The sequence below is a fragment of the Ursus arctos genome, unplaced genomic scaffold (assembly GCF_023065955.2).
Source record: "Ursus arctos isolate Adak ecotype North America unplaced genomic scaffold, UrsArc2.0 scaffold_16, whole genome shotgun sequence".
NCBI lineage: Eukaryota > Metazoa > Chordata > Mammalia > Carnivora > Ursidae > Ursus > Ursus arctos.
The window spans coordinates 23,415,571-23,547,865 of record NW_026622830.1 but is presented as its reverse complement, the minus strand read 5'-3'; the positions used below and the strand labels follow the sequence as shown (position 1 = coordinate 23,547,865).

At 41.2% G+C, this 132,295-nt stretch overlaps 2 protein-coding genes and 1 long non-coding RNA gene across 18 annotated transcripts; 1 reads left to right on the top strand and 2 right to left on the bottom strand.

Annotated features, from left to right (window-relative positions):
* The first annotated feature begins 20,454 nt into the window (after positions 1-20,454).
* Positions 20,455-29,504, top strand: TP53INP2 (tumor protein p53 inducible nuclear protein 2). Of its 6 annotated transcripts, none has more exons than XM_044385778.3 (5): positions 20,455-20,752; positions 22,840-23,009; positions 24,782-24,955; positions 25,360-25,648; positions 26,153-29,504. In XM_044385778.3, the coding sequence occupies exons 2-5, from the start codon at positions 22,937-22,939 to the stop codon at positions 26,403-26,405; spliced, it is 789 nt and encodes a 262-aa protein (XP_044241713.1). In that variant the 5' UTR covers positions 20,455-20,752; positions 22,840-22,936; the 3' UTR covers positions 26,406-29,504. The 6 variants fall into 6 exon arrangements, with proteins under 6 accessions (XP_044241713.1, XP_048078091.1, XP_048078090.1 ...); XM_048222133.2 differs by having other exon boundaries at positions 20,465-20,752; positions 25,480-25,648; XM_026503337.4 differs by lacking the exon at positions 20,455-20,752 and adding an exon at positions 21,417-21,696.
* On the bottom strand, positions 21,374-24,872 carry LOC130543775 (uncharacterized). The gene is made up of 3 exons (XR_008959379.1): positions 24,619-24,872; positions 24,056-24,084; positions 21,374-21,424 (listed from the first exon to the last, which is right to left on the bottom strand). It is a non-coding gene; the product is annotated as an uncharacterized LOC130543775 (long non-coding RNA).
* A 1,091-nt stretch (positions 29,505-30,595) lies between the features above and the next one.
* On the bottom strand, positions 30,596-128,735 carry NCOA6 (nuclear receptor coactivator 6). Of its 11 annotated transcripts, XM_048222129.2 has the most exons (18): positions 128,537-128,735; positions 119,158-119,233; positions 117,011-117,134; positions 112,445-112,521; positions 91,386-91,488; positions 85,197-85,478; positions 80,222-80,377; positions 73,811-73,933; positions 66,498-66,626; positions 64,948-65,814; positions 62,767-62,913; positions 58,061-59,177; positions 55,291-55,412; positions 48,877-51,867; positions 45,898-45,966; positions 42,595-42,631; positions 39,214-39,362; positions 30,596-31,161 (listed from the first exon to the last, which is right to left on the bottom strand). In XM_048222129.2, the coding sequence occupies exons 6-18, from the start codon at positions 85,429-85,431 to the stop codon at positions 31,118-31,120; spliced, it is 6,186 nt and encodes a 2,061-aa protein (XP_048078086.2). In that variant the 5' UTR covers positions 85,432-85,478; positions 91,386-91,488; positions 112,445-112,521; positions 117,011-117,134; positions 119,158-119,233; positions 128,537-128,735; the 3' UTR covers positions 30,596-31,117. The 11 variants fall into 11 exon arrangements, 10 of the variants coding, with proteins under 10 accessions (XP_048078086.2, XP_026359119.3, XP_026359116.3 ...); XM_026503334.4 differs by lacking the exons at positions 117,011-117,134; positions 119,158-119,233; XM_026503331.4 differs by lacking the exons at positions 117,011-117,134; positions 119,158-119,233 and having other exon boundaries at positions 39,214-39,359.
* Between the last annotated feature and the right edge of the window lie 3,560 nt (positions 128,736-132,295).

The window sequence follows — 132,295 nt, the reverse complement described above, 5'->3', positions numbered from 1 at the left end:
GAATGCCAGGATCACGCCCTGAGCGAAAAGCAGACGCTTAACGACTGAGCCACCCAGGCGCCCCCAGGCTTGCATTTTTAACAACGTTATGTAAAAGGAACTCTTGTATGCCTATATTCCTTTGTGCAGCATAAGGATTCTTAAATCTATCCATATTACTACATGGATCACCAGTTCAGGCTTCTTTATTGCTAAGTAGTATTCCTCTGTATGGATATATTCTGTCTGTATATTCACCTATTAATGGACATCTACGTAATTTCCAGGTTTTAGCCATTGTGAATAAAGCTATGATGAATATTCAAAAAAAATTCTTCTTAGGGCGAGGTTAGGATTGTCTTTGGGAAAAACCATTATAGGTAGACCAAAACTAGTGCTTCTTAAATAGAGTTTGCATGGATCATAGACTTAAATACTAGAGTTAAAACTATGAGATGCCTAGAAGAAAACCTAGGAGTAAATCTCCATGACCTTGAGTTAGGCAATGGTTTTTTAGATACAACACCAAAAGCACAGGCAACAAAAGAAAAAAATTGGATCTCATCATAATTAAAAACTTGTGCCCCAAAGGAAACCATCAAGAAGTAAAAAGACAACCCACGGAATGGGAGAAAATATCTCCAAATCATATATCTGATTAGGGATTTTCATTCAGAATATATGAAGAACTTTTATAAGACAATAATAGAAGATAAAGAATCCAATTAAAAATGGGCAACGGGGGGCACCTGTGTGGCTCAGTCGGTTGAGCAGCTGACTCTTGATTTCCACTCAGGTCATGATCTCAGGGTTCTGGGATCGAGCCCCACGTCAAGTTCTGCACTCAGTGGGAGTCTGCTTGAGGATTTCTCTCCCTCTCCTGCTGCCCCTACCTCCAGTCATGCACGCTCTCTCTTTCTATCTCATAAATAAATAAATAAATTGTTTTAAAAATGGGCAAAGGATGGGGTGTCTGGTCAGTGGAGCATGTGACTCTTGATCTCAGAGTTGTAAGTTTGAGCCCCACATTGAGTGTAGAGATTACTTCAAAATAAAAGCCTTTAAAAAATAGGCAAAGGATTGGAATAGACATAGTTCCCAAAAGAGACACAAATGGCCAATAAGGATGTGAAATGATGCCCAACATTAGTAGTTATTAGGGAAAGACAAATCAAAACCACAATGAGATATTACTTCTCACCCATGGGTGTGGCTATAATAAGAGTGAGATGATAACAAGTATTGGTAAGGAAGCGGAGAAATTGGAACCCTTGTGGTGGGAATGTAAAATGCTGTAGCCACTTTGGAAAAAGGTTTGGCAGTTCCTCAAAATGTTAAACCTAGAGTTGCCATGTGACCCAGCAATTCAACTCCTAGTTAATATCCAAGAGAAATGAAACATATATCCACACGAAAACTTGTACTTGACTGCCCATAACTTGCTCACGGTTATTATCCATAACACCTAAAAAGTGGAAACAAGACAAATATCCATTTTGTTTGTTATGAACGGATAAACAAAATGTGGTCTATCTATTCAGTGGACCTGGGTAAAAAAAAAAAAAAGTACTGATACATGCTACGACATAGATAAAACTTGAAAACATGCTAAAATAAGCCAAACACAAAAGACCGCATATTGTATAATTCTATTTATGTGAAATGTCCAGAACAGACAAATCTATAAAGACAGAAAGCAGACTAGTGGTTGTCTAAGGCTGGAGTGGTTGGGGGAATAGGGAATAGGAAATGACTGCTAATGAGTACAGAATTTCTTTTCGGGATAAAGAAAATGTTTTAAAATCAGATTGTACAATTCTGTGAATATACCAAAACCACTGAGCTATATACATTAAATTGGTGAATTTTAATGTATGTGTGTTATGTCTCAATATCTTTTTAAAAGATGAGCAATCATTTGGGAGATGTATTTTTCAAATATAAATTTCCTAGCTCTGCCCTAGAAACTGTGATTTGCTAGGTCCGGGAAGGAGCCCAGGAACCCTCACTCATCTCTCCAGTTTATTCTGATGCTGGTGGTTCAGGAACTGTACTTTGAAGAACGTTGCCCCCGAAGGCATAGGTATCCAGTAGCTTATGCAACAAAAAGATGAAAATAGGGGTGTCTGCGTGGCTCAGTCAGTTAAGCATCTGCCTTCACCTAGGGTCCTGGGATCAAACCCTGAGTTGGGTTCCCTGCTCAGCCAGGAGACTGCTTCTCCCTCTCTCTCTGCCCCTCCCCCTGCTCGTACTGGCTTTCTCTCTCTCTCTCTCAAATAAATAAATAAATAAATAAATAAAATCTTAAAAAAAAGAAAATAGTACTAATAGCTAGCAAGTATTGAGTGCTCACTATATGCTAAGCATCATTTTAAGTGCTTTACATGTTTTATCTCATTATCTCTATATACTATTACAGCTACTATAATTTTCCCATCACCACCTGCACATGAGGAAACTGAGGCAAAAGAAATTTATTGATTTGTTTAAGGTCACACAGCTAGTAAACAACATAACCAGGATCTGAATGTTAGGTCCAGACATTGTGGTTAAGCGGCTCCTCCTGAGAAAATGAGAGGAATTTGGGTTGAGTTGGGTTGAGTTGTTTTGTTGCTGTAGCTGAGAAGGAGCGATAGAGACTTGAAGGTGGGAGATAATAAAGGAGCAAGCAAGATGATTTCTGTCCTGAGAAGCCAGAGATCCCAGATGATATGTGGGCAGGAGGAAGAAACTGGGCCTCTATGATATTAAGCAACAAGCTTTAAGCCACACACCTGGGTACATTTATTAAACACCTGCCTTTGCCAGGTCCTGTGCTAGTCTGTGGAGGTACAGTCTATACAGTACACTTCTTTTATTCCAAATAGCAAACTGATCCTGGCCATTTTTAACATAAAAGCAGTTAACTAGGAGGCTTTGAAGGAGCACACAGGGCCAAAGAGAAGACTAGGGAACCAGACTTGGAACGGTCAGGACCCAGGTAAAACAACACAGGGTCTGGGTAGCAGCCACCCGTCAGGTCAGCTAGGTACCACCAATGGAATGAGTGAACATTAACTAGTTTTTAATGGTCTTACATTATGTCACTTAAGATTCAAAGTTCTTGGAAAGAGCATGAGATTAAGATTAGGTCCCATGCCTGCCTCTTGGCTGTGTGTAGGACAGCAAGAGAAGAGCACCTGTGAGAAGTCAGATGATGAATTTACTGTTTGCCTTAGGACAGCACACCCTGAAGGCAGCTGGGTGAAACCATTCGAGTGAAGGCAAAGGGTGATTTGATGCGGAATGGGAAGAAAAAGGCAAATGTCCACCAATAATGGTGGTGAGAAAGATGGACACAATCCCTCCCGCATTGGAGTTTATAGTCTAGCAGGGAGTCCTACAAAATAGAAGTAGTCAGACAAAATCATTAGAGGTTATGATTAGACCTATGAGGGCAACAGACAAGGAGCAATGACAATGAATGACAGAGGACCTACTATTGAGTAGATGGGGTAATCAAGGAAAGCCCATTTGAGGAAGTAATATTTAAGCAGAGACCTAGAAGATGAGAAGAAACCACTGATATAAAGAACGGGCAATGGTAAACGGTATGTATGGGGAGGAGGGGACTGAGTTTGCAATGAGGGAGACCAATGTGGAGTGAAAGGAGCAAGAGGTGAGACTACAGAAGTACACAAGGGTCAAACGGCCTTTGTGAACCATGATGCTAAGTTGGATTTTTACCCTAAGAGCAATGGGAAGTCCATTATGGGGTTTCAAGGAGGATTGAAACGTGATCACAATTAAGACTTCAAAATTATCCCTCTGACCACTGAGTGGAGAATTGATTGGAGGAAGCCAGGGTGCTAGCAAGGAGACCAGTGAGAGGGTACTGCCATCCAACAGGGGGAAAAGATGGTGGCTTGCACTAGGGTGGTAGAGAGGAACAGGTGGATTCAAGAGGTATTTTGGAGGAAGCACGATCAATCATTTCCCAAATCCCTCTCTATCTTGTCCCTGGCACTCAGACCCTGGCTCCTGCAAAAGTCTGAAGGACAGTTCTATGAGACTTCCATTAACACAAATTTGAAAGACAGAAACTCAGATTGACGAGTATATAAAATATTTAAACATGACTGAGGACTTTTCCCTTCCTGGTGGCCTGATGAGCAGCCATTGTTATGTATGACACAAGTAACCAACCAGGCAAGGACGTTCATGACATACTAGCTGTTCCCGCAGCAACAAATGGTCATAGAGGTATTACCCTGGGAAGGAGACATTACCTAAGCCAGAAATTCAAGAAAAACTAACCAAAATGTATAGGAACACACCGGACAATTATCCTTGTCCTCAGACTTGAACCCATTTTGACAAAAGCAAAACAGACTTTGATAAAATTTATAATTCCTTGGATCAACCCAAACGGAGATTTGCAAGATATGGCCTGGATGAGAAGGAAAGAACTCAAGAAAATCAGCAACAGACACATAAGAACAGAGTGAAAAACAAACAAACAAACAAACAAACAGGGTTGCTATAAAAACAAAAAGAAGAATTAAAGATACGGCACTGGCTTGCTCTATGTTTGTGTAGATTTTTCACAGAAAACAAACTATATAAAAACTTAAAAACAAACAGTAACAACTCAATAAGTATGGTGAGTGAAAGGCAGTGGCATATAGGGGAAAATAATTGAAGGTGTCCTTAAGATCGAAAAAGTAGGAAAGGCCTGATCTAGTTCATTGTACAGATTGGGAAACTAAGTCTCAGAGAGGAGCAGCTCCTGCCCCCAGGATCACATAGCAAGTCAGTGGCAGCACTGGGTCCAGAATCCAGGGTTCTCCTCACCTGTCTCCTATACCAGCTGCCTCTTGCTCCTGGGTTGGGCGTCTGGTAAGACCTAAAAGGAGACCCACACCAGCTCCTTCCTCAACCCTTGCCCCCAAGTGTTGTAAGGGCCCAAAGGAACCGGAAATCTGGCCTTCATAATGCCCCGAAGACAGATTTCTGGGACTCTGTGCCTCCAGGTCTCTCAATTTCCTTCCTGTCCCCTACCCACAAATGCCCACCATTGCAAAAGCCAACCTGTTAGGAAAACAAGACCAAGATATAAGCTAGACCTACAACCTGAAGGCTAACAATTGGCTTCCTCTTGCTTAGCTTCCTGTTCCTTTTTTTTTTTTTTAAGATTTTATTTATTTATTTGACAGAGAGAAAGACAGCCAGTGAGAGAGGGAACACAAGCAGGGAGAGTGGGAAAGGAAGAAGCAGGCTCCCAGCAGAGGAGCCTGATGCGGGGCTCGATCCCAGGAATCCGGGATCACGCCCTAAGCCAAAGGAAGATGCTTAATAGGGGAGCCACCCAGGCGCCCCCAGCTTCTTGTTTCTAAATCCCTCTCCGGCCTCAGGAGCCATACTCTCCACAACTATGCATTCAGACCCCTCATGCCCTTCCCCCAAATACGCACAGACTTCCCTGCTCTGGCAAAGAAACTAGGGATAGTGGGCTTTGCTTGCTGCTTCCTCGCTTCCATTCCACCTTTCCTTTCCCCTTTGAATTCTCAGCCATGTGGTTTGAATGGGATTGACCTCAACGCCATTTCCAGAATTGGGCTCTAAATGGCTCAAACTAACCAATACATTCCAAATTCCTAGTCACAGTATTGGTTAAGGGATGAGCGTTTGACCCAAATCAGGTCAATTAGAGCTAAATAAAACAAAACAAAACAACAACAAAACAAAAAACCCCAAAACCTTCAATCGGTAATTTTGAATTGAGCCATTTGGGGAAATGGGTATTTTCTTTTCTGCCAGGTTTGAGCTTGGAAGCACCCAGACCTAGAAGCAGCTGGCAGTTTATACATACAAGACAAGACTAGGCCAAGGCCGAGGCCTAACTAATTCTACTGGTAAAAATACAATGAGCCACTTTTCAATTTAAGTAGTTTATTACTCACATACACAGCAAGAAGAATAAGACAGCTCCCTATGATCTTTGCTCCACACACCAAAAAAGACGACACTGAGTCAAAAGGGGCTGGACAATTACAACAAAAGTCGTGGGCACCCTGTCGTCAAGGGGCCAGTTCTAGACTGCAGTTAACAGGTTGTATATTCTGCAGCAACATTCTGAATACAGTGGGGCAGAAAGTTCCATTAGCTCCTCAGAACCTGGGAAGCAGGAAGAAAACAGTCCCATGATAGCCTCCCAGGGGAGAGAGGGAAGCAAGTAGAAGATGGCCTCAGTCTTACAAGCCTCACATCCTCTCATGTTCTGGGAGGGTCACAAGGCAGTCTGCCAAGACTCAGATAAGCTTTACAAACTTTTGCTCCTGTGGCCTACATGAATGAATACATGCAAGGTCACCAGGGTGCCAAGGCAGAGCCACTTCCCTACACTAGCATGTGGTCACAAAGAGAGAGCCTGTCAAGAATGAAGCCAACTCCTAGGAAGTGCTTTGGAAAAATCAGAAAAGACTGGATCTTAGTTCCATTATTTGAGACACTGGATCAAGTCTTGCCTGAAGGCAATTATTGGTAAACATATCAACCCAATTTCTTTTCTAGTTTAATCCAGTTTGAGTTGGGTCTTTAGGTACCTGTAATCAAAAGTTCCTGGGGCGCCTGGGCGGCACAGCGGTTAAGCGTCTGCCTTCGGCTCAGGGCGTGATCCCGGCATTATGGGATCGACCCCCACATCAGGCTCCTCCGCTATGAGCCTGCTTCTTCCTCTCCCACTCCCCCTGCTTGTGTTCCCTCTCTCGCTGGCTGTCTCTATCTCTGTCAAATAAATAAATAAAATCTTTAAAAAAAAAAAAAGTTCTTAACCAGGGACACCTGGGTGGCTCAGTTGGTTAAGCATCTGCCTTCAGCTCAGGTCATGATCTCAGGGTCCTGGAATCGAGTGCTACATCGGGCTCCTTGCTCAGCGGGGAGCCTGCTTCTGCCTCTGCCTGCCGCTCCCCCTGCTTGTGCTCTCTCTCTCTCTCTGACAAATAGATAAGTAAAATCTTAAAAAAAAAAAAAAGTTCCTAACCGATACAACAGGAGATGGAAAACAGCCTCCCAAAGGACTCTCATATACATCCCTGGCTTTAATTGCCACTTATATTTTGGTGACTCTCAGATCTTTATTTCCAGCCCAGGTCTCACTTATTGCTACTTAGACATTTGTGTCAAACTAGATATTGCCACTTTAAACTCCAAATATCTAAAACCGAGCTCATGATCTTCCTTTAACAACTCACTCTTCCTCCTTAATTCTTTATCCCTGTGAATGGCACCACCTGTCTTTCAGTTGCTCAGCCAAAAACCTGTGAATCAGCCTCGACACCTCCTACTTCCCCATCCCTTGTAGACAATCCACCTTCAAGCTTTGACCTAAACATCGGTCAAATCGACCTAGTCTTCTCCATCTTCACTACCACTACTACCCTGGTCTAAGCCACCCGCATATCTCACTTAGACGTCTGCTATACTCTCCTAACTCATCTCCTGCTGCATTCTACTCTCCATTCTACAATCCATTCTTTATGCCTGATGCCCTTGTTGAATGAATGAACAAATGAATGCACAAATGAACAAATGAATATCACTAACTCTTCACTTAAAACCTGTCACTGGCTTTCCTTGGGATGGCTTGCAAGGGCCAGCATGATCTATCCTGCCACCTACCTCCCTTGCCTCATCCCACACTTTTCTGCCCGATTTGCACTTGAGAAACTAAATAAACAATAGTCATTTCCTGGGTACATTCTACTTTGTACACCCCACTGGCTACCCCAACAGCACCTGTCCTCACTTGGCAAAGTCCTACTTATCTTTCAAGGCCCATTCTTCACATTTCTATCTCTCTGAAGACTTTGGTTCCATCCAGGAGTCAGTTCTTTCGCTATACTCCCAAAGCACGAAGCAGCTGCTTCTAAGCTGTACTTAATAATCACTATCTGATAATTCTGGTGTCTGACGGTTTTAGCAGTCTGATTCGTTGTGTCTGCTGGATCTTACTCATGGTGGATTGTTTCCTTGTGGATTATTGGCTAATGTTTGGAAGGGCTTTTTATATAGGAATTCTGTGTAGCCTGCAATTGGGGGTGGGGGAGATCCAAAGAGGATTTGGGTTTGTTTCTGCTAGGCATCTGAGAGATGGTTTTGGAATAGGTCTCCTTTTATGTTAATGTCTCAGCCTTGGGGATTCCCAGCCATGCAGGTGATATAAATATGAACCCCAGACTCATCAAGGGCAGGCATGTGGTTTCAGATTCCTGGGAGATAGTTTCTTTCCCCTACCCAAAGACCAGGTCAAGAGGAACACATATTCTTTTTGTCTCCTTTGCTAGTAGTCTGAAGTTTGTTTTCTTCTAGCCTAATCTTACACTGTGGGTGTAGCCCTCCAAGGGTCTCCGTTCTAACCCCAAACTTCATATAAGTCCAAGTCTTCATCTCCCCAAATGTCTGTTAAAATCCAAACTGCAGCAGGTTCAGTTGTGCATTTAAAAGGATGTTTGTTGTTTTTGTTTCTGGCATTTCCATGTGTAGTTATGTTAACAGGAAGTACCAGAGATTGTCAGAAAAGGAAGTCCAACTCAATATTTAGTAGACAGAATTATCACGGTTTACTTATCTAGTTTCTCCATGATTATCAAGCCCTGGGAAGGCAGGAAATGGGTCTGACACATCTTCGAGTCAAGACACCCAGCCCCAAATCCAGCACAGAATAAATGCTCGGAGCATTTGTTGATACCAAACCTCCACTCAGACACTTCTAGTGATGAGGACCTCACTCTCTCCCAAAGCAGCCCTGCCTTTTCTTTGGAGAGGGTTGTGTTACCTGGGTGACCACCTGGCTAATGGGGGACAGACTGCCCCTAGTCTGTGTTCATCCTTCCCAACACTCAGCTTGTCCACTCGCATTCTGCGGAGGGGAGCTCAGGGACTGGATGATCCCAGTGATAACTGGGACTTTAAGCTTTGATTCAGGAGGGAGCACCTAGGCCACTTCTAGATGTAAATCTAAAGCTCTCACGCACCATTGGTGTAAGTCTAAACTGGCACGTTTTGGGAGGACAATTTGACAGCATCTATTGAAATTTGAAATATGTATACCTATCAGTCTTGCCAGTCATTTCTCTGGATCTATTTTATTCACACAAGAGTAGTTCCTGTAGCATTGTTTGTGGCAGCGAAAAATTGGAAACCACCAAAATATCCATCGATAAGCTGTCTACAATTAAAGAAGCTATCTAAAGCCATACAAGAGAAAACAGTATTTTTTTTTAATGAGGTAGGTCTATGTGTCTATGTGTATTGACATAGGTAGAACTCCAAATCATATTGCTGAGTGAAAAATGTGAGTGTTCAGCACAGAGTATATAACACATTTATGCCTTAAACTTATAATATAACATATTTATGTAGAAACAAACAAACCTATAAGCAGTAAAAATCAGTACATCCTGGAACCTATTTGGTAATATCAATCAACACTTAAAGTAGTATTTAAACTTTTAAAATAACCTCACCTTATTAATCCCCAGTAGTAGATATTCATCTTGGGGCACCTGGATGGCTCAACTGGTTGGGCATCTGACTCTTGATTTTGGCTGGGGTCACGATCTCAGGGTCGTGAGATCAAGCACCACATCAGACTCCATGCTCGGTGAGGCGTCTGCCTGGGATTCTCTCCCTCTCCCTCTTCCCATCCTCTCCCACCACTATGTGCTTGCTATCTCTCTTTCAAAAAAATATTCATCTTACAAATAAATATGCAGAGTAATGGATAAAATAACAATTGCTGCATTGTTTGTAATAATAAAATATTGAGAACGACCTTTCTTTCCATAGGGGACTAGAGAAATACAGGGTATACATACAATGGGATACCATGCATGTGTAAGAAAGAATGAGGCTGCTCTCCATACTGATAAGGAAAGGTCTGCAAGATATACTGTAAGGAAAAAAAAAAACAGGGTAAAGAACAGTGTTTCTATTTGTATGAAAAATACATATATATATATATCTGTCGATATATTCAATATAATATATAACGTATATACACACAAATATGTATATTTGTAGCCTTGTTTGTGGCAGCAAAAAATTGAAAACCACCAAAACATCCATCGATAAGCTGTCTACAATTAAAGAAGCTATCTAAAGCCATACAACAGAAAAGAGTAAGACAGTATTTTTTTTAATGAGGTTGGTCTATACACACACACACACACACACACACAATTGTGTATTGTGTATATGTGTGTATTGTGTATATATGTATAATGATGTATATATACATGTATATATACACTATATAGCATAATACATATATAATGTAATACATATGTTTGTGTGTGTTTATCTATATATATATACATTGGATTTTAACTGCATAGAATACCTCTGGAAGGAACAACAGGAAACTAGAATTGGTGGTTGCCTCCAGGGAGACCAGATGGTTGGGAACAAGGGAGGGAAGGACACCTGCTTTTCCCTGTATTCTTTATTGAACCTTTGGAATTTTGAACTATGTCTCTATAATTAAGTAAACAAAAAAATGTAAAGCATAATTCTAAAACTGAAGTAAAACAAGCCCTATGAAACAAAACACTTCCCATATGTGTATATAGTAGGTGTCGTGTAGAAAAAAGAAAGGATACACTCCAAATTAGGGCCATGGTGGAAGGTCTCTTGAATTGGACTAGGACAGTCAAGTGACCTTGACTTTATCTTGATTGTTTGAATTTTATATTTATAATTTTTAAAAAATTACAAAATTTGTTTGATTTTATAGAATATTTATGTAAGTTGCTGTATAATTTAAAATACATTTTAATTTTTAAAAACAGACTTTAGGCGGATAGAATACAACCACCCCAAGGCAAAAGAGTAAGGCTGACTCTCCTTCTCCTCAAAGAAGGATTCATGTCATATCCTTTGTCCCACCTGCCTTTCCCTAAGGATACCTTGGCTCCAAAGGAGGCACCTGAGCTACTCCCAGCATCATTCCAAAGAGCCTCTCCTGTCACCTCTCACCCACTTGGCCCTGTCCCCAGAGTTCTGGGCTGAGAACCAGAGCCAGTTGGCCATAGGGTTATATTTCCAGAGGGCCCCATCGATGTAAGGTTGAGCAGGGCCAGCCCAGGAAAATTGGGACATCTGGCTCTAACCTCTTACCTCTCTGTTCAATCCCTTCAATGCCCTACGCCCCCCTCATTCCCCACCTCCCAATTTGTGTTTCTGTTTCAGTCCATTCAGTGGACAGTGCAGTGAAAAATCCATTTGATCAGATGTGTAGGGATTTAGTGTCCTGCTCTCTTAACTAGCTGTATTTTAGCTTCTTTTTCTTTTTCTTTTTTTTTAAGTAGGCTCCATGCATATGGAGCCCAATGTGGGGCTTGAACTCATGACCCTGAGATCAAGACCTGAGCTGAGATCAAGAACCAGATACTTAACAGACTGAGCCACCCAGGCACCCCAACTAGTTGTATTTTAGGAGGTATCTAATGAGGGCAATGCTTAACTGTGAGGGAAGAAGCGATAATGGAATTTCTGGTACCAGTAAGGAAGGGATCCTGAGGGCTTCGCTATCACTCTTGAGTCATGTTGTCAATGCCATATAGTGCTTAAGAGCTAGATGGGCTCGGGGCACCCGGGTGGTTCAGTCAGTCGGGCAGCAGACTCTTGATTTCAGCTCAGGTCATGATCTCAGGGTCCTGGGATCGATCAGGCCAGTGGTGGGCCCACATCGGGCTCGGCACTGGGTGGACAGTCTACTTGAGATTCTCCCTCTCCCTCAGCCCCTCTCCCCACCTCTCTCTCTAAAAAATTAAATTAATTCAAATAAAAAATAAAATAAAATACAGTCCTTCTTAAAAAATAAATATTACATGAAAAACTTTTAGATTACCACCTGGAACAGTAAGAGCAATCAATAAACATTAGCCATGATTGTTATTACTTGTACAAATAGTTTTTCTTTCTTGAGGACAGAACTGAAAAACTTTGAAGGTCCTGCAAAAGAAAAATTAAATCTGTTGAGCCAATAAATCACCCAGATATAGAGCAAGAAGGTATTAGTCACTAGCTTTTTCTTTTTTTCCTTTAAGATTTTATTTATTTGTTTAAGATGGAGAAAGAGAGAGAGAGCATGAGTGGGGGAAAGAGGAAGAGGGAGGGAGGCAGAGGGGCAGAGGGGCTGAGGGAGAGGAAGGAGCAGGGAGCCCAACCTGGGACTTGATCCCAGGACCCCAAGCCCCGGAGATCATGACCTGAGCGGAAGGCAGCAGCTTAACCAACTGAGCCACCCAGTCTGCCCTTGTCACTAGCTTTTTTAAAATCCAACCCAAGTCAGGAATGATTGTCATGAGACAGTGGAAGTTCTTGAATACAAGTCTAAGGAAAATGATGTTCTGACCAAAATCTGTGACAACTTCATTTCAAAGATGGAAAACATCTGACCTGAGGGTTAACAACTGCTAAACCCAAATGAGTTGGACAATGTTGATTTTGGGCATGTAGGTCAAAGGTCACATTTGTATTTTCTTAAATAAATTGAGAAAGTCTATTTCAATGTAGCTTCTTTTTTTTCTTTTTAAACCAACCTTGTTGAGGTGTAATGAATTTTGACACCACGTAACTACTCCCACAGTCAAACTATAGAGCACTTCTATCACTCCAGAAAGTTCCTTTGCTCCCCTTTGTAGTCCGTCCTTCCACCCATGCACAGGCAGCTATTGATTGGCTTTCTGTCAATATATATCATAAATACCACTTTTGCCTGTTCTAGAAGTTCATACTAATGGAATCATATGATATGTACTCTTTGGCTTCTGGTTTCTTCTGTTCAACATCATATTCTGAGTCTCATCCGTACTTTTTGAAGGTATATAGTTTATTCCTTCCTATCGCCTAGTAGTAGTACAATAGACTGAGATCCTGTTACCTGTATATACTAGATTTTAAGAGAATAAAGGTTGACAGAGTTTGAAGTCTTGGAGAAGAGGGTGAAGAGCTAAGAACTGGAAGCGGAAGCCTCAAGCGTCTGCCCTGTGTCCCTTTCACTCGCTCATTCCATTACTCTGGGTAAGCACTTCCCCCTCATCCATGCTTGTTTCTTCATCTGTGAACTTACTGCACTGGATGATCTCTAAATAATCACTCCATGCAACTCCATTCAAGGTGGAAGGTTTTCTTCTCCTACAAGAAGGCACATTTTTTTTAAGGCTCACAAGTAAGGTCCTGCCCACTGCCCCCCCCCCCCACAGACCCAGACAATTCCTTTGGCAGAAAGGGAGAACAAAAGCCACAGAAAACCAGACAAGCAGATGGAAAATAAGCAGGGAGGCCCCAGGCAAGTTCAGGAATTGATTAATAAATATTTACAGTCTATTCAGAGTCTCCATCCCCGGCTTTTCTGCCCAAAGCTCCTAGTGGTAGACTCTTGGCTGGAATCAAGGGAATCAGGCCAGGAAGGTTTTATGGAGTAGAAGGGGTTGTGAGGACTTCAGAGAGCAGGTCATGGTGAGCGGCTGAGGCTGCCACTCTGGGCCCTGAGGGTAGGGTGGATAGAACCAAGGAAAGGGTGGTGGGAAGGGCTTGATCCAGAGAATGAGTCAGTATCTTTCAAAGATACCATTGAGCCCAAATACCCCCATAACCCAAATAAATCCCAGGGCCCTACATGGCTCAGGCTTAGCCTTCAATGTCACATTCAAGAACTACAGTGTAAAGGACAAACGTTTGAAAACAAAGTAAATATTCAGCTACAGGGTACTGAATGGACAGCTTCAAGCTACCCCTACTTTGATATAATATAATACTATGTAGCTATTAACAAACAAGTACAGCTCTGCATGTACTATTAGGGACTGATCTCCATGTTATATTGTTGAGTTAAAAAAAAAAAAACACATTTCATAACAGTATGCCCAGTACCCTATCATTCGTGTTCAAAATGGGGAGGTCATATATACATATACTCATGTACACACATATACATACGTATATGCAAAGAATATTTCTGACAGTTCATACAAGAAGCCGGTAACAGCAGTCACCCCTGGGGAACAGAAGTTGATTGAAGGGTGCTGGGGGCAGAAACGGGAAGGAAACCTATATCCTTTTATTCTCTGGGATTTTGAATTTAATGCATTTTAACCTATTCAGAAATTAATTAAAACGTATTAAGTCCAAGAACAATAGTCCAATTCCCAAAAGTAATTAAAGAATGACTCTAATACTTACAGTTCTTAAAAGACATCAGAGAGTCTCCAATCCATGTCAACATCTTTAGAAATCTGTGTTCTTACTAACCCTCTCGCCACACTGATGCTTCTCACTCACTCGCCAAACTTGCCACTTCCATCAAAAACCATCCCCCTAGGCCCTTTCCCACAGCCTTGCTTTTCTTTTTCCTTCCCACCTTTCACTCCAGTCTCTGCCATCCTGTTATCCCAGTTTTGTATCTCAAAAGAAAGCAATCAGACCAGATAAAACCCTCCCTAGGAAGCCAGGGCAAAGAACTAGTGGGCAAGCAAAGGAATTCCCCATTAATAACTGCATTGTACAAAGGGAAGCCCACAGGACAGACAATTACCCAAAGTCACATAGCAAGTCAGAAGCGGAGTCAAGACAAAGGTGCCGTGCGCCTAATTTGAAATCGTATTCCAGGCCATTCAACCCATTTGCCCCAGGGCAAGCTTCTACTCATTCTTCAAAGCCCACCTCAGATACCCTCTTCCCAGAAGCCTTCCTTGAATCTCTCTTTTTTCTTTTTTTGGATTTCCCTACCATCTTGTCCTACCCACTGTCATAGTTCTTATCTCCCTGTATTATAATGTCTCTGATTATATTTCTGTTTACACTGAAGGAGATTCTCTAGTATAGAAAAGATGTCTGTCTCCCAGAGAGTAACTAGGTATTCCTGAGTGTGGTGAATTAATTGAAAGTGTGTAATGTTCTAAGAGACAGGCAGACGTGTTTTGGGGCTCTGAGCAAGGGGAGGTTACTTCTTTCCAGAGAGATCTTGGAAAGCTTCATGGAAGAAGTGCCATTTAGCTGATATATATCCTGGAATTGCATCCCACATAATCAAGTTACTCAATTTCAACTATATGACTTTGACTAACAAAACAAACAAATAAATAAATGATAGAGGGGTGCCTGGATGCTGGGTGGCTTAGTCGGTTAAGCATCTGCCTTTGGCTCAGGTCATGATCCTGGGGTCCTGGGATCAAGCTCTAGGTTCAGCTCCCTGCTCAGTGGGGAGCCTGCTTCTCCATCCCCCTCTGCTGCTCCCCCTGCTTGTGCTTGCTCTCTCTATCAAATAAATAAATAAATAAATAAATAAATAAATAAATAAATAAATAAACAAACTTCCCCCATTTATAACACTATTATGAGTTTCACAAAAATATTTGCACCAAAACAAAATGTACTAGAGTATGATTAGTAACTGAAGCTACCTCTTAATTTTCATGCAAAAAACTTTTCAACACCTGTAAAAGTCTTCTATAGTTGTGTTACAAAGTTCCACAAACATAGGGGCTCAAGACAACACCCATTTATTACCTACAGTTCTATAAGTCAGAAATCCAGGCACAGCTCATCTGGACTCTCTGCTCCAGGACCCGCAAGGGGAAATGAAGGTGCTGACCTGCCGCGTCCTCATCTGAAGACTCAAGCAGGTGAAGCTTGGCTTCCAGGCTCCCTCAGCTTGTTAGCAGAATTCACTTTCCTGCAGCCTGTATTATTGAGACCCCCCATTTTCTTGCTCTCTGTTATCCGGGGGCCCCTCTCAGCTTCTGGAGGCCCCTCTTGGGTCCTTATCATGTGGCCATCTCCACAACATGCTGGTTTGCTCCTTCAAGGCCAACACGGGAATGTTTGCTACTCGAGAAAATGACTTTATGTTAGGAAAAAAGTGTTGTCTACTTTTCTCACATAGGCCTTATAATTTTTATGCTATTTATTATTGTGTGTACACATATGTACATACAATATTTCTAGACACAGTTGTATATACAGAAACATGATCTTGTGCCTCAGGAGTCTGAGCCTCAATTTCCTCATCTGGAAAATGGGGATACCAACAGTCTCCATCTTGGAGAGTTACAGGCACACAGTAAGTGTTCAATAAATATAAGCTCCTAATTACATTAATCCCAAAGGATACAGAGGGTCTGGGCACAAGGAGATTAGGTGGGGGAGCGGGAGGGCTTCCTAAGTCAAGGAAACTGTAAGAGTGAAATCCTGGAAGCAGGAAGGCTGGTGGTGGTTTGGAGTGTGGTCATTTGCATAGTGTGTGTGTGTGTGTGTGTGTGTGTGTGTGTTGACAGAGAAGGGTAAATGAGTGGGTGAGGGCAGCTGCACTCATCCCTCCAGTCAGTACTTACTGAATGTTTATGATGTGTACCGGGTACCATGAGAGCACGCCTTGGTCCAGATGGTAGGGAGCCAAGGAAGAGTTGTGAGCAGAAAAGGGAGGTGGTCTGAGCTGCAGGGGGCCTATCTGCTTCTAGAAGAGAGGCCGCTTCAGCAGGAGGGAACGCCACTGTCTACTTTCACCTTCCCAGCCTCAAAGTTGGAGGGATGCAACCATTTCCCTTCAAAAGTTCCAAATGTGGGAATTCATGCAGGGCATTCACACCTGAGCAGCTCACTTGGGTACTTGTCCACACTCAAACATACCCATGGAACCCCAAAGTCACCATCCCATCCTCACACCTTGGGCTGGTGGGGTAAAACTAAGCTGGGTATTTCACTTCCTATCACCTGCCTCCTCTTCCTGAAATGAATCCTTCCTGACCATCCCCTCTCCAGGGAGGACAAACAAACACAAATGGCTGCCTGACGGATGGGACTGGACGGGACTGGACGGGACTGGACGTACTGTTTAGGAAGCATGGAGTCAGCCACTTGGCAGATGGGAAAACTGACTTAGCCAGGGCGCCAGGCAGGGAGCCCAGGATAGAATCAGGATTGAAATTCAGATTTACTGACAATCCAACCAAGGTCTTTTTCATGGTCTTTACACACACACACATACGCACACACCCCAACCTTCAATTTAAACACCTCTGAGTTGAACAACAAACCTTTCTGAATAGAAATTCTGGGGGTATGGCCCCTGGTTAAGGTATAGGCCAGTTTGTTGGTGGGGAATTGGGGGATTATGTCTGCCCTAGCTGGCTTTACCAATTAAATTTTTTCTCATCTGTCTCAGTTTCTTCACCAGTAAAATGGAAAGAATAATAATATCTCCGCGAGAGGGTTGTTGTGAAGATTAAGTTAATTACCAACACAGGTAAGGACTTTGAACAGTACCTGGCACATAGAAACCCCTATCATAATTAATATTTTCATCTACCTGTAGTTCTGGGGCAAGTGGGGGACAGGGGAAGGCTCTGTTTCTAGAGCGATCAGGGCTCTGGGTTTTGACTCAGGTTCCAAGCTACCCACTGGTCTTTGCCTCAGCCTTGCCCTCTACCTGAGAGGCGAAAGGGGGAGGACCAAAGGTGAGGCGGGTCTCCAGAGGACTCATACCTTCAAGCACACACACAGTCTCGTGAAGGACACACCCAGGCTGACACATCTCATCCCTTTGAAGTGGGGGGCCCCAAGCCATTGGGGAGCCCCCAGGGTTTGGTGAGGGCAAGCTACAGGCCCAGACAGGAATAGAAGGGTGGCCTCTTGACCTCCAATCCTGGAGCCCATAAAATTGGGCAGGTGCTTATATCTGAGCAGGGATTGGATGGGCATGGGCATCTGTTAACTCCATGGGTGTGAGCTCATGTGCATATGTGTGTATGTTTGTACATGGATGCCCTCGTGTGTACGTGTAGATGTCCGTGTCTATCCAGTAGTGGCACTTTCTAATTGGAAATGAGCCTCCAGGATTACCCCTAGCATGGTGCCTCCTGCCTCTTTTTATGGTCCTCAGGCCCAGACCAGGGTCCCAGAATACTAAGCTCCCCACCGCCCCGCCCCCCCACACCAGGGTCAGTAGATGGCTCTGCTGCTCTATAATTCTAAGCAGGTGCCTTGACCTCTCCATGCCTCAGTTTCCCCACTATAAGATGAGCAGTTTGGATGAATTAAGATCTAAGGTGTCCTCCGGCCCTGATAATAAATCTGCAGGGAGAGTGATGGGTCCTGGGGTTCCAGAAGAGGACTCCACTGGGCTAAAGCCCCCTACTTCCATAGGTCCCTCTGACTCTACAGAGACATGGAAGACTGGGAACTGCCCTAACAGCCTGTACATGGGGGTCAGCTAAGGCTAGGAGCAGGATCCAGCTCATTTAGGATATCAGAGTATATGCCAGGAGCCCCTTCCCTGGGCTTGGGGAACCAAAAGCCTGTGCCCAGCAGAATGCTTCCTATACCAGGGTAGAAGGTCCAGGTGGGTGGGGGTAGTATATGGACAGAGATTATGCCCTTGGGATGCTAACCATCCATTTGGGAACACACACACACACACACACACACACACAGAGTCATCACCACTGCTTGTTTATCGAACAAATAAATCACTGTCCAACAAAGTAGCTCTGGACATATGGGTGGAGAAGCCTGCCTAGAGGAAGAAGGGGTGAGTAGAGTCCTGAAAGCAGAAAATATATGAATTCAGGAAGACCTGAAGAGGGCATTCCAGGCCGTGGGAGAGGGCTGAAGAGACAGTGAGGAACATGACCTTAGCACAAGCTGCAGGTAGGAGAAGTGGGGAGAAAGCTGGAGAGGGCTGGGGCTGATTCATGAAAGGCCACAAATGTTGTGTTAAGGACTGTGATACTTTGGGAGCCACAGGAGTTTTCAGAACAGGCAAACTGTGTGATGGGAGAGGCGTGTTACGGATTATTTAGTTTAAGTCAGCAAGGAGGTCAAGAGAGGATATGAAGTTAGCAGGAAGTAGAGGTAAAAAGCAGAGGCTCAGGGTTGCACAGAAGGAAGACACTTTGGGGACATCACTCCAAGAACCAAAACACTGCTCTCCCCCTCCCACCCCCCAAGCCCCTGGGTATTATCTCCTGGCTCCTTCTCCTAGTTGCTAGGGCTGAGAAGTCCCTCTGGCGTTTCAGACTAGGCTGGGACAGGATTTTATCAGTAGAGCATGAAGCTCCCGCCTAGCTCACTCCCTGACTCCCTATTGGGCCAGAGGGGCAGCTCTCAGACCCACCCCCAACCCAACCCCTACTGCTCTACTGAGAGAGGACCCAGAATCTCTCGCCCTGGAGATTGGGAGGACGTGTGTTTGTGGTCTCTCCTCAGGTATTTCCCAGGGCATTGGGAGAGATGGGGGGGGGGGGGTGTCTAGAATATGGGATTGGCAGAATCCTGAGGGTTGAGAGTTTGAAAGAATCTCTAGAAGGTTGGATATGTTAAATTTGACAGAAAAGGAAGTTGAGGCCCACAGAGGTAGGATGACTTGCTTGAGTCCACACAGCAAGTTTGGGGCAGTCAGGACTGGGCCTAGGTTTCCCTGGAGAGGTTGAGGCAGTCTGGGGGTTAGATGCACGTAGAGAGTGAAGGGGGTTGGGGCCAGGAACTATGGGTTCAGATCCTGGCACTGCTATTTATTATAGTTTTGCAGCCTGTAGGAAGTCAGTTAGGCTCTCTGAGTCTGTGTCCTCAACTGAAAATGGGGATAATAACTTTTGGGGTGGTTGTGGAGATCAAAACACATATAAAGTGCTATAGCACAGTGCCTGGCACTCAGTGTTCAGTAAACGGCAGCTAGTGGTCTGGCAGCGGCAGGAGAAGGTACTCAGTGTTTGTTGATTGCATTATTGAAAATGAATCCACATACTGACAGTGAGATGTGTGAGCCTTTTCCCCGTGTGTAAATCGGGACAAATAATCCTTGTTTTGTCACTTTTCTGTCCAGCCCTGGTAGCAATATGGTTTAAATAAAGTGTAAAAGCCCCAGTACAGAGCCGTCTCTAGATGAGCTATTCAGCCCAGGGCAATTCCACTCCGAGTCCCACTCCGCAAAATTTCCCGTCAGCCGCGCCAATTCCTCTACACTCCCGGGTGCTCCCTCGGAACCAGGGAAGGGGATGTCTTCCACGTCTCAAGCGTGCCCAGCTGAGGAAAAACAGAGTGGGAAAGCAGAGAATGTGTAGGGGTGAGGAGCTGAGACAGAAGAGGGAGGGAGAGCAGAGAGAAGGTTGGTGGGGAGAATGGAGGTGCACGGACGTGGTGTGGAGTTGACAAAAGGGTACAGATTGGGGGACAAGGCTAGAGGATGCCAGTGAAAGGATACGGGGGACAGCGGGATGGGTGAGGGCGCTGGCATGTATGTAGCGAACGCAGGAAGATGGAGATCTCGTAGGGACTGGGGACCCTCCTCATTAAGAGGTCTGTGGGTTGCCCTGCGGCAAGGAGTCGAAGCTCCCAGCAGTGGCCTCCCCGGGAGGCCCCCCGAGGCTCGGAGTCGGGCTCGCGGGCAGGAGCCACTAGCCGGCGAATCGTGGAGGGGGTGGGGAGGGGGTATCCGCAGCCTGGGATTGGCCACCGCACCGCCGGCCGGTGACGCGAGGCGGGCGGGCCCCTTTGTGACGTCACAATCAGCTGTTTGAACGTTCCAATTTGTGCCGTGAGCCCAGCAGCGGCCGCACAGTCTCAAAGCCCTGCGGGCGAGCGCAGCAGCTGCGAGCTGCCGAGCCGGAGCCCCGCCGCCTCCCAGTCCAGCCCCCGCCATGCAGCCCGGCCTGTGATCAGCGCCGACGCCGGGAGGCTCCGCAGCACAACTACCTCAGAGCCACCCCGCCCGCTGCACCTCCTCCTCCCCCAGGTGAGTCCCGACCGGCTTCGGCCCAAGGGGTCCTGCGTCCGGAGACACGCCCCGCGGTCCCTGCTCCCGGGTCTTTGTTTCCGCCCGCGGCCGCCGGGCTGCGTTCCCATCTCCCGATTGGCTGCCGCACGCCGGTAGGCCGTGACGCCTCCCTATTTGCATATGACATTGAGACGTCACCAAGGCCGGCACCGCCCCCCGGCTCGGGTCGCCTGTCCTCCCGTGACCCAGTAGGCGCTGGGTCGGGGCTGGGCCCACGCATGAGCGGCGCAGAAAGGCAGCAGGACCGGAGGGGCCTCGGCGGTTTCCTAGACTAACCCAGGCGTTGGGGTCAGGCCTCTGATACCCTACTTTCTCCTTGGGTTCGGGCGGCGCTGCTGGGTCTAGGCTGGGGGGGGGAGTGGTCCTCAGGAGTTCAGGGGCAGCCCTGAGCTCCAGCCCTAGGTCGTTGGGGCGGCGCCAGATGGTGGAATACCCTCTCTCCAGCTCCAAGCTCTGCACCCCTGGGACTACCGTAACGTTTTCCTAATCGCTGTTGTGTGCCGCGCTTTAGCCGATGTCACTCCCAGCCCCCAAACAAGGGGTCTTAGACTCCATTTCATGGAAGGGGAAACCGAGGCCCAGAGAGAAGAAGTTGCTTACCGGAGGTCATGAAGCCAATTCGAGTCATGCCTATTGAGTGAATGACAGATGCATTAGCCACAGCATGCCTGGTAGGAACTCAATACAAGTAACAAGTTACACATCCTCCTAACCCTGGACTCTACTTTAGGCTGAGTACCATCCAAATTTGATGGGGCTCTTAGGTTCCCTCATTCCTGGACCTTTTTCCAGGAGGTCTCTGGAGACTGGGTCCCCTTTTGTGGCGTTGACCCTCACTCTGTACATTGGAGTCCCAGAGCCCAATAAAATCGCTGCTTCCCAGCTTCTTTGACCACAAAAAGGTGAGTCACTGGCTGCATCAGGGTGTCTCCAGGGCTGATGCTGGGGTGGGATGGAGGGTGAGAGTTCCCTCTCTTTGGCCCTTTCTTACCTTCCCAGCCCCTAGCATTGTCAGCTAAGAAGGACATGACCTGGCCTAGTGCTGGTGATGATGAGGCCCATGCTGCCCCTCTCTCTGCTCACAGAGAGGGGCAGGAGAAAGGAGTAGGAGGAGAGCCTCTGGCTTTCTGAGTGGATGGGCCCAGAGACTGGGCCAAGAGTCCCATCCCAGTCGGCTTTGCTAAAGGATGGGGTGGGGTAGAGATGGCTTGGAGCTCAAGTGCTATTCTGGGCACAGCTGCTGTAGTTATTAAAGGGAATGGTTCTCCCTGGAGCAGGGCTGGGAATGTGAGAATCAGGAAGCTGGCAAAGATGGGAAAGAAAATCCGGGAGGTTCCCCCAGCGGTCATGAGAGGGGGCGGGCACTGGCAGGCTGGTGCCGCTGTCACTCTTGGCTCTGTCACTTAATTGCTGTGTGACTCCAGGCAGGGAGCTTCCCCCCACCAGGCAGCCTTTACCTTGATCTGTGTGTAATTAGAGGAGACCCACAGCAGGTTCTGCTACACAGCGGGTGCTCTGGTAAATGCATGGTGAATCTTGGTGTCAGGAACTCCAAGCCCTTTTTACAGCTGGACAGAGGGGTTCTGAGGTGAGGAGTGACTCCATAAGTTCTGACTCCTCTCTGACCTTCCTATTTCTCCTGCATCATTACATTTTTGGGTTTGTTTGCCGAGGCTTTCCTGTGTATACTCTGGACTGGATGTTCTGTGACCTGGGGCTAGATTTGCCTGGCCACCATTTAGCTCCATACCTTTGGACAGACTTATTTCCTGGGATTCTCAGTTTGTAAAATGGGCCAGGTGTATATGATGGGCCTGCAACAGCCCTTAACTTCCCTTTCATCTTCTCCCGGAAGTAGTAGCTCGTTGTAAGGAGGGTGTGCCTCATCAAGGCTCCAATCTTCCCTTCCTTCAGGAGGGGCCAAACTTTCTGGATTTTTGGTAACTGAGTCACTAACTCCCTATGGCTAACAGATGGGTTGGGATGCGTGGTTTGTGCTGGGCAGACACTAGTTGGGGGTGCCCAGCCTTTTATAATCTCTGTAGGTCTCCCACCAGAGAAGCCAGCACCTGGGGAACACTTTCTTCTGGAGCCCACCATGGGTCTGCAAATGTGGAAATACTCTCAGTTTATAGAGGTTGGATGATTCTGGTGACAAGTGTGAAGACATACCCGGGGAATGGGAGAGGTAGCAACAAGCATAAAAATACCTCAGGTAGGGGACACCTGGGTGGCTCAGTCATTTAAGCATCTGCCTTTGGCTCAGGTTGTGATCCCAGGGCTCTGGGATCGAGTCCTGCATTGGGCTCCTTGCTCAGAGGGGAACCTGCTTCTTCCTCTGCCTGCCGCTCCCCTTGCTTGTGCTCTCTCTTTCTCTGACAAATAAATAAATAAAATCTTTAAAAAACTACCTTAGGTGGGTTAGCAATAAGTGTAGAAAGCCTCCAGGGAATGGAAAAGTAGACATCCCCCCAGGGAGTTCTATAGAAAGTGTGGAATCATCCCTAGAGGAAGGTGACAAGTGTCTCAGTAGCAAAATGGTTGACCATCTTCAGGAGACAGATGGGGAGACTCAAGTTTTGGGACATCCAGGGGACCCCTAGCCAGGCCTAGTCCTAAGGCAGGCTGAAGTGGGGAGAAGGGCAGATCCGTAGCCACCTCCTTGTTGTCTCCATTCCTGGAGCAGGGGGTCTCCTTTCTCATTTTCATCCAGGGAAGGACTGATTTGAGGGGTTGGGTCCTGGTCCAACCCTCAGTGCTCATCCTGAAGGGCTTCTGGGTTCTGATAGGCCCTCCCTTCATCATCACCTCTCACTGACCTGCTGTTTCTCTGGGGCCAGGCAATCTGATCTTCCTCCTAGCCAGGAATGCTGCCCTTGAGCAGGAACTTAGGTATGGGTGGGGGGGGGGGGCAAGGGAATAGGATCTTAGAACCTTGTCTGACAGATCCAAATGAGAGCTGTGCAATCACACGGTAGCGGTTCTGTGGGATTTCTGCCAGCTAGCACTTTTCAAGCCACACAGGCTCAAGTAGTGGTTCTTAATCTTTGGGGTCAAGGAGTGATGTTAGGAAATCATGATGAAAACTTCTTCCCAGAAAAATACCTTGACCACCAAGTTAAAAATGCCTAATCTAAACTAATGTCTAATCCAGCAAAGGCAATGGAGTATAGTGATTATGGTGCTGCCTCTGGAATCTGACTGCATGGGTTTAAATCCAACCACTGTGTCTTATTAGCTGTGAAACTTTGTGCAAGTTACCTTACTTCCGTGAGCCTCAGTTTCTTTACCTGTAAAAGAGGGATAATAATTAGACCCACTTCCTAGAGTTGTTGTGAGAAGTACCTGTGGTGATACAGGTAAAGTGCTCAGTACACTACCTAGCACAGGAATGTTAGCTATATTATGATGATGGTAATAAGTAATCACAATATTGGACAGTTTCTTCCTTGCTTGGAGAACTTCAAGGTCCAGCTTGGATGTCCAACCCTCTGGAGACCTTTCCTGGTAGAGTCTAGTCATATATATCACTCCTTCCATGTCCCTAGAGCATGCGATAATATTAATAATAACTCGTTGATTAGTTTATCGAATGCTTACTCTGCGTCGAGTATGGCTTTAAGCACTTTGTGTTTGGTTCATTTAATTCTTATTAGAGCCCAGAGGAGGATACCATTATTAGCTCATGTAATTCTGATAAGGGCCCAGAGGAAGGTATTTTATCACTGGCATCTGACAGGTGAGAAAACTAAAGCACAGAGAAGTTGAATAACTTCTTAAGGTCACACAGACAATAGGAAAAGCCTAAAAGCAGACGGACTTACCCGAACGTGCACACGCCGCCGTAGAGCTTCCCCACACATCCCTGTTGTACTCCTACTACGCTCTGGGGGCTGGGGGTGGGATCCCCAGCCGGGAGGGAGTGGGGGGAGGAGGGTAGAAGACTAAAGTCAGTGGGGGCTTTGACTCCTTCTCTGCGCCTCCCAGGTTTCTACACTGCCGTAGGACGCCCCCCTGAGGCCGTTTCATCCCCGGCCATGTTCCAGCGTCTCACCAGCCTCTTCTTCAGTACTCCCCCAACCCCCGAGGACCCCGAATGCCCCCGAGCCTTCGTCTCCGAGGAGGATGAAGTGGACGGCTGGCTCATCATTGACCTGCCGGGTGAGGCCTGGGTCGGGGGCCAGGATTCTGATTCCCGGACCTGTGAAAGGGCAGGCGGCAGAGCAGCGGAGGGGGAGGGAGCTGCTAGGGGACTGGGGAGTTCTCCCGGCCCACTGGGCAGATGGGGCTGAGGCAGTGACACTGAAGGCCGAGTAACAGGGCCCCATCCCACGCAAAGCCGGGGCCATCTCCTGGCAGCGCAGCGTTGGGGCCCACACCTCACGTGCCCTAGGGCAGCTGGTCGAGACTCCCGGCCCGTGGGTGCCCTGTGGGCGCGGCGGGCGGGGCTGCGGGTCTGACTAACGATGCCCTTTCTCTCCCCGCCCCACTGTGTCCGGTGTGCGTGTGTGTCCCTCCCCGCTGCGCCCCCTCCCCCGCATGGCTCCCCCTCCCGCGCCCCGTAGACAGCTACGCGGCTCCACCCAGCCCCGGGGCCGCCCCTGCCCCAGCAGGCCGCCCCCCGCCCGCGCCCTCCTTGATGGACGAGAGCTGGTTTGTTACCCCTCCCGCCTGTTTTACTGCAGAGGGGCCCGGACTCGGGCCCGCCCGCCTCCAGAGCAGCCCCCTGGAGGATCTCCTCATCGAGCACCCCAGCATGTCCGTTTACGTCACCGGCAGCACCATAGTGCTGGAGCCTGGGCCCCCTTCCCCACACCCCGACGCTGCCCTGCCTGACGGCGACCTTAGCGAAGGGTGAGCGGTCCGGGGAGTGGCCAGGAGACCTAGAGACTGGGACGCGAGCCCAGGAGCCCGCCCCGCTCCGAAGGAGTGGAGCCTTTAGAGGCGTGTCTTCGTGGCAGGGGGCGGGGACCATACTGGGAGCGGGCCTGAGGGTAAAGGGGAGGAGCTTTAAAGAGGGCGAGGCCGGGCTTCGTGGCCCGGGCGGGGCCTGGGAGAGACCGCGCTCCGAGGCTGGGAGCCGGTTTGGCTGAGGGGCTAGGCCCGGGTGCCGAAGGGGTGGGGTTAAGGCTGGCACGGAAGGTTAGAAGCGAACTGGAGGTGGGAGCCGAGCCTTCCCTGGAGGCCGGTTTACCTGTCAACAGGGGTTAGAACTGAGGAGGCATCTCCAGGTTGGCTCGGAAGAAGGGTTGGGACCCACTAGAAGGGCACTGGGGGCCCTGCTAAGAGCAGAGACACAGCGCGGGGACTGGGTGGGCGGAGTGTCCTGCCCTGACCGAGCCTGCTCTGTCCCCGCAGAGAGTTGGCGCCCGCCCGCCGCGAGCCCCGGGCCCTGCACCACGCCGCCGCCCCTCTGCCGGCGCGGGCCGCTCTGCTGGAGAAGGCTGGCCAGGCGCGGCGGCTGCAGCGAGCCCGGCAGCGGGCCGAGCGCCACGCGCTGAGCGCCAAGGTGGTGCAGCGGCAGAACCGCGCCCGCGAGAGTCGTTCGCGCCGGCCCAAGCACCAGGGCAGCTTCGTCTACCAGCCGTGCCAGCGCCAGTTCAACTACTGAGGGTCCTCTGGCCGAACCACAGACCCCTCGCCGACTTCCGACCCCTGTCGGGCCCCTCCGCCGCAGCCAGTGTGTTGCTCGAGGAGCGCCTGCAGCCCACCTGGGTTGGACACTACAACCTCCCTCCTCCTTAAGTGAGGTGGGGTGCTAGCCCCTCTCCCCACCTCGATTTTTCCACCTCTGATCCTCTGATCCGACTCTGAACTCCCTCCTGTCCTTCACCCTCCGACCCCATGCCTGGCATCTAATCCTCCATTTCCTTCCCCCTTGACACTCCCATCTTTCCTTTCTTCTCTGGTCCCTGTCCCCATCTCTGCCTTGACATTCCCCTTCATCATTGACCTCCGGTCCTGTACCTCTGGCTCACTCCTTCTTCCACTAGTCTCTTCTACTCCATCTAGCTCTCTTCCCCTCCTTCAGGTCCCACGTTACAAGCCTCACCCTATATCATGTTTGGCACTACACTCACTCCTGCTCCCTTATTCATTCCCAGTAATTCCCTCCCAAATGGATGGGGGAGTGGGAGCTGAGACCAAAGGGTTCTGCCTTTAGTCTCCTCCTTCCCTCTCCTCTTGGAGTTGTTTCGGCCTGGAAAGGTAAAGTATGTGGAACAGGACTGTGAGATGTGAGTTAGAGGGAGAAGGTGGAGGGAACTGAGGGAAAGAGGTAGCCTACTGGAAACGTAGAGAGGACATACAGGTTAAGAAGCTGTAGGGAGCAGGGCACCATGGGAACTGAGCAGCTTGCTGAGACAGGCCAAGCCCTCCTCTTGGGCTTGAGCCTGAAGTCGGCCCCCACTTCCCTTGCCTATAATCCTACTTTCAAATCTCTTCCAGAAATCCACCCCTCTGGACATCCCTGAGTCTGAAGGGCTTAGTACCTTGTTGCCCTACCCCCAACATGTCACCCCAGGAGTAGAGGCTGGGCAAGGCCCTGCCATCCTGGCCATCTGTTCACATGCCCAAGGTGCTAGAACTAGTTTAGGAGAGATGCAGGCCAGACGACTTCTAGGCAGGGAAATTGCACACCCCAGAGTAAGAATGCAGGAGAGTGATGCTGAGGAGGACAAGCTGTGGGGTGAAGCCATCCCAAGACTGATGGCTCAGCCTTCATGTTGCCTCTGGGCTTGTATTTCACACTCTGCCTAGGACGACTAATAAACACTCCTGGGTAGGAAGCCAGGAGCCCCACTGGCCCAATCCCCAAATAGTTCCTATCCAGGGTCAGGGCCTCTCATTTCCTCCCCCCAAGGCTCTTCTTTTCCAGTCTGAGGGGGAGAAATGGGTGCCCTATGGTTCCCCTTGCCCTTTCCGCCAGTAAGTAACTGGAGGAGGGAACCTAAATCCCTGGGTGAGGAAGAGGGGACACAGGCAGACAGTGTTGCCCTTCTTGTGGTGGAAGTGAATTTTGGGCTCAGACACCAGCAACAGCTTCTTGGGATATCCCGAGTTGCTTCCCTTTTCCTCTAACTGTCCTTTTCTAGTGTGTGCTTTCTTCCTTGAAACTTTTAAGATTTCCTGTTACGTACTAACATAGGTCTTCCCCCTCACTCCAATTCCAGGTTTCTTGGCCTCACCGCCAAGCTGAGGCTTGGTTGGAAAACAGCGATCCCATGAGGGTAAAGGCAGCAGCCCTCCCTGATGCTATAGCCTCAAGCCTCAGGTTGGGTCTATGGATAAGGGAAGGGGTAGCCCTGTGGTTGCTGGGATGGGGACAGAGGAAGTTCCTGTTGGGGTCTCCTATCCAAGGGAGTAAACCAAATCTATAGTAAAGGCAGATCAAAGTCCCTACACCAGTCCACGAGGGCCCCAGTAGTCGACAACCTTGCTCCTCTTGCCAAGGTTCTCCTGCAGTTACAACCTAGTTGCTTTTATTCTTCCAGCTACCCCGTGGTCACTCCACAGCCAGTTTAGAGTCTCCAGCACTTCCGAGAGCTGAAACTCCCTCCAGCTCTTCCTGCCTACTCCTTTGCTGCCAGCTGGGGCATAGGCTCAGTCCTGGGCAGTCCCCATGATCCCTGTGGGAGGGGGGAAGAGGGAGTTATAGGGCATTTGGTTCAAATTTCAAAAGGCCCCTCCCTTACACATATTTTTGGAGGCTCCTGTAGTTCTAGAACTCTGCAATCTCACCACCTAGCTGGTTGTAAGGCTCATGTGTTTTTGTACTTTCCTATAGATTCTGTAGCATTTGAGTGTGTATAGATTTCTAAGAACCAACACTACTCAGTCTCCTGCTAGTCTGACTCCTGAAGCATCAGACCTCGTCATACTGTATTGACTGTGTATGTGCCTTTCACCTTGAGCATGCTTCAGGATTTTCTTTTTTTTTAAAACAGAACTTGAATACATGAGGGAACCTGAATTCACAAAGTCCTATGCAACCTTAGACAGGAGGGGGTGAGAGAGTCTATCTTGACTGATGTTTTCAGAGACCATGGAGAAGTTTGTATTAATTAATGTCAATACTACCAGCACTTTGCCAAAACTGAGTATGTCAGAGAGACCCCTGTTTCTAGAGACCCAAGACATCAAAGGGCAACTTACAGTAATTCCCTAACACGTCTGAGTGCTCTCTTCAAGCTGGCTGTCACTTTCCAGCTTTTGCCAGTTTGGCCCCAGCAGGGTGCCTCATGTGTATGAATGCAGTTTGCTGCTGTTTTGGGGTATGCCTGCTCCCCGACCCCTACCTGGAACCCTGATCAATTTGTTCTAACCTATAATGTCTTAGGTGCAACAAGGACCCCACTAGAGCTCTTGGATGCCTTCTCAGATCTTTGTGGCTTTATGTGAGGGGACTGAATGCAGACACACCAGAGCCTCTTTTATCTTCCCTTTTGCCCTGCCACCTAGTTCCACATGGAACCAACAAGTTGAGTGCATCTCTCTTAGGTGTTTTGTGTTGAGACTGGCTGAAATGAGAAGACTGGTTGACCATGTTGTGACATGTTGACAGACTTAAGGACACAACCACCTCGATCCAGTCATGTGGCATGCCTGTGTATGTGTATAACAGGATTCTGATTGTTAGATTTTAATGTTATTCCTCTATGGGAGAAAAAAATTAATATAAAGAAAAACAAATAAAAATCTATTTAAAGCACATTATGCTTTCTGTCTGAGTAGAGCTGAAGTAGAAGAGGAGAAGCACTTTGCAATCTCAAGCACAGTATTGGCACAGGGATTATTATTAGGCTGGCTTTGGTTCTGGTTGTGTGTCATACACGGAAAGAAGACGGAAGATAAGCTTGTTGGGAATAGAGCCAGACAACTGTGGGGTCTGTTCTGATTCATAAATAACTACTTTTAGAGGATCCTTATAACCCAAGACATATATAAAGACAGTTGACACAGAGATGAGAATGAGAGCATGACAGAGTAACTGACTTATCCTTTTAGTCTCAGGCATTAGGTTCTGGCAAGGGCAAGAAGACACTGCAGGGGAAGGGATGGACTCTATGTCTGGCTATAGAAGATAGAGCAGAAGGCTGAGGCCCAGACCAAGACAAGGAGAGAGCCCCAAGCATGCGAGTCTCCTGAAGGTTGGGAGTAGGGTGGAGGCAGAAACAGCAGGTTTGGAGACTACAATTTTTAGGTAGGAATTGAGCAAGGAAAGGGAAAAACCTAGGCACGTTGATGAGAAACCAGCCCCAAGCCTGATACAGATGAGAAATAGGGCACCCAAAGGGTAGAAAGTAGTGGGCATCTTTGAAGTATATAATGTAACACAAAATGACCACTTTTACGTGGGAGCTGCCCGATCTAACCATAGAATTGGACTGAAGGTGGAAAGCTGACCAAAAGTGGGGTAGATTCTTGATGCTGTTACAAAGAATCTGGCTGGTCAGTCTGGGCTTACCTCTTGAATGGAGGAGACTGTTAAAATTCTGTGCATGGAGAAACAGATGTATGAGGTGGAGGACAAGTGCATCTGGTTTACCGATGGCTTCCTGTCCCTAGAAAATCCTGGGTGGTCTTTGATCCTGTTTATTCTGTTATTTGCAACCAAAACAAATTTGACCAACATTTATCAAAGTGCCTGGTATAGTGCTGAAAAGGGCTAGTTTCTTCAAAGCAGGTATAGAAAGGACAAGGTGGGATTCTAATTTACAAAGAAGGCTGTTCCTATTCATTTATGGTCCAAAGAAAGAGAGTGCTCACCCAATAATCCCTTACCAATAACATACATTTATGTTCTAGGACAATGACATTTATTTAACACATTCAGTATTTCACATTGTACAAACCCTTAGATTCTCTTTATTTACTGGTCCATTTCTACAACAAATACATCCAAAACACTATATAATAAAATTATTTACAACATTTCCAAATGAGAAGATTCCTTTTGCTCCCACTACTGCTATTCACACACATAACTTCCACAGCACAATACATCATTAGAAGATCTAAAAATGCTCACCCTGTACTCTAGGCTGCTTAGGAAATATGAAAACTAATAACATAATCGCATTAGCTCCTCTCAATACATGGCAACATTTTAGAAATCTTGAACTTCATCTTGCAACACCAAAAGGGTTCAGCAACTCTGCTTTCCCCATTGCACTTTATGAAACAGGTTGCAGGGACTAGGAAAAGGGCCACATTATTAAAATGACTAACTGTACAGAAATGGATTTTAAAAAGTCACAGCTCAAAATTGCTTTTTGTAAAATTCACACACATTTACAAGGATCAAGTCGCCGTCCAGCTTGTTTACTTGGATTTTCTTCGCTTGGATTGCACCGCGCTGGTTATGTCTGTGGGGGAAAGGAAGGACATGCTCAGCTGAGACAACTCTTTGTGGCAGTAATGTTTACGCAGTCCACAAGAAGCAGGCGTGGCCTCAGTGGGGCCCTACTGGACTCTGCATAAATCTAAGAGCCTCAAAAGGAGCACTCAGTGTGGAGAGGATCTCAGGCTTCTGTGGGAAGAGGGCCTGGCTCTGTATACTAGGGAGTGGCAACTGGGGAAGTCTGATACAGGTGGTGGGAGATGAAGCACACATACCCAGCTGGAAAAAGTGGCAGGGTAGGGAGAGCATCTTGAGTTGGGCAATTAGCCCCACAACCTCCATCACCAGTTCTTATCACCCAGTGAAATGACAGATAGAGTACTTTTGTGAGAAATCAATGAGTGTTGCTACAAGCAAGTGAGTAAATTGTGCCAGAGTGGGAAAAAAAAAAAAAAAAAAACGGCCTCTGGATCCCTTTTGGAGTCAAGCCATTGTTTTGCAGTAAGCGACTCTTTTTGCCTTACTATAGTCAAAGTCTCTAAATAACATGACCGTGACCCATGGTCAACAAGTGTCTGCTGTGGCCTAGCCAGGAACATCAAGGCTGTGGATACATACAGGCACAGAAGCAATTCAGAGCAAGCTACAGCCTGCTCTGAGCCCAGGTGAGTCTGCAGGCTTCATGGAAGAGGTGGAGAACTGAGTGATTTATATGCAGAGTAACAGTGGCATAAATGCAACAAGTGTGTTTTAATTCTTTCACTTCCTCTTGTATTAGCATAGTGTCTTCTATCAACTCAATCTTATTCCATATTTAAACCATGTTTCCACATGGGGCACCTGGATGGTGTAGTCAGTTAAGTGTCCGACTCCTGGTTTCGGCTCAGGTAATCTCGGGTTCTTGAGATAGAGCCCCACATCTGGCTCTGAGCTCGGCATGGGGTCTGCTTGAGTTTCTCTCTCCCTCTGCCCCCCCTGTGCTCTCTAAAATAAATAAACCTTAAAAAAGAAAACCTTCGTCATAAAAATCTTCTACAGCAGGATACAATGAATGCTTGAAGCTCTCCAAATGTAAACATTTCTTTAAAATCTTCTATTGATCTTGGGACACCTGGGTTAGCTAGTTGGTTAAACATCTGCTTCCGGATGGGGTCATGATCCCAGCATCCTGGGATCGAGTCTTGCGTCGGGGTTCCTTACTCAGCGGGGAGTCTGCTTTTCCCTCTCCCTCTGCCTACCACTCCCCCTGTTTGTATTCTCTCTCTCTGCCAAATAAATCCTTTTCAAAAAAAATCTTCTATTGATCTTAAAAATTCACTCTCATTCTTCATGCTGCTCCATAGAACTTTTGGTTTTAAAATGAAATCAATGTTTTAAAATTACTTCCTATCGGGGCGCCTGGGTGGCACAGCGGTTAAGCGGTTAAGCGTCTGCCTTCGGCTCAGGGCGTGATCCCGGCGTTATGGGATCGAGCCCCACATCAGGCTCCTCTGCTGTAAGCCTGCTTCTTCCTCTCCCACTCCCCCTGCTTGTGTTCCCTCTCTCGCTGGCTGTCTCTATCTCTGTCGAATAAATAAATAAAATCTTTAAAAAAAATAAAATTACTTCCTATCAAGGAGAAAGTATTTTCTATCTAACACAATAATATGTAAGATGAATCAGTTTTATTGGTTTCTGAAAACTAAGCTAAATTTTCTTTCTTTTTTTTTTTTAAAGATTTTATTTATTTATACGACAGAGATAGAGACAGCCAGCGAGAGAGGGAACACAAGCAGGGGGAGTGGGAGAGGAAGAAGCAGGCTCATAGCAGAGGAGCCTGACGTGGGGCTCGATCCCATAACGCCGGGATCACGCCCTGAGCCGAAGGCAGACGCTTAACCACTGTGCCACTCAGGCGCCCCTAAGCTAAATTTTCTGATGCTGTGTGTTAGGTTCAGTGTTCTAAGCAATTTTTCTTTTCTCTTTTGTATCATATTTTGAAAGCCCAAACTTGAGATGTAGATGCAAAAAGGGAAAATGTTACTATTAGTCAAAGTAATTGCTAAGAAGGTCTCAATGACTTTCCAAGAAGTGACCGGTGCAATATTTTTGGGCTTCTGTTGGAAATTTCAGTATGTGTATCTTCTTGCTGGAAGGTCATGCTGCTTCTGCCATGTGGTAGAGGAGTCAGTCTGATTTACTCCTTAGTCTTTTGCTAATCAGATGACAGTTAATCTGACAGGATGTGGATAATGGTGTTCTTTAATTCCATGTAAATAACCTAGAGTCTTACACACCCCAAAGTTCCCTATGCTGAACTCCCTTGTCCAACTCTCAAGTTTCCTTTTCACTGTAGAAAGTTATCATTTGAGTAAAAATATACAGAGTTGTGGGGCCCTGGGTGGCTCAGTCGTTAAGCATCGTCTGCCTTCGGCTGAGGGCGTGACCCCAGGGTCATGGGATCGAGCCCCACATCAGGCTCCCTGCTCTGCTGCGAGCCTGCTTCTTCCTCTCCCACTCCCCCTGCTTGTGTCCCCTCTCTCACTGGCTGTCTGTCTCTCTGTCAAATAAATAAATAAAATCTTAAAAAAAAATACATATATATATATAGAGAGAGAGAGAGAGAGTTGTCTTTTTTTTTTTTTTAAAGTAGGCTCCACACCCAGTGCAGAGCCTAATGTAAGGCCTGAACTCACAACCCTGAGATCAAGATCTGAGCTGAGACCAAGAGTCGGACACTCAACCAACTGAGCCACACAGGCACCCCTACAGAGTTGTGTCTTGAGCGTTCATCCTTAGAAAGATATCTGTTAATTACGGAGCGTCTCCTTTGTTGTGATATGAAGTATCCAGTGGTGTGTCTGAAAAACACCTATGTGGCTGGGAAAATAGGTGAGAAGGGGGAGGGTGGAGGAGCAACCTCAGGTTCTCCCTCCCCCTCCTCTTTCCTTGCTTTTTCCCATCTGTCACTGCTTCACAGCACCCAATGATCCGGCAGACTGACTCTGCTTGTGACCAATCAATGAGTGGGACCACGAGTAAACAAGGGATTTATGTTAGAAACTGCAAAAAAATAATCTTTTCGATACCAGCATTAGCGATGGGAAAGCTGGTGTAAGCGGTACTTTTACACTTCCACAAAGGGAAAAAAACTGTGAAGTCTCTTATCACCTTCCCTGGATAAATCTAGGCAATCTGAGTCCTAGGGCACTGTCACTTTTGACATCTTTATAAATCTGTCTGAAAAGGTGAGTTCTTTTGTTTTTGTAGTTCAATTTTATACTTCCTCCAAAATATTACCATTTTTACTACTCCACTGAACACAGTAAGAGAATCCAGAGGTAAACTCTTTAAGGTAAGGAATTCTAGGGAAGTAATGAAGTGGCTGATGGTACATGCAGGGTGTACATCAGGTCTGTTCCTAAAGGATGCCTACCTTATCTGACTGTGCATAATCCCATTCCCAAGACCCCATAACCAATACCATACTAGCAAAATAAAAATTACCTATATTGTTGAAAAATCCTATTTTTTAAACCATCAAAGACTTTACAAATTAATGTCTTCACAGATACAAAGTAGTTCGAAGACTAATAGTAACACCATTTATATTAATATTTTGAACCAACTATATGGTAAAGAACTGGGTCAATAACAGTCTTTCAGATGGTCATCCATATATATCCTTGGAGAACATTTACATTTATAATTTGATATGGGCATTTTCTCCTCCTGGTTGCCTCATTTTGACCATAAGTAAACATGGCCAAAACTACAGTGCAAGGGTCTGTTATATCTTGTTATGTGGAGTTTACCTTTATCTTTCAAGGCGTTTTAGAAGACGACCTGGCCTTGCTCACTTCATTATGTTTTTTACTGTACTACTCCTAGCCAAGATTTCTATTTTTTGTAAAAAAAAAAAATTCTGGAAATCTCCTTTCAAAAATTTCATGGCTGGTTTCTGAATGATGATGCTACAGGAGTGCAGTTTCAGGCAGTTATTGTTCAGGGTTTTCTCCCATATCATGCTCATTTATATTCCCACAGTAACATTTCCATTTTAAGAATGTTTTTTTAGATTGTTGCTTCTCAAGTCACAGGCTGTGGGTACAGTAGGGCTATCACCCCACTTTGCTGTCAGAGGCATCTTAAGGCACTCCAGGGACACCCACAGCTGCTGCTGATTATAGGTTGCTCCGAATTTCCTTTATATTAGTGTATTTTCCCTGTTTCAAACTTATGCATTGAACTTCATTTTAAACTACTGATCTTTTTTCCCAGTTGAAAATCTAACATAAAACCTATTGTGAACAGAAGAGTAAATAAAGAATGACAAGGGAAACAAGACAAATCATTTGTGTTAATAGGGACCACATCATGTCAGGAAGTAGAACTACTCATCTGCATTTTTGTAACAACACACCTGATTAAGTACAATTTAAAAAGAAGCTCACTGACTTGTGGGAGCCAATGTTTGTGTCTATAATTAAAAGTGGGGTGGGGGGATACCCAACAACCAAAACCAAAACAACAGGTTAGAAAGTGACCTATCAACCATGTGGGCCTCCCTGGACTTGCCCAGAAATAATCTGTCCCACCTGCTCCAATCTGGCAGTATAATAGGTCTTGGCCAGCATGACGTAAGCAAACTCTGTTCTCACAGCAGGAGTACAGTTAATGTCACTGGTTCTCTGACAATACAAACGTACCAATATTTCTCATTATAAACTGCTCATATTTCTCAGCTTTCAAGATGCTCATGAAAAACAGAGTATTTCCAATTTTGTTTGTACATATATGACCCAAACTGCATGAATGCAAAAAGGCAAACCTTTTTCTCCCCTCAAAACTTTAAGAAGTACTGATGCTGCAGAAAGATGTTTCAGGTACCCACCACTACTATGTCTCCAAATTTGAGTTGCACAGATTTTGGAAACCACCTTGATATTTTATGATCATTCCCTGGGTATGAGTTCAAATTGATCACAAAAAGTTATTTTATGACTTTGGTTCAGAGTTTTGGATACAACATAGCATATTGCATAGCAAATAATTGTATTTATTCTTTAATCTGGATCTGAGAGCTCTAACACTTAAAAATCAAAACAGCTATAGCACTCATTTTGGATTTAAAAGGTAACTTACTCTAGAGTTCAGAAATGACAGCCTGAGGGCTTGAGGCTGATGTGGAGATCTGTACATGACTGTGATTCCTGGGGTTTGGCCAGAACTCTGACATCCTTTCAGGGGACACTTACCTGGCACCCCTCCATGCAAAATCACAAAGCTTACAAGTCATTATGGCCTTTCCTAAGCCACTTGTTAAGCCTCAGAGCAGGAATGGGGCAGGCATTCCAACAAGACTACCACCGCCTTGGGAAAATGTCCAGTTTAAGTGTACAAGATTATTCCCCACCCTTTTCTAAAATAGGTTCCAGCTTTCCATCTTTGCTTGGCTGGCAGTTCTCTACAGACTGGCTCTAATTTGGGCATCTCTTCTTAACTGTCCCAGATGCTCCTTTGATTAATTCTTTCTGGTGCACTGTAAATGACACCCTTATTATCTTGAGGGTCTGGGCTCAGGTGAAGTTTCCAAAAATCTGGTGTGTGACATCTCTAAAGGCCAACACTTGTTTCCTGCTTTTTTCCCCCCCTCTTGTTTCCTGCTTTAAAGGTAATTACATACCATATTCTACAGCCTAGAAGACCTTGATCCCTTGGGAAAGTGAGGGGCCAAAAGAATACAAAGAATTGAGGGGAAGCAGATTTTCCCACAGAACTCCAGGAATCTTCCCTTTGGTGGTCTAAATTTAGTATTCAATATACTGAAAGGAGTGCTTCCTTCCAAACAAATCTGCCTCAGAGATGATTCCCGGGGAGAATGAAGAAAGTTGCTCGTTCCTTTTCTGCATCAAAGTGGGGTTACCTAAGAGGACCCTGCCTGTGGTATATAGAGGATGCCTGGAAAGGAAAGAAGACCCCTCCCTCTCTGATGGGCTGAGATAAGGTAACTTCTACACCTCTACTTTACCTATATGTGATCTATAGACCTATGGCCTACTCCCAGAGGCTCTTGTGAGGATTCGTGAAATTCCTGCCCAGAAGCACAACCTGCCAATGACATCTGAGTTCTCAGGTCAGTGTGTGGTGTTGGTGCACCAGAACCTGCCCTCATCTTCAGGCTGGCATCCCAATAGTACCTGACTGTTTCTTAGCACCCCTGCTGATATCAGGCACTTGGCCAGGATTCCAGCCAGCTCTTGCCTAACATGAGGTACTCAAGCTCAGCACATTTCCTGAGGAGATGAAGTATCATACCCTTCCTCAGATCTGGGCCTTTGTACATGCCGTACCTTTTGCCTAGAATATTTCATTCAACTCGCATAGCCTGCATAATGCCTCCTCATTCTTCAGGTCTCAGCTTAAACATCATTTTCTCCAGAAAGCCTTCTCTGACTTGGCAGAGGAGCGAAGCATCCCAGCTATATGCTCCTACAGTACCATGTAATTTTGCTATCATAGCATTTAACTGTATTAGTCTTTCTGGCTGACATGTAATTGGTATGATGAAGACAGAGACTCTGTCTTTTCATTATTACATCCCCAGGGCCTGGCATGTATAAGTAATTAATATATATTTAATAGATGGTTATTAATAATTACTGATTATATACCTCTTTGCATGAGGCACCACACTAGGTACCAAGGATACAGTGGTGAGCAAACCCAGATACCTCCTGCCCTAGCAGAGCGTATAGATTAATCACCTATCACATAAATAGACATAAACTTACAACTGTGGTGTTATGAAGGAGAACATGGTGCTACGATTTCTCATAGCAATGACCAGGGAGCTAGGTAGAAAGAGTAGGCAGTTCATGAGGAGAAGAGAAGAAGGAAGAGGAAAGAACATTCCCTGCAATGAGTGTAACATATACACAAGCTTGTGACAACGGATGAGAGTGGCACGTCTGAGTTGCTGAGAGAAGTCAGATGAGGCTGGGAGAAGCTGTCAGGGGCCAGACCACACAGAACCTTGTGGTCCACGTTGGTGCTTCTGGACTTTAATCCTAATTACAATGTAAATCACTGAAGGGTTTTAAGCTAGAGTAGCAATGAAGATGGAGCAAAGTGGATGAATCTGGGCCACCTGAGAGAAAATCAGCAGCTTTCTGTGATGGATATGAGGGATGTGAGGATGAGGGAGAGGTGCCAAGAAGAACATGCCCAATGGACAGACAGTGGTGCCATTCCCTGAAGTGGGGAACACTGGCAAATCACCTGACATTGTGGGTGAAATCAGACATATGGAATTTGAAGCCCTCTTAAGGTTGTACATGGCAGTTGTCTGATTTCTAGAGGTGTGTCCTAGAAATACAAATTCATGAGTTGTCTGTGAAAAGTTGTAACTAAGAAAGGGGGGCAGGAGGGAGATCAGTTAGGGAGAGAAGAGTTGAAGAGAAAGGGTGAGAAGGAAAAGTCAGAGTTAGAAAGAAAACTGTCAAGAGCTCTAGGTCAGAGAAGCCAAGGACAGCGTGAATTCAAAAAGGCGACATCAGTCAACAGAGGAGAGAAAACTGGCAGTATAAGGTTCTTGACAAGGTCAGAGAAGACAGGATCAAAGAGGCAAAAGTGGAGGAACTGGCCTTAGCCTTGAGGAGGGACAGCTGCTGTATTATGGTAGGAACAAAGGAGGCTCCTGGTAGATTTATGTCTTGGTAGCAAGAGCTGAAGCAGTTCTATTTTCTCTGTGAAGAGGTGAGAGTCTCTGCTGAGAGGAGAGAAAGTAGAGGGCAGAGGAGTGGAAAAGAGAGTTGACCACAGAAAGATGGCTGGGCCATATCTGAAGAGGACCTCTGAAGAGGACCTATCTGAAGTGCTGTTCATGAATCAATCTGCCCTGTTATGTTCTTTTTTTTACCCCAACAGTGCTTGCTGTTATGTACACACACAAAAACACATAGGTAAATGAACTAAGGAAGAACAAACAGAAGTCAAAGTAATAGAAGCAAAGGTGAAAGACAAAGTCCTCTGCTGTGGTGATAAAGTCCCCATTCTTCTATTTGACCCACAATGGCACCCACACCCCACTGCTAACCTTTAGTAGAGCTGGAGGCTGAAGCAGGACGAGAGGATCGCTTGCGATGTCCATTTTCCACACTTTCAGCAGCCACAGTTGGCTCTTCAGTTCGGGAGTTTCTTCGGCTTGGGGTTTTGGACTTTTCAATGATCTCTTTGGGCTCACTGCTGACAAAGGGAAGCACAAAGTTTCCAAGGAGGTGAGGGAATCAAGTCACACACAAAAAAGGGTTCTTCAGATAGAGTTTCATTCGTAAGGCAGGAGATTAAGAACTATTCAGTCATTGTGAAGAGAAAATATTCCACGCTGGGACAATGAACATAACTACCTTCTATATTACTGACAATTTAAGAGTGAGTCTAGTTTGTTACACTAGTAAAAATAAAATACTAAGCATATTGCTGGTGAAATTGTGGAAAAACAGGTAAAATAAATTAAGAACTTGGAACAAAAATTCCCAAACTTTCTCACCCATTTTTCTAAAATAACAATATTCCCTTTCAGAAAGTAACAGTATCTAAAATCTAGGAAATTACTAATATATACTGGCATTTCCTATGAGCCTGGTATAGTCAGATAATGGCATGTTATAAGTCACATTATAGACTATACACAAGGATATATTCACAATATACTGCTGGGTATGCCAATTGCCCCTACCTCAACCCCCTTTTTTAGTATGCAAAGATTTAAAATAGGTAATAAGCAGTACTACTAAGGGTATGGGGAGAGAAACTCTTAATATAAATTATATAACCCAACAGTTCTCAATAGGGGGCATTTTTGCCTCCCAGGAGACATTTAGCAATCTCTGGAGACACTTCTGATTGTTAAGATGACTGTCTTGACTAAGGCAGGGATACTACTGGCTTCTTTTGGGTAGAGGCCAGGCATGTCACTGAATGTTCTATAGTTCTATAATGCATAAGACAGCTCTTCCGTGTGCCCCCCCCCCAAGAATTATCTGATCCAAACTGTTAATAATGCTGAGGCTGAAAACCCTGGTGTAATCCTCTGGCTCAGCAATTCCACTTCTAGGTGCCTAAGGAAACAAATCTTTTTACAGTGCTCAAATTACACACAAAGATGTCAAAGCATTTTATTTATACTAATGAGGACAGAAGACCTAAATGCTTTACAACAGATTATAAAACTAAAACATGGCACATCCATATTCAGTCATGAAAAATCATGTTATAAGTTTATTTAATAATAAAAACTGTTCATCATACATTATTGTGGGAAAAAAGTTACCAATATTATGAATAGTATAATCCCATTTTCATCATAATACATGTTGAGTATATATATGTAACCACATATAAATGAATGTGAGATACATACATGTATGTGCATAATTTACAGTGCTTATACATATAAAACACTATATAGATATGTATAAATATTAGATATAGTGTTTATATATAAAATACCCCCTATCTGTATACATACTCTGAAGAGAAGTAGAAGATGAATTAAAATATACAGAGTGAATATTGTCTGAGTCACAGGAATACTGGTTTACTGGTGTTTCCTTCTTTTTAATTCTCTGATCTGAATTTCAAGTTTAATAAACTTTTTACTGCTTTCATGGTTCAAAAAAAATGCATGTCAAAATCATTAGGGAAAAAAAGCTGATTAAATTTGCTTGTAAGGCATGGAACTGAAACAACAGTGCAACAAAGAAAACAAAAGAAGCTGGACGCCTCTTCGGGAAGTCTTCCATGACCTCACTTCCCAAGTGAAGTTGTCTCTTCTGTCTTTTTGGTTCACAGTCTGTCTCAGGCATTTTAGAGCACCCATCAGATTGTACAGCATATTTTCTTTTAATATCTTCTGCCCTCCACTAGATCAGGAGCTCCTTAGAGGTATGAACCATGGCCTATCAACTGTTCCTACCCTTCCGTTTTCACTCCTGCCTGAGGATCCTTCACTAGTGGCACCATGGCTGGGAATGTGACCATACTGTTCGCTACCTTGCTTTATATCTAACCACTGCCCCACAAGCCAAGGTAAGTGAAGAAGCAGCGAGGCTGGAGCTGGGGTGGAATTATAAATCAAGGGGTATTTACATATCCTTTTAGAGATGTTAAGGATGGCTTTCTGGCTAGGAGCCCAGAAAATGGTCAAAGCCTCTGAGGAAGAAAGATTCCTAATAGAGGTGCCTCTTTCTCCCGGCAAAACAGAAGCCACAGTAGTTCTGTCCTGGTATTTATATGGTCAGTGCTCAGACAGCTCTGGAAACAAACACCCACAGGATATTTTTGGTCTGATTATCTTCTTTCTGTAGCGGCACAGTTGGTGTATGCTTGAGAAAGGCAAATGAATTCAAGTATTAGCGCAATCCAAATAAAAATACAGGCAGAACGATGTGGTAGGAATATCAATGAGTTTGGAGGCAGAAGAACAGGGGTCAAGTCTTACCATTTTATTGGCCATGATATTTATTGGCCATGATATTTAACCTTCTCTATGCTTCAGATTCTTGATCTATAAATCCCCATTTTGTCTGCTGCAACATGTAAGTGTGAGGGCTCTGAAGTCAGAGCACCTGAGTTTGAATCTCAGCTGCACCACTTACTAAAATCTGTGGCCTTGGGCAATTTAGTTAACTTCTCTGAGCTTTAGGTTCCTTATCTGTAAGACAGAATTTACTCTCCTAACAGATACTGTAAAAATTAAATGAGATAATACACTTAGGGGGCTTGCAGCCCAGTGCCTGGCATGGAATGCATTCACATAAATGTTGGCTATTATGACCACCTCATAGGGTTATTAAGAAGATTACATGAAAAAATGATTGTGAAGGTGTTTTACAAACTAAGTTGTACAAATATGATAAATTCTCTAAAATGTCATTCAATGTATTAGTACACTAAAAAAGGAATGGCTTTTGAAAAATAATACTTCTCTCCATGGGGTTAATGAGGTTGAAGCCACAGGTGTATTTCATTTTGTTAGGTTATGGGGCTTGCAGTATAACAGAAAAAGCATGAGTTTTGGGGTCAGACCCCACCTGGCTCTCTTACGCTTGGAGGAACAAAGAGCTATACTTCAGAAGGTGTTGCAAGGACTATTATTAATGACAAGAAAGCAACAGCTCCTACATACTGAACAATTACGATTTGCTCACTATGGTGACTCCCTCTGACTCTCTCGTTCAGTTTTCAAAACCACCAAAAAAGGGAGAAACTTAACCACTCAGTTTTACTAAGAGAAATATTGCTTCTGAGGGGTTAGGACTCATGACAGCTCCCCTGATTTAGCAGGGAAAACAGACTGGTACAAAGAGTGAAGGAAAAGTCCAAGGTGAAGAGAGGTTTAAAGGATGAGAAAGCTGATACCCTTCAAAGAGGCTTATGCCGTTTTCATGCTGAGTCTACAGAATGATCATCTTACCTTTGTCCAGAGACTACGGCAGCATTTGCCTCGAGTTCTGTGAAAAATACAAAGGATAGAAATGAGATGTGGGAGCTCCTGTTGTCTATGTCCACTGGGAGAAGGGAGGTGTCTATGAGAATTCTGAATGCCCTATTTAGGCTAACATGTCTCTGTGCCCAGCAGGATTCTCACCCTACATGGTACAGAGACAGAGTTGGCAGGGACACAACTCAGTTATCTGGGGCATAAGACACTTACTTGGTCTATTTTTACTTCTATTCCACACTGTGAAATAATCCTGTTTCAATCAATAGAACTAAATTCACACTGCCTGGTTCATATTTCACCCAGCTATAACTAGGTTAGTAAAATAAGCCTCTTCCTCTCATGTAGAAGAGATTGTTTTCATTCTTAAAATATCTCCACCCTCTTGACACTTGTTTTTAAAGACAGTAATCTTCAAATATGTCTTAAATATCTATTCAGGATGCATTCTCTTCCAAAGGACTTCCTCGCTGAGTTTTAGAGGGCAGACTGCTTTGCTTTGAGATAACACCCACAGACTCCATTATGTTCCTCTCTTCCTCAACCTCCCAGAAATGCCCTCCAAGAAAGGAAAATCTCAGTAATTTGTCTATCAGGGTTTTGCTTAAATGAGCATTCTATGGGTTTACCAGGCACTTCTTTCTCAGCATCAGCAGAAAAACATCTTCTTCCATTATATGCCTTTGGGTAGTTCCTCTTTCTAAAAGGCTTTTCTGATGCATCAGAGAGCAGTGATCTCTCCTGCTTCTGGACTTCCACAGCTCTGTCCCTGTCCCCCTTTTCAGAGAATTAGCACCACAGACTCAGTGTATGCCTCATCTACCCCACTGATTACATGTTAACCTCCCTGAAGGCAGTGAAGTCAGAGTGCATGGATTAAAATTCTGACCCCACTGCTTATTAGCCATGTAACCATTGAGCAAATTACTTGACCTCTCTATGCTCAATGCTTCATCTGAAAAAAGGGGACAATCACTTTACCCACCTCAAAATTAGTAAGATTAAATGAACTAATACATATAAAAATTCAGTACAGCGGGGCGCCTGGGTGGCACAGCGGTTAAGCGTCTGCCTTCGGCTCAGGGCGTGATCCCGGCGTTATGGGATCGAGCCCCACATCAGGCTCCTCTGCTGTGAGCCTGCTTCTTCCTCTCCCACTCCCCCTGCTTGTGTTCCCTCTCTCGCTGGCTGTCTCTATCTCTGTCAAATAAATAAATAAAATCTTTAAAAAAAAAAAAAATTCAGTACAGCACCTGGCTCTTAGTAATAACTTAATATTGTTATTGTTGTTGTTATTATTATTATTGCTATGATGCTCATGTTGATGTAGCCTTAACATGAGGAGGCTGGAATACTCTGCCTTCAATGCAAGACGAGGGACTCCCTGCTTCCCATTTGCTACTTAGCACCCCATATCCAACCCATAAACCTTGGAAACCCCACCACATGAAAAAGACACCACCTCACTGAGTCTCTGCTGCCTTGCTGGCTCCACTGGAGCATACAAACTCAGGTAACAGGTGCTCAAAAATGAAAACAGCTCAAAGGAAGCTGATTACATAAAAATTTTGATTAGTTTGCTCATCTGAAAAAAATTCAGTGCTTTTGATAACTTTAACACTATCACAGCTAATTCACATAAGTACAGATCAAAGGAATTTGGTGAAGGCCATTAGTGACTCCGGGGGCATTTTAAGGAGATTCATTTAAGTGAAACTTAAAAGAAACAGGATTCTTTGGCCAATAATTCTGACTTAGATGTAGGATATGATAAAACATTTTTCTGGAGTAAAGAATTGGGGCAGGACATGGAATTCCCTTCCTCTTTCTAGTTGCTTCTCACCAAAAATGAATTTTACTATCTAAGCCCTTCTGCAAATAATTTGCTCCACTCCTACCCTTCTCAGGTGCCTAGCACAATCATATGGACAGTTGGTGGCAAAGGAAGAATCCAGGTGGCTGAAATGTTTTTAGCTCATCCATTCTTTTCAGAGGCCTGCACATTCAGAGTGTGCAACAGAACATAGCATAGCACATAGCACCTGAAGCCCATTTTAAAATAAGAAGTTAGGGCACCTGGCTGGCTCAGTGGGTAGACCATGTGACTCCTGATCTCAGGGTTGTGGGCTCAAGCCCCACACTGGGTACATAGACGCCTTTAAAAAAAATCTTAAAAATAAATCACAAGTTATATCTTAATTTCACTGGCTTAGGCCCACGAAACTAAACATGGTAGTTTTGTTTTTTGTTTTTGTTTTTGCTTACAAATTTTGTCAAGTGTGAACTGTACTGTAAATGAGATTCTTTTTTTTTTTTTTTTAAAGATTTATTTATTTGACAGAGAGAGAGAGCCAGTGAGAGAGGGAACACAAGCAGGGGGAGTGGGAGAGGAAGAAGCAGGCTCCCAACGGAGGAGCCTGATGTGGGGCTTGATCTCAGAACACCAGGATCACGCCCTGAGCCAAAGGCAGATGCTTAACAACTGAGCCACCCAGGCGCCGCTGTAAATGAGATTCTAACCACCTTGTGGAAAGCGTCATACTTCCTTTTTTTTTTTTTGGTATCCCTCAATACCTTCAATGACAAAGGGCCAGGCAAGACTAAACTGTAACATATTTATGATATTTATCTGCTTTGGCATATTTATCTGCCTACGAAGACAGTGCTGTTATTGCCATCAAGATCCTCATGCATTCAGAGCTGACACAGCATTCCACAAAAATTATCTGTCAGATTACCATGGACTCCACCTTCCAGAAACACCATCCCTAGTGCTATTTGCAATTTCTTGGTCATGGGAAGAAACATAATGCCATCCAGAGATGACTGAAATGACTGATTCCCTGGGGAATGGCTGCCTCACTGTAGCAGAGGTTCTCAGAACAAGCCTCCACTCCTGTCACGAAAGTGCAATTACTAGCTTAGTGCAGTAATGCTTGCCACCCCAGCGAGTTGCCATATGCCAGTTAGTCAGCTGCCAGCTACAGGGTAAATTGTGCCACGGAAACCACCCATAGCTGGGTGGCAGGCAGACAATGGGCACTGCAATGCCCTTCTTCAGTTCCCTGGCTGACACCAGGAATGCGTAACACGGCAAGCTGGTCTGGGGAAAATAACCTCAAATAGTACCGCACAAGCTCTGCCACTCAACTGAAGTCTGCTCAACGGAAGCCAGCAGGTAAGAGTTTCAGCCACTTTCTGGCACCTTGAGGGTAGAAGCAGTTCCTTCACATGTAATCCATTCCACTCGGAGAAGTTTTTCCAAGCATGCCTTACCTGGTCTGGAAACAGACCCCTGCAGTGTTGTGGCTGGAGTTTCCTTTGAGACTAAACTCGGTGAAGGGGCTAAGGCAAGAAAAAAAAATTACAGGCCTTTTACTTTCTTTCCTCAACAAAACAGAAAGCACTGACTGAATCAAGGGCTAAGTAACTGCTGAAATACACATCCTCTTGGAAGCCATTTCAATTGCCTTGAAAGGACATTTCAAAACTTAAAAAATTAGCTACTATACCACACAGTAACATAGACCACCAGCAGGGGTATTTGTTTTTCCCTTTTGTGTGTACAAAGATCAAGGAAGGAGGTGGTCATGAGGACAAGAGTACCCATGATTTTTGCTTCTTAGGATCATGTTCTATCCAGTACTCTAAAAAACTCCAAAGCATACCTTAGTAGACAACCCAAACCACTTTCAGAGGAACAATTATACCAGTCACCTTAGCCTTCAAAAACTCTCTCGTCCCTGTAAAGATTACACCCCTTGAGACCTGAAATAAATAATATAATTTCTTTTATACTTTTCTACAGCACCTGGCAAAGAGCGATGGTCATAAAGCAGATATTCAATTAATACTTGATGAATAATTTGATATGTCATTTACTTGTCTAATAAACAGTTACCAAGAACTTACTAGGGGCAAGGCACTGTAGGCACCTTTCAAGACCAATTATTCTTTTTGTCCATCAGGAACACAGTCCAGTGTCAAAGATAAGATACGCACATGTGGTACACTGGAGTGCACTGGGATGTTATATGAAGAAGATTCATAAAAAGTGCTATGGGAATCGAAAGCAAGGGAGATCAATTCTAGATTGAGAAAACTGATGGTACATTAGAGGGATAAACATCAGAATTACGCTTCAGAAGACAGAGAGTACTTAGGTCCTGGAAGAGGAATGGAATAGGATACACAACGTACTCTAGAATGGGAGCTTACTAGATCATATGGTAAAGATTAAGAGCATAGATATGCCACAGTCACTCAAGGATTATGTCCTCCCATATTGACATTTCAGTCTAACATCCTAGATAAACTCTGTAACAGTAAGTTTTACCCACTTGTGGAAACTGTGAATTTTGTAGATTTCTTTGCCTGCTTAGTCAATAATGCATTTGTGTTAAGAATTTATTTTGGATGCTTATCTGATAAAGCTTAAAACTATACCTTAACTTCTACTTTTAACTCTAGTATTGGTTTCTCGTATTTTCAAGACAAAAACCCAGAAGCCTCTTGAAAAAGAATGGAAACAATCTTAACTAAAATTGTGATTTTTTTTTCCAACCACAGGTTCGTCTCCCCAAAGCTCATATATTCCTCTAAGATTATATATGATCCAGATAAAATACTTTTTAATCACTTCGCCATTATTCTCTTAGTATGGGGGGGGGGGAAGTTCCCTGAAAGGAAGTACAAAAGAAACATTTAATAGCAGAGAATATATTTAAGTCACACCAGGTTTCTTCAATCTTAGGGGTCACCTACCTCCACAGAACTAAAACCAGAAACCTAGAGCACCTAGACCTGTGAAGTCTCTATCTCCTGTAAGGGCAGTAAACTCCCCAAAGGCCTTTATCCCTCCTTGTATCTCTGGCATTTAAGTAAAGAGGCAGAGAGAAGGGGAATTAACCTTTCCAAAGCTCTGAGTGAGGCGGTGCGCTGGTCACTTTATGCTAAGTCCTCTCCTCGTATCTGCATGAATTTTGGGAGGTAGAATGACAGCCTCCATTTCACAGGTCAAGTACATGGCTTACAAGAAGTTAAGGAATTTATCCAACTGTGATTGGTAACCAGTGGAACTAGAATTTGAACTCTGATTGGACCCCGAAGCTTGCGTTCCTTCTGCCCCTCCACGTAGGTGCTTACCACTCAAAAATTTTTAGCTGCATTAAACAAGATAGGCACTATTTGCTAGCCTCGGATATAGCAAAGGTCCTTTTCAGCTTTGGCAGTGTGTGACCGAGCTTCTATACCATTTAGGCCTCACAGAAGGAACACGTGTGTGTGTGAGAGGCAGGGTGTGAAGGGAGGAGGGGAGGTGTAAGGACACCAATGCTCCCATCGTTTGTCCACCGTAACAGTACATAGGAAACAATCTAAACTAGATATACATGAGTTGGAACGGCCTAACTTACAAAGAGACTGCATCGATGAGAAATCAGTAATAACAATTATTTACATTTATTGATTACTACATTCTGTGCTAAGCACATTATATGCATTATCTCACTGAATTCTTACAACTACTGTTGTCTCCATACTACAAACAAGGAAACTGAAGTTTGGAGCAGTCAAGTAACTTAACTAAACCCATAGAGCTGGTAAATGCTGGCGCTGTGATACTAACTCAAGCTTGTCTCTCAACCACTTTGCGTCTCCTGTGTCTACCCATTATCATGAAATCTGGGTTTCTGAAAAGCTCTCCTCTGGAGTAGCCAGTCAGAAGGGATTAGTCTCTGGGATAGAGTACAATGAGGAAGGGGCCATGAGAACTCTGCTCTGACTGTTGAGAGAAGTCATTATCACAGTAAGGAGAACTTGCAGAAGCTGCTATGCACCTTTAAGAGACAAAGTTAAACTGGAGGTTCACAGGCTGGACTTTGAACAAATACTGAATTCTGAGCTTCGATCTTCTAGCCCACAGAATGGGGTAAGGGCTACCTGACATGGTTGGTATGAAGATGATGTGAGATAACATATGTAAAGATGCTTCCTTTGTAAAATGACAAACTTTACATAATTGAAAAGACCTACCTATCATTATTTCAGGAGCCAAGAGAGAACCATGTTAATGAATGTAAACTTAACATGGGTTTTAAAGTATCTTTCCCAATGTACCTCCAATAAATAAAACACCACTATTGCCATCTAGCCCACTCTTCTTCCTCCAAGTAGAAAAGAAGTCATGCTTTCTTTTGTGGGATAGGTCATCAAAAAACTGACATGAGGAGATGATGCCAGGCCCCAAGTACATACCTATGCTGGGCAGAAGCTCTGGATGGGATCCCACCTTCTCCTCCACTAGGCCACCTGCAAGTGGCTCAGGTGCTATGCCAACATGATTGTTTTTTGTGGCCGGCGCCGCAGAGATGAGCTCAGAGGGTACCAAAGTGGTTACTATCGAGCGTACACTGGTGGGGAGAGTACCGCCAGGCAAGCTGGGTCCTGCTGAGGTGGAGCCCGGGCCCACAGGGCTAGAGGTGATTTTTAGCAGAGTGGGTGCTGGGGGCGTTGGGGTTTTACTGTCCAGCTCTGTGGATAACTGCTCTGTTCCCAAGAGCCCTGGAGTTGTGGTCTCTAGCCCTTGGCCTTCAGTCTCTCCATCTGCACCATATTGCTCTTCCCCTTTCTCAAGAGAGCCTGTAACTTTCTTACATGCCTTGGTCAGCAAAATCTGGCCGATTTTGTCCACTTTTCCTTTGCCCTTACTAGATGAGACTGGGCTTCGCCGATTGACAGAGGAGCCTGGACTATTGGTCAAAAGGGGAGAAACCATTGTGGTTGACTGTGAAGAGGGCAGAGTGCTCTGATCGGCTGAGGTGCTCACCTGAGGACTAGCCTCGTCTGGATTCAATTCTTTCACTTGCTGGACGGGGGGATGAGGAGGGACAACTGGAGAAGTGGTACAAGGCGGGGAAGGAAGCTGAACAGGGGTGGGTCGTGAGTTAAGGACTAAGGGTCTACCAGTCTGTATATTTGGAGCAGTACTACTGGAGGGGGCATTAGGCGGTACAGGAGCAGACGAAAATTTTATGTTCTGAGGTATGTGTAAAGGGCCAACAACTGCAACGGAGGGAGGCATCAAGCCAGAGTTGGTTGTCAGTGGGGCTGCAGGAATTGTGCTTGGCTGTGATCCTTTCATAACCTGAATTATTGAGGATGAATTGATAAAGACAGGTGTAATGAACTGAGGCCGGGCATTAGACTGAGCAGCTGACTGTCCCTCAGAAACCATAACCTTGCTGCCCACATTGGGCATTGTGACAACTGTTGACATCAATGCAGACTGCAGGTGAGTTGGCAGAGCTGCTGATGTGTTAGCTGAAGTTGTGATAGGATTGGAAGTTACAAAAACAGTTATCTGATTTGGGGGCAAGGGAGTGGAGATGGAGGAAGAGCTCACAGGTCTTGACATTACTGGAGGGATGCTTGGTGCAACATTAGAACTGACCTCACTCAATTCTGGATGCACAAGGGTTGAACACGGCTCATTAGTGTGAGGTAAATTTAGGGAATTAGAGGGTTCTTTAGAAGAAGACGGATCCTGCAGTGTGGGAATGACAGATGCTTTTTTCAGGTCCTCCCCAGAAACTACTGGAGGTGTTACTTCCAGATCTGTAAGCCCAGGGGGTTTAATGGTCACATTAGGAGCTCCAGAGTTGTCAAGAAGTTGACTTAACGATGTCGGTGCTTCCCTCATAGCAGGAGACACCAAATTTTTGTTCTCTTCGACACTGGGAAGTTTGTTAGGATCCGAAGGCTGCCCATCCTTTTTAGATTGATCTTCAGGGACAACCATTTTAACTTCTTGGGCAGGGACTGCTTTGAGCTCATTGTTTACCTGCTCCTTCCTACCCTGGGAATTCTGGCAATCGCCGTCCTGAGGCACATTCAAGCTTTCCTTGTTATCCTCGAGAACACCCCCCACTGCAGCCACAGGCATGGCAGGATTCTGAGGATTCAGCCCGCTGTTGTTAGGGAAGCTCCCAGGTACAGGGGGATTGGCCAAAGGCGTGGGACTGACCAATACATTTCTTGGCAACTCCACATTTTGCAACAGGGTTGTGTTTGTTTGAGAGGCCAGAGTAAGTTTAGGGGTTTTTGAATTTTGTCTCCCAGGACTTGGGGTGGTTTTCCTACTGGACCCAGGACTAGACCTGCGACTGTTGCTTGGACTAGCCCGCTTTGTTGCTCCAGAATTAGACTGCTTTCCAGAATTCACCACCACAGAATCTAATTTGTGAGTTTGTGGGGCAGCAAAATTGGAAGGATTATTCATGGTAAGATTTGAAGGTGCTTGCCCGATGGCCTTTAAAGTTGTTGGATTTAGGCCCTGTTGATCAAACCCCCTGTTTAAATTTGGCCTAGGAGGTAAAGGAATATTAATCTGTGGGGGGAAGAGTCCTGCTATGGAGGCATTGAGTCTTTCTGGTGATAGACTGATTTCTGAAGGTTCTGTGCTAGGAGGGCGATTGTTGGGTGTCTGAGGATAGTAGGGTCTGGGGCTGGCTCTGTTTGGTGTTTTAGGCCTAGATGTTTGGGTTGGAGCACCCACATTTGGAAAATGGTGGCCATGGGAGCTGGGCAGGGGATTTACAGGGGGTTGCTGGGGAGTTGCACCTTGAGTTGCTGAAAGGGGTGATGGTCCAGGTTTTGGCCCTGTCATCATTAACTGATTCTGGGAAACTACTAAATGTGAAGGCATGTTGTTTGGGCCTCCTGAGACAGATGGTACTTCACTGCCACTCGTTTCAGGGAGTGAGGACATCTCTCCCAATGGTGAGCTAGAAGGATTCTGGGGGTTCTCCTGGTATACCATTTTCCTTGAATTGCTTCCCAAAGGAGTATTCACAGGCATTGGCATTCTTTGTTTATCAGGCGACGGTGGCACGGAAGCAGGTCCTTGCAAACTGACCATGACGGGCACGCTGCCACTCTGCTGCATGGGCATCCTCTGGGAGTCTGGGTTCAGGGGGCCCCGCGGGGGGTGGACATTTTGGGAGACTGGAAGCCTAACTGATTTGGGGTCCTGCTGCATCATGAGCATCATCATCATCTGCTGCTGCTGCTGCTGCTGTTGCTGCTGCTGAGACTGTGGCTGACTGGGAGGCGGTGGCTGCTGTGGTGCCGGTGGCAGTTGTGGCTGTGGCTGCTGCTGTGGTGGCTGCGGTGGGGCTGCCACATGCTGCATGAGCTGAGGAGGCATCTGCTGAAGTGGCCTCTGTTCAACTGGTTGAGAAGGATAACCTAAAACAAGCCCCCAAAATCAGCGAAATTAGATTTTCGGCAAGGAAAGCTCTGCTAACTTTAGAGTACAGCCAAGCAATACTCGTCTAGGCGGCACAGACAGTGCACAAACAGCTCAGGCATGCCCACTCCCAGGGGGGTAGGGGCAGCCCCTCGTTTTCCGACATAAGCAAAGGGTCACACTGCTTAAGGAAGCAAAAAGCAAAGCATCAAGAACCTGGAGCTCCTCAGTCTTCAGCGTGTGAATGAGGCACTACTGCACAAGACTCTAACAGACACCGTGTGCTGTGCGCTCCAAGTGGCCAAGTCTGTCCCAACCACTCATTCGGAGGAAATGAGAACAATTCCCATCGACAGCAGGAGCTGAGCACCCAGCACTGGGCTCTCACGTGGGCATAATAAATATCCCACTGTCCTAGTGAATGAACTAAGGCATTTAGGATTCACTTTTTCTGTTACCACTGATTAATTTTTTAAGACTAGATTTTGTGACAATGCCAGCACTGAAGACAGCCTTTTTATTCTTTCAACAGAAGTAAAATATAAAGTGCTAGGATTCAATTCCTTAAGAGGGATTTAAAATTACTCCAATCTGTTGGGTCCATACACCATGCTGCATCCTTCAGGCTCAATCCTTTGGGGAACCTAACTGAATTAAACTGCCCCTCTGATGTAAATCAGTTTAATAAATAGTAGGAGCTCACAGAAGCTGATATACATATTGAAAATCAATTGAGGGCACTGGAGATTTTTTTACGGATATTAATTTCCATTTACTTTCTTACATGTTAAAACTCTACTTGGAGAAATATTTTCTATGAATCCACAATGGGAGAATAAGCAAGCCAGAAGCATTGCCCTTGGGAATAAAATATAATTTCAGGAAAAAAATCTGGGGGACAATGCCTTATAGATTTCCAGAAGGCAAGAGCTCAAATGACTCTTTTGTGAAGACTTTACTCGGCATTTTAGAACCAAAGCCTTGCACAATCAGCAGAAAGGAAAAATCATTAACCAGGAATAAAGGTGGTTCCATGGGAAAAAGCGGGGAAATAGCTGGGATACAATTTCAAAAACTAGATTTAGTCCATTGTCGCATGAAAAATATATAAGGAAAGTTTTAAGAAGGTGTAGGAATAAGAACAGTTGGATCAGGCAGTTGGCAGAATGATGATTCAAGATTTTCACAGAGCAGCTATGAAATGCTGCTGATCCACAGGGTCAGACCCTGTAGTCCACAGCTAATTAATGTCTTCTGGCCAAAGATTTCCATGGCACCAATGAGTACAATGTGCCAAATTCAGTTTTGAAGATTTTAAAAAAATCCTTTTCTATTTTAGGGCGAAGTTACTTCTTTACGTTCACAGAGCTAATAACATATGGCATTTCTACAGGTTTAACTCGGGTTCTCATATTAAAATTGTCATTTCTGTAGAAGTCTATTTTTGTTGGGCTATGACACAAATGTCTTTTATCTTTAAATCAGCCCATCAAGCAGCACTGTAAATACCAAAGAGAGCAGAACAGATAATACAGCAGCCTCTCAAAAGTAATAGCTGAGGGCATGGCTGTTATAAAGGTTCCAGAAGCTGGAGGAAGCAGTCCAAAGGGCACTAATGATAAGAAGACAGATTGGGGTTTCCATGACAGAATAGTGGAGAAGGAAAGCCAGAGCACACATGGTGTCTATAACATAACCAAATACCCTATTTATTAATCAAGGGATGCAAACTCATATGCCTATAGGCACCAGGCCAGCAGTGAAGAGAAGTGGTGTGGCATAAGACAGTAGCAGTCCTGTGGACAGAGCCAAGCTGAGCAGAATGATGTTCTGTCTAAAGGCATTTAAATTCAGGTTTTTGTTTGGTTTAAGACACTGCATGACAATTCAAACACAAATAGGTCAAATTTAGCCTATAGCTTCCTAGTTTACAAACTATGGAAAGGAAGCAATATGTGTGTGAGGACCCCCGGGATTCACATAATTCAGATGTATCTGAGGGAAGAAGGTACCTTCCTATTCATAATGCCTTCTGGATATACCTGTCAATACCGATGACCTCCCCGCCTCATCTGTGCTGCTGCAATTCACCGACTGGAAGTGTGGTGTGCCCAAATAATTTGTAGTAAACAACATGAAGTATTGACATCATGATGTATTTACTTCTTTTCTCATTCACTTTTAAAATACATAAATTAAGGATGGATTAAAGTTTATCCCCCAAATAATGTCATTCTCACTTACATGACAAAAAGGAGGTGTAATAACTAGTGAGGAAAAAAACCAAAACATAATCCTTTGTATACACAGGGCAGAGTGACCTAAGTCTAACAGGCTTGTGTGTCTTCAACTGGGTCACAGGGGAATAAGGTTACAAATCGCTGCTCAGGCCAACAGTAACAACTACAGAGATACTGTGGCAGCTGGCCTTAGTTCTTCTATAACGCCTAGGTTGGAATAAATGAATTTTAGGAGCTTTTTTCTTTTCAACATTTAGAGGAGAATATTATTTTATAGTCAAAAGGGGGAATAATACAGGGGGCTTCAAGAATACTGATCCTATTTATTATTCAGTTAGGTGGTAGGTACATGAGTGTCTTTTTTATTACTCTCATATATTATGCTTACAGATTCGTAATAAAACTGCTATAAAAAATCTTATTGTAAACCTGTTCTCTGCTTCGAGAAAACCCCAGTAGAAAATGCTGTAAGAAAGGCAGGTAAGCAGGATTAAAGTGAAAACATCTTTCCATTTAATCTTATTCCATTTTGATGCTAACTAGGACCTTGACACTGACAAGAATAAAGAGGCACTTGATATTTCAGTCTGAGTTTATGAGGCCTTAAAATAATGAAGACGAATTTAAGCAGTATATATACAGTTGACCCTTGACCCCTGAACAATTTGGGGATTAGGAACACCAACTCCCCATGCAGTTGAAAATCCACGTATAACTTTTGACTCCCCCGAAACTTAACTACTAATAGCCTACCTGCTGACTGGAAGCCTAACTGATAACATAAACAGTCCATTAACATGTATTTTGTGTTATATGTATTACATACTGTATTCTTACAGTAAAGTAAGCTAGAGAAAAGAAAATGTTAGTGAGAAAATAAGAGCGAATACATTTACAGTACTGTATTTATTGAAAAAATCTGTATGTATGTAGACCCATGCAGTTCAAACCCATGTTGTTTAAGGGTCAACTATATATACTACATACATACACAAGCTTCGGAAGTTATATTTGAAATTTTTCTTAATATCAAGGCAAAGTTTCCACATTATTAGATACATTTTATCTCTAAAGAAGCCTAGTTAGGAGACAAAATAAAATACTATTGTTTCCTTGAAAAGAAACCTTGTACTGCTGTATAAATGATGAAAAGTATATAATCTTTAGCTAACATTTTATCACCTGGTGGTCGGTTTGAAAATTCTGGCAGTTTAGGGCCCGAGTTGTCCAAGTTAATTCCTTGTTCTCCTGGCAATGGCTGCTGATCGGCCTCTTCCAGCCCAGCTGGGCGAGTATCTGGGGTACTAAAAAATAAATTACACATTTGAGAGTAAGTTGCATAGTTTATACATGAAACTACTTAACCTCTCCCCTATTTCTGAAGAACTAAAATCTGTTTGCATTATCATCCTTATCACTACTTACATCTCTCTAGTCTGATAAAATATTCAATATTTGGCATAAAAATAATCCAGCAATTTCATTACATAAAATCTACTTAATCTAATAGCATGGCTATTTACTCAAAGTACTTTCTACAAATTTCTGACATAATGATTTTCATGTAATCATCCATCCTTTAGATGTTTTAAGACCTGATCATAGTTTGGGCTATCAACATTATAAAGTACCATTTCTGTGAAACCACACTATCTTTGGTGCAGTTATCAAGGTCAATCAGAGAGTCCAGATTATTTCTTTTTTTGTGGATAATTCATAACACCTTGCAAGAAGTTATAGGCTGGCTGATAAAATGATATTCAGAGAATAAAGAAAAATGGAGAATACTAGAACAAAGCTAATTAATTCTGCTGAATGAGTATTTGCAGACATCCCCAATGGCTTTGGGATGCTTTCATTTTTACCTGGTTGTAGCTTAGAATTTTTAGCGGGGGAAAAAGAAATGAAAAAAACGTTATTACTAACACCCAAATTCCCAAAGAACCAGCAGCTCACATCCATTTGGTTTGCAATCTTATTCCTATCTGCACTTTTCTTCCTTATCTTTAGTTTCCCTTTGCCCTGATGTTGGCCACCCACTTTTAGACAGTATTTGACCTCATTATATTCTGTGTAGTTTCTGAGCCTTATAAAAAGTCCTAGCACATGGAAGTTTAGAACTTGAAGTGGATCATGAGCACATCCAGATGCCTGTATCAATTTGTTCCTTCTATGACTTCTCTCTCACTTCAAATTTATAAGGATTCTGTAGGTCTCTTTACTTTCATGGAACTACACTGCTAAAAAAAAAATCTCAGATATCTGGTCCAGCCACCTCATGTTATGGATGAGAAAACAAAGGCCCAGAGAAGTGTAAGAGGCCCATGGTTCCACAGTGAGCCACTGGTAGAGTTAGGAACAGGTGCTCTTCCTATTATACATACTGTTGCCCTTCCTAGAAGCCCTGATGCTATATAAGGCCCTTTTCACAATTTCTAGCTGCAACAAGTAAGCAATCTCCCTCGGGGCTGTTGAAAACAGCAAGAATGCATACTAAAGGCAACTGAATAACCTTGCAATTTTACTCCTAGGCTACTGAGAGGAATAAATATCCTCCCAGGATAGCAGGTTGATAGCGGTAAAGAATTTAACTTAGAGCTACTGGAAAAATTAGATAATTAAAGGTCTTACTAGGTCTGAATTCAGGAAAATATAGTTTGTTAATATATAGTTATAGACTTTTATAAGATTCAAGAAGCAGCAAGTGAGTATGGTATAATATTAGAATACAATCAAAGAAATATTGTGGGAAGGCATGGAGACAGATAGTCGGTTTTACTTTGAACATTTATGGTTAACTAAAACTCTCCTATTCTATATTTCTAGCAATTTGTTTTGATTAACCCATTTTACATTTGTTAGTCACTATTCCCTATTAACAAATGTCTCTGAATTCCAATTTTTATGATTAAAGGCAGAAAACCCAGTTTAATCAATACTCCTACAGGAAACATTTTATCAAAGCCAAAAACATGATTATTAACACTCAGCTTCAAGACATGACATATAAATTAATTTTCCTTCCTGCTGTTATCTTGCAAAAGAACTCACCTGGAGAACCTTTACTTAAAGGGTAACTGATTTAAAAGGCCCAACCAACCTAAAATGAGGTTTTAAGCTTCTAGGGATGATGGAAAGTCTTTAAAACAAAACAAAACAAAACAAAACACAAAATGGAGAGCCTTTAAAGGAAAGGCATTTGTACACAAATTTTTTTTTTTTTTTTTTTTACAGTGGGCTCCACGCCCAGCACAGAGCCCAACGCAGGGCTTGAACTCACGACCCTGAGATCAACACCCGAGCTGAGATCAAGAGTCGGATGCTTAACTGACTGAGCCACCCAGGTACCTCCAAAGAACTATTTCTATTTGAGACAGCAAGAAATCTCCATAAATTGTTTTCATCTCCAAAACACACTTGGCCTTCCTGGCTCCCCAACAGCCATTAATAGCCTGAAGTGCTTTGTGGAGGTGCAATGTGTAGCACTGGCTACTTTTCAGTGTCTATGTGCCACAATCCCCCTGAGACTACAGATTTAAGAGACATGTATCACTCAATTGAAAAGTATAAACTTTGCCTTAATCCTTACATGAACAAACTATAAAAAAAGAATGAAGATAATTAGAGAAATTTGAACATAGTCTGAATATGTGAGAATATTAAGGAAGTATTAGTTTTTCTACATGTTAATGGTATTGTGTGTTCATTAAAAAAAACCAACCAACCATACTTATCTTTTAGATACATAGTACTGAAATATTTACAGTCAATTTGCTTTAAAATATTCAAAAAGGTAATGTGGATAGGAAGGCAAGATAGACTATGAATTGATAACTGTTGAAGCAGAGAGATTTCATACTGTTCTAATTTTATGTATGTTTAAAATTTTCCATCAGAAAAAGTTGTCCACATAGAAATAAATAAGATTTAAGGTAAAACTACCACAACCTACTTTAGATCTTGCTGACTATTTTTCTTCTTCCGAGGGGGTTTCTTCTTCTTCGGTTTATTTGCGTTGGTATTATTTTGCTTATTGTTTACCCCAAAATGACCCGCAGAGATGTCACTCTGCAATAAGTTGACCAACAATGGGCTTGTTAGTGTGACATCCTTATTGACTGGGAAGCCTGGATTCTGACCACAGGACATCTGATTTCCATTGGGTGCTCCACTGAAAGGTGCATTGAAAGGCATGCCATGGCCTGAGAAGTGGTTTCCCGAGGCACTGTTTCCCTGCATGGCCTGCACGTGGGGGGGAACCATGTTGCTTTGCTGCATGCTAACATCAGGCATCATCTGAGACAAACTGACATCATTGTTTGCTGTAGTAGCAGGATCACCATGCTGCTGGGCCATGTGTGGGCTGGGCCCTGGTGGTCGCAAGACCTGCCCCTGAATCCCCATAACCTGAGATGGACTGTTGTTCACGGGCCCTTGCTGTGGCAGCATCTGTCCTGATATCTGTCCCGTAAACTGCACCATGTTTCCTTGCATGTTTGGAGTTGGTCCCCTCATTATCTGTGCTGGTCCCGGCATGACACTGGATTGGTTCTGAGTGTTAAACTGTTGCTTATTCCCCTGCATCTGATTGGTCATTATCTGCTCTATCATTGGGTTCTGCTGGAGTAAAACTTGCCCCTGAGGCCCCATCATCTGGTTATGTGGTGCCATCATTTGTGGGCCCTGCTGGGGAAGAATCTGCTTGGGTGGGGTCATCCTTTGGGGCGAGGGCCCAAGATTTTGGCTTTGAGGGTTCACCATCATCTGGCCCTGAGGCATAAGCTGGGCCCTTGAAAGGATCATAGGGTTCTGAGGGTTCAAGGTTCCTTGTTGCTGGACCATCTGGCCCTGGGAGGGCACAATCTGCTGGTGCATGCTCATCAGCTGAGATGGTGGGCCCTGCTGAGGCTGGCCTTGCATGTTGCCCAGGTTCACCTGAGGAACCCCAGAACTACCAGCCTGCTGGCTGTTCATATTGCCATGAATTCCCATGAGGCTGGGCTGCATCATATTTGGTGGCCCGTGGGACACCTGCATCTGGTTTTGAGGAGGACCAGCTCCTTGACCACCTAAAAAAAGAAAAAGAAAGGACAGTTTCAGAAAGAAACAGTCTTATCTTATTGATATTAAGATACTCAAATTATTAATTGGAAAAACACCCATCACCCACATGTGCACTGACCAACAAAAACAAGTATGTTGTGCTTGACATATTTCCTGCGGCCTTTCTTTCTTTCTTTTCGTTCTTCCTTTTTTCTTTTCTTTCTTTCTTTCTAATATAGTAAGTGAGATTTATTTATTTTAGAGAGCGGGAGAGGCAGAGAGAGAGGGAGAGAGAATCTCAAGCAGACCCCCTGCTGAGCACAGAACCCGACATGGGGCTCGATCCCAGGACCTTGAGATCATGACCTAAGCTGTAATCAAGAGTCAGATGCTCGGGACACCTGGGTGGCTCAGTCGTTAAGCGTCTGCCTTTGGCTCAGGGCGTGATCCTGGCGTTCTGGGATCGAGTCCCGCATCAGGCTCCTCCGCTGGGAGCCTGCTTCTTCCTCTACCACTCCCCCTGCTTGTGTTCCCTCTCTCGCTGGCTGTCTCTATCTCTGTCAGATAAATAAATAAAATCTTAAAAAAAAAAAAAAAGTCAGATGCTCAACTGATTGAGCCACTGCCCCTTCTGTGGCTTTTCTAAGTATGGAGCTATGACTTTGGAATGATTGTTTACATTCTCAGTGACCATACGAGAGAAGAAAAAATTGTTTCTTTACTCCTATTTGGTACCTTAAAGATAACATTTTGAAGATCAATAGTTTACTTTGTTTCAAATTAAAGAGAAAGGAAGCATCTCATTATTTAAAAATGACATGTAGCTACTTTAAGGTGAAAAAAAATTAATGAAAAGCACTGTAGGCTAGTGAAATAAGCTCTGCTTTAGATGAGTCCAGGAAACAATGAATATGATGTATTCTCTTAGGAAAATCTTGACAATGTTGAGAAGATATTTAAAAAATGCTTCCTGAAAACTAATGACTCTCAAAGATTATGTGCGTGGTATCTCGATGCTGCACATGAAAAGAAAGAACACTTAATACTTCCTGAGGACAGGTCTTCTCTGCTCCGATGTGGTAAAACTTATTATTATTATTATTATTATTATTATATTTTTAAAGATTTTATTTATTTATGTGACAGAGAGACAGCCAGCGAGAGAGGGAACACAGCAGGCGAGTGAGAGAGGAAGAAGCAGGCTCCTAGCGGAGGAGCCCGATGTGGGACTCGATCCCGGAACGCCGGGATCACGCCCTGAGCCGAAGGCAGACGCTTTAACGACTGCGCTACCCAGGCACCCCAAAACTTATTATTATTACTTTAAGATTTTATTTATTTATTTGAAAGGGAGAAAGAGAGAGACTGAAAGCAGAAATGGGGAGGAGAGGGATAAGCAGGCTCCCCTCAGAACAGGGAGCCCTATGCGGGGCTCAATCCCAGGACCCTGAGATCATGACCTGAGCCGAAGGCAGACGCTTGAACGACTGAGCCACCCAGGTGCCTCGAGTAAAAATTATTTAATCTTGATCTGGAAGCTGAGCCTCTGGTGGGACTCAACTGACAGACAACACAGAAGCTGCAGACAGAATAGTTAACAAGGGATGTTAAAACTTCACTGACCCTCCCCTGTGGCAGTCCCTGGTGGATCACATGGGACAAGTCCTAGTCTTCTTGGTTATTTCTAATTTAGACAAGGACACTGCCGGCTTGCTGTAGTGTTTACTTATTGTTGGGTCTTTGGAATTTTCCTATAGTTGCTTGCATTATCTCCCCCTTTTTACTGAATAACCCTCTAGATTATTTTCTCTCTCTTTTGTCACTTTAAAGTGAGGACTAGAAAGTGGCAGTCATAATGAAGTTATGAGACCAGTCCATGCTCCAGCCAGGGAGACAGGGAACAAACTATCCCTTGTTCACATTAGCCAGAGTTTTTCTTAATCCCAAAGAAGATTTTCTAAACTAGCCTTATAGACTCTTTTTAAAAAAATTTTTATTTTTATTTCTTGGAGAGAGAGAACGGGGGGAGGGACAGTGGGAGGGACAGAATCCCAAGCAGGCTCCACACCCAGCACGGAGCTGGGCACAGGGCTCAATCCCATGACACAAGTAAAATCAAGAGGCAGACGCTCAACTGACTGAGCCACCCAAGTGCCCCAGCCTTATAAACTCTTAACTTGAACTCCATGACCACTGAATATATTATACACACTGAACATACCAGTGTATAGTCATTTGATCAATAATTATTTATTGAGTATCTAATATGTACAAGACACTTTCAGTGCTAAGGTAATATCAAGAAACAAGATAGACCAAATCCCTGATTCTCTGGAGTTGGCAAGAGACAATAACACTGATAGGCATTTTTTCAGGGCAAAGTAAAAGCTAACAAAAGAATTAAGCGGGGTAAGAGAACAGAAAATGAGAGACAAGAGTAGAACTACGTGAGGATAAATGAGGAAATCTAAACAATATGTGCACGTGGAAGGTACCACATAAGACAAAATAGCTTGTGCTTGGATGCAAGAAATTATGAATGATTTTATCCCTGTTTTTTAACTTCTACAAAACTCATGAATTCACATAACTCAGGAATGCAGTTTTGCATCAGCAGGTGGGAAAAGTCAAGTAGTTTGCCCTACTCTTCTCTCACCCTTTAAAGGTACTTTGAACTTTAAAAAAAAATTAAGTTAGAACTTTCTTGTTCCTTAGTGATTTACAGTTAAAGTTGGAACCACATTACTGAACTAGTAAACTCCCCTCCAAGTGGGGATGGGGAGTTCTCCACAGAAACTATTTGTGCTACTTCAGTTCCAACTGTGTCAATGAGAAAGGATAAGATCAGTCATTTGGTACCTAAGTAACCAGGAACATGAAGTCTGGGTATATATGACACTGCTTTACAAATTCTTTTTAGCCATTCTGCTCCATCCTACTTCTTCTCCAAAATTTCTTCTTATATACGATACACTGTTGGCATTAAATCTATACTGACTGAAGTCTGGTCTTCAAACACCAAATTGTAAACCAGAATTTAAACATTCTGCATAAACAAAGTCAACATGTATATAGAGCTTTTAAAAAGTTGCAGTTCCCCCAAAATGCCATGTGCCTCTGTGTTTCTATACCTATAGTTTCCTTTGCCACAAATGCCTTTTGCCCTTTTATGAACTTGGGAGCTGGCAAACTATGGTCCATGGGCCAAATCAACTGCCAGTTTCTAAATAAACAGTATTTGGAACACTGCCATGCTCATTTGTCATATTGTTTATGGCTACTTTTATGCTATGACAGCAGAGTTAAACAGCTGCAGTAGAGACCATATAATCTGCAAAGCCTAAAATATTTATTACCTGGAGTTCTTCACAGGAAAAAAAAAATGTTGATCCCTGCTCAAACTCAAGTTTCATTTTCTTTCCTTAGGTGTTTTGAGGTTCCCAAGACGCTGTACTACATTTGCTGTATCAGTTACTGCCTTGAAGGAATAATTTTGGTTTGAGATTAAGGGGAAAAACCAGAATTTTTATTTATCTGGATATTCTTTTTGTCTATCATGGTATCTAGCACACAATGTTCAATAAATGCTGGCTGGATAAAGCACAGAAAACAAACCTGCATGCTGGACATTTTGATTTGCTTGCAGCTGAGGGGCTCCTGAATTGCCAGGGGTGGTTGCTGTGGTCGAAGGCACCTGACCTTGCATAAAGTTCGGATTGGCCTGTCCTGCTGAGAAGCCAGGTGGGAGGCGTTTAGGCATTCCTTAATAGAAAACAATGAGTAAGGCAGTTACCTAGCAAATTTATACTCTTGCTTAGATGTGGAATGAATAAGGAAGGATGAGCTGCATGAAGTCTCCACTGGCTTAGCTTTCTCTGTCACACTGGTAGGATCTTTAATAATAAGGTTGGGAAAGATGGTTAAAAAAATCAACACAATCTCTTACATGAGCATTGTCAAAATGAAAAAGAAATACTAAAAAATTTACACTTAGAACATGCCAAGGAAGAGATGGCAATCTGCTCCCTAAATGTGATCTGAGGCCACGTCACAGCAAGGTTTAGGGCTCACTTTTCGCTACAATACAACAGACCCCAAAACTTTACACACTTTAACATAGGCACCAAAGGAATATGCTAAATTCTCTCATATTCAAACAAATTGATCAGAAATACTATAAAACAAAGAGCTGGGTCCTGATATTAATGCTGGTGACTTTTTTTCCATTGAAGGAAATGGATGACAATCTCTTTTGTGGAAAATTTCCCCCAATATTGTGCTTATCTCTTGGTAAGAGACAGGAGATTAGAAACAATCCATAGAAGTTTCAAAGTGAGGCTATGTTAAACTATCATCATGCCTTCCCCTTTTAAGGTTTGCTGTAATTCCGACAGCTATGGTACCAAAAGCCATGCTCTAATGGAATCTTACAAATGTATTACTTCCTTTTGTAGGAAGGCTTAATTTCAGAAAACAGATCTGTAAGAAGGACGATCTCAGAACCCACTCATTGTTTATGACATAGGACTTGATGTGGCCAGATCATCTAGGTGAGCACACCATCTGCTCTATGAAAGCATCAAGACCTAAAGCTCACTTAAAAAATTTTGTATTAGTCCATTTATTTTTAAGGACCAAATTTCAATGTCCCGAAAAACACTTTTTAGACAAATATGCATTTGTCCTTTCTTTAGCAGTGACAAGTCCCCATTTGCATGCTTCCACTGTAATTAAATCAGTAATCACATTTGCAGGAGGGACTACCCAGCTTCCACTGATCCAGGGCTAGATGCCCAGAACAGTGAAGTTTGGAGCTGAAACATTCTTGCATTTTCTAAAAACTTCTTAGGATTCAAATATTATAGCCTGCAAGTCAGCAAAATTAATTACAAGAGAGTGAAAAGACTGATGAGCAACTTAATTTCACCAGAAACCATGAGAACATGCCTTTGCTATGTTGCACTAAAGATGCAAGGGTTTTTTTCTGGGTAGGCAATGCGTGTCTTTTGGTGGGGACATGTTTATCAGATGACAGTAGTACTGACACTCTATACCTTACTGAAAAGCTCCAAGCACATTCATGTGCACTAGATCAATGATTAATAAGAATAAATAATAAACATGGAGATGGATAAGTTTTACTGTAATCGTTTTACCTCTCACACATTAAGCTCCATTGCTTTTTCTTCATACAAGAGGCACCTTACAAAATAAATAAATAAATCTCCTTTAGGTATAACTGGTGGAATTCCCTCTCTAAGGAGCAGGCATTGGCATTATAAAACTACAAAAGTCAATGATTTCTGAACTTATTCCCCTTTAACACTTTAATCAAATTTAACAAATAACCATGCTTACTACTTTACTAAGATTAGCAAAACTGGAAACTTGAAGGGACTTTACCCCCAAATACTCTGTATTTATTTTTCCATTTTTGCTCTACTGCATAATATTAATTTTTTTTTCAACAGCTGAGCAGTTTAAGTTAATACAATGCATGTTTCTTCTGGACATCTTAATTTACTAGTCCAAGATCAAGCAAAAATAATTTGAAAAACAAAATGGAAGTCTCTATATTGAATTTTACCTGCATTTATATCCAGAGGGCTAGCTTAAATGTAACCAGTAAGATGCTGCATAATGTATCAAGTTAACTAAGTTAATATATTAAGTGTCACCACTATATCCACAAAGCCAAATAATTATATCCTCCCTCCATTAACTCTAAATATTGAAGTTCTATTAAGATCTATCTCCAGTAAATTTACCAACACAAATAGCTTCCGTGTTCCTCACCTCCTAGGCCTGGATGTAAACTCTGTGGCCCCTGGTTTGGTGGTTGCTGCTGCATCACCATGAAGTTAGGTGGCACATTTCCCTGTTGAACCATAGGATTCCGACCGGGAGAGCTGACAGGCTGCTGAAATCCCTGGGGAAGTGGGTTATTTTGAGGTGGCCTTGGTCCCATCTGCTGCTGAGTTTGGTTAACCGTTGGGGAGGATGCAGGGGATCCCTGCTGGAAGGAGGAGGGTGAGGAGGCAGGAGACTTGTTGGTGAGGTGGGGCTGCTGCAGGGGGGTTGGGACCCTGGAGGGCCCTCCCTGCAAGCTCTTCATCTGAGGAGCTGTGAACTGGCCTGGGTTGCTCATCTGAGGAAAGTTTGTATGGGCTTGTGAGGCTTGCTGGCTGCCAAAGGGATATGGAGGGGGAGGGTGGGAAGGTGTCTGTACCGTGGCTAAGGATGGTCTTGCCTGGAGTTGCTGTTGCATTGGGCCAGGCAAGGGAGCCTTCTTCCACCCTTGACTTGCAGTCATTGTGCCCAGAGAACCCTGGGCTGGAGGAGGCTGAAGGGCTCCAGAAGGCAGCTGGTTCCAGCCTGGAGGAACAGGCACCTGAGTTGGGGCAGTAAACTGGGGTCGAATTCCCTGTGGCTGTTGCTGCTGATGTTGCTGTGGGGGTCTTGCCTGTAGCTGCTGCTGCTGCTGCTGCTGCTGCTGCTGCTGCTGCTGCTGCTGTTGCTGCTGTTGCAGCTGGGGAAAATTAGCTGGGTTCATTTGTCTGTTCACGGGGACAGGCTGCATTGGGTGGTGCGGGGGAGCTAAAGATCCTGAGGGGTGATTCTGCGGCTGTATATGGAGCCCAGAGAGGAGTGGATCCATTGCATCTGTTTAAAGAGTTAACAAAGCAATAATTAAATTACTGCAACCTAGATCCTATAGCAATAGTAAATCCCCTGGTACCTTCAATGAGATGTTTGTGAGCACCTTCTATATGCAAAGCAACATACCGTGATGACAGGAAGATGAGTATTGTCTAGAAGAGCTTATGGTTCAAAAGTGGATGAAAGAGCCAAACATAAAATGTGGAGAGCAGTATTTTCCAAAGCATACCCTGGAGAGCTATGTTCATTAGCATTATAAGAAAACAAAATAAAATATAGTCAATTAGGTTTGGGAAACAAGTGAACCTAACCAGCTTAGATAGGCTTCTTCGCTGCAGGACTCGCAGTGCCTCCAATAGGTTAATTGTGAATCTCTAGGAGGGACGGTAAAGCATGATGCGCTTACTAAATTTATTATAGAATTCCCTGCCATGAAGTATCTTCCAGGACTATGTAGTCAAAGGAATGCATTTTTTAGGAATGTTGGGTTATAACTGATAAGAGAATGAGAAATTCTGAGAAGGAAATGATGACTTTTAGCTTGAAGAAATGGGGGAAATTTTGTAAAGAAGGTGGCATTTAAAAGTTGGGCAGTTAGGAATTTGGTATCAGAGAGAGCTCAGTTTTGTAATGATCTCTGCAAAGAGTTCCAGCCTCTTCAATCCACAAAGATTGGAGGTGATTACCTGACTGAGAAGCAGGGCGAGGAGTCCTGGGCTGCAGCTCTGAATTGGGGCCTGGTGCCATCATGGAAGATGACACATTTACACTCTGGGGTATCATAACAGTGGCAGGGCTGGTCATCCTTATTAGTCCTAAAGGAAAAAGAAAATCCCTAGAATAGAGTACTGGAATTGGTACAACATTTGTTTTTAAATAAAATATTTCAAGAATATAAAAAGGTATGGAAAATTTCTGTACCCATCATCTACCTTGTTAACATTTTGCCCCATTCCCTTCAGATACATATGTAGATACAGAATCCCCCTACTTCCCAATCTCATTCCATTGCCTCTCTCTTACCTTATAATTGGGATTAGTAGTTCCATGCACGTTTATCTTTATTACATATGTAGGTAAACTGCATAGCATTTTTGGTATGCTTTTAATCTTTGTATAAGTGGCATCATACTCTGTCTTCTCAGTTTCCTTTTTCACTTAATATTACCTTTTGAGCTCCATCCATCTTGACTGCTATAATAGTGATCCATTTTATGGAAACCATACATTCATTCTGCTAATGAACAGTTAAGGTTCTCCCTCCCCTGCCCCAATTTTCATTCTTACAATTTTGCAATGTCATGTATTCTTGTGGACATGTCTTTAGACTATATACTTGGAATTCCTAGGTTTTAAGTATAAACATCTTCCATTTTAGTAGATATTGGCAAACTGCTCTCAAAGGTGGCTATGCCACGGGTGCCCGGCTGGCTCAGTGGGAGGAGTGTGAAATTCTAGATCTCGGTGTTGTGAGTTCAAGCCCCACGGGGTGGGTGTAGAGATTTCTTAAATAAATAAACTTAAAAAAAGGGTGGGGGAAAAAAAGTTATTATGCCAATTTACATTGCAACTATCCGTTTGAGAACTACTCTTGTTCCGTATCTTTCCAATTTCTGATACCATTAGACTTTTTAGGATTTAGCATCCATATTAATAAGTGAAAATATACTATCCTCTTCATGTCTCTTTGATTTTTGGCATCAAGATTAAAATAACTTCAAAAAAGAGCTGGAAAGCATCTTTCTTCTTTGTCTATGCTCTTGAAGAATATCTGTATCTGTTCTTTAAATGTTTAGTAAACTCACCTGGAAAATTATCTGGACCTGTGAGTTATACTAATTGATTCATAGGGAGACAAATTTTTAATTATTTCAATTTCTTAAATAGTTACAGATTTTTCAAGTTTCCTTAAGTCAGTTTTGGTTAAATTACATTTTCAAGAAAACTGTTAATTGCTGATGCTTTAAAATTTATTAGCATGAAGTTATTTACAACTTTGCCCCATTTTTTAGAAATAATTCATATATTACAAAATTCACCCTTTTTTTTTTTTTAAGATTTTATTTATTTATTCGACAGGAAAGAGACAGCCAGTGAGAGAGGGAACACAAGCAGGGGGAGTGGGAGAGGAAGAAGCAGGCTCATAGCAGAGGAGCCTGATGTGGGGCTCGATCCCACAGTGCCGGGATCACACCCTGAGCCGAAGGCAGCCGCTTAACCGCTGTGCCACCGAGGCGCCCCACAAAATTCACCCTTTTGAAGTACACACTTTTTTCCTTCTTTACATTGCTTATGCCTTCTCTTTTTTTGTTCTACCACGTTCATCAGTTTTAATTGTTTTTTCAAAGAAACATCTTTGGTTTTCCTACTTTCTTCCATTTTGTTTTGTTTTTTTATTACTTTACTTATTTCTGCTCTTATCTTTATTATTTCCTTCCTCCTAAATTATTATTACTCTGCTATTCTCCTTCTCAATTCTTAGGTCAGACTCTTAGCTTTAATTTTCAATTCATGTTCTGCTCTAACAGTTATCTGAGGGCTTAAATTTTCTTCCATGCTGTATGGCCACATCTCACAAATTTTGATACGTACTATTTTCATTATTCCATTTTCTTTTATTTTATTTTTTAAAGATTTTATTTATTTACTTGACAGAGAGAGAGAGACAGCACAAGCAGGGGGAGCACCAGAGGGAGAGGGAGAAGGAGGCTCTTCACTCAGCAGGGAGCCCGATGCAGGGCTCGATCCTGGTACCCTGGGATCATGATGTAAGCTGAAGGCAGACACTTAACCAACTGAGCCACCCAGGTGCCCCTCATTATTCCATTTTAAATATTTTTTGCTGTCCATCATGACTGCTTTTTAAAAAATCAGGGATATTCAGAATGTATTTTAAATTTTCTAAAACTACAGAATATGTTGGTTAGCTGTTTTTTTGATTGTTTGTTTGCCAATGACTTAATTGTACTGTGTTCAGAGAACATGATCTGTGTGATACCAATATCTGATATTTACTGAAACTTGATTTTAGAAAAATACACAATTTGTATAAATGTTCCATTTATGCTTGAAAAGATTAAGAATTTCTGAATTACTAGTGCATGGTTTCTATATATCTCCATTATATCAAACTATTTTACTTGTTATTCAAGCATTATCCTTATTAATTTTCAAATAAGCTTAGTACATCAATTACTAACACAGGTGTTTTAAGATCTCCCCTAAGATGTGATATCTCCATATAATCCTGTCCACTTTGCCTTACATATTCTAAAGCTAGATCATTAAGTATTATTAAGATATTAGCTGTCTTCCTGATGAATATTTCCTTTTACATCATACATTGGCTCTATTTATCCTCAGTAATGCTTTTTATTAGTCTGTTTTATCTGATAAAAATATTGTTATACCCCTTTTCTTGGCTAATATTTGCCTGGATTATTTTTTATCCCATCCTTTTAACTATGAGCCAAATCCTTATGTTTTATGTGGTTCCTGTAAGAGAACATAACTAAATCTGAGAATATTCAATCTGATTAATCATGGTCTTTTTATCAGTGTTCACAATACATTTACCTTTACTATTAATTTCTGATATATTTTGATTCATTTTATCATTTTATGATACCCCTTCTTTTTTTTTTATGATACCCCTGCTTTTTACCCCTTCTTTTTCTGCGGTGTTTTCCTATTTTTTTCTATGCTGGTTTCCTAATTTTTTTAGATTTTATTGGATTTTTTCAAACACGCCCTTCCTTTTTTTTTTTTAGGATTATTTATTTATTTATGAGAGAGAGAGAGAGAGAGAGACAGAACAGAGAGAGTGGGGGGGAGGGGCAGAAGCAGTGGGAGAAGCAGGCTCTCCGATGAGCAGGGAGCCTTATGTGGGGACTCATCCCAGGACCCCAGGATTGTGACCTGAGCTGAAGGCAGATGCTTAACTAACTGAGCCACCCAGGTGCCCCAAACATGCCCTTCCTTTCTACCTCTACTACTAGCTTAGAAGTTATACATCTTATTTCTATTATTTTATTTTTAGAGATTTTATTTGAGAGAGAGACAGACAGCGCATGCGAGCACATACCAGCGGGGGGTGGGGGGGCAGAGGGAGAAGCTGACACCCCGCTGAACAGGGAGCCCAATGCAGGGCTTGATCCCAGGACCCTGGGATCATGACCTGAGCCAAATGCAGATACTTAACTGACTGAGCCACCCAGGTGCCCCTCTATTATTTTAATGATCTCTTTTGTCAATAGACATACTCAACTTAAAGTGTAAACATGTGATCATCATTATTGCTAAATGAGCCAATACTTATTTAGATTTACCCAGTGTTTACCAATTATTTAGCTCACCACTCCCTTTTAGATCTTATTTCTTCCATTTAAGGTTCAATTTTCTTCTTCCTGAAGTAGATTCTTGAGCAGTTCAATGAGCAAGAGTCTGTTAATGGTAGCTTCACTTAGTGTCTTTGAAAATGTCTTTATTTTATACTACTCTTTATAGTAAAAGTAGGTTTAAAATTCTAGGCTGTCAATTATTCTCTCATCACTTTGAAAATACTATTCCAATGTTTCCTGGTTTTCAGTGTTGCTGCTGAGAAATCAGTTGTGATCTGATAGCTTTTCGTTTGTAAAATATTGGTCTTTTATTTTGAGTTGCTTTTAACATTCTCTTTGTTTTTTCATGTTCTACAGTTTTATAATTTTGTGTCAAATGTGGATTTATTTTTTAAAAAGATTTTATTCATTTATTTATTTGAGAGAAAGAGAGCACGAGCAAGGTGAAGGGCAGAGGGAGAAGCAGACTTCCTGCTGAACAGGGAGCCTGATGCGGGTCTCGATCCTGGGATTCCAGGATCATGACCTGAGCCGAAGGCAGACATCCAACCAACTGAGCCACCCAGGCGCCCGTGTGGATTTATTTTTATTTACATTGCTCAGGATTTCTGAGGATTCACATCTTTCACCAATTCTGGAAAAATTCCAGCCATTCTCTCTATTGGTCTTCCTCATCCTAGATCTATTCTTTCACTAACTATATGCAACTTGGCCAGACTCGTCCCACTCTGGTTCTTTAGTACTGGCAATAGCATCACTGCTTATCTCTCATCAAGCTACCACAATACGAAATCCTCAGAATTTGGTGGAGAACTCTAACTACCAATCCCCTACTACAGGTAGCAGGCTGGGAACTGTACATCTACTACGCGGTATTCCATTAACAGCTCAATAGCACAGGTCCTGACATATAATAGGAACTCTGTAAATGTCAGCTTCAGGGCTCAGGGGTCATCCACCTTCAAGTATGGGCTCAAAAGATTGTAGGCATTTTTATCTCATTTTTATGTGAAGAAACTGCTGCTTGGAGAGGTACAGCAACTAGCTTGAGGTAACCAGGAAATGGTACTGCTAGGATAAAAATCTAGTTTCAATTTTATATGGCCAAATCTTCAGCTACAGTTCAGAACAATGGCTTTATAAACTGATGCTCTCCATTCTGCTGTATTTCTTCAAGACCTACTGTGGTAGGTGGGGTGGCGAATGACTGGCTATAGTTTTAGGTGGTTACTATGCTTCTACCACAGCAGCTGTGCTTTTCTGGTTTATTTGAATAAAAGGTCCTGCAGCAGAAAAAGTCTGAAAGCCACTAGTGTAGTGAAAAGAGCACTGGACTGGGAGTCAGAGCTGTGATACTAGGGTATTGCTACTTGACCCTGAGCAAACTGCTTCCTCTCTGTGAGTTCCAGAGTTTCCTCAGCTTTTTTTTGTTTGTTTGTTTGTTTTAAGATGTATTTATTCGAGAGAGAAAGTGAGAGAGCATGTGCATGCATGCGGGGAGGGGCAGAGGAAGAGGGAGAAGCAGACTCCCCGCTGAGGAGGGAGCCTGACACAGGGTTCTATCCCAGGACCCTGGGATCATGACGTGAGCTGAAGGTCATGCTTAACCGACTGAGCCACCCAGGCACTCCTGGAGTTTCCTCAGCTTTAAATGAGAGCCAACTCGAGAGGTGGCAAGGGAACCAATGTCAAGGCCTGAGGCAGATTTAAAGTTTGGGACTGAGAGTCCATGATGGCGGAGGAGTAGGAGACCTCAGTTTTGTTTGGTCCCAGGAATTCAGCTAGACAGCTATCAAATCTTTCTGAACACTTGGGAACTCAACTGGAGATCTAAGAAAAGAATAGCTACAACTCTACGAATAGAAAAGTGACAACTTTCTGTAAGAAAAAAAACTCACCTCAAAAAAGAGAATAAGAGGCAGTACTAGGAGCTGGTTCTCTGAAAGAATTAATAAGATTGATAAACTCCTGGCCAGACTTATCAAAAAGAGAAAGGACCCAAATAAATAAAATCATGAATGAAAGAGGACAAGTCACAACCAACACTGAAGAAATACAATTATAAAAACACATTATAAGCAACTGTTTGCCAAAAAATTAGGCAATCTGGAAGAAATGGATGCATTTCTAGAGACATATAAACTACCAAAACTCCCCAATGTTTATAGCAGCAATGTTCACAATAGCCAAACTAGAAAGAGCCCAGATGTCCATCAACAGATGAATGGATAAAGAAGATGTGGTGTTATATATACAGTGGAATACTTTTCAGCCATCAGAAAATGAAATCTTGCCCAACATGGATGGAACTAGAGGGTATTATGCTAACCAAAATAAGTCAATCAGAGAAAGAACAATTACCATATGATCTCACTCACATGTGGAATTTAAGAAACAAAACAGAGGATCATAGGGGAAGAGAGGGAAAAATAAAACAAGATGAAATCAGAGAGGTAGAAAAACCATAAGAGACTTTTAATCATAGGAAACGAACTGAGGGTTGCTAGAGGGGACGGGGGGCAGAAGGATGGGGCACTCAAGTGATGGACATTAAGGAGAGCACATGATGTAATGAGCACTTGGTATTATATAAGACTGATGAAATCACTGGCCTCTACCTCTGGTAATACTTTAACCAACTGAATTTTATTTTTTATTTTTTTTAAAAGATTTTATTTATTTATTCGACAGGAAAGAGACAGCCAGTGAGAGAGGGAACACAAGCAGGAGGAGTGGGAGAGGAAGAAGCAGGCTCATAGTGGAGGAGCCTGATGTGGGGCTCGATCCCATAATGCCGGGATCATGCCCTGAGCCGAAGGCAGACGCTTAACCGCTGTGCCACCCAGGCGCCTCTAACTAACTGAATTTTAAAAAATTAAAAAAATAAAGCTCGGGACTAACCAGAAAATAAAAAATAGATGAGAGCCAACTCAATTCCTTTTATTTTGGGGGGGGGAGGGGCAGAGGGGGAGAGAATCCCAAGCAGGCTCCATGCCCAGTGCTGAGCCCAACTCAGGGGGCTTGATCTCACAACCTTCAGATCATGACCTGAGCTGAAATCAAGAGTCAGATGCTTAACTGACTGAGCCACCTAGGCACCCCGAGAGCTAACTCAATTCTAATATTTTGTGATTCACAGAATATTGAGTTCAATCTCTAAAGAAGAAATTTCAGTTTTTCTAGAAAAGTCAGCAAATAATTTCTAACTCTCTAAAATTCTAAGTACCTAAAAACATATCCTTCCGCATACTTCTTCAGATTCCAAGTAAGCACACAAGAACTCAGCTCACGGATTCTCAGCCTCAGAGAAAGTGGGAGTTGAAAAGCTACATTCCCCATTATGCTATAAACATTCTGAGGGTAGAAAATATTTTATTCATTTCTATCTCCAACACATAGCAGAGGTCCTGTCCTATGAAAAGAACTCAATAAATGTTTGCTGCACAGCTCAGTGCTCATCTATCTACCTTTAAGCATGAGCCCATGCTCTGTGACTCTATGCTCCTAAGAGTGATTTAAATCTTGCTTTCCTAAACCAGAAAACAGAAATGTACCAGAAACCCATGCCTATTCTGCAGGACCCAAATGATCACACATCAGAAAATAAAGGGAAAAAAGCAAACCAGTAAAATGTCATATAATTGAGTGGGAGATCTCACCTGGACCACCTGCCATGGGAAATGCTGCCTCCATCCTAACTGAATTTCCGGCTCCCATGGGTCCATTCATTCTCACATCTTGGCTTCGGTTCTGAGCCAAAGCCAGGTTGATAGCACCTTCCCCTGAAAATGACAGGTTATAAAAAGGAAACCATCAGAATAAGATGTAAATGCTGCTTAAAAATGGGTATACAAGAACTTCAGTTTTCTGTGTTTTTGAAGAATTATGGTTAAGTTTACCATCACAAAAAGGATAAGTGCAATACGATATAGGTCTTCCTTCAACTTCATCTGGGACTTACATGAAGCACAAGGAGAACATAATCCTCACAATACAGCAGATAGGCAATCATTAATGACGTATAGTGTCAGGGGCAGCTTGTAACCCTGAATATCTATTTTCAAATAGCTCACAGTGTGTGCATGTATGCATGTGTGTCTATGTGTGTGAGAAGGAAGAAAATGGTCTCAGAAATTCTCAAAATCCTAGATTACCTTTTGGGAACTTACAATCAGAACGTAGAGATATGAGTAGGTGTAATGGAGAAAGAACATATGATGGATGGTACAGGGACACTGTAATATTTGTGAGCAAAATACCATTTCCCTTTCAAAAACTGTAATATAAATAGATATCCATTAGAGATATTCATACAATGAAGAGTAGAGAGGTTGCTACTAATCTACTTTCACAGCATCTAATGATAAGCCCAACATTTGTATAGAGCTCTAATTTTTATTTATTTGTACTTTCATTTAATTTTTAAAAAAAGATTTTATTTATTTGACAGAGAGAGAGCAAGAGAGCACAAGCAGCGGGAGCTGCAGAGGAAGAGGGAGAGCAGACTCTCTGCTGAGCAGGGAGCCTGATGAGGGGCTCAATCCCAGGACCCTGAGATTATGACCTGAGCTGAAGGCAGAGAAGCTTAACCGACTGAGCCACCCAGGCGCCCCTATTTTTATTTTTTTTTTAAGATTTTATTTATTTATTTGAGGGAGAGAGAGAGAGAGAGAGCACAAGCATGAGCAGGGTGTGGGGGGGGGGGTTGGGGGGGGAGTAAAAGAGAGAGGGAGAAGCAGACTCCATGATGAGCAGGAAGCCCAATCATGACCTGAGCCGAAGGCAGACATTTAAATGACTGAGCCACCCAGGCACCCCTGTATAGAGTTTTTAATGCTTACAAGATTTTATCTCATTTGAACCTCAAAATATCCTGGTAGGTAACATAACTAGATATGTTCCAATTAATCAGAGATAACTCTAAACTTAGAGGTAACTTAAATTTTACTCGGTTTAATGATAAAAAGAAACAAATTTCAGGATACTTCCTGGACCTAATCCACAATTTTGACTACTGTTACTCTGGATGACAGCACCACCTAGTGGACAGATAGAAGTATAGCTAGCCAGTGGTTAAAGAGATGAAAGCAACATTGCATTGACTGGCATCCTTCCAGCATCATTCCATATCGTGGGGTCCTGGTTTATAGAGCCAGATGACAAAGCAGGACGCTAATGAGGACACAGTAGTTTCCTCTGTCTTGTCACTGGTGAAGTCCCCTTTCTGTATTAAGTATTTCAACCAGGCAGGTAGACTGGTCACAGGGCACAAACATCCTACTAATATGGGACCAGGGGCTATGAGATGCTCTAAACCGCCTATGGGAGACAGGAATGAAAGAAAAAGAGACTACAGATCTTGAGGGTTTCCAATAAAGGGAAGGAACTATTAATATAACAAACTTGCTAAGACACTGTAAGCAGAAAGTATTATTCTTGAAATGGACATCAGATCATGTCAGTTCTCTGCTTCAAACTGCTCCACTGCTTCCTACTGTTGTAGAAATAAAAGCCAAACTCCTCCAAACAGCCTTAAATGATCTATCTAGTCCAATGCTATTCAACAGAAATATAATATGAGCCACACATATAGTTTTAAGTTTTCTAGAAGCCACAGTAAAAAGGTTAAAAAAAACCAGGTGAAATTAGTTGTAATATATTTTATCTAACCCAGTACATCTAATGTACTATTATTTCAACATGTAACTAATACAAAAAGTTAATTAATTATTTTACATTCTTTTTTGGGAGTGCTAAGTCTTCAAAATCCACTATGTATTTTACTTACTGTACATGTCAGTTTGAACTAGCCATATGTCCAGTGCTCAACAGCCACATATGGCCGGCGGCTACTGTATTTAACAGCCCAGATGTGGCCCTTGCCTACCTCTCTAACCTCAATGGCACTATTTTCTCCTTCGATTTTAGGATTCAGCCTCGGTGGCCTTTTTATTTATTTATTTATTTATCTATCTATCTATCTATCTATCTATCTATTTATTTATTTATTTATAAATAAAAGATTTTATTTATTTATGTGACAGAAAGACAGCCAGCGAGAGAGGGAACACAGCAGGGGAGTGGGAGAGGAAGAAGCAGGCTCCCAGCAGAGGAGCCTGATGTGGGACTTGATCTTGATCCCGGAACACCGGGATCACGCCCTGAGCCGAAGGCAGACGCTTAACGACTGTGCTACCCAGGCGCCCCATCCGTGGCCTTTTTTAGTTTCTTAGGCACACAAAGCTGCTTCTCACCTCATGGCCTTTGCACATGTTGTCCCCTCTGCTTACAACAGTTCTCCTGCTCTCTTTACATAAACCAACTTCTCAATTTTCATGTAAACTTAAGTGTCACAGGCCCCCAAAGACCTTCTCCAATTGTCTTATCCAAGGGTAGGTCACCCTTATCAGAACATCTTTTCTTCAGAGCACACCCCATGTACTTACTTACACATTCACTTGATTCCTTGTCCGCCTTCCCCATCCCCATACAAGGGTAACCATAAATCTGCCCTAGTTCCTTTATATCTATTATTTGGGGACAGTTATTTATAGCACCCTTTTACTCTCAAAAGTGTCAATTTAGATGATAAATTATATGGCCACCCTAATTATATCCTTAATATATGCCCACCCTAATTATATCCTTAAGACACAGAACAGTGTCTAATACATGGTAGGCACTCATTAGCTATTTATTACACGTATTATGAATCATCATCTTATAACCTTACAAAGAATTATAGGCATTTTTCTATATGATGAATGCATTCCTGGAAAATCCCACATTCTGTAAAATCTCACACTGAAAATAATAGATTTTATGGGAAAAAACAGTGTTGTTGGGACAAACTCAAAACCTATGTGGCTTTGTAACCAGAGCTCTAATAAAAACAGTAACTGGTAGAGGCAACATATCCAAAAACATTTGCAGTAGAAATGCCTCGTTACAGGTGCTGAGATAATGCAGATGCAAGAGAGTTCTGAGCCAGTGGGGCTGCCATTAAAGCAGGCATAGGAGGAAGTGAAACTTTTCACAAGCCAAGAGCCATGCTAGTCTGGGGATGCACCTCTGAGGGGAGGTATCTGAGTGTAAATTCTGATTCCTAATTATCTTAAAATAGAGCTGAAGGGACTCCCACCTATGCAGCAGCTAAGCTTGTCTTTTTTTTCTTGCAGATAATCATCCTTCTATTCCCACTAATCCAGTTTCCCTTGCCTTCTTTATATGGATACACACAATTTCCACATTATAGTGCTATTATTCTCCTATTTGCCAAGTGCATATAAACTAACTGGTATCAAAGAAACACACATGAAGAACACTACAGGCTCCCAAACTTGCTGATTAGGGGTTGGCAAACCATGGCCTATGGGCCCAATCTAGCCTGCTGCCTGTATAATTAAACAAAATGTTACTGGAACACATCCATGTTTATTCACTCACATATGCTTATGGCTGTTTTGCACTACAACCAGACTGGAACTGTTGTGACAGAGATCTTAGGGCCCACAAAGCCAAACAAATGTATTCTCTGGCCCTTTACAGAAAAGTTTGCAGACTCTGCTTTAAATCACCATGAATGAATAGAGGGGTCACAAAATGTCTTCAAAAAAGATGTCTCCCCAGCTCCCTGGCCAAAACTCAAAAAAGGAAGGGTACAGAGAGTATTCTTCAATGGAAAATAGGCTGTTGGGGGACAACCTGTCCCTGCACCCCTACAGCAGACACCATGGCAGTGGCAACATCTCCTCTTACAATGTACTAAGACATAAGCTTGTTAGCAGTTTCACAAAGGCAAAGCTGCTCCCACCACTTTCGATCCTGCCTAAATTCTGAGGGAGTGTGGAGAGAGAAAAGGAGATCACCTGGGATACACATGTGTATCCTAAAAGTTAAAGAACTCCCTTCTGTAATGCGATAATAATTGCCATATGTGAATTTCATAATTTCTTGAAATATGTTATCTATTTTACTTCCTTGATGGTATTTATGCTTTAATTTATGGCTAACAATAAAGGCCAGCACCTTATCCTTTTAAAAAGAACTTACAGGAAATAAGTCCGATTAAAAGAAGAAACTGGTGTTTCCTTTCTCCAATAGAAAACACTACCACATAAAGTTCCAAATCCCTTTTAACTCACATAAATAGGTAACAGAGACTATAAAACATTTAGAATTTTGGGACGCCTGGGTGGCTCAGTCTGTTAAGCATTTGCCTTTGGCTCGGGTCATGATCCCAGGGTCCTGGGATGGAGCCCCACATTGGGCTCCCTGCTCAGTGGGGAGTCTGCTTCTCCCTCTGCCTCTCCCATCCCCCATCCCCTCCACCCCTGGCTTGTGCTCTCTCTCTCTCTCACTCTCTCTCTCAAATAAATTCTTTTTTTAAAAAGATTTTATTTATTTATTTGACAGAGAGAGAGAGAGAGCGCCCACAAGCAGAGGGAGCAGCAGAAGCAGGCTCCCCTCTGAGTAAGGAGCCCAATGCGGGGCTTGATCCCAGGACCCTGGGATCATGACCTGAGCTGAAGGCAGATGCTTAACCGACTGAGCCACCCAGGCGCCCCTAAATAAATATATTCTTAAAAAACAAAACATTCAGAGTTTTTAAGAAATCACTTATGTGTTCCATAAAACATAAAATGCCTATATAGTTTTATTGTAGCCAAAAACTGTTTTACTAAGTTCATCCTATATCCTATGGATTGCTGTGAATTAATTTTACTTTTCTGGATCCTTTTAGATAACCTAACATTTTTCATAATAGACTGATTGTTGTTTAAACCACTATTCCCTTGTTTATCAAATGATGGGATTTACCCCATTTTTCAAAATACATATAATCCTTTCTAACCTCCTCTATGCTCCCACATACCTGGTACTTCTATCTCTCACAGGTTTGTCTCCCTCACGAAGGTCAGGAGTTTCTTTTGAGTTCATACCAGCAAGGATCATATTATACTTATCAGTGTATGCCAAGTGCTAAAGCAAAGTGGTGCTATTATTTGTGTGCTTCCCTTGTTTTCATTCAATATATATTTACTAAGGAGCCTAACATGTTCCAGGCAAGCAGAGCTACAACACTGAGCAAAACCAGACATGGCCTCTGCCCTACTGGAGCTTGCAATCTAGGGGAGAATAAAACAACAGTCAAATAATTGCTCTGATGAAAGCATTACATAAATGATCTAAGGAAAAAGCAAAACAGACTTTTGTGAGAGCACATAAAAGACACTGACTTCATCAAGGAGTTCAGAAAATATACTCTCAAGATTTAAGCTGATACTTGAAGGCTGAGCAGGTGTTAACTAAGGGAAGGGGAAATGGTAAGGGACAACACTGCATACAGAGAAAACATAAATGCAAAGGGCCCACGGCAGAAGGAAGAAACGCATATTCGAGGAACCAGAAGAAAGCTGGAGAGGTTTGAACAGACAGCAAGGAGGATAGCTGTATGAGTCAAGACTGGATGAGAAAGGGAGAGGTCAGACCATGCAAGGCCATGAAGTCATGGTAAGAAGTTTAGTCCTTAATCTGTGAACAACAGCAAGCCATAAGCAGGGGTTTTAAGCTGTGCATGCATGTGTGTGTATAGTGTGTGTGTGTGTGTGTGTGTGTGTGTGTGTGTGTGTAGCATATTTTCATTTTGAAAAGACCACTCTGGCAAAATATTTGAAAAATAAATACTGCTACAAAAAGGACCATTCAAGGCCTCCTAATCTCTGTTAGATGAATAAAGAAATAAATACTAACGCTTATTTGGTAGAAGGAAGCAAATGAAATTAGATATTCTTTAAAAGACAAATCAGTTCCTGGTCAGGGTGCCAGTGAAATTCCAATGTGACAGACTGACAGATGAAATCAGCCAAGGGAAGGAGTATGAGGCTGTGGATGCTGAAGCATCAGGACCCAGACAAAGCCTCAATTCCTCTTTACCCTAAGGTGCTGAGATGTGAAGCGCAGGTCACATGAGTTACTTGGCATTCTGAAACACGAGAGGAACAGACAAAGCAGCACAGAAAAATCATGCTACATTCTACTGTTGTTATGATTTGGGTCCAGATGGGCACCTTCAATCTGAACGGAGAGAATCCCCAGATCCCGAAGCTGCTGGTTGTTGCTCTGAGCCAGGATCCGTAGCCGCTCCGCCGCTTCCCGGGGGATGTTGAATGTCACACGCACACTGTTCCAAGGCTCCACCTTCTGTACCTTTAGCTTGCTGGATTCTTGGTTGTGAAAGAAAGCGAATAATATTAGTAATCTTTCAGCCACCAGAAGACATGGGACAAACAAACCAAAAACAAAAGAACAAGACAGAGCATTGGCTTGGAGGAGCTGTGAGAGCTTAGTCTTTGGCATTAGCTAGATTTCAAATCTAATCCTAACTTTACCACTTAGCACCTGGGTGGCCATGAACAAATTATTTAACCTTTTTGAAACTAACCCTTCTCTTCTTTAAAACCATGAAAAAACTACTTCATGAGATTGTGAGTACGAAATGAGAAAATATATGCCAAAAACCTAGCATAGGACCTGATACACGCACTGAATACATGGAAAGTAGTAAGATGGAGTAGGGAATATAAGAGAAGAAGAGAGAGAGACATTTAAATGAATAGACTAAGGTCTGCTTTCGGACTCAGTTCAATGCATGTGAACTGGCATCATGAGAACATTTAAGTCTCAAATTTCAGTGAAATTCTATAAAAATACAGGATGCAGATTATGCCAGTTCATACTCATTTTTAATTATTAACAAGTATCTCTGTGCAAGATAGTCATAAAGCAGGGAGAAATAATTTCTTCTAATGTCCTGTAAATGCTTCAGTTTAAGGAGGCTTTAAGTCTTTTTTATCTTTGATTTAAAAATTTTTCCTCTGCTTTACGTAAGAGTATAATTTTCACTGAAGCACACTGAACTGAAGGGAAAAACTGTAATTTGACAACAAAGCTTCAGTTAGGATATGAAAACATTACATTTCAGCAAGTCTGAAAAGTCAATGCAAACTTCAGAACATGTTTTTAAAAGAAGACACAAAAGTTAACTGAGGAGGCTAAAGTTGCTTGTAATTGTGTTTTACAGATGCAAAGTAAATCCCAGGCCCAGTTAGCTGATAAAAAAAACTTTTTTTTTTTTTCAACAACCCCAGAAAAAGTAATTGCCCCTTTTGTTATGAACTTGGCTAAATTAAGTCTTTGGTATCTTCTATTCAGTTATACATTTCAATATAAAGAAAATGGGTCATACAGGCATATGTGTTGTCAAAATCAGATCTATCTACAGATAGAGGAAAGTGCCTACATGTTGCCTAAAGCTCCTCCCAGCTCCAAAACCCCTAAGAAAGTGGTTGACATTGAAAGTTAACTTATCCAAACATGGAGTTCACTTGTTCTAATGTGCAAAAAAGAGACTACTTGCTAAGAGCAGTGAGATAATACAATCACAGAAATTTAGGAAGAATTAGGCAATATTTAGTTCAAGTCTATATTACAGGTGAGGAAACTGAGACCAAGCAAGACTAAGTGACCTGCCTAGAATCCTGTGGTTACCTAGAAGCATCGGAGATGGCATTAACATCCACCCCCTGATTCTCAGGTCAATTTCCTTTCCATTAACATTTACACCTCCAAATAGCAAAACATAGGAAGCCAGGGATCCTGGTTCCACAGAGTACAGATGCTATAGGTCTTCTTCCCAATCTAAAGAGTACTAGAATCTTATACAAAGTCTAGACAAACATCAAATATGCTTATGGTATTAGATACTTGTGATATGGTTACAAAAAATCCTTGTCTATAACATGGTTATATTTTATCAAAAGTTTTTTAACTTCCATTATACTTGAGAAGATTTGACTTAAAATACTTTTGGACCAACAATACAATCTTAAATATGGTGATAACATCATAAATCAATTTATCTGAAAGCCATAAATAAACTGATTCAGCTATCTATCCATATTTTATTTTATTTTTTAATGTAAACTTAAAGGCCCACTGTGGGGCTTGAACTCACAACCCAGAGATCAAGAGTCACAAGCTCTACCAATTGAGTCGGCCAAGAGCCCCTGATTCAGCAATTTAAACCAAGAAAAAACATGGGTAATTAAGAGCAAAGAACAATTTCATGCTCATTGACATCCTTGTCCCTATGTAATGTGACAGATCATGACTATAATATAGATTTAATTTCATGTATGCTGCTCTAGCCTGGAAAAGCTCTTATATTATATTGTGACCATGACTATGGTGACAATGATGGTGATAAATGCAACTTTTAACACATAAAATTCTCTAATACTATGCTTTACACAGAAAAAAAAAAAAAAGCTGTTGAGAAAATGACAGCTTTCCTCCTGATATCAAATCTCAAAGGAAAAAAACCCCACCAAGCCTAAAAAAGCTAATCAGCACTTGATCACATCAGGATTTGTGATAAAAAGATAAAATCTAGGGGTGCTTGGGTGGCAGAGTTGGTTAAGTGTCCGACTTTGGTTTTGGCTCAGGTGGTGATCTCAGGGTGGTGAGACTGAGCCCCACATTGGGCTCTGTGCTGGGCGTGGGGTCTGCTTGAGATTCTCTCTTCCTCTCCCTCCCTCCCTCACCCTCCATGTTCTCTCTCTCTCTCACACACACACACAAAATAAATTAATAAATCTTTAAAAAAAAAAAGGATAAAATCTAGGCTTTGTACTATGTCTGATTTGAGAGTAGGTAACTGTGCTAACCAGAAACGAGGCAGAACATCTAAACTGAGGTTCAAAAACACAAATACCCACAAGACCCAGACAGGTAATCTAAGTGTATGAAGACGCCAGAGGGGAGTGGTGTGAGATGAGGGCCTGCCCTAAATAGCAGCTGCTCCTCAGGACCATTGGGGAGAGTTCTATGTTATCAGATCTTTCCATTTTTAGAGCTAAATCCAAAGTCAAGTCTGGATTTGTACGTAAAATATTTCAATTTTAAAAGCATTAGCAATTAAATTCAAACATTAAAAAAATAAACTAAGGTAGAAACATAACACATGGTTGCAGGCTGGATTCAACAGGCTGCCAACTGGTAACCTCTAATCTAAAATTTAAGAAAACATATTTCACATACATTTTAAGTAGAATCACCATGTAAAAGATCTTTCTAAGCTTTAAGGGGCCTTCAAGGTCCAGTATTGAAGGAAGGAAAGGAAACTGAAGATCAGAGAGTTAAAAACAAAAAATAAGAGTCTTAAGAATTAACTCCTATCCACTAGAGCAGATAATTTAAGCGTTACTATGTTAAGCAATACCTTATCATGTTCAGTTTCTCCATGTAGTTAAAAGAAACACAACAGCATTTCCATGAAAAAAAAAATCTAGCTCTCTGATTTCAAGCTATATTACAACGTTATGGTAATTAACACAGTATGGTATTGGCATAAAAACAAACACACAGATCAATGGAACAAAAGAGCCCAGAAATAAACCCATACATATGTGATCAATTAATTTACGACAAAGGAGCCAAGAATACACAATGGGGAAAGGACAGTCTCTTCAGTAAGTGTTACTGGGAAAACTAGACAGCCACTTGCAAAGGAACGAAACGGGATCACTATCTTACACCATACACAAAAGTTAACTCAAAACAGATAAAGATTTGATGTAGGATCTGAAACCATAAAACTAGAAGAAAACATAGGTGGTAAGCTCCTTGACATTGGTGTTGGCAATTTTTTTCAATGGGACACAAAAAAGCAAAGGAAACAAAAACAAAAACTAACAAATGGAACCACATCAAACTAAAAAGCTTCCACAGAGCAAAGGAAACCATTAACAAAATGAAAAGGCAACCTACTGAATGGGAGAAAGTATTTGCAAATCATGTATCTGATAAGGAATTAATATCTGGAATATTTACAGAAATCAGGCAACGTAATAGCAAAAATCCAAACAATTCAATTAAAAAATGGGCATAAGACTTGAATAGACGTTTTTCCAAAGAATACATACAGATGACCAACAGGTACAGGGAAGGTGATCAACATCACTAGCCATCAGGGAAATGCAAATCAAAACCACAATGAGATATCCCCATATATCTGTCAGAATGGCTACTGTCGACAAACAAACAAAAAACAAGTGTTGGCGAGGATGAAGAGAAAGAGGAACCTTTGTACAGTGTTGGTGAGAATGTAAACTAGTGCTGCTACTGTGGAAAAAGGTATTGAGGTTCCTCAAAAAATAAAAAAATAAAAAACTATCACATGATCTAGCAATTCTACTTCCGAATATTTATCTGAAGAAAACAAAAATAATAACTCAAAAAGACATCTGCACCCCATGTTCACTGCAGCATTATTTATAAAAGCAAAGACATGGAAACAACTTAAGTGTCTGTGCATGGATGAATGAACAAAGAAAATGTGGTATATATATAGAAAATGGAATATTATTCAGCCATAAATAAGAATCTTGCTATTTAAAACAAACATGGATGGACCCTCAGGGCATTATGCTAAGTGAAATAAGCAAAGACAAATACAGTATGATCTCACTGACATGTGGAATCTTAAAAAACAAAACAAAATAAAAACAAAAACACCAAGCTCCAGATACAAGGAACAGACTGGTGGTTGACAGAGACTGGGGGGGTGGGTGAGAGGAGTGGGTAAAATGGGTGAAGGGGGTCAAAAGGTACAAAGTTCCAGTTATTGTCACAGGGATGTAATGTACAGCATAGTGACTATGATTAATAATACTTTATTCCGTATTTGTAAATTGCTAAGAGTATATCTTAAAAGTTCTCATCATAAGAAACAAAATTGTGACTACGTATGGTGACAGACGTTAACTAGATTTATTGTGGTGACCATTTCACAATATACAAATATGGAATGATATGTTGTATATCTGAAACTAATATAATGTTATATGTCACTTAAAATCCTGTACTTAAAATCAGCCTTTCAATCCAGTATAGCAGTTTTACATTGTAAAACTCAAGATAATCACAGAAGAGCAAACACTTTTTAAAAAGAGTAACAAGAAGAAAATAATTAAAGCAAATTACCCATGTGTAACAAATTGGGCACATTCTCCAATATTGTGTCCAATTTCCACTTGAAGTCTTTATCATCTATATTTCCTTTGAAGGCCACAAAGATTGTGGAATCCTCCAAAATACTATCACTTTTTGTGTCATCATCTTCTAGTCCAGAATCAAAATCCATCTCTGAGTCTTCCATTGTTGATGAACACAAGGAAGTATAGATGTCTTCTAAGTTTGGAAGGTCATCCAAAACCATGGTGAATATTATTCCAGTAGCATATGCCAAATGGAGAATAAGAAAACCTTTGAAGAAAGAAGATAAAAGGTATTACAATGCATAATTATATAATCAACAATGTATAATTCATTGTTCTGTGAAAACTGTAACTTATTTGCCAAGTAATAAGAAAGCACTCTATAAAAATTAAGAAATTACAGAGAGGATAAATTAATTAAGATATTCTGTAATAATTAACTCTTAAAAATACTTGAAATAGGGTGCCTGGGTGGCTCAGTTGGTTAAGCATCTGCCTTTGGCTCGAGTCATGATCCCAGGGTCCTGGGACCGAGTCCCACATGGGGCTCCCTGATCAACGGGGAGTCCGCTTCTCCCTCTGCTCCCCCTCTCTGCTTATGCTTGCTGATTCACTCACTCTCTCAAAAATAAATAAATAATCTTAAAAAAATACTTGAAATAAAAATTTACCATTTTTTAAGAAAGATTTTATTTATTTGTCAGAGAGAGAGAGAGAGCACAAGCAGTGGGAGCCTCAGGCAGAGCAGGCAGAGGGAGAAGCAGCCTCCCTGCTGAGCCAGGAGCCTGATGCAGGACTCGATTCTAGGACCCTGGGATCATGACCTGAGCCCAAGGTGGCCACCCAACCGACTGAGCCACCCATGCGTCCCAAAAATTTACAGTTTTAAATAGAGTTCCTTTTATTATGTTTATGTCTATAAGGTCATAGGCTACCATTTGGTAAGCCTGTAATATGGGGAGGAGGGAACAAGAGATCACAAGAAAATAAAACAAGTTCTATTTTGAGAATTAATTTATATAAGCATTTGACTGACCCCAGAGAGCAAGGGGCTCCCCAAGACTCCCCTTATTCCTGTCCTGACAAGTTTCAGAGGAGCCAATGTTTTTAGAGCCATTCTCTTTCTCTAATCTGAAAAGTACAACTTGACCCAACTAAAAACATCCAGAGGACTACCTAAAATCCTAAAGTCTCGAGGACCCTTTAAAATAACTTTTAAAGGGTTAATAATAGTGATATGGCTAAAGATGATAATTCAGGAACAAAACAAAAACATTTTTAAATACTTTTAGGAAAGGAAAGTAAGTGGTTAACACATGTTTAGGGAGGGAAAGAACTATGTCCAGGACAGAAATAAATTACTTTTTAACTTTTAGATCTACAGAAGTCACATTACCTGCTATTTTCAGTTATGCTGTCTACCAAAGAGTACCTGTACTAAAGATCACACCATGTGGCCATTTTCTCCATTAGCTTTGGGACTGAAGATCACATCCTTAACCCAAAAGTGAGTGAACATTAATTTTTCAGCATCTCCGTTAAGTGAGGATGGCATGGAAACATAAGAACCTCACATAACTCTTCTAATTTAAAAACATTCCTTACATAAGAAACCATAATTACAACTATATGTTTTTTATTTTTTATTATTTTATTTTATTTAAAGATTTTATCTATTTATTTGTCAGAGAGAGGGCACAAGCAGGGGGAACGGCAGGCTGAGGGAGAAGCAGACTCCCCACTGAGCAGGGAGGCTGATTCCGGACTCAGTCCCAGAACCCTAGGATCATGACCTGGGCAGAACGCAGATGCTTAACAAACTGAGCCACCCAAGCATCCCACATCTATGTGTTTTTAAAGCTGGATAAGAAAAAAGGGCTGAAAAGAAATCCACTAAAATGCAAACAAGTGATAGTGCTAGGTTGGTAAGATCACTGGTAAATTTTCTTTTCCTATTTTCCAAATATGCTAGAAGTCACTGGGGACATGCAAAACTAAATATGCTATAATATGGCTATATTATCAGCACAAATGGAAAAAAATGTATCCACTTTAAAAAACTGTGTAACTTTTTTTTTTCTTTTTTAAATAGTCACTTAAACTTAAGAGCAAAGACTTTCCCAAAACCAATTTAAGCTAAAATCTTAGAGGAAAAACCCTCTGTTTTAAGTAAATTTGAAAGGGACAAAAAAAACCCTTTTACATTTGAGCAGAGCACCTTACTGCTTTGCAATTATATCCTTTTCTAGTATTGTGACTACTACAAAGGAATAGTGTGATTTGAGTGGTTAAGAAACAATAGCATTCAGAAAATCCCTTATAAATAGAATTGCCTTTAGTCAATTGTCATCTGTACTTTACAGATTTTAAAGAACTTTAGAGGTAAATAAACAAGACTAAAAAAGATTTTAGGGCTTAGAAGCTGCTGCTCATGAGGAAAAAGACTGATTGCTGAGACTGCCTGAAATACTGGAACTATTTAGTAGTTCCAGCTGGAATGACTACAAGAAGAGAATTTCAAATTTCAAATTTAAGATACGTTTCCAAAAGAATCTTAAACTGGAAAGAAGGAGACCAACTAAAACCCCTGGATTTTGATAGTCTTCCAAAGAGGTCACTGGTCATGCCATGAAGGCTGGCAAATCTGGATTTGGAAAACCATTTACTGGCAGACACAACATATCAGCTAATCCAAATTCAGGAACTACCGGTTTAAAAGTACTATGGGCACAATACAGATGCTTAAAAAACAAAGAAATTAAAAGTCAATATGAAAAAAATTGCTGGCCTCCCCTCCAAAAACTTTTTAAAGAAGTTTCTTCCAGATAACATAATCATCGACATACTGTCCACTTAAAATCTACTCTTTAACAAAAGATTTACAATCAAAATGATTATCAAACCTTCAAGTGAAATGCAGTTCAGTGCCCTGCTCTTAGAGAGAGAAAACAGATTATAGTTGACTAGCCTGAAACTCATTTGCTCACTTACAAGAGAGCCATGTGCTACCTCTCCAGGTTTGTTAAGATTAACCACCAGTGAATTTCCTCACTCACCACATAATAAATTTCCAGAGTATCTACTGGTTTCACTTCTAATTGGAGCTCTTTTCATCTTTTATAAAGAACATAAGAATACATGTGATATCCAGGAGAAATTTAAAAAGCAAGCTTATTATTTATTTTACCTTTCCAATGCAGAATGAAGTAGATTTCCAAACTAAACCATTTCAAGGTAATATTTCAGGACAGCTTACCAGCTTCAGTTGATAAAGGAAAGCTCTTTTTTATAGAAGAATGCCAACTTAAATATAAAAAGTATTATTAGAAAAATCACAATTTTGTGATCCCTAATAAAGTAATTCAGAAAAGGATCATTAATAAGAATAAAACATGTGAAAAATTGACAGAGAAGTAACTGGATATTCACATGATGTCAAACTATCATCCCAGAGATATGCTGCTTGACAAAAGGAAAACTAACTTCATAGTGGGAGGCTCTGGCTGTCATCACCTAAACACAATGACCAACCTGTGCACCACTAACAGAAAAAACCCAGAAATTATGTAAGTATTAACTGCACCGTATTACCAATGAAATATTACTGCCAAAAAAGTTTAACCTGAATCTAACAAGTCTTTATACAGGAGATAGAGGAATAACTTAAATAACACCATGAGGAAATAGACAAATCTAGAGGGTAGGATTTCTAGAGCATAACTGGCTTGGCCTCTTCAGTAAGTCAGTGGTCGTGAAAGAAAAAGGTGGGTGAAACTATTCTACGTCAAAAGAGATTTAAAAGACTTAAAAATCAAATGCAGTGTATGGTCCTTTATTAGGTCTTGGTTTGAAAAAAAGAGATGTAAATCGCATTTTTAGGAGAATTAGGGAATTACTGCTAATTTTTTAAAAAGATTCATTCATTCATTCATTCATTCATTTATTTTATTGGGTGGGGGGAGGCAAAGGGAAAGGGAGAAAGAAAGAATCTCAAGCAGACTCCCTGCTGAGCACAGAGCCTGACACAGGGCTCGATCTCACAACCCTGAGATCATGACCTGAGCTGAAATCAAGACTCAGACACTTAACTGACAGAGCCACCCAGGTACCCTGGGGAATTACCACTAATTTTGTTAGGCGTGATAATAATGGTGTTATGGTTATACAGGACAATGTTCTTACTGTTTAAGACATGCATACTGAGGGGCACCTGGGTGGCACAGCGGTTAAGCGTCTGCCTTCGGCTCAGGGCGTGATCCCGGCATTATGGGATCGAGCCCCACATCAGGCTCCTCCGCTATGAGCCTGCTTCTTCCTCTCCCACTCCCCCTGCTTGTGTTCCCTCTCTCGCTGGCTATCTCTATCTCTGTCGAATAAATAAATAAAATCTTTAAAAAAAAAAAAAAAGACATGCATACTGAAGCACTCAGGGGTAAAATGTCATGATGCTTATAATTTACTTTAAAATAATTGAGGGAGTGGTGCCTGGGTGGCTCCATTGGTTACGTGTCTGACTTTGGCTCGGGTCATGATCTCAGGGTCCTGGGATTGGGCCCCATGTCAGGCTCCACACTCAGCAGGGAGTCTGCTTGTCCCTCTCCCTCTGCTCCTCCTCCTCCTGCTCTCTCACTCTCTATCACTTTCTCTCTCTCTCAAATAAATAAAATCTTAAAAAAAATAAAATAAAATAATTGAGGGAAAAATAGATTAAGCAAATATGGCAAAAGGCTAATAAAGGTTAAATATAGGCAATGGGTATATAGGTGTTGATTATACTTTTGTTTGTAGTGTAATTTTATAAAATATTTGAAGTTGTTCATAATAAAAATTAAAAAAAAAAAAAAAGAAAGAAAGAAAAGAAAAAAAGCAAGCATACCAGCAACATAGTACTGCTCCAAGGTAAAACTCCACCAGACATCAGGAAGGCTTAGAAGCTTACTTATGAACATATTCCAAATCACAGTAGGATTAAAAATAAATATATTTAAACATAAATATTTATAAATATATTACTTACATACTTATAAGTAATATAAATTTATATATCATATACATTATACATCTAACCAGCTAATAGGCACCAGATTTACATTTAAATCTGAAGAGAAAGGACTGGTACAGGTAGCCGAATAATGAGAAAAGACTGTCACAGGCCATTCAGATTATCAACTTGGCTGCCATCTGAACAAAAGACAAGACCCTATGATCTACATGAGAAATCACAAACTCACACACTCACAGGAGTCAGGCAGATAAAATAAGAGAAGAACACTGGATGTTAAACGCATTTGCACATTCTGTATGAATGATTTAGGCAACAGAAAACTCACATACCCATTTATGCTAAGCAGCCACTACTCTGCTCCAGCTTATTACTTTATTTTTGGAAGGATGGGAGGGGTTGTGCAGGCCCAGCACTACAGGTGTTCTGTTTTAAGAAAAGACTAAAATCCATATAGTCAGTGAAATCTCCAGATTTTAAAATTGTTTTACATTTTTGGAAAATACTCTGCAGGCTAAATGAAACATGCTATAGCTGTGTAAGTCTCAGCCAACAGTTTTCAATTTCTATGACTCACACAATTGACTAGTCCAACACGAGGTCTGGGTAAACTATGCTGGGTTTGGTACAGTGCTGGAGGAGACCAGGTATTTAAAATGCATTTAAATGTTATGATGTGCCAGGATGCCTGGGTGGCTCCCTCAGTTGAGTGTCTGACTCTTGATTCTGTCTCAGGTCACAATCTCAGGGTCATGAGATTGAGCCCTGCAATGGGCTCCTTGCTCAGTGCAGAGTCTGCTTGAGATTCTCTCTCCCTCTCTCTCTGCTCTGTCCACTCGTGCTCACTCTCTCTCTCAAATAAATAAATAAATCTTAAAAAAAATGTTATGATGTGCCTCCTGAGAAGTCTGTGGGCTCTCTAAGAGAAAGAAAAAGAGATCAAGGTCTCAACCCCAGAGGAACAGAAGGCACTCAAACTTAGTGAATTTTGGGCTTCATTAAACATGCCGATGCCTCCCATTAACCGGTTGAAGGACCATTTTTTCCTTTGACAAAATGCCAGATGATGGAGGAAACAGAGTTTTTTGTTTGCTGTGTAACTTTAGTAGAGTCATTCTCTTGTGTGGAATTAAGTTGAGCCTTAACCACTCTTTCATGTAAGATTTCACTCACCAAAATGTCTTTAATTTTTATCATTTATCCAGGTCATCTTCTAAGTCCAAACAAGCTGGCATTTTTAGGGCTGGTATCTCAAGGCAGCAGCCAAATAAAAATTCTAAAAAAGAATGAGAGAGAGAAAATAAAGTTTCAGTATTATATAGAAATTAGAAATTACAGAGGCAAAACTCAGGAACATATACCAGCTTCACTTAAGAATTATGAAACTGGGACCCTAAGCCTCAGAGCCCTCCTTACTTTACCTCCATTTTTATATCTGTCAAATTAAAATTAATTGATAGCATCATGCCACACTGTTTTGCAGATACTTAGAGACAAAACCAAAATATTTTGTACACACACTAAATATAAGACCCACTTGTTCTAACATAATTTTAAAATTCATTTTAAACTGCATAAAGTATAAATTTAAGTTTTTTTCCTATTTTATATATTATAGCTATATATTTTATTTTTCATTAAATTTTCAGTTTTTCTAAGTATTCTTTATGGTACACATAGAAATTTTACATGGAAAGTATCTAATTTTGTCATGCTTCAGAAAAATTCTCACTTAATAAGATAATAGATGTCTACGACATCTTCTGTTTGGCTGTTATGGTTTACATTATTGCCAAATACTGATTTTATAATTTCAAAATTTTAGATGGATATATATACTAGGTATTAATAATTATTAGAGAAAAAAACTATGCCTTAATTATATTTTACTTTAAGAAAAAGCCATCTTTTTAAGTCTCCATGGATCATTAACAAAAACTGACCTTAAGAAAGGCCATAAAGAAAATCTCTGTAGTGAAGGGGATTAAGTATACACTTATCTTGATGAGCACTGAGTAATATATGGAATTGCTGAACCAGTACACTATACACCTGAAACAAATATAACACTGTATGTTAACTATACTAGAATAAAAGAAAACCTAGATAAATCCAAAAAGTAACAGTGGGATAATACTCTGATGACAATGCACTTAATGAAATTATATACTTAAAATCATGAAACAAAGGCCCTATCAAATCTTAAAACAACAACAAAAACCTTGGACTTCGGTTAAAAATGAAATCAATTGCAAAATTTCTAGAAAATGCCAAAATAAGGAAAATGTTACATATTAGAACCTAAATATAGTTGAACCAATAAAGAAAATTCACAACCATAAATATCTACATCAGGGGGAAAAAGAAAAGAAAGAAAGAAATCTGACTCTACATCTGACTCAAAAAGGGAAAAACCAATAAGGTGAACTGAAAGAAATCAAAATGAAGGCATTAACACAGATAAAAGTAGAAATTAATCAGAAAATAGAAAAACAGCTGAATAAATAAATTAAAAAATTGGTACACTGGGGGAAAATCAATAAAATAGTTAAACCGCTAGATAATCTAGTAAGTAAAAAGGGAGAAAGTCCAAATATATAAAATAAAAAATAAGGAAGTAGCCACAGAGACTATTTTCTTCAAGCTTTTGCTCATATCTATCTATGTAAATAGGATAATGCCCCCCAAAAGCACCACACACAGATTTAATGGAAACATTAACCCTTTAAAGAGCAGATAAGTCTAGTGATCTGAAACTACTCCAGAGCATACGAAAAGAAAAAACTTCCTAAATCCTTTTAAGAAGCAAATATAACATGAGTATCAAAAGCTGATACAGGGGTGCCTGGGTTGCTACGTTGGTTAAGTGTCTGCCTTTGGCTCAGGTTGTGATCCAGGGGTCCTGGGATTGAGCCCCACGTCAGGCTCGCTGATCACAGGAAGCCTGCTTCTTCCTCTCCTCCCTGCTCATGCACCCTCTCTCTCTCTCTCAAATAAATAAAATCTTTAAAAAAATAAAAAGCTGATACAAACTGCAGGCAGAACGTTATAGATCAATCTCTCTTAAATTAATGTAAGATTCTAAATCAAACCTTAAATTGAATACAACAGTACATTAGAAGAAAAATAATGAATCATAATGAAGTGGAATTTGGTCTAGGAATGCAAGAAAGGATCACTACTAGGAAACTAAGGGAAAAAGGCATATGATCATCTCCACAGATATCAAAAGTCATTTGACAAAATTCAACACTTCTTGATTTAAAAAAAATCAAATAGGGGCACCTGGGTGGCTCAGTTCGTTGGGCGGCCAACTCTTGCTTTCAGCTTGGGTCATGATCTCAGGGTCCTGGGACTGAGCCCTGTGTCTGGCTCCACGCTGAATAGAGTCTGCTAGAGGATTCTTTCTCTCTCTCCCTCTGCCCCTTCCCCCAGCTCACGTGCATGCTCTCTCACTGCCTCTCTAAAATAAACAAATAAATCTTTAAAAAAAATAAGATAGGAATATATAAACACTTCCTTAACATGACAAAATATATATTTTTAGCCCTAAAGTCAGCAGCTTGCTTAACGGGGGAAAGTTGGGAAGAAGACAGATATCCATTATGTATTATTAAACACTGTGCCAAAAGGTATAAAGTCAGTGAAATGAAACAAGATTAGTAATAGTAAAAAATTGGGAAGAAGAGTGTAAAACTGTCACTATTAGCAGATGATATTTGTATTCGTATTCTTTAACATCTTAGAAAATCAACCAAGAAAAATAAGAAAATTCAGTAAAGTAGAAGGGTACAAAATACACAGAAAACAATAGTTTTTATCACATATGCAATCAATCACTAGTAGGTGGGAAAAATCTAATTTATAACAGCAACAAAAAGATAAAATATTTAGGAATAAACTAAAAAAATGCAGAACCACTAGATGAAATTTTTAAAACACTAATGAAGAACACAAATACAAAAAAGACTTGAACAAATGGAATGATGCACCAAATTCTTAGGTAATTCTCCCTAATTTAGAATTTAATAATCCCAATAAAAAAATGTTAGTTTATTTTTTAAAATGGACAAGCTGACTTTAAAGTTCATATGGAAACAAGAAGAGTAAAAAAAAAAAAAGAAAAATAAGAGTAGTGAAAGGGATAAAGTCCTACCAGATATCAAAACATAATGCCTCAATAATTAAAACTGTGTAGTACTGGCATATAAACGAATGGGAGACCAACAGAAGACTAAAATTCCCCAAATTGATCAAAATGGATATGGAATTTTAGTATCTCATAAAGGTAGAAAAAATTTGATTTTTCACTAAATGGGAGTAAGGTAGCCATCTAGGGAAAAAATAAAGTTAGAGCTATACCTCATATCAAGAGAATTCCAAGTGAACCCAAAACTTCAATATAACAAATGAAACCATACAAGTATTACAAGAAAATACAGAAGAAATCTTTATAACCTTGGAGTTGGTAAGGATTTTCTAACTATGACTCAAAATCCAAAGCTATTAAAAAAAAAGGATAAATTTGAATACATAGAAATCAAAGAATTCTGCAAAGCAAAAAACATCATAAGTAAAGCGAAACAAAACCCCAACAAACAATAAAATGACAAAGTAAGAAAAAATAATGGCAATCATGTCACTGATGAAAGAGCAAATATCCCATATATAAACATACTATAGAAAAAAACATAGGTTTGTGTATATATATATATGTGTGTGCATAGATACATAAAATAAAGAGAACAGTAATTTGGACAAAGTATTGTGTCCAAAATGGACACAGAATATGATCATAAAATTCAAAGAAAAGGAAATACAAATGAACTTTAAACATATGTAAAAATATTCAACCTCACACATAAGAAGAAAAAAATTTTTTTCACTCATCAGATAAGCAAAAATCCGAAAATTTAATAATGCACTCTCTTGGCAAGGTTATGGGAAAACAGACACTCTCATTCATTGCTAGTAGTAGTCTAACATCAGCAATTAGGTATTATCTATCAAAATTATAATTATATAGACCATTAACCCAACAATCTCACTTCTGGTTAGTGATCCGATCCTACAGGGACACCTGTTCCCACACCAGATGACGTATATACAAGGTTATTCACTAAAGCATTGTTTGCATTAGCAAGATAGGAAATTACCCAAATGTCCATCTGATTAAATTACAGTACATTTAATAAAAAGGAAATGCAGCAAGAATAAAGATGTTCTCTATGCACTGATATGGAATGATCTCCAAGATACATTATTGAGAGAAGAAAAAACAAGGAGTAAAACATTGAATATAGTATGCTACTTCTGACAAGAAAAGAGGAGAAAAATATTTTTTATATGTTAATATTAAAACAAAATATTCTAGGGACACCTGGGTGGCTCAGTGGGTTAAGCGCCTGCCTTCGGCTCAGGTCATGATCCCAGGATCCTGGGACTGAGTCCTGCAACGGACTCCTTCCTCAGCAGGGAGCCTGCTTCTCCCTCTACCCCTCCCTCTGCTTGTTCTCTCTCTCTCTCTGACAAATGAGTAACATCTTTAAAAAAAAAAAAGCTAGAAAGAAATACAAAAAAACAAAATACAAAAAAAATTATCATCTTCAAGGTAAATTTTTTAAAATTATGTTGTACCAGAAGGCTAAGGAAGCACTCAGACCAATGGGGAGCATGTCATAAAGACCTAGGAGCCAGTTTTAAGGGGTTTCTACCAGCAAATTTGAGACAATTTAAGTATTGAAAAGAATATTGACTAAAATTCATTATAATATCATGAATAAATAAGAATCCATAAACACACAGTAATAGCTCAGAGAGTAAAAAAAAAAAAAAAATTGCTCAGAAAGTCACCATTAGGGGCGCCTGGGTGGCACAGCGGTTAAGCATCTGCCTTCGGCTCAGGGCGTGATCCCGGCGTTATGGGATCGAGCCCCACATCGGGCTCCTCCGCTATGAGCCTGCTTCTTTCTCTCCCACTCCCCTGCTGTGTTCCCTCTCTCGCTGGCTGTCTCTATCTCTGTCAAATAAATAAAATCTTAAAAAAAAAAAAATAAAGAAAGAAAGTCACCATTAGGGGTAACTATGACATCAACTCCTTACTCTGAAGACTGATAAAGAAACAGAATGAAGCAAGCAATTTACTTCTTTTAAGGAAGGCACGTATTGCATGGTGCACTGGGTGTTGTACACAAGTAATGAATCACGGAACTTTACATCAAAAACTAGGAATGTACTGTATGGTGACTAACATAACATAATACAAAAATATTGTTAAAAAAAAAAAAGAAGGGTTCATCCTTGGTAGAGAGGGAAAGCTCTCCTTTACATTAGAATGCTATTTAATAAATGCAGAAGGAAAGAATTTTTAAAATCACCATTGTGCAACCTCCAATGAAATAAGTGACTCAGGCAAAGATGATCAAGGGGTGCTAAAAATCATCTGGTGAAAACTGTTGGGAAACGAAATTCCCATGGTGCTAAAGGATTATTCCACAGATTACTTCCTAACTGCAAGGGAAAACAAGTATCTTTACAATGGAAAGATATGTTAGTTACCAGCTTAACCTGGTGATCAAACTCATTAATTAAAGTGAGACCTTTTATTCATGCCTCCTGATGTGATGTAACCTGAAGTACCAGTCATCATCTACAATGTATTATTACCCAAAATACCTAACCTAGGTCTAAACACATCTTTATTTTTTTTTTTAAATGATTTTTTATTATATTATGTTAGTCACCATACAGTACATCCCCGGTTTCCGATGTAAGGCTTGATGATTCATTAGTTGTGTATAACACCCAGTGCACCATGCAATACGTGCCCTCCTTACTACCCATCACCGGTCTATCCCATTCCCCCACCCCCCTCCCCTCTGAAGTCCTCAGTTTGTTTCTCATAGTCCATAGTCTCTCATGTTTCATTCCGCCTTCTGATTACCCCCCCTTTCTTTATCCCTTTCTTCCCCTACCGATCAACCTAGTTCTTATGTTCCATAGATGAGAGAAATCATATGATAGTTGTCTTTCTCTGCTTGACTTATTTCACTTAGCATTATCTCCTCCAGTGCTGTCCATGTTGTAGCAAATGTTGAGAACTCGTTCTTTCTGATAGCTGAGTAATATTCCATTGTATATATGGACCACAACTTCTTAATCCAGTCATCTGTTGAAGGGCATCTCGGCTCCTTCCACGATTTAGCTATTGTGGACATTGCTGCTATGAACATTGGGGTGCATATGGCCCTTCTCTTCACTACGTCTGTATCTTTGGGGTAAATACCCAGTAGTAAACACATCTTTAAACCTAACTTTTCCTTTATAGGAAATTCAGGAGAAAGAGCAATGAAAACAATTACAAGAAGTATTCCATTACGTGAAGAAATAATCAGATCTAGAATGTGGGACTTCCTACAACAAAACTGATTTGGTCTCTTCAAAACCCAAAATCTTAAGGGAAGAGATAGGGGGGGAAGATACAGTTCTCAATTAAAAGACTTCAGAAATATAACCACCAAATGCAATGCATGAGTATTACTTAGACCCACTTTGAAGAAAACAGCCATAAAATGTTTTTAGACAGTGGGAAAAACCAAATGTGAAGTAACAGAAGATATTAGGGCATTTTTAAGAACATTCTTGGGTGTGGGGCGCCTGGGTGGCTCAGCTGGGCTGAGCCTCCAACTCTTGGTTTTGGCTCAGGTCATGATGTCAGGGTCATAAGACTGAACTCCCTGTCGGGCTTGCCCTGTCAGTCTCCCCTTGTCGGGCTCCCTACTTGGCCAGGAGTCTGCTTGAGATTCTCTCCCTCTGCTCCCCCCATCCCACATGCGCACGTGTGTGTGCGGCTCTCTAATAAATAAATAAACCTTAAAAGAAAAAAAACAACACACAATGGGGGCGCCTGTGTGGCTCAGCTGGTTAAGCATCTCATGTCCACTCAGGTCATGATCTCAGGGTCCTGGCTGGGATCAAGCCCCACCTAAGGCTCTGCACTCAGCAGGGAGTCTGCTTCTCTCTCACCTTCTGCCCCTTCGCCTGCTGTGTTCTCTCTCCCTCTCCCCTCTCTCTCAGATAAATAAATAAATCTTTTAAAAAATGCTCTTGGGTGTGGTAATGTTATTTGTGATTGTGTAGAAATTAATTTTCAAAGTATTCAGCAAATATAGGTAGCTAGACAGACATGATGCAAATATAGCAAACTATCATCACTGTATTATTCTTTCAACTTTTCTGTATGTTTGAAATTTTTCATATTAAGAACCTGGGGGGGTGGGCATAAATAAATCCTGGGAGGTGGGGTGCCTGGGTGGCTCAGTCGCTTAAGCAAATGACTTCGGCTCAGGTCATGATCTCATGTCCTGGGATCCAGCCCCGCAAGGTCTGGTCCTTCAACCTCAGGTTCCACCACATACCAAACTCTCTTCTTAAAGGGTGGCTCTACCCTACTCACAGACAGTGCACAACTGGCAGAAATATCAGAACCAAGTGATCTAGTTTATTTCAGGCCAATACTCAACTAATTAGAACCGCCCCAACTACTCTAAAATGACTGAAGTCAGAATATCTGAGATCAAATGAGTATATGCCTTGAAAGAACTTCAGCTCTCAACTTTGGCTACACATTATAATTATTTGGGAAACCTGAAAAAATAATGCTTGAGTCATACTAGGTCTGCACTGTGGCCTGAGCTTTGGACATTTAAACAGTAGCCAGATGATTCTAATATGAGGCCAAAGTTTAGAACTACATTTTTCATACATTATTTGTATGAGGAAACTGAGTCAGGTGGGGAATGTGGCTTAAGAATTTGCTCCAAGAGGGGCCCCTGGGTGGCACAGCGGTTAAGCGTGTGCCTTCGGCTCAGGGCGTGATCCCGGCGTTATGGGATCGAGCCCCACATCAGGCTCCTCCGCTATGAGCCTGCTTCTTCCTCTCCCAGTTCCCCTGCTTGTGTACCCTCTCTCGCTGGCTGTCTCTCTCTCTGTCGAATAAATAAATAAAATCTTAAAAAAAAAAAAATTTGCTCCAAGAGAGTGATGAAGGAGAAACGAAAGCTTTTTCTTCTTTTGCTTATTATAAAATTTGGTTGTTTCTTTAAATTTGTTTTTAATACAGGCCAAATTATTTGTGAGAAAATCAAATAAAACATGACTAAATAGAATCTAGAAGTGAACTATACCAGCCTGTATTCCATCTTGGTTTTTCTCCATGTCCTTGAAGTTCCTTTTCTATGTCCTTTCTATGACCTTGGAGTCCCTTAACCCTTCTTAGCTTCCATGCTGTCGTTTAGAAAATGATGGCATAACATTTTCCAGATCTAGGGAAACTATTATTATTTTAATCCTTGGCTATTTGACTTCAATGTTAATCATACTTCCCTGAGGAACTGGAAATCATTTGGTACAAGATCTCTAACTCTTTCTTCTTCCACAAGTCACTGTTTTCCACACTATTCTCTCAACTTCCTCCTTTCAAGAAGTTAAGCCAAGCTGGAAGTTAAAATGGAGGCTACCTAACAGTACCTGGTTCATCTCTATCATTGCCTCCGCCTTAATTTTTCATTGGTATTTTCATTGCTACACTTAAGGAAACAATGACAGTCAAAGTTATTAACAACACTGGAAATTAGGACTGCAAAGCTTAAAGAACTGTTGGACCCAAAGATTACTTTCCTGCCCAAGGCAGGAATGGGGCTTGAAATACAACAAAAGAGCTAGGCAGGAAGGTAACAGATTTCTAACCCCCACATGTGGCTCCACCTCCTCCAACTACCTGATTTAAAACAGCTTTCTCCAGAGGCACCTGGGTGGCTCAGTTAGCTGAGCATCTGACTCTTGGTTTCAGCTCAGGTCCTGATCTCAGGGTCATGAGATTGAGCCCCGAGTCTGCTCTGTGGCTCAGCACAGAGTCTATTTGGGATTCTCTCCCTCTCTTCCTCTACCCCTCCCCGCCCCCTGTGTTCATTCTCTCTCACCCTCAAATAAATAAATCTCTTTAAAAAATAAAACAGCTCTCTCCAGAGCCAGCAATGGCAGAGGTGATATGTACCACCCTACCTGACAGACCCACTTAGAAGAGTCAGCACTATTACATGCCCATGGCCTCCCCTCCCTACTTCAGGTTCTATAATACACAAAATAGTACACACATCTTGGTATTTGAAGACAGATGCAGGAAGACTTGAGCAAGCAAAGGCCCTAGGAGCATTACATTCAGGAACCACAGGTATTTGTAGCTTAGGCTTCAAATTATCAAAAACAAATTCTCTTTTCCAAAGTCAAATTACCCAGGCCACAGAAATTGATTCCCCTGTCCCCCCTTGCCCCTGTCCCCTCAAATCAAGTAGGAGGCACAAAAATGACTGCTAGACACAAAAAGTATTCCAAAACTATGGGCACCAATTAGTCCTTTAGTTTAGTATCTGAAAGGACCATTTCTAGTACCAACAAGTAGCCAGTGAGGTACCTACCTATCCTGTTTATTGGGTAGGTGCTAGACCTATATACTCCTCTCCTTTTTCAAGGAAGAATAACTGCGGGGAGGTGACATTCCACAACATAAGAGAAATTCTGCATTCGTAATTCAGAAAGTGAATATGGAAGGAGGAACAAGTTAAATTTTCCACATCAACTACATTATTCTCAACAAATCTGATAAAACATTGAAATGAGAGATCAAAGTCCATAGACAGAAATGAAAAGAAGTCGTTGAGATGCGAAAGTGGAAATAAGAGAGGGGAAAAGCAAAGGAAAAATACTTTAAAAAGTTAATATGCCAACTCATTTCAAATCTTTACTAGAAGTTGTAAAGAGCAGAATATTTAATTAGATGTATGGGGATTACAAATTTGAGAAATTTGCATAATAGAGATGGAAAGGACAAAGTAATAGAAACTATGAGAGAAGACAGATAAGGAGAGAAGAGGGAAATAAATTTCAACTAATTGTTATTCCTGAAACAAATGAACAGAAACCATAATCAAAATTTTTTTGTTTTTGTTTATCTGTTTTAAGTAGGCTCTACGCCTGAACTTAACAACCCTGAGATCAAGAGTTGCATGCTCTACCCACTGAGCCAGTCAGGTGCCCCAATAATCAAAGGTTTTTAAAAGGGGAAATGAATACTTTCCTGAGTCAAAGAATGTTCTGCATCTCTAGCTCAAAAGCGCTCACAAAATACCAGGCAACTGATGATCAACCACTGAACACTACATCAGAAACTAACGATGTACTACTATATGTTGGCTAATTGAATTAAAAAAACAACAACAGACAAAACTACTGAAAAGATAGTGACAACTAGATTTTTTCTGGTCAAACTTTTAGATTTCAAGGATAAAGAAAATGCCCCACAAATAACCGACAAAGAAAAAAAGTCATACACAGAGAACCAGAAATCAGGCTGACCTTACATTTCTGCTTTGTTTTTTTCATTTGTTTTTGTTTTTGACTTAACTAAGTGGCAAAGATTTTATTTATTTAACAGAGAGAGAGCGCGGGCGAGCAAAAGCAGGGAGAGCAGGGGCGCCTGGGTAGCGCAGTTGTTAAGGGTCTGCCTTCGGCTCAGGGCGTGATCCCGGTATTCGGGGATCAGGATCGAGTCCCACATCGGGCTCCTCCGCTGGGAGCCTGCTTCTTCCTCTCCCACTCCCTGCTGTGTTCCCTCTCTCGCTGGCTGTCTCTCTGTCAAATAAATAAATAAAATCTTAAAAAAAAAAAAAAAAAAAAAAGCAGGGAGAGCAGCAGGCAGAGGGAGAAGCAGGCTCCCTGCCAGCAAGGAGCCAAATACAGGAATTGATCACAGAACTCTGGGATCATGACCTGAGCCAAAGGCAGACACACTGACTGAGCCACCCAGGTGCCCCTGTATACAAGTTTTTGTGTGGATGTTTTCATCTCTCTTGGGTATATATATACCTAGGAGTAAAACTGCTGGGTCATATGTTCTATGCTTAACCTTTTGAGGAACTGCCAAACTGTTTTTACAAAGCAGTTACACCATTTTACATTCCCACCAGAAGTGTTACAAGGGTCCCAATTTATCTGCATTCTCACCAACCCTTGTTACTACCTTTCTGATTATAGCCATCCTGGTGGGTACGAAGTGGTATCTCATTGTGATTTTGATTTCCCTGGTGTCAAATGGTGTTGAGCATATTTTCATGTTTATTTGACACTGGCACAATTTGTTTGGGAGAAATATCTATTCAAATTCTTTGTCAATTTTTAAAATTGGGATATTTGAGTCTATTATTGAGTTACACGAGCTCTTGATATATATTTTTTTCTATCTTATCTTTAACATTTTATCATTCTTTTGTTTTTATTCCAGGATAATTAACATACAATGTTATATTAGATTCAGGTGTACAATACAGTGATTCAATAATTCTATACATTACTCAGTGCTCATCAAAATAAGTGTATTTTTTTTTTTTTTAAGATTTTATTCATTTGACAGAGAGACAGCCAGCGAGAGAGGGAACACAAGCAGGGCAAGTGGGAGAGGAAGAAGCAGGCTCCAGCAGAGCAGGGAGCCCGATGCAGGGCTTGATCCCAGGACCCTGGGATCACGCCCTGAGCCGAAGGCAGACGCTTAACGACTGAGCCACCCAGGCACCCCCAAAATAAGTGTTTTCTTAATTCCCTTCACTTATTTCATCCATACGTCCCCCAACCCCCACTCCTGTAACTACCAGTTTGTTCTCTACATTTAAGAGTCTGTTTGTCTTTTTCCTTTGTTCATTTTTGTTTCTTAAATTTCACATATGAGTGAAATCATATGGTATTTGTTTTTCTCTGACTTATTTCACTTAGCACTATACCCTCTAGATCCATCCATATTGCTGCAAATGGCAAGATTTCATTTTTTATGGCTGAGTAATACTCTGTTGTGTATTATATCACATCTTTATCCATTCGTCTATTTTTTTAAAAGATTTGAGAGAGAGAAAAAGAGAGAGAGAGAGCAAGCACCAGGGGGAGGGGCAACAGGGAGAGGGAGAGAGATTCTTAAGCAAACTCTAAGCCGAGCACAGAGCCCGACTCGGGGCTCGATTTCACAACCCTGAGATCATGACCTGAGCCGAAACCAAGAGTCAGAGGCTTTAACTGACTGTGCAACCCAGACGCCCCTACCCATTCATCTATTGACGGATACTTGGGGCTGCTTCCATAATCTGGCTATTGTAAATAATGCTACAATAAACATAGGGATGCACATATCTTTTAGAATTAGTGCTTTCACATTCTTTGGTAAATACCCAGTAGTGGAATTAGTGGGTCATATGCTAATTCTATTTTTAAATTTTTTGAGATGGCTGCACCAGTTTGCATTTCCACCAACAGTGCATGAGGGTTCCTTTTTCTCCACATCCTCGCTGCTACTTGTTGTTTCTTGTGTTTTTTATTTTAGCCATTCTGATTGGTGAGAGGTGATACCTCCCTGTGGTTTTGATTTGCATCTCCGTGATGATGAGTGATGCTAAGCATCTTTTCATGTGTCTGTTGGCCATCTGGATGTCTTCTTTGCCGAAATGTCTGTTCATGTCTTCTGCCCTTTTTTAAATTGGATTATTTGGGTTTTTTTGTGTTGAGTTGTGTAAATTCTTTATATATTTTGGATACTAACCTCTTATCAGTCATGTTATTTGCAATATCTTCTCCCATTTAGTGGCTGTCTTTCTGTTTTGTTGATTGTTTCCTTTGCTGTGCAGAAGCTTTTTATTCTGATGTAGTCCTAACAGTTTATTTTTGCTTTTGTTTCCGTTGCCTCAGGAGACATTATCTAGAAAAACATTGCCACAGTTGATGTCAGAGAAATTACTGCCTACACTCTCTTCTAGGATTTTTATGCTTTTAGATCTCACATTTAGGTCTTTAATCCATTTTGAGTTTATTTTTGTGTATAGTGAAAGAAAGTGGTCCAGTTTCATTCTTTTGCATATGGCTATCCAGTCTTTCCACCATTTGCCAAAGAGACTTTTTCTCATTGCATATTCTTGCCTCCTTTGTCATAGATTAATTGACCTATAATTGTGGGTTTACTTCCGGGCTCTCTGTTCTATTACTTTATGTGTCTACTTTTGTGCCAGTACCACACTGTTTTGATTACTACAGGTTCATAGTGTATCTTGAAATCTGGATTGTGATACCTCAAGTTTTGTTCTTCTTTTTCAAGACTGCTCTGGCTATTCAGGGTCTTTTGTAGTTCCATACAAATTTTAGGATTATTTGTTCTAGTTCTGTGAAAAATTTTGGTGTTTTGCTCGGGATGCATTCAATCTGTAGATTGCTTTGGGTAGTATGGACATTTTAACATTAGTTCTCCCAATCCATGAGCATGGATTATCTTTCCATTTGTTTGTGTCATCTTCAATTTCTTTCATCAGTGTTTTCTAGTTTTCATAATACAGGTCTTTCACCTCCTTGGTTAAGTTTATTCCTAGGTATTTTATTCTTTTTGGTTCAACTTTAAATGGGATTGTTTTTTTTTTTTTTAAAGATTTTTTGTTTATTTATTCGACAGAGATAGAGACAGCCAGCGAGAGAGGGAACACAAGCAGGGGGAGTGGGAGAGGAAGAAGCAGGCTCATAGTGGAGGAGCCTGATGTGGGGCTTGATCCCGTAACGCCGGGATCACGCCCTGAGCTGAAGGCAGACGCCCAACCGCTGTGCCACCCAGGCGCCCCTAAATGGGATTGTTTTCTTAATTTCTCTTTCTGCTACTTCATTATTTGTGTATAAAAATGCAATGGATTTTTGTATATTAATTTGGTATCCTGCAACCTTACTGAACTCACTTATCAGTTCCAGCAGTTTTTTGGTGGAGTCCTTAGGGTTGTTTTTGTTTGTTTTTAAGTAGGCTCCATGCCCAGGATGGGGCATGAGTCCCAGGCTTTACAGACTGAGCAGCCAGGTGCCCCAGGATTTTCTATATATAGTATCATGACATCAGCAAATAGTGAAAGTTTTACTTCTTCCTTACCAATTTGGATGCCTTTTATTTCTTTTTCTTGTCTGACTGCTGTGGCTAGGACTTCCAGTACTATGTTGAATAAAAGCAGTAAGAGTAGACATCCTTGGCTTGTTCCTGATCTTAGGGGAAAAGCTCTCAGTTTTACCACTGAGTATGAAGTTAGTTAGGTTTTTCATATACGGCCTTTATAATGTTGAGGTATAGTCCCTCTAATCCCACTTTGTTGAGGGTTTTTATCAAGAATGGACGTTGTACTTTGTCAAATGCTTTTTCTGCATCTATTGAAATGATCATATCATTACCCTTCCTTGTTGATGTGATGTATTACATCGATTGATTTGCGAATATTGAACCATTCTTGCATCGCAGGAATAAATCCCACTTAATCATGGTGAATGATTTTTTTACATATATTGTTGGATTTGGTTTAATTATTTTGCTAATATTTTTAAAGTAATCTCTACACCCGAAGTGGGGCTTGAACTTGCAACCCTGAGATTAAGAGTCACACGCTCTTCTGACTAAGCCATCCAGGCACCCCTGCTAATATTCTGTGGAGGATTTTATATTTATGTTCATCGGAGATATTGGACTATAGTTTTGTAGTGTCTTTATCTGGTTTTAGGGTGAGGGTAATGCTGGCCTTATAGAATGAATTTGGATAGTTTCCTTCCTCTTAAATGTTTTCAAATAGTTTGAGAAGAACAGGTATTAATTCCTCTTTAAATGTTTAGTAGAATTCACCTGTGAAGCCACTGGGTCCTAGACTTTTGCTTGTTGGGAGTTTTCTGATTACTGATTTAATTTCATTGCTGGTAATCGCTCTGCTCAAATTTCTATTTCTTCCTGATTCAGTTTTGGGGAGTTATATGTTTCTAGGACTTTATCCATTTCTTTTAGGATGTCCAATCTGTTGGCATATAATTTTTCATAATATTCTCTTATAATCCTTTGTATTTCTGTGGTGTCAGTTGTTCTTTCTCCACTTTCATCTCTGATTTTGAGTTCTCTCTTTTTTTTTTTGATGAGTCTGGCTAAAGCTTTATCAATTTTGTCGATCTTTTCAAAGAGGCAGCTCCTGGTTTATTAATCTGTTTGTTTTTTCAGTTTCTATTTCAACTATTTCTGTTCTATTCTTTATTATTTCCTTCTTTCTCTGGTCTGAAGTTTTATTTGTTCTTCTTTTTCTAGCTGCTTCAGAAATAAGGTTAGGTTGCTTATTTCAGATTTTTCTTGCTTCTTGCAACTGGCCTATATTTTATAAACTTCCCTCTTAGAACAGCTTTTGCTGCAGCCCAAAGATTTTGGACTCTTGCATTTTCATTTTCATTTCTATCCATGTATTTTTTAATTTACTCTTTGATCTTGGTGGACCCATTCATTGTTTAGTATCATGTTATTTAACCTCCATGTATTTGTGTTCTTTCTAGATTTTTTTCTTATGACTGATTTCTAGTTTCATAGCATTGTGGTCAGAAAAGATGCACTGTATGACTTCAACCTTTTTTAATTTGTTGAAAGTTGTTTTGTGGCCTACCATGTGATCTATTTTGGAGAACGTTCCTTATTGTTCCACTTGAAAAGAATATGTATTCGGCTGTTTTAGGATGAAATATTTCGAATATATCTGTTTGATCCATCTGGTCCAATGTGTCATTCAAAGCCACTGTTTCCTTGTTGATTTTCTGCTTGGATGATCTATCCATTGATGTAATCTTGTTGGATCATTCCCTTTATGATTATGTTGTGTCCTTCTTTCCTTCTTTATCTCTTGTTACACTGAGTTTTTGATATAATTTATATATAAATCCCTTATCAGAAGTATGATTTGCAAATATTGTCTTCCACTTTATGGGCTGCTGTTGGTGACTTTTCCTTTTATTTAGTTCTGACTGTTCATTAATGAATTTTGTGTCACATTTCTTTGTGGGGGAGGATAATTTTGTTTTGTAGTTTGAGACAAATTGGTCAAATATTTAGGAAAAAAATTATTAAATTCTCATTTCACAATTGTCCTAGTCTGTTTGAGCTGCTGTACCTAAGTACCACACACTGGGTGGCTTATAAACAACAGAAATTTATTTCTCACAGTTCTCTGAAGGCTGACAAGTTCAAGAAAATTGTGCCAGCATACTGGGATTCTGGTGAAGACCCTCTCTCAGGTATTGCTTCTCCATTAAGACTCATCTTCTCAGAAATATTTAACATCATGAGGGACGTCTGGGTGGCTCAGTCAGTTAAGCATCTGCCTTCAGCTCAGGTTATGATTCCAGGGTCCTGGGATTAAGTCCCACATCGGGCTCCTTGCTCAGTGAGGAGCCTGCTTAAATCTTTAAAAAAATATTTAATACCATGAGAAATGTTCATGTTTTAAATATGAAAGTACATAAAATTGTATTACTTCAATTTTGTTAATTGTGTATGTTTATTTTTTTTTTAAATTTTATTTATTTGTCCGAGAGAGAGAGAGAGAGAGAGGGTGCACAAGCAGGGGGAGTGGCAGGCAGAGGGAGAAGCGGGTTCCCCACTGAGCAAGGAGCCTGATGAGGTACTCCAACCTAAGACCCTGGGATCATGACCTGAGCCGAAGGCAGACGCTTAACTGCCTGAGCTACCCAGGCGTCCCTTAATTGTGTATGTTTATGCACACGTAAGGGTAAAGACAAAGGAAACTCAATAGTAAGATAAAAAATGCAATGAAAAATGGGCATAAGATTTGAACACTTTACAACAAGCATATAAAAAGATGTTCAACATCAGTAGTCATTACGAAAATGCCAATTAAAGCTACAAAGAAATAACACACCTACAATTATGGCTTAAATTAAAAGAATGATAATATCAAATGCTGACAAGGATCTATAGCAACTGGAATTCTCGTACAGGTGGGAATGTAAAAATGTACAAATAATTTGGCAGTTTCTTATGAACTTAAGCATTTACTTATCATAGGACCCGGCAATCTCACTCCTAGATATTCATCCCAAAAAAACATGTCTATACAAAGATTTCCTATGAAAGTTAATGGCAACTTCATCTATATTAGTCTGAAACTGAAAGTAAACTGGACACAGCCCAAATATCCATCAATTAGTAATGGATAACTTGTGGATAGCCATACAGTGGCATACTGCCCAACAATAAAAAGGATCAACTACTGTAAGGGTTATCTACCAGTAAAAGGAGGGGATTTTCATCCCCTAGGGGACAGGTGGCAATGTGGAGACATTTTTGATTGTTACAATCAAAGGAGGGGAGGGGAGTGCTACTGGCATCTAGTGGACAGAGGTCATGGATGCTGCTAATATCCTACAATGCTCATGGCAGTCTGAAAAAACAAATTATCCAGCCCAAAATGTCCATGGTACCAAGGTTGGAAAAACTCTGAACTACTGATATATGCAACGTGGATCACTCTCAAAAACTTCATGATTATCAAAAGAATCAAAACATTTCTATGGCATTTTAGAACAGGCAAAATGAACAGCAATAGAAACCAGATGGGTAATTGCCTGGGACTGGGGTGGAAATTAATTAAACAGGGGTACAAGATAACTTTGGAATGAAAATGCTCTATAACTTGACTGGTAGGATATATACATTTGACAAAATACAAACCATACACTTAAGATGAGTGCATTTTGTTGTATGTGAATTATACATAAAAGACTGGTAAAAAAACAAATTGTTGAACGTGGGTAAAAGGTACATGGAGGTTCATGATAGTATTCTACTTTTGTATCTGTCTCAATTTCCATACTAAAATGTTTTTAAAAATAATATATAAACACTAAACAATTCAGGAAGAGGTCTTAATTGAATCTCTCAACAGCAACAAAAATACCCAAGATAAAAATCTCACTGTGAGTGTGACCTTAATGTCTCTGTTCCTGAAGTGAGGAGAGGCTGATGTGAAAGACAGAAGGAAGAAAGAGATACAGTTTGATATAGGGAAGGTAAAGAAAATTTTACATACTTTTCCCCCCAGTCCTATCTAGACCTAGCCTGGCACTAAGCCATGCCTTCTTTGGGAGAAGTATTTCTAAGATGGCCACCAATTATTCCAGTCTTCTGGTATTCACTTCCTTGTGTAATCTCCTCCCCATGAGTGTGGGCTAGTCTAGTGACTTGCTTGTAACCAACAGATATTGATGACGGGATGTCACTTCCATGATTAGGTTATAAAAGATGGTGACTTCTATTTTCCTAGAAGACTCTAATTATTGCCTTCTCGGTGTGCCACATCGGAGAAGCCACATGGCAAGGAATGAGAGCAGCCTCCAGCTAATAGCCAGTTAGAAACCAAGGCCCTTAATTCAACAACCTTCGAGGAAGTGAATTCTACCAATAACCAAATGAGCTCAGAAGCAGTTTCCTCTTCAGTCAAGCACTGAGATGAGACTCCAGCCCTGGCTGACAGCTTGACTGTTGCCTCTGAGAGACCCCAACACAGAGGACTCACCTAAGCTATACCTACATTCCTGACCCGTGGAAACTGTGTCACCATAAATATGTGTTGTTTTAAGCTGCTAACATAACAAATTACGTAACAATAAATAACTAATGGACTCTCCCTGGATATCCTGCTGAATATTCAACTCCTTTAAAACTCTTTGGCAGTTTCTTAAAAAGTCAGATATACGATACAACCCAGCAATTCTATTGCTAGGGATTTACCCAACAATAAATGAAATGAAAATATGTCTACACAAAGACTTGTGTAAAAATGCTTATAGTAGCTTTATTCACGATCATCAAAACTGGAACCAACCCAAATGTCCATCACAGGTAAATGGATAAACAAACATGTTATATCCATAAAACAAGATACTACCCAGTATTAAAAAAGAATGAACTACTGATACATGCAACAACATGGATAAATATAAAAAATAAACTGAGGGAAAGATGCTAGATACAAAAGAGAACATAACGTATGAATTTCTAGAACTCTAGAAAATGCAAAGCAATATATTGGTGGGGGTGCTGGGATGGGCAGACTACAAAAGAGTGTAAGGAAAGTTTAGGGAGATGGAAATTTTCTGTATCTGGGTTGTAGTGGTTGTTTCATAACAAATAGTATAAACTAATAAATAAATCTGTCAAAACTCATCAAAACATGTTTTACTTTAAAGTGGATGCAGGGGGGCGTCTGGGTGGCTCAGTCGGTTAAGCGGCTGCCTTTGGCTCAGGTCATGATCCCAGGGTCCTGGGATAGAGCCCCCTATTGGGTTCTCTGCTCAGCAGGGAGTCTGCTTCTCCCTCTCCCTCTAACTGCTGCTCCCCCTGCTTGTGCTCTCTGTCAAATAGATAAGTAAAATCTTTAAAAAATTTTTAAAAATGGATGCAGGTAAAAAATAAATAAATAAGAATAAAATGGATAATTTGTATGTAAATTATACCTCATTAAGTTGACCAAACAAACAAAAAACCACCTTCGTCAAGCCTTAACTACATCTAATACAATGGTTTCCATTATTCTAACTTGGCCCTTGAACAGTATTCCACAGATAAAGTACCCAAACGGCAGAGAATCCAGAGTGTTTTGAATTTTACAGCAGCTATAACTTACAGAACACTATTATATATCAGGCACTTTTCTAAGCACTTTGCATTATTAACTCAATTAGTATGCCAACAATCCCATGAAATAGATTCTATTACCCCCTTTTCTTCAAATAAAGGAACTTAGGCACAGAGAAGTAACTTGCTTGTCACCCTACTGCTAGTAAATGACAGAGCCATTTATTCAAGACCAAGCAGTCTGATTCTAGAGGCTGGGCTCTCCACAACCCCCCCCCCCCCACTCTCTCAGACCACTGGCATATTCACTAAAAGCATACTCTCACCTCACTGGAGACTGACAGGTTCATTCACCCATTCAACAAATATTTAGGCATGCAGTATACACCAGATATTGTTATAAATGCTAAAGATACAATGGTGAAGAAAATACAGATATAGTACCTGCTTTTATGGGGCTTACATTCTAGTAAGAACTTAGGTTTAAAGCACGGGATCCTTTTTTAAAAAAATTAATTAACATATAATGTATTATTTGTTTCAGGGGTACAGGTCTGTGATTCACTAGTCTTACACAACACCCAGCGCTTATCACAACATATACCCTCCCCAATGTCCATCACCCAGCCACCCCATTCCCCACCCCTCTCCCCTCCAGCAACTCTCAGTTTGTTTCCTAAGATTAAAGAGTCTCTTATGGTTTATCTCCCTCTCTGGTTTCATCTTGTTTCATTTTTCCCTCTCTTCCCCTATGATCCTCTGCCTTGTTTCTTAAATTCCGCCTATCAGTAAGATCATATTGTAATTGTCTTTCTCTGATTGACTTGTTTCTAAAGCACGGGATTCTTAAACCAAAATATTTATCCCCTTATTTATGGAAAAAAAAGTCACAAGTTGTAACAGTGGCCAGATCTGCTTTAGCTAGAGCTGTGGTTCCCAAACTTGTCTGCACTTTAGAATCACCTGGGGATCTTTTAAAAATTCCAAAACCCACGTTATACTTCCAGGCCAATTAAATCACAATGGAGTGAAGAGTAGGGAAGGAAGGGAGACAAAGGCATCAATAATTTGCCAAGTTCTACAGGTGAGTCCAACGTCAAGACAAGTTTGGGAAATCACTAAGCTAGGGTTTTTATCTGACTAAATGATGATAAAATTCATTCTTGGTCACAGAGTGAGAAATAGATGAATGGGGGAGAAAAAAAAAACAAAAAACAAAGCCAAAACTCTATATACCTGTCTTTCTCTGAATCAGAGACTGCAAGGTACCTTTTTTTCCCCAATGTTATAAATTCTGAAAACATGAGAAAGAGGGCCAAATATTTTCCTTCTTGGATTTATTCATGCCTCCATTCCCCTCCATAATCATAGACAACTAAGATATTCTCTTCTTAATCTTTTCTTGGTACCTTTCATGAAATAGAAAGAATTCTGCCATATTACATATATTCAACATAACTGAAAAGGACAAGGCTCACGTGCTTTTCTATTAAGAAACTGCTTTTCTAATAAGGAGATCTCATTTAATTCAGTTGCTCTGGGTCCCATTTACATGCCAAAAATGCAGCCTACCAAACTAAAATGCCCCATGGACACTGAGATCAAAATGCCTTCTTTTTAAAAAAGTAAACTCTATTTCTATCTAATTCAATCCTTTTTTTATCAATTGAAATCAATTTTTTTTAATAAAACAAGACTGCATTTGTATTCTATATAAACAACAGACCTGTTTAAGAACTCTCTGACCACTCTCAGAAAAGATAAAAGATGTTCAGTAGGACCCCTCTCCATTCCATCCAGGACCTAGACAGAAAGGGAAAAGGGCAAAGAGGAAGAAGAGAAACATCAGAAGAAAAGACTAAAAATACAAGCCCAATAAACCTATTCAAAGTAAATTTTTGTGACTGGCCAAATTCCTTCTTTCTACCACTGTTTCTGCTAATTTCACCCTAAAAACGGGTTGTTAAAAGACATGAGATTACCTATAGTCTCAAATCCAGTGGTTTTTAAAAAGGAAAGCTTTCATAATCATCAAGAAAGCTTTTTCAAAATACATCAATAGTGGTTATACAAGTGTGTTCATTTTATAATTCATTATCCTTATGATTTGTGCACTTTGCATTGTATGTGTTATACTTTAGTTAACTAATATTAAAAAACAGATAAATCTGTTTTGGGCAGAACCCCTGAAGGATTCTAATGAAGTACATAGCAGAAACAGTCCCACAGAGGTTACATGATTTGCCCTAGATCATGTATGTAGTTAGCTACAGACTAAGTCTTTCTTGTCACTTTCCTACTCTTTCTGTTGTAAAACTGTAAACCTGCTGATAATAATATACTTTTTAGTTTAACATTTACTCTCCTACTTATACTCTGAAAAAATTCTCATCACAAATGACAATACAAGAACCAAATAAGCAAGCAAATAGAAAATACAGATGTCCTGGGTTCACAACTGTGCATTATCGCAGCTGCTGCACCATCCGCATAAGGAAGTTATATAAAGCCTAATTTAATTATTATTCTATCTGCTTTCACTTTAACCAATGAGTATCTCTATTCAAATGTTTTAAACAGATTTGTAATGGGGGTAGGGGGACGGGCAAAATAGGCGAAGGGGAGTGGGAGGTAGGTACAGGCCTCCAGTTCCAGAATGAATAAGCCATGGGATGAAAGGTACAGCATAAGGAATATAGTCGATGATTCTGTAATAGAGTTCTAGGGTGACAGATGGCAGCTACACTTGTGGTGAACATAGCACAATGTTTAGAGTTGTCAAATCACTATAGTGTACACCTGAAACTAATGTCACATTGTATGTCAACTATACTTGAAATAAACAGCTTTGTAGAATAAGAATCCTCAAATTCTTCTGGATTCTGCCTCATAAACACAGGCATATCTTCAGCTTGTGCCAAATATAAATCTTCCATATTTGTTGTCTGGGTGTAAAACCTTTCCTTCTCAAAGATGGCTAGTGATAGGGGTGCCTGGCTGGCTCAGTAGAGCATGTGATTCTTGATCTCAGAGTTTTCAGTTCCAGCCCCATGGTGGGTACAGAGATTACTTAAAAATAAAATCTTAAAAAAAAAAAAAGATGGCTAGTAACAATATCCTTAATACGTTACCAAGAGACTCTTCTACATGAGTTTTTAACTTTATATTTTGAAATCATTTCAATCATTTCTCGCCCTTTTGGCTAAGATCAAGTGAAATCACTTCAAACTTACAGACCATAAGTTATTATTTTTTCAAAAGATTTTACTTTTAAGTAATCTCTATACCCAATGTGTGGGGCTCGAACTCACAACCCTGAGATCAAGAGTCACATGCTCCACCGACTGAGCCAGCCAGGCATCCCCATGAGTTATTGTTTAAATAGAAATTATGTGCAGAGAAGTCCCTCATAATTTCTAATCCAGAACTTGAATACTTTAAGTGGATGCATTTGTTCAACTATCCTTTACCAACTGCTTATTATGTACCAGGCAGGGTAGGTACCTTCCTGTTCCTGTAATTACTATATAAGAAACAAAAATTCTGTAGAATGAGAAATTTAAATAACTTTTATACGAATGCCTAAATCTACGTATTACACTTACAGTACTTAAAATAAGTTGGCCTGTTAACCACATAGCCTTAAAAGTTTCAGAATAATTTATAAGGTATTTAAAAAGTGAATAAACAGTTAAATGTGAACTGTCAAAATGATTTGCCATGGCACAACTAAAGATCCAATCCCATCCTCCCTACACCTCGTGAATCTCTTATAAAACTATTACATGCTTCCTGTTCCTAAATCCAGGGCTCCCAAAGGAAAATTTATGCAAACTGCCAATCAAATCATAGAAACTTAGTATCCTTAAACGATCCATAAAAATGCCTGTCAGAGAGACTGGCATTTCAATACTGTAACAACAACTGGTTTGCTCCTGGTAGGAATGATAAACAATTTAAGGGATTAGGGAATATTAACATTAATTTTTAAATTTCAATTCTGACATTTTAGTATAAGAAACAAAAGGTAAATTTGTGAACTATGAAATTTGAGATTCCTAGAACTACTCATCCTAACACAAATATAGTTAATTTAAGTAAGCACAATATAAACCAACAAAGTCAGAGGCCCAAAGAGATTTTCCCCATATTGTTAGATGCCATGAAAGTGGATAAAGTAAAATTTAGAAAAAAACTACTTCACACGCCATGTTCTAATTATGAACAACACCGTGTTCTTTTAATCCTAACAAAGTTATAGTAAAGAAAAATAAATAAATGAGTACCAGTCTTTTAATCCATGCTTGAAATATACAAGTAACATTGAAAAGTTGATCAAATCCTACAATATAGGAACTACTAAAAAATTCCCTAAAAATAAACTGAGAAACTTAGCAGAGTAAGAACTAGAGAGCCCTTGGCAACCATCTGCTCTAATATCCTAATAGAAAAATTAAGGCCTGAGTGAATAACTTGAAGCTTCTTAGTAGTAGGAAAGTCTTTCATTTTATATGTGACACTTCTTTACAAAAGACTTCATTTTAAAAGTAGTAGAAAAGTATGGTATAATAAATAATAATAATAATGAATGTTGTCTTGCCATAAGATGGAGGACAACTTTAAAGAACAATGGCGGGGCACCTGGGTGGCTCAGTCGGTTAAGCAACTGCCTTCAGCTCAGGTCATGACCAGGATCCTGGGATCCAGCCCCGCTTCGGGCTCCCTGCCAGCAGGGAGCCTGCTTCTTTCTCTCCCGCTCCCCCTGCTTGTGCTCTCTCTCTGTCAAATAAATAAATAAAATCTTTTAAAAAAAAAGAACAATGGCTTTTTTCTCTATTAAATTTCCAATGGAATTAAATCATGAGATCTGGGCTCTAAGTTACAGAAGTCCTTAGGCCATCATTCTAAGAGTTTACCAGTGTTTCTTCTCCATTGTCTTATATTCATAATGACAGTGTTGTCAGGCTTTTCTCTCTCTCTCTCTCTTTTGCTTTATACTCTTAAAATTGTCACTTTTTAAATCAAACACTGAAGTCCTAAGATCAGCTTTTAAATCCTGTAGCTACCCTTCCATCATTAGTGATGACCCAGATAAATCCACTTAGCAAACCTGTAGATAGAACTGTATTAGGTGAATACACTATTGCTAATATTTTCAAACAGAGACAGAGGATTCAAAATGACTTGGAACAACTTAAAAAGTATTTCTTCAAAGTTCAAAAGAGATTACTTAAAAACTAGAAAATCTATACTGTGGTTATTGCCAAACAATGAAAAAGAGAATATTTTGATCAGAAGAGGAAATTTAATGGCAAGATAAACAGGTTATTTATACTAAAAAAAAAAAAAAAAAAAAAAAAAAAGCACAAAGAAATAAATCTCTGCCCAAGTTGCAAAAAAGAGAAAAACAAAATTAAGGTAAAAAATTAGTGACAATAAAACAAAAATATAGAAATAAAATAAAAATTCATTAGTGGGATGATGATGAGCAAGGAAGGCATGAACCCAGAAGTAATAAAGACCGACAGACCTGATCAGGTAAAAATCAAAATAGTCTGTAAGTCAAAAGAAACCACAAAGTCAAAAGCCAAATGATAGACCAGGGTAATATATTTGTACCATGTGACAAAAAAGGGCTTAATATCCTAAATACACAAAAGCATCTGCAAGTTGATTAAAGAGTAAAAAATTAACAACCCAAGAGAAAAAAAAGTAAAGAACTGGTGAAGGCAATCTGCAGAATAGGGACTACAAATGTCTAATGAAGGTATACAACTTATTAATGGTCAGAGAAATGAAAATAAAAATAAGAAAACTCTTCTCACTCAGCTGACTGGCAAAAACTAAGAAGATAACTTATCCAGTGCAAGTGGGAATAAGAACTGCAACAACCTTTATGGAAAATAACCTTGAAGTTCATAAAACTGACATTGTAAGCTTACCTTTTACCCCACATTTGGGGATTTATCCTACATAGTAAAAATTCCATTTCTTAAAGATATATGCACAAGGATATCCACTGTTTGTGATGGGGAAAATAAAATCAGAAACAACCTGATGCCCCTTCAGAAACCTACATAAATGAAACATTATGCAGCTAGAAAAAAAATAAATTAGATATCTGTTTAATGACATAGAATGAAATGTATATTCTATAAAGTAAAAAAACCAGAATTTGTAGAATATGTGCATGGCATCATGATAGTCTTATAAGAGAGAAAATGAATCAGTATGTAATTTATTTCTAAGACTATAGAGAAAAATATGAAAGAATCACACTAGATTATTATACTTGGGTAGGTTGGAGGACAGGAACTGGAGAGGAGGAGAGGGCTGGCTTTTTCTTCATGTACTTCAGATGATGCTCAAATAGTTTCAATATGCTTATCTTGCTTTTGTGGTTTGGAAGGAAAATCCTATTTAATTCATAACAGAAAAGAAACAGAATAAGAAAAAAATTTATAATAATGACAGAAAAAGGAATTATTTAAAACTGATAAAAAATGGGTATATAAAATCAACCAAATGAAACACTCAAAGAACAAGAAATAAAAATACATTCTGGGTGCTTTTTGGGTAGGTATGTAAAACAAATGTAAAGCCAACTTTTATGAATTTGAGATTTACCTCCATTTCAAAAAGAAAAATGAAAGAAATTTTTGATACAAGAGCTTTATGTTTTTTAGGTTTGTCTGTGTAGAATGTTTTTTAAAAAAAGGAAACACATCTCATCACAAAATCTTGTCAAAGAAATGTCCCCTATTATATATTTGCAATCTGTATCCTTTTTTTGGTTAAATTATATTGGATTTCAGCTATATTTTGAAACTTGAAATTTATCTATTGTAACAACTCACTTTGCTACACTGAATAAAATTTTTAAACACACAGTGCAAAATTAAAAGGAAAATACCAAATCTACACTGAACAAATAGTCAAATGATATGAAAAACTAGCTCAAAGAAGATTAAAAAATAATCATCTATAAATAAAAGTAAAAAAATATATTTGCTAGTCACAGAAGAAGAAAATGCAACTTCACAGTAGAGAGATCTGGAAGTCACAACCTTAAACCTGTGATCAAAGTTATCATCAACAGTGGGACAACTAGACATTTGTGTACCTTGTGATATGATGCAATGTGAGGAATATTTAAGTATTTAGGCCAAAATGTTCAGCTAGAATTTAATCAGGTCTTTAAACCTTCCAGTTTAGAGAACTATGAGGAAAAAAGGAATAAATATCACAAAGAAAATAATCAGATAAATCCAGAATGTAGGACATTAAAACTGTTCTGGTCTCAACAAATCAATGCCATGAAAAAAATTAAAAAGGTGAGGAAGCAGACAAGGAATGGGAACTGTTCCAGATTTTAAAAAAGACTACAACTACATAAATAATAACATGCAAATGCAACGCATGGTCCTTAAATTTGATTCCACTTTGAGTAAGTCAGCTATAAAAGTTATTTTGGAGACAATGAGGGAAACTTAAATACGTTCTTAATGTTAGATAATATCAAGGAATTACTGATAATTTGTTGGGTGTGACAGCAGTATTGTGATTATGCAGAAGAATGTCTGTATTTGTAAGAGATGCATGCTAAAATGTTTAAAGGCATAGTTTCACAATGTCTTTATTTTTAAAAGATTTAACACAATGAGTATTTTATTAAGCATATGGCTATACATTGAATACAGGTGGTGGGTATAAGGGTGTTTATTCTACTATTTCAGGGGTTGTTTTTGTATGTTTGAAATTTTTCATAATAAAATATTTAAAATATTTTAAAAATCCAAAAACCTGTGAGGTACCACTATTATACTGGAAGAAAAAAATTATAAAATCCAATAATAACTTGTGGCTCATAGCAATATAAACTGGTAGTTATTCTAAAGAATGAGCTGACAAGATAGCTAAAAAGTAATTATCCTTAGACCAAACTGTATCATTTTAGAGAATATAGTCTAAGAAAAAAATTGGGGGGAAAAAAGAATTGCAAACCAAAAATGAAAACAAAAGGTAATCACCCAAATGCCAAATAAACAGAGAATATTTAAACTTTGGTTATTATGTATCCAATAAAAATAAGTATATAAACATGTGGAAAAGTACCTCAATATATTGCCAAATGAAGAAACTATAAAAAACTATATGAATTAAACTTGTAAAGATTGTACACATATGCTAATGACTAGAAAGTTTTTTGTTTGTAATATTTAAACACAATTTTAAAAATGTCATGGGGACACATGCTCTTAGAGAATGCATGAACAATGCAAATATACAATCAGGAAGAACTGCCTAGAGACAAATAAGGATAAGCACCTGAGCTCTACTGCCGACCACAGTTTGAATGAGCATTCACAATTTGAATAAAGTCCTATTGTGGACAAAAATCAACATCACTATCATTAAAAGGATGAAGAAAAGGGGTACCTGGCTGGTTTAGTGGTAGAGCATGCAGCTTTTGATCTCCGGGCCGTGAGTTCAAGTCCTATGTTGGACATGGAGTCTACTTAAAATTAAAAAAAATAACAAAAAAAAATTTTTTTTTTAAATGACACAGAAAAAAAGTGTATTGGCTTGGACAGTACACAATCTCCCTCAATTCTTTCCATTAGTCAGATGTTTAGAAAAGATATGGAAAGACTGAAGAGAGTTCTGAGAAAAATCAAGAGAGAAAAAAAAGGATGGAAAAGAGGTGATTTTGAAGAAAAATTTGAAAGAAAATGAAGAGTGACATGATTATTAATACTGAAATCCATAGAGAGACTTCTGAATACAGATCCTAAAAAGCTAATGTATCTCAATGTCCATGGATGACCAACCAACAGGCTAAAAAACCCTCAAAGTTTGTTGTGGTGTTTTTGCAAGTGTTGTTTTTTACGTAAGAAGGATTCCCTGACTGTCCTGGTGAAAAATTACTGGCATGGGCAAATGAGGGAGGCTGGGTGTGTTAAATCATCTGCTTTTCTTTGGGGTGTCTGATTATCCAAGATCACTAGCTCACAGAATCTCCCTAAAGCTTGAATTAGCTATCCTTGAATCAGTTAACCACCATATTTTGAATTCTGCAGTGCTATCCTGTTCCCACATACTACCCACTCAGCAACATTTGCATGTCCTACATCTGGCCTCATCTCCCCACAGCACCCCCACTCAGCGAGGAGCCTGCTTGTCCCTCTGCCCCTCCCCCTGCTCATTCTCTTTCTCAAATAAATAAAAATCTTAAAGAAAAAAGAAAAGAGAAAAGAAAAAAAGAAAAGAAAAAGAAACATCACAAGAACTGACGAAAGACAGGAAGAGGCAAAGAAGGATTCTACCCTAAGTCTCAGAGAGAACATGGCCCTGGCTGACACCTTGAATTCAGGTTCTAGCATCAAGAACTGTAAGAGAATAAATTTTTGTTGTTTTAAGTCACTCAGCTTATGGTAGTTTGTTACATCAGCCCTAGGAAATATACCACCGTTACCATGAAACCTTCACTGATCCTCCAACTGGTAGTAGTGCTCTCTCTCTCTCTCTTCAATTTCCATAGCATTTATAGTCTCATTTAAAACATTTATGCTCCCCCCTTTTTATTTATGTTCATATCACTTTCCCAGTTGAATTAGTTTCCTCAAGGCAGAAACTAATTACTCACCAACTGGATATACCTCTCAACACTGGTAGGAAGTCAATATATACTATCACAATCACATTTTCCTCCACACTTAATTATTCTGATCGCAATGTTTCTGAGTAAGTCATCTCCACATATCCTAAAGAGTTGAACACAATCTAAAAGAACTCAGTTGAAGGCTCATTCTTTTTAGGAAGCATTCCTAGATTCAGACTTATACCAGTTATATCAATATATTTCACACTGATATATGCATACATGTATATGCACATACTGCTGTTAATATCCACAATGGGAAAGAATTTTAACAAATCCATTATTTGGGTCTATTGATCAGTCTCTTATTAAGTCTAGTCAGATGTTGGTTTACCTAAAATCTCCTCGCCTATACTAGCATTTGGTGGTTAACCACAATGTCTTTGATTTCTCCAAGTGTTTGAACTTTTTAAGTCTGTATTTTATAGAAGGGACACGGTCTTACTTTCATACAATATTTAAAATTACAAGGGACTTAACCTAATGAACAATTTCCCTCTGTAAAATCCAAAACAGGAATCTAACAAATTTGCAACTATTTCTTCCTGTGAGAAACTGCTATTATCTTGTCTTTAGAAAATATACTATAGAACTATAGAACTAATGGTACTATAGAACTAATACCCAACAGGTTCAATATCGGTAAAGGTGCCAGTTAATGGGAGCTTTTGTTGCCTCTTTGTGTGCATTGGGTTGGGAGGGGGCAGGGTGGTGGTTGTAGCTGGTTAATGTTAAATACAAACCTAAATATCTATTTAAAGTATGAATGCCCTCTGAATTTGGTGATCACTAATATTATTAACGACGAAGATTTTTTTCCCCCAGCTTTACTGAGATACAATCAACATGTAGCATTGTGTTAGTTTAAAGTGTACAATGAGATGGATACACATATATACTGCAAAATTACCACAATAAATTTAGTTAACACATCCATCACCTCATATAATTACTTTTTTTTTTTTTTTTTTTTGGTGTGTGGCAAGAACATTTAAGATCTAATCTACTCTTTCAGCAACTTTCAAGTATATAATACATTATTGTTAACTATAGTCACCATGCTGTACTCTAGATCCCCAGAACTTATTCACCTCACAACTGGAAGTTTATATGTTTTGACCAACATATCTTCATTTCCCCTACCCGAAGGCCCTAGCAACCACCATTCTGTTTCTGAGTTTAGCTTTTTAACTAACATAGTTAATATTAACTCATCATTAATATTCTATCTGCCACAGAATGCAATTCTTCACAAGTTTAAGAAGATGTGGTTCCAAGCTTTCCTTTATAGGGCTTATATATAAAATATAGCTTATCACCAAATTCTAGGGCTACATTACTCCCTCCAACAAAGCCATGTATACATCTACCTACGCCTCTAGTTGTTTATGATTATTGAGCTCCTAGGCAGCCACCTCAAGTCCTTTTTAGAATAAAGTGACACAGAAAAAGATTACATTTTTAAAAATAAATGTGCCAGACAACACAATAGGTAGACAGAGGAGCTGAAGGAAGGGAGGGACAAACAGACACAGGGTCAGCTCTAAAGGAGCACTGAATCTAGTGAGGAGGAAAAGAGTAAACTAGCTCCATATTTCTCCTTTCTCCTCATGCTGTTCCTACATTCACTAGCAGGCTTACTTCCCTAAGGTACAGATTTCATTATGTCACTGTATGGCTAAAAACTTTTGATGACTCCCCATTACTTAGTAGATCAAGTCCAAACTTCCCAGGTTGGAACTGAAAAGGATTCAAAGCCCTCCCTGACTCACTTTATAGTATACAGAGACTAACACAGGCCTTGGAATTAGACTGCCTGGACTCAAATTCTTTCCCCAACAAATGTTAGCTCTTTTCCTCAGTTTATCTGTAAAAAGGTATAAAAATTAGTGCACTATCTCACAGGGTTGTTGTGAGGATTAAAAGAAATACTACTTATTAAATACTTGGCAAGTTATCTGGCAAATAGTATACATGCAAAAAATGTGAGCTACTACTATTATTATTGCTATTGTTGTTCAATCTCCATTTCCAGCCTGACCTTCAACCACAGCCCAGTAACAATCCTGTTCTCCAGCCAAACTGGACTCTTTACTATTTCCTAAAAACATATCTCTACACCATTCTTGGCAGCTCCATTAAAGGCTACCTCTTTCAGTACCATCCTCTGATATTCCAGCTCCACAACACATTACCTATACCCCACATGACACTTAAACTCTGACTAGAATCACCTTTGTATCCTGCAGAGTTCTAGCCTAATACACACGGCAGGGCTCAATAAATGTTTGACAAATGAATGAATTTCTGTTTTTCCTTTCTCTCATCCAATCACTCTCTTAGAAAACAGCTCCACATCACAATTAAAAAGACCTCTTCTGTACTGTTTTATAAAGCTGGCCAGCTAGTTTTCTTTCCTACCACGAATGTGGTAATGTCTAATGTACCCAGCACATAGTAGATGCCTAAATGTTCAGTGATTTGAAATGAATTTCATCTCATCTTTTAATTTCAGTTATCATTTTATTCATTATGATTAAGAATGACTCATCCTTAGAAACAGACTTTGGCTTTTACCTGCCCACAAATTCATCTGTCAATTTCTGACCATCCTGATCCTTACCCCAACATATCATTTATTGGTTTAGAAGAGATAATATTTAAAACCTCAGTGAAGTAAGAACCAGAAAATCAAATGCCTACAGAGTAATAAAAGTAAATGAGCAAAACAATAGAGTAATGAGGACCACAGAGCATTAGGAAACAAACACCCATCATACCTAAAAGCCTTAGCTTTTACTCTATTGCTATGAGAGAATATGAGTTTGGTGTTGATAGATATTCCAAATTTTTGAGGTAAAGTCCGAAGTCTATGTACATTTGAGCCAAACAAAACATGTCTGCTGGTCAAATCCAACCACGGACTGCTGGTTTGCATCCTCTGCTACAAGAGTTCTCTGATAGAGAAGTGATGGGGTGAAAGGGGTTCCAACTCAGCAGGAAGTCTGAGACAGCAGCTAAAACTGCAGCAACTGGAAGCATCTCCTGGAACACTCAGTCTACCTCTCAACCATTCTGTTTTGACCTGAAAACCAAATTAAACAGACAACTGTGTTGAGTACATTGAGCCCCTACTCTGAGCCAGGTGCTAGAAATCAGAAACAAACAATAATGCTAAATATAAGCTAACATTAGTGAGCATTTTCTAGGTGCCACACTGTTCCACACGCTACATGAATTAACTCACTTAATCCTCACAACCCTATGAGATAAATACTATTACCCTTATTTTAAAAGCTGAGGAAACTTGGGACATCTGGCTGGCTCAGTAAGCAGAGCATGCGACTCTTGATCTTGCAGCGGTGAGTTCAAGTCCCACGTTGGGCTGGCTGGCTAGCTAGCTACACACATACATACATACTACATATATTCATACATACATACATAAAATAAAAGCTGAGGAAACTGAGGCACAAAGAGGTTACACAACTTGCCCAAGGTCACACAATTAGCAAGCGGTAGAGCTAGAATTTGGACCTTAGTCAGACTCCACGAAAAGAGCACACAATTTGAAAACGAAGTGCCATTCAATAAATGGTGCTGGGATAATTGGTTATATATACAAAAACAATGAAACTGGACCCTATCTCACATCATACATTAAGAGTCAACTCTACAGATCTAAACATCAAAGGCAAAACAGTGGAGATTCAAGAAGATAATATAAAGAATAATTGCAAAATCTTGGGGGAGGGAAAGATTGATAGATTTGACTTTGTTAAAATTCACAACTTCTTTTAACAAGAGAAAAAGATTTTAAAGATTAACAACAATCTGGGAAATTATATCTATAATACACATAACCAACAAAGGATTACTAATCAGAAACTATAAGGAAATCTTTTGAAGACAACCCAATAGTCAAATGGCAAAATAAGCCCCAGCATGGTCTAAGCTGTGAAAACCTGCCACCACCACAGCTGCCACACAGCAGACCCCAGAACAGACCTTGGCATCGCTGACCAATATAAAATATTCAGGGCTCTATGTCATACTGCAGATACACAGAGCATGGGGGACCCAGCCAGAAGGACAAAGCCAAGATGGCTATTCTCCATTTTATAGGAACTAGATGGCAAACCAGAAGCTGAACATCCAATCCTCAGACACTGATCAGACTGGCAAGCATCTTTAGTAAAGGGCCAGACAGTAAATATTTTCAGCTTTGTGGACTACCTATCTTCTCTATACAACTACTCAACCCTGCCACTGGTAGTGTGAAAGTAGCTAAAGACAATACGTAAATGAGTAACTGTGCCTGTGTTGCAATAAAACTTTATTTACCTGAATAGGTGGTGGACCAAATTTGACAGGGCCCATAGTTCGCTGGCCTCTGACATAGATAGTTGTGATTTTCCTACATTCCCTACTTTCCCTGCCTTTTTTTTTTTAATTTGGAAATTTTTTTTTAAAAGATTTTATTTATTTGAAAGAGAGAGAGTGAGCGAGAGACAGAGAGAGCACAAGCAAAGGGAGAAGGAGAGGGAGAAGTAGACTTCCCACTGAGCAGGAAGCCCGACATGGGGCACGATCCCAGGACCCTGAGATCATGACCTGAGCCAAAGGCAACCACTTAATTGACTGAGCCAACCAGGCACCTCTTTCCCTGCTTTTTATGTCTGCTGACACTTACCTCTGATTTCCTTAAGCGAAAACTGCACCACACTTGACAGCTTCTCAATGGTTTCCAAGTCTATTACTCTACCCCAAAAAACTTCTCCCTAATTTGTGACAATTATTGCTTCATCTTCCTTTCACCCTTTTTATAACCTCTTTGACAGCCACCATTCCAAACCAAAAATCTAAAATATTCCTTTTCTCTTACCATGTGCAATGTCAATTATCAATATCTGAAAATTCTAACATTCAAAGCTCACAGCCTCTGTCTTGACTAGGCCCTCATTACCTCTTCCCTGCTGTCCAGTTTACCCTCCATTCAAAGACATCCATTTATTTCCTAAAAATTGAACCAAATCATACTCTTTCTCCTTGAAAACCATGAATGCCTCCCTATCAGCTAAAGATTCAGTCCAAACTCCTTAGCAAAGTCCTTCACAGCCAGGTTCCAAACAACAGTTCCATTTCATTTCTGACTACTTTTTCCACACACGTATTATGCTCCCGCCACATTCAACTATATGTCGTGAAAGTGCATGCCTTTACCTGGAAAGCTCTTTTCTCCAACTCTCCATCTGGCAAACTCCTCCACCTTTCAGGACACATCTCAAGTATCACCCCTTCACAAAACCTTCCCTGACTCCTAGAGCTGAGTCGTGCCCACCTCTGTGTTTTTACAACCTTTAATACGGCTTTGGTATTCATCCTGAATTATCATTGTTTATATGTTCATTTCTCTCATGAGACTGAATATCTAAAGTGAAAAGACCTTGCCTTAAAGGCCTTTGAATCCTCAGAGCCTGGCATAATGCTAGACATATGTGCACAGTAAATGTCTGTTGAATGGAAGACATGCTTGGTGGTAGGAGTAGGCTTTCTTAACCTGGGGTTCATAGATGGGAATCCACAGGTAGAATTCAGAGGGGTCTGTGAACTTGGATAGAAAACAAAAAACTAATTGTATTTAATTGGGGAGGGCGTACTTTTTTCTGTTGTTTGGGAAATTATTAACTGCTAACGTTTGGCAGAAGTGGGTTCCCTCATAAATCCTCTAAAGAAATGTTAAAAAAAAATAAAAAGAAAACAAAAAACTACCTCTTTATTTTCACTAACCTTTAACTGAAAGTTACCATTTTCTTCAAATAGGAATTATAGGCAACAAACCACTCTAGTATCAGCAGTATATGTGACCCTGTCATATGGCACAGATATCTTTTTTTTTTTTAAGATTTTATTTTATTTATTTGACAGAGAGAGAGACAGCCAGCGAGAGAGGGAACACAAGCAGGGGGAGTGGGAGAGGAAGAAGCAGGCTCTCAGCAGAGGAGCCTGACGCGGGGCTGGATCCCAGAGCTCTGGGATCACGCCCTGAGCCAAAGGCAGATGCTTAAGGACTGCGCCACCCAGGCGCCCCGGCACAGATATCTTTACATCATATTACAGTTGTTGCTAATATCTTAAGTATTATGTTCATCATGTGTTTAAAACTGTAATTATCAGACCCATCACTAGATCTGATTTCTTAATGTACTGATAAAGTATATTTATGTTACTATTTTATAATTTGTGTATTTTGGTATTTCAATATAATAGTTTTCTCTATAATACAGTATTTTGTTTTACTCAATTAAAAATATTATTCTGAGAGGGGTTACTATCATTCTGAGCAGCTTCACTAGATGCCAGAGGGTCCCATTGCACAGTCAGACCTTCTTGCGTTAGAAAGACCCAGAACAAATGAATCTTGATGCTGTATCTATGTATGTCATATACGTACTGAATATATATTGGAAATCTTAGTTGCTATGGACATCTTCATAACCTTTTTGTTGAAAGTCCTTGTTGATTTTACGGGAACCCTGGACTACTATTTCATGACTGATTTGCATAGTTTCCCTCAGAATTCTTCCATAACCCAAATGAACTTTGAACTCTTCTCTATCTTGATCAAACTTTAATTGAAGTTTGATCATGATAGAGATCCTGGGTGTGTACCATCTTTCACTGTTATCTTTTTCCACTTTCTGTGTCCCTTTGCTATACAGTAAACACCCAGAACAGAAGGAGCATCTCTTAAAACTCTAGAAAGTTAGAAGTCAAAAGAGTCCTGAAGAGAACTTCTTTGCACAAACGCAGTTGGGTTGGAAATAATCAAATAGCTGGTCACCTGTACTTTTTTTGTATCCCCCTTCAGTTTTCTACTGACAAACTAATTACCAAAACAAAGCAGATGAACAGTTCTTTGATATATGCTGCCCCTTAACACTTTTCTTAGAGCTAACAAATTCCTCTAAGGCAGTGTATTGAATGAGCAGGCAGAGGACCTCCTGGGCCAGGAACTTGTAAGATCTTGAGGAGTCATCTTTACCTTTCTATATCTCAGCTAAAATCACTACTTGATCTGAAATTGTTACATGATCTCTAAGACCCTTGTAGTTTTTACACATTCATTCCTCTTCACCATTCTTACTGGCTTCAAAAACGCCTTTCTGATGACCTCCCCAGGTGACCCTGCTCTTAAAACAGTGGGCTGTCCCCTTCCTGGGAAGACACCTTGGGTCACCGCCCACAAACAGCCCGGTCCCTCCTTTTAAAGACACACACAAACTCCCTAAGTTGATGGAGGCTCTTTCTTCTTGCCAACCAGTTCCACTCCATGCACCCCTTTGCTGGCCAGCTCCTGCACCCAAACCTCAGTCACCCTTTTCCCTCTTTCTCATCAAAGTCTTCCTATTTTCTGTTGCTCTTCCCAATAGGGAGTAAAATATACTAGGGGAACATATGTCCTCAGTCTCTTGGGAGTTATAAGGCTTTGCAATTCGGCCCTGCGACTCCGAGAACTGCTCCAATCTGATACTCGCGCCTGCATCCAAAGGGCCCCCATTTCTAATATTTCTAATCAACAGCCTCCCCCCCCCCCCCGCCCTCCACAAAGAACTGTCCCGGCTCTGACAGCCAGAGCTCGGACCCCACACCCTCTGGGTCCTGCCTGCCTTGGGGTCCTGAAGACGAACAGCCTAACCAAACTCCAGTCCTAGCCTCCAGCCTCACGGACCCTGACCCCAGTTCCATTTGGACTCAGTGTCCCTTCTCGACCCCCGGCCACGACCCCACGGTCGGCTCCCGCCAGTTCCTCGGGCCTGGAGCGCCACCCAGTGCAGACCCCGGCCGGCCCTGCACTCCCTCAGCGCCCCAGACCCCGCGTCTCGCACCCTCCCCAACCCCGGCCGGCCCCCGCTCCCTCCAGCACCCCCGCCCTTAGGCTCGGGGCCCGCTCCCCAACATGGCGACGGGGACACGAGCGCGGCGGGCGGGGCGGCTCCGGGCCGGGCCCGCACAGGAGCCGTGTTCCACTGCCGGCCGGCGCCATTTTCCCGCGCCCGACCCGGGCGGCGCCTCCTTCCCGCGGAGCCAGCAGAGCCGGGACCCCACACGCCCGGCTGGCCCATCCCTTACGGGCCCGCGTCGCCGTCACCTCACCTGAGCGCGGCCCCAGCCCTCCCGGGCGGGCCTCGGAGCAGCTGCCCGGGCCGTGCGTGCCCGCCGCCCTCCGTGTGTCCGTCAGTCTGTCCTCGCGTGCGTCCGTCTGTCTGGCCGTCGGCGCCCGGCCGCCCGCAGCCCGACCCGGCAGGGCCTCAGGGAGCCGGCGGGGAGGGGGATGGGCCGGACCGGCCCGGGAGGGAGGGGGAGGGAGGGAGAGAGGGTGGGAGCGCGGGAGGGGGCGGGGCGGGAGGGGGCGGGCCCTGATCACGTGGCCAAACGTCTCTGAGAGCGCGAGGCGGAGCGTGCGCCCGCTCATCTGGGTACAGAGCTTAGTGTCCGGTTTGGGAGAGTCTCTTGTCTCCTGGAGCTGTAATACCATTAGTGGCTCTTGGCTCCCCTTCAGAGTCAGTGCACAGCCCTATAGTAGGGCTCTGACCGAGTGTCCTTGAGCAAGTCAGCTCTCCAAGACTCTGTTAACGATCTGAAATATGGGGATAACAATAGTGCTTGCAAAGGGGAAACGAGGGAAGACGTGGAAAGCACTGGGCACAGTGCCTGACACATAGTGTCTAATAACATTAATGGTGATAAAGATAACCTGTAGACGTTATTATTATTTGCCTGTAAGTCCCTCTCTACTTTTTCCTATCACCATCCTAGCAAGCTCCATAGGTGCAAGGGAATGTGGCGCCTCCCCTCTCCCCAAATGTAGGGAGGCCTCCCAGCACTGGAATTGATGTGTTATACAGGCCTGAATTCAGAACTGGCTTTCACTCTTGATAGCTATGTGACTTTCTTTGCCTCTGAACCTCAGCTTCCTCATCTGTAAAATGGGAGTTGAGTCTGTCATGAGCATCACAGAAGACAGAAGATGAGCCTGTGTATTGTAAACGGATTGCATGTTGGTCAGGCATACTAGTCTCGTTTAAGGAAAGGAGTCTGGAGTCCTTTCATTCCATTGAGCACACATGGTGTGCTTGGACTGGTGCAGTAGTGATCTAAGGCTTTTCACATCCTCCCTGGCTCCCCTTCAATCTTTTCTCCACCCTGCTGTCAGAGTAATGTTTCTAAGTCAGAAATTTTATCGTGTCTCTCCCCTATTTAAAAGTGTTTAATGGTCCATATTGCTCTTAAGATACAGGTCAAATAGATGTCTTGCTGTTGCCCTTGCCACATCTCCAGACTTATCTTAGGGCCCTCTACTTCTCTTTCTGTGCTGTAGTTACAGTGATCTTCTTCACACATTGTACTTTCTCCCTTCTCAGGACCCTTGAACATGCTGATCCTGCTGCCTGAAATGCTTTCCCTACTTAGATAACTCATCAGCCTTCAGATCCCAGCTCAGACATCACTACCTCAAGGACTTGGTCCCTGACCATTCCCCAGAGAGTTCTCTTACTTGTCCTCAATAGGACATACTAGGTTGTTTATTCCTTTTCTTCACCACTAGACTGTGGACTCCAAAAGGAGGGAGACATTATCCATCTTGCTTGCCATCGTTTCCTCAGCATATAGCACAGTGTCTGGCACAGAGGAGTGCTCAATAAGTATTTGTTGTGTTTGTGAATCCTGTACACTGTACTAGGTGATGGGCCCCAGAGGGCAAAGAAAAATAAAGAGGGCCACAAGGAGGCATCTCAGGTCCTTGAGCCTATGAAATTAACACCAAAAGGTCTTATAAGATCCTGGGGGGAAATTTTTTAAAGCTTTTTCTTTTAACTTTTAAAGAGTGAGGTATAATTTACATACAGCAAAATGCAAACATCTGAAGTATATGCATAATAAATTTTTACCTGTGTTCTTGTGTTGCCACCACCCTGATCAGGTTATAGAACTATTAATCCAGAAAGTTCCCTTTTATCTCCTCTTATATGTCCCCTCCCCATTAATACTTGCTCTCCCAGAGGCATGACTATTTTGACTTCTAGCACCTTAGATCAAGTTTGACAATTCTTGAACTTCATATAAACATATACACATATCTTCTTTTATGGTAGCCTAGAAATCTGACATAGCCAAAGAGTGACTCTTTGGATAATGATAAAATTAGTTACTTGATTAATGAATTAATCTGAAAGACTGAATGAGAAACTAGTTAAACAAAGTTCCTGCCAGAAGCCAGCCCAGAGACTGAGATGACATCATCCACAAGCCTCCAAGTCTCACAAAAATTTCTAGGGGTAAGAAAGCTCTGAAAGATTCTAGAAACTCAACATCAACAAAAATCCTATTTAATAATGGGCCAAGGACTTGAATAGACATTTCTCCAAAGAAGACATACAAATGGCCTGTAAGCACATGAAAAGACGTTCCATATCTCTAGTCATTAGGGCAAAGCAAATCAAAACCACCTGAGACCATTTTACACCCATTAGGATGGCCATTATAAAAGAAAACACACACACACACAAACCAGAAAATTTCAAGTGTTGGTGAGGATATGGAGAAATTGGAACAATTATGCTTTGCTGGTATGAATGTAAATGATGCAGCAGCTGTGGAAAACAATTTGGAGGTTCCTCAAAAGTTAAACATAGAATTACCATTGATTCAGCAATTCCACTTCTGAATATTCCCTCCCAAAAAAGTAGAAGCAGGGACCTGAGCAGATGTCATACACTCATGTTCATAGCAGCATTATTCACCAGATCCAAAATGTAGAAGCAACCCAAATGTCTATCAGATGAATGATAAACAAAATGTGGTTTATGGGGCACCTGGGTGACTCAGTCCTTAAGCATCTGCCTTCGGCTCAGGTCATGATCCCAGAGTCCTGGGATCGAGCCCCGCATTGGGCTCCCTGCTCAGCGGGAAGCCTGCTTCTCCCTCTCCCGCCCACCCTGCTTGCATTCCCTCTCTCTCTGTCTCTCTGTCAAATAAATAAATAAAATCTTTTTAAAAAATATGGTCTATACAACATACAATGGAATATCATTCAGCCTTAAAAAGGAAGGAAATTTTGACACATGCTACAATAAAGATGAACCTTGAAGACTTTTGCTAGGTGAAATAAACCAGTCACAAAAGGAAAAATATTATATGATTCCTCTTATAGGAGGTTTCTAGATAGTCAAATTCATAGAGTCAGAAAGTAGAATACTGTAGAACTGAAAGAATAGAATAGAAAGTAGAAATGCCATGGGCTAGCCGGAAGGGGAAATGGAGAGTTACTGTTTAATGGGTATAGAGTTTCAGTTGGGGAAGATGAAAGAGTTCTGGAGATGGGTGTTAGTGATAGTTGCACAGAAATGAACGTACCTAATGCCACAGGGCTGTACACTTAAAAATAGTTAAAATGGTGAAATTAACTCTATATTTTACCACAATTAAAAAAAAAACATGCCAGAACGTGAACCACTATCTTCATTTTTACCTTTTATCCATGTCCTTAAACTGAGGGTCATAAGTTTTCCTGGGATTAGCGAGGATGCTGGGAGGTAGGATCTAGGGACCCACTTGGGCACCTACACTTTCTGTAGGTGAAAATAGCAGAAGCAGAAGCAACATAAATATTTATTGTCTACAGGAAGTCAGCAAAAGGACAGAAACAGGCCATAAACTGGCACTAAATATAGCCTAGTGATCACAAGTTTGGGCTCTGAAACCAAAATACCCAAATTCGGATTCTAGTTCTGCCATTTATTAGTTATGTGACCTTGGGAAAAATTCAACCCTCTTGCTATACAGATGAGGAAACTGGAACCAAAAGGAGAAAAATGATTTTCCAACAGGGTCCAAAGTATTTCCCCCTTTGTT

Bases quoted from the DNA above. Each gene is read 5' to 3' on its own strand.
- TP53INP2 (XM_044385778.3), top strand. From the start codon at position 22,937: ATGATTCTGGTGACAAGTGTGAAGACATACCCGGGGAATGGGAGAGGT. The intron at 23,010-24,781 runs GTAGGGGACACC...TGCGCCTCCCAG, and splicing joins CAAGCATAAAAATACCTCAG to GTTTCTACACTGCCGTAGGA. The intron at 25,649-26,152 runs GTGAGCGGTCCG...CTGTCCCCGCAG, and splicing joins GACGGCGACCTTAGCGAAGG to AGAGTTGGCGCCCGCCCGCC.
- NCOA6 (XM_048222129.2), bottom strand. From the start codon at position 85,431: ATGGTTTTGGATGACCTTCCAAACTTAGAAGACATCTATACTTCCTTG. The intron at 55,413-58,060 runs GTAGGTTGTGGT...TTTATTTTTTAG, and splicing joins AATAGTCAGCAAGATCTAAA to TACCCCAGATACTCGCCCAG. The intron at 42,632-45,897 runs GTAAGGCATGCT...TATTTTTCACAG, and splicing joins GGGGTCTGTTTCCAGACCAG to AACTCGAGGCAAATGCTGCC.